The sequence below is a fragment of the Pan troglodytes genome, chromosome 10 (genome assembly GCF_028858775.2).
Source record: "Pan troglodytes isolate AG18354 chromosome 10, NHGRI_mPanTro3-v2.0_pri, whole genome shotgun sequence".
Taxonomy (NCBI): Eukaryota; Metazoa; Chordata; class Mammalia; order Primates; family Hominidae; genus Pan; species Pan troglodytes.
In genome coordinates, this window is record NC_072408.2 from 25,217,810 (window position 1) to 25,361,988 (window position 144,179).

Below are 144,179 nucleotides of genomic sequence, written 5' to 3' on the forward strand. Positions count from 1 at the left end.
CATATCCAGCCAAACTAAGCTTCATAAGTGAAGGAGAAATAAAATACTTTACGGATAAGCAAATGCTGAGAGATTTTGTTACCACTAGGCCTGCCCTAAAAGAGCTCCTGAAGGAAGCACTCAACATGGGAAAGAACAACTGGTACCAGCCACTGCAAAAACATACCAAATTGTAAAGACCATTGAGGCTAGGAAGAAACTGCATCAACTAATGAGCAAAATAACCAGCTAACATCATAATGACAGGATCAAATTCACATATAACCATATTAACCTTAAATGTAAATGGACTAAATGCTCCAATTAAAAAGACACAGACTGGCAAATTGGATAAAGAGTCAAGACCCATCAGTGTGCTGTATTCAGGAAACCCACCTCACATGCAGAGACACACATAGGCTCAAAATAAAGGGATGGAGGAAGATCTACCAAGCAAATGGAAAACAAAAAAAGGCAGGGGTTGCAATCCTAGTCTCTGATAAAACAGACTTTAAACCAACAAAGATCAAAAGAGATAAAGAAGGGCATTACATAATGGTAAATGGATCAATTCAACAAGAAGAACTAACTATCCTAAATATATATGCACCCAATACAGGAGCACCCAGATTCATAAAGCAAGTCCTTAGAGACCTACAGAGAGACTTAGACTCCCAAACAATAATAATGGGAGGCTTTAATACCCCACTGTCAACATTAGACAGATCAACGAGACAGAAAGTTAACAAGAATATCCAGGAGTTGAACTCAGCTCTGCACCAAGCAGAACTAATAGACATCTACAGAACCCTGCACCCCAAATCAACAGAATATACATTCTTCTCAGCACCACACCACACCTATTCCAAAATTGACCACATAGTTGGAAGTAAAGCACTCCTCAGCAAATGTAAAAGGACAGCAGTTATAACAAACTGTCTCTCTGACCACAGTGCAATCAAACTAGAACTCAGGATTAAGAAACTCACTCAAAACCGCTCAACTACATGGAACCTGAACAACCTGCTCCTGAATGACTACTGGGTACATAATGAAATGAAGGCAGAAATAAAGACGTTCTTTGAAACCAACGAGAACAAAGACACAACATACCAGAATCTCTGGGACACATTCAAAGCAGTGTGGAGAGGGAAATTTATAGCACTAAATGTTCACAAGAGAAAGCAGGAAAGATCTAAAATGGACACCCTAACATCACAATTAAAAGAACTAGAGAAGCAAGAGCAAACACATTCAAAACCTAGCAGAAGGCAAGAAATAACTAAGATCAGAGCAGAACTGAAGGAGATAGAGACACAAAAAACCCTTCAAAAAATCAATGAATCCAGGAACTGGCTTTTTGAAAAGATCAACAAAATTGATAGACTGCTAGCAAGACCAATAAAGAAGAAAAGAGAGAAGAATCAAATAGATGCAATAAAAAATGATAAAGGGGATATCACCACCGATCCCACAGAAATAGAAACAACCATCAGAGAATACTGTAAACACCTCTATGCAAATAAACTAGAAAATCTAGAAGAAATGGATAAATTCCTCGACACATACACCCTTCCAAGACTAAACCAGGAAGAAGTTGAATCTCTGTATAGACCAATAACAGGCTCTGAAATTGAGGCAATAATTAATAGCCTACCAACCAAAAAAAGTCCAGGACCAAATGGATTCACAGCTGAATTCTACCAGAGGTACAAGGAGGAGCTAGTACCATTCCTTCTGAAACTGTTCCAATCAATAGAAAAAGAGGGAATCCTCCCTAACTCATTTTATGAAGCCAGCATCATCCTGATGCCAAAGCCTGGCAAAGACACAACAAAAAAAGAGAATTTTAGACCATTTACTTTTTTAAAAGTGCATTTATTTAACCAACATTTTATAGCAAGTATATTTTAAAACTATGTTAGGTTTAATGACTCACTATTGTTAAATCATGAATTTCCTGCCCTGATAAAGTCTACACTCTACTAAGAGAAAATGGAAACAATTGAAATTACAGTAAATAGAGTTGTTGCTAAAATAGGACCAGGGAAAGCAGAACATGTGGATATAAAGGTCTTCAAAAAGTAGATAAGTCTTTAAAGATAGAGAGAAGGAGGAAAAAGTGACTAGTGATTAAGGAGATGTGTCTATTCCAAAAGAAGAAACTGACTCCATAAAGGAAAAGGGACAAGAGAGAGTATGACAGTTTGTGAGATCAGCAAGGTAACTGCTGAACCAAATTGCATTTTTTCTTTATTACAAATTTGAAAGAAATAGATATGATCTCTTTAATTTCTGCAACTGTATAAATAGTAACAAGAATGAATTTTTTAAAAGGAAATTTGCCAGCCGACTTATTATACCATGGAATTAGATGTTTTTTCTCTATTTGGAGAAATGCTATTTTTGTCTTCTTAAGAAACTTCTGCTGTTTTTAGAGGTTGAGTTCCTCACCCTTGCCTTAGGTTTAGAGCCAATTAAAATTAGGTTGAGCTCCTCTCAACCTAAGGCAAGATTTAACTTCATAACATAGAGGATATTGAAAACAACATATAAATTTTTGTTATGTCCTCTTCCTCCATACTTTCACTTGGATTCCAAAAGAGGCTCTAACAAGAAAGCAGCCTGGCATTGAAATAGAGTGAAGTTGTAAACCTGAACTGAAAGAAAAAAAGCATGTACATATTTTCTTAAGAACCAGAAGCGCCAATTTTTTTTGCTTCAGATGATGGGTGTTAAATATTAATATTCTATTAGCCACATTATTATACTACTTAAATTTTTCTTACAGCTCTCTAATGAAATATTCATTCACATCCAAAATCAAATCATTTTATTTCTTTATTTATGAGGTAGGTCCCGTTACTAACTTATAATATGATAGAAATATAGGCCTTTTCAGGAAAAGAGAAACAACGAAAAAGAAAGCAAGCAAGCAAGGGAGAGAGATAAAGAAAAGGAAGGAAGGAAGGAAAGAAGGAAGGAAGGAAGATGGGGGAGCGAGGGAGATAAGAATGCAAAGAATATAATTGAAATCGAATGTACGGTTAATTTTTAATATAAAGGATTCTCTAATGCCTACTGCTGATTATAAAATAAATATTGAAGTCTGAGTTTTTAGTGTATTACTGAATCGTAATACATTGTACCCAATAGGTAATTTTTCATCCCTCACCCCTCTCCTGCCCTCCACCATTTGGGGATCCTGATATCCTCTATTTCACTCTGTATTTCCATGTGTACACATTATTTAGCTCCCACTTATAAGTGAGAACATGCAGTATTTGACTTACTGTTTCTAAATTATTTCACTTAAGATAATGGCCTACAGCTACATGCATGTTACTGCAAAAGACATGATTTCATTCCTTTTTATGGCTTAGTATTCGATGGTGTGTGTGTGTGTGTGTATATATATATGTGTGTGTGTGTGTATAGTATAGTACTATATACACTATACTCTACATAGTATATATACATTATATATACCATATATGCATAGTATATGTATAGTATACTATATATGGTATACTATACATATACTATACTATACCATATATACTATATATACATATATTTTGTGTATATATACTATATAAACACACTATATACTACATAGTATACCATATACACTATATATACTATATACGATATATATATTATATATACTATATACTATACATACTATACACTATATACACTATATACTACACATAGTATATATACCATATATGTAGTATATATCCACTATATATAGTATATATATTATAAACAGTATATATGTGTAGCATATATGTATATATGTACTAAATATGTACATATAGGTAGTATATATACGTATATACACATATACATATACGTATATACATGTATACATATACGTATATATACATATATACATGCATACATATACGTATATATACGTATATATACATGTATATACACATGTATACATGTATGCATACATGCGTGTATGCATGTGTGTATACATGTGTGTATGTATAAATGTGTTCATGTATGTATACGTGTGTATATGTGTGTATGCAAAAGTGTGTATGCATGTGTAGGCAAACGTGTGTATGCATGTGTGTATGCATACGTGTGTATGCATGTGTGTATGTACACGTGTGTATGCATGTGTGTATGTACACGTGTATGTACGCATGTGTGTATGTACACGTGTATGTACGCATGTGTGTACACGTGTATGTACACATGTGTGTACACATGTGTATGTACACATGTGTGTATACATGTGTATGTACACATGTGTGTATGCATGCATGAGTGCATGCGTGCATGCATGTATGCACGTATGTATGCACTTATGTACTTATCTATGCACATATGCGTGCATGTATGCACGTATGTATGCATGTATGTGGGCATGTATGTATACGTGTGTGTGTATACATGCATGTATGTATGCATGTGTGTATGTATGCGTGTATGTATACATGTACGTATGCGTGTATGTATGCCTCTATGTATGCATGTGTGTATACATGTATGTATGTATGCATGTGTGTATGCATGTGCATGCATGTATGTATGTAGGTGTGTATCCATGTGTTTATACTTGTATGTATGCCTGTATGAATGTATACGTGTATGTATACATGTCTGTATGTATACATGTACGTATACGTGTGCATGCCTGTGTACATGTATGTATACATGTGTGCATACATGTATACATGTGTGCATGCATGTATAAATGTGTGTATGCATGTGTGTATGCCTGTATGCATGTATACATGTATGTGTGTGTGCATGCATGTGTATAGGTGTGTGTATACATGTGTGTATACGTGTGTGTATACATGTGTGCATACGTGTCTGTGTACAGGTATGTATGTGTGCACGTGTGTATGTATACATGTATGTATACATGTGTGTATATGTGTGTATTTATACGTGTATAAACACATATATACATACATATATACATATATGTATATATACACATATATACATATGGTATATACATACTATATATACCATATACTATGTATACTATATACCATATACTACATATACTATATACTACTTATACTATACATACTATATACTACATATACTATATATACTATATACTATATATCCTATATATACTATATACTATATATCCTATACAGTATATACTATACTATATATCCTATATAGTATATACTATACTATACTACACTGTATACTATATACTATACTATGTATACTATATACTATAAACTATATATACTATATATACTGTATACTATATATACGATATATACTATATACTATATATACTATATACTATATATACTATAATACGTATGTACTACATATACTTTCTATATGTGTATACTTTATATATACTGTGTACAGTATGTGTATACTTTATATATACTGTGTACAGTATGTGTATACTTTATATATACTGTGTACAGTATGTGTATACTTTATATATACTGTGTACAGTATGTGTATACTTTATATATACTGTGTACAGTATGTGTATACTTTATATATACTGTGTACAGTATGTGTATACTTTATATATACTGTGTACAGTATGTGTATACTTTATATATACTGTGTACAGTATGTGTATACTTTATATATACAGTGTACAGTATGTGTATACTTTATATATACAGTGTACAGTATGTGTATACTATATACTATATATACTGTGTACAGTATGTGTATACTATATACTATATATACTGTGTACAGTATGTGTATACTATATACTATATATACTGTGTACAGTTTGTGTATACTATATACTATATATACTGTGTATGTGTATACTATATACTATATATACTGTGTATGTGTATACTATATACTATATATACTGTGTATAGTATGTCTATACTATATACTATATATACTGTGTATAGTATATGTATAATTTATATATACTATGTATGGTATATGTATACTATATACTATATATACTATGTATAGTATATGTATACTATATACTATATATACTATGTATAGTATATGTATACTATATACTATATATGCTATGTATAGTATATGTATACTATATACTATATATACTATGTATAGTATATGTATACTATATACTATATACACTATGTATAGTATATGTATACTGTATACTATATACACTGTGTATAGTATATGTATACTGTATACTATATACACTGTGTATAGTATATGTATACTGTATACTATATACACTGTGTATAGTATATGTATACTGTATACTATATATACTGTGTACAGTATATGTATACTATATACTATATACACTGTGTATAGTATGTGTATACTATATACTATATATACTGTGTATAGTATATGTATAATTTATATATACTATGTATAGTATATGTATACTCTATACTATATATACTATGTATAGTATATGTATACTCTATACTACATACACTATGTATAGTATATGTATACTGTATACTACATACACTATGTATAGTATATGTATACTATATACTATATATACTATGTATAGTATATGTATACATATACTATATACACTATGTATAGTATATAGACTATATACTATATATACTATACTATTTATATATACACTATATAAAAAGTGTATATATACTATATATAGTGTATATATAGTATATATAATATATACAGTATAGTATATATAGTATATATAGTGTATATATAGTATATATAATATATACAGTATAGTATATATAGTATATATAGTATAGTATATATAGCATATATATGATATATAGCATATAGTATATATACTATGTATAGCACGTAGTGTATATATATACCATATATAAGGTATATATAGCATATATACCATATATAATTACATATATGTATATATGTGTACATATATATGTAAATATATATATACATATATGGTATATATATGTGGTATTATGGTATATATATGATATATATATGACATATATATGGGGTATATATGGGGTATATATGGTATGTAGAGATATATGGTATGTGTATACCATATATATGTGTGTGTATATATACACACACATATATATACCATAATACATATATATACCCACACATGCAATGTGTATATATAAAATATATGTATATATAAAAATATGTGTATATATAAAATTTTCTATATATAAAATATAGAAAATATGGTGTGTGTGTATATATATGGTGTGTATATAATAATATGTGTGTGTATGTACATATACAGCATATTTTCTTTACCCAGTAATCATAATTAAACTGCATTGGTTATGGTAGTCTCATGGGAGTAGTTATCAAAGTATATTTATTTGCATGTTTATTCACAACAAAATGAAAACTTATACACAAATAGATTATTATAAATCTGAATTATTTGTTTCACCTCTAATTATAGTCCAAGTTACTAAAGGAATTCAGCTAGAGGTATCACAAATCCTCCAATATCTCTTCCAGATAAATTATTCACATCTGGACATTTACCTAACCAAATGATGAAGCTATTATAATAATGGCTACTAAAATACAAAAGGTTCTCTTAACCCACAACCCAATATTATTTTGGCGACAATATGTGTTTCATAAAACTAATAATTGCTTATTTCAACAATGTCCTAACAGTTCAACATCAGTTTAAACTATACATGCAACATCAGATTGCCCATGTAGAATACTTTTTTATGTGATTAGTTTTGATGGATTGTTTTTTCATCTGAACATGTGAAAGTGATCATTTTGGAACCAGTGTACTTCCCACATTATTTGTTCTGGGAAGAATGTTTTTAGGGTCTATCCTATTCGTGGTATTAGATTTGGCTTACAGCTACTTGGAAGTCCTACTTCAAATGTGATCAATCATATCTGAATACTGAACACCACTCTACTATGAAAACTGCTACTGATCTTTCTTTTCTTTTCTCTCTCCTCCCCTCCCCATCACCCTCTTTTCCTTCCTTCCCCTTTCCTTCTTTCTGTGACTATTTCTATCTCTGTGTCTTTACTCCTCTCTCTCTGTCTCTTCTTTCTTTATCTCTCTCTGTCTTTTTTCTCCTTATCTTCTTTCCCTTTTCCTTTCGTCATTTTATTCTGGGTTCTTTTAGGAGTTTTTCTGTATCAGTGGTATTCTAAAATTTCACAATGTTATTCCGTGTCGCAAGTCGCTTTTTTCATTAATTGTGCCAGTGTTCACTTTGCCTCTTAAATGTGGAGATTCCTATTTTTCAGTTCTGGGAAATTTTATTGTATTATCCCCTTAATTTATCCAAATCTATCTTCTGTGTTCTGCCTGTCCAAAACTCTTACATCAGTTGAACCTACAAGATTGATTCCCAATGACTCTGACTCTTTCTCTCCTACTGCCCTACTCTATATCTTTAACTTCACCTTTGTGGGATATATATATGTATGGGATATATAAATATATATATATATTCCATTTATATATATATATATAAATATATATATATCCCATTTATATATATATCCCATTTATATATATATAAAATACATGCATATATTTTAATGTATTTTTTATATTTTAATATTTTATATTATACAATATACAAATACAAAATATAAAGTATTTTATACAAATATATAAAAATACATGTATATATCACATATATACATGTATATGTATCAAGTATATATCACATATATACATGTATATGTATCAAGTATATATCACTATATATGTGATATATACTTGTATTTTTACATGTTTTTTATATATGTGTATAGCTGTATATACTATATAAGTATATGTGTGTGACATATAGAGATTATGACACATATAACGTATGTGTGATACATATGTATGTATATACTATATATACTATATATGTGATATGTGTATATACATATGTTATATATGTGATGTATGTGTTACGTTTATAATACATATCAATTTAAGAGTGTTTTCTTGTGTGCTGCTATTGTATTGAAATACTGTATACGTTAATTTGTTTCGAGAGAAAGTTAATTAATAACATCTGCAGTAAAATTCTGAACTGTACATAATTCCCATCATATTTAAATTCACTTTCACAAACCAGAATTGTTCTGTGTTACACTTCAATATACCATGTATGATTTTTGTGATATAATACATATCTGTGTCTGTGTGTAAATTTCAAGTGAAGAGGATAGAGATGTTTCTATCATTCCCAAGCAACTTAAAAACTGTCATCATTAATAGAATTAACCTACAGAAGTATGTCTTCATAACTCTAAATACTTTTAGAACATGCTTTGAAAGATAATCTTTCATTTAGGTATCATATTCAAAGAAATATCATTTTTGATATGTAATATTAGTAATTAACTAAAGTACACGGGCCTGTTTTTTTGAAAAATAAAATGATGAATACCTCAGCAGGTAATGATTTGGTATTTACTTTACTCTTTTAAATTATTCTTGAGGTGTTTATTGTTCCTTAAGGTTTTAGTTTTCCAATATTTTATAATACCTTTAAAATTATCACTAACAGTAATTACGACTCAGCTATTCATCCTTTTTGCCTTCTGTAAAAATTATGTTAGTCTTTCTGTAGACACTAAGTGATTTTCTTCTAAGCTAATATAGTTTTTCTCAAAAATAGGCTACTATTCTAGTTAGCTCCTTTTTAATCACTTGTGGTTGGTCAATACTACAGAAGTTACTGTGATCTTTAAAAACGCTCTTCCTTCTGTAGTGCAGCTGCTGGAACAGGAAGTTTGAGGGAGCAACACTTCAGTGAGTGCAAGTTCTGCGGAAACATGATTTTTAAAAGGCTGAGCAATGCAAATGTGGTAAGGATATGTTACTCTTATTTTTCTGCTCATTTTATTACTCTAGAAATAAATATTTCAAGATAAACTCAGTATTCAAGCTTATTTCTACAATTACATAGGATAGAATGTATAAAGAAGTTTGATTTTTTGGAAGCCTTTTAAATAGACCTTAATGTATGCAATGGTTCATAAAGAAGATAGGCATATTTCTTGCTCACATAAAATTTTATATAGATGTTTCTGATAAGTGGACATCTCTCTCAAAGTCTTCAGTGTCTGGCTTCTGAACACTCTTCATCACAGTGGTAGAAGGGGAAGAGCATGACAAACCATGTGCAGGAGGTTTGGTGGGCTAGCCTGGAAGAGGTTTATTTTGTTCACAAGCTGTTGGTTAGAACTTAACCTTATGGCAATACTAAATGGTAGGGAGGATGAAAAGCGAGGACTGGTTTTATTGGACACGTGGCATTCATTCTTTGTGACAAGAGATAAATGCTCGGTCTTTAAGGCGCATTTAAAGGTTAAAGGTTGCTTGTCTCAAAACCTGTCCACTTCAACTTGACTTGGCCACAGAGCACCCAGATACTTGATCAATCATTATTCTGGGTGGGCCTATGAGGGTGTTTTTGGATAATATAAATGTTTTCATTGTTAGACCTAGTAAAGCATATGGTCCTTCCTCATGTGAGTGGGCCTCATCAAATCAGTTGAAGGGACTGAACTGAACAAAAGGCTGACCACCTCCTGCAAGTAACAGGGAATTTCCTTCTGTGTGGCTTCATTAAGCTGGATCATCAGTCTTTTCATGCCTTCAGACTTGAACTGAAACATTGCCTCTTCTGGTGTCTCAAGCCTGCTGTATTAGTCCACTTTCACATCCTATAAAGAACTACCTAAGACTGGGTAATTTATAAAAAAAAGACGTTTAATGGACTCAGAGTTCTGCATGGCTGGGGAGGCCTCAGGAAACTTACAATCATGGTGGAAGGAGAAGGGAAAACAAGGCATGTCTTATATGGCATTGGAAGAGACAGAGAGAGCAAGGTGAGGGAACCACCACATACTTTTAAATCATCAGAGCTTGTGAGAACTCACTCACCCTCACGAGAACAGCGTAGGGAAAATCACTCCCATGATCCAATCACCTCTCACCAGGTCCCTCCCTCAATGTATAAGGATTACAATTACAGATGAGATTTGGGTGGGGACACAGAGTCCAACCATAACATTTTGCCACAGCCCCAACAAAATACCACATCCTTCACACATTTAAAAACCAAACATGCCTTAACAACAGTCCCTCAAAGTCTTAACTCAATCGAGCATTAACACAAAATTCCAAGTACAAAATCTCATCTGAGACATGGCAAATCCCTTCTGCCTCTGAGCCTGTAAAATCTAAAGCAAGTTAATTACTTCCACAATACAGTGGGGTACAGGCATTGGGTAAATGCTCTCATTCCACATGGGAGAAATTGGCCAACACAAAAGGGCTACAGGCCCCATGCAAGTCCAAAACCCAGCAGGGTAGTCATTAAATCTTAAAGCTTCAAAATAATGTCTTTTGACACAATGTCTCACATACAGAGCATGCTGATGCAAGAGGTGGGCTCCCAAAGCCTTCAGCAGCTCCATCCCTATGGCTCTGCAGGGTAGAGCCCCTGCAACTGCTTTCACAGGCTGACATTGAGTGCCTGCACCTTTTCCAAGCACGTGATACAAGCTGTTGGTGGATCTTCCATTCTGGGGTCTGGAGGACAGTGGCCCTCTTCTTACAGTGATACTAGGCAGTGCCCCAGTAGAGACTGTGTGGGGGCTCCAACCCCACATTTCTCCTCTGCTTGCTTTAGTACAGGTTTTCCATGAGGGATTTGCCCCTGCAGCAAACTTCTGCCTCGACATCCAGGCATTTCCATATATCCTTTGAAATCTAGGCAGAGGTTCCCAAACCTCAACTATTGTCTTCTGCATATCTGCAGGCCCAACACTATGTGGAATCTCCCAAGGGACTTGCATCCTCTGAAGCCATGGTCCTGAACTGTGCCTTGGCCCCTTTTAATTATGGTGGGAGCTGGGGCAACTGGGACACAGGGCACTATGTCCTGAGGCTGCACAGAGAAGCTGGGTGCTGGGCCTGGCCCAGGAAACTATTTTTTCCCCCTGAGCCTCCAGGCCCGTGATGGGAGGGGCTGCTGTGAAATCTCTAAATGCCCTGGAGACATGTACCTCATTGTCTTGGCCATTAACACTGGGCTCCTCATTACTTATGCAAATGTCTGCAATGGCTTGGGCTTCAATTTCTCCCCAGAAAATGAGTTTTTCTTTTCTACCACATGGACAGGCTGCAAATTTTCCAAATGTTTATGCTCTGCTTCCCTTTTAAACATAAGTTGCAATTGCAGATCATCTCTTTGTGAACACATATGACTGTACGGTTTCAGAAAAAGCCAGGTCATATCTTGAATGCTTTGCTGCTTAGAAATTTCTTCTGCCAGGCACTCTAAATCAACTTCTCTCAAGTTTGGAATCTCTCTCAAGTCCAAAGTTCCACAGATTTCTAGGACAGGGGCAAAATGCTGCCAGTCTCTTTGCTAAAGCATAGCAAGAGTAACCTTTGCTCCAGTTCCCAATAAGCTCCTCATCTCCATTTGAGACCACCTTAGTCTGAACTTAATTGTCCATATCACTATTAGCATTTTGGTGATTCAACAGATATCTAGGAAGTTCCAAACTTCTCCACATCTTCCTGTCATCTGCTGAGCCCTCCAAACTGTTCCAACCTCTGTCCATTACCCAGTTCCAAAGTCGCTTCCACATTTTAAAGTATTTTTATAGCAGTGCCCTAAACTTCCAGCACCAATTTTCTGTATTAGTCCATTTCCACACTGCTGTAAAGAACTACCTGAGACTGCATAATTTATAAATAAAAGAGGTTCAATAGACTTACAGTTCCACACGGCTGGGGAGGCCCCAGGAAACTCACAATTATGATGGAAGGAGAAGGGGAAGCAAGGTACGTCTAACATGGTGGTGAGAGAGAGAGAGAGGAGAGAACCACCACATGCTTTTAAACCATTAGAGCTCATAAGAATTCACTCACTCTCATGAGAAGAACATGGAAGAAACCACCCCCATGATCCAATCACCTCCCACCAGGTCCCTTTCTCAACATGTGGGGATTACAATTCCAGATGAGAATTAGGTGGGGACACAGAGCAAAACCACATCACCTGCCCACCTTCATATTGAAACTATACCATTAGCTTTGGTTCTCAGGCCTTCAGAATTGAACTGGAACTACACCATTGGCTTTTCTGGATCTCCAGCTTGCCAACTTCAAACCTTGGGAGTTCCCAGCCTCTATAACTGCATAATCCAACTTCCCATTACAAATCTCTGTAGATAGATGGGTAAATAAATGGATATACATACATATATATGTCTCTAGAGTTTACTGGAGAACACTGAGAAATAAAATTTCTAAAGAGATTTCTTTATCACTAATCAAATATTTCAAAATGCAATTTCCTCAAGATTACTCAAATAGTAAATATAGAAGCCAAATTAATACAAGCCCAGTCTTTCCACTATAACACACTGCCAGCCACCATTTTTGGCTTATCATTTTTATATAAAACATTGATTTTTCCTTCTTTGACATTTTTTATAAAATTATAATCACCTGTGCTTTAGCCGCAAAGACATTATTCTAAAAGGTTTGCAGTATATATTTATATTTGTTTTATTTCTTACCATCTTCTTGACTATTTTTCCAAAAATTGAGCCCTTTAGGGAGCTCTCTATTTATATTCATAAGCATAAAGCTGTGTTTTTTTAGGTTTCCTTCTATTTTTTCTTATTGGAAGTAAAAGCAATTGAATTGTTGGTTCTGCTTTATATGAAGCATTTTCTTCTATAATTTTTACTACTCTAATTTTCTGCAGTAACTCCCTTACATTTCTACCAAATCTACATCACAGACTGTTGTGTCCTGGATTAGTTTGTTATTGCTGCCTAATCCCTTAACACAACTGAGTGACTTAAAGTAACACACATTATTATCTCACACTTTCTACAGGCCAAAAGTCCAGGGAGCATAGCTAAAGAGGGTTTTGTGATTCTGAGTTGCAGCCTGGAAGAGCCTTACCAGGCTGCAACCCAAGGGTGAGGTGGGCCTATGATCTTCTCTGAGGACCAACTGGTAAAACAGCCACTTCCCCTCCTTTTGTGATTGTAGGATTCTGACTACTGTTTTCTTGCTGGCTGTTGGCCCGCAGCCTGGTTCAGCTCCTGGAGGATTCCTACAGCTCCTTGCCGCTTGGCCTTGTTCATATGCCCTTGCACAATGTGACAGCTTACTACTTCAAAGCCAGTAACGAAGGGGAATCTCTCTCATGCATGTTAGCAAGCACAAGAAAGATAGGATGGATAGATGGATGGATAGATAGATAGAGAGATAATTTATATATATAATACATTGAATGTATACATAAATAAAATCTGCCATATACATATGTAAAACACTGTAAACATGCATGTATTGAATATAAATATGGTTGTGTTTGTGTGTATGTGTATTTCACAAAAGTCACATTCCATCACTTTTGCCATATGCCATACTCTAGTGGTTAGAAGCAAGTCATTGGTCCTGTCAGCAGTCCAGGGTTGGAGACTATACAACAGTGTGGCTCACTTGGTGCTATGGTTTGAATGTTTGTTCCCCCTTTAAAACTGATGTTGGAATTTAATTACCAATCTAATAGCATTGGGATGTTGGGACCTTAAGAGGTGATTGGCCGTAAGAGCTCTACCCTCATAAATGGATTATGTCATTATATAAAGGGCTTTTAGGAGTAGGCTCTTAGTCTTGGCCCTTCTGCCTTCCACCATGTGAAGATCTAGTGCTCCATCCCCAAAAGGATGCAGTGTGCAAGGGTTCATTTTGGAAGAAGATAATGGCTTCATCAAACACCAAACTTCGTGGCACCTTAACCTTCGACTTCCCAGCCTGTGAGTTAATAGACTTCTGTTCTTTATAAATTATCCTGGCTCAGGTGTTCTGCTGTTTATGGCAGCACAAAATAAACTAAGATTCTTGGGATCGCTTAAAGGTGTGTATGTTACATGCCTTAACTTTTTATTTGACACTTCTTCTGAACAAGATATATCTTTATTTTGTTCCATTCACAAAAAAAAGTATTATTGATGGTAAAATGATCACATTTTACATTAATAGATAATCATCTGTGGCCATAATTAGTGTTCAATGTGATAGTCTGAGTCAGAAATCTCCCTATAATCTCATTGGCCATTATGTCATAAAATTTTTGCCCTAAAAAAGTGAATTAACAAACCAGCATTTGAAAAAATGAAGTATTTCTATTTGTATTACAGGCATACTTCTGCGATATTGTGGGTTTGGTTCTGGACCATGGCAATAGAGCAAGGCATACCAATTTTTTGGTTTGTCAGTGCATATAAAAGTTACATTTTTACTTTAATTGATTAAGTGTGTCATACAATGACATACAAAAAATATCAATGTGCATACCTTAATTTACAAGTGTTTCATTGCCCAAAAATGCTGACACAAAGATACAAAGTGAGCACCTGCTGTTGGAAAAAAAATGGTGTCAATAGACTTGCTTGATGCCGAGTTCCCACAAACCTTCAATTTGTGAAGAATGCAGTATCTGTGAAGCACAATAAAATAAACACAGTGAAGTAAAGAAAACCTGTATTTCACTGGATAGGGTCAGGAAGCAAGCCACATTGCCCATGAGGTGCTCCAGAGAGTGAGACAACCATATGTTACCTTTCTTGTTCATTCCCACTGGCTGAGTCATTTATTTTGAAACATTAAAATCAGAGATGTCATCATTTCAAAAGTTCAATAAATACATGCTGAACACCTACTATGTGCCAGACACCATCCCAGGGTATTGACAGTAACAAAGGAAAAATGAATAAAATGTACATCCTCTGCCCTTGATAAGTGTTCATTCTAGGTAGAAAGATTTAATATTTATGTAATAAGTGTAAATTCAGAGGTAAGCATAGGGTGCCAAGGGTTATCAATAAGAGAAACCTTGCTAAATTCTAAAAGAAAACAGTGGTAGGCTAAATAATGGCCTCCAAAGATATTAGAACCTAACCTGGCACCTATAAATGTTGCTTTATATAGATAAAGGCTATTTTTAAATGTCACTAAGTTAAAAGTCTTGAGATGGGAACATCATGGGCTGAATGTTCAAGTCCTCCAAAAATTCATGTGTCAAAGTCCAGACTCCCAATGTGATGGTATTTAGAGGTGGAGCTTTTGATAGGTAATTAGGATTAGATTAGCTCACAAGGTGGGACCTTCACATTGGAATCAGTGCCCTTGTAAGTAGAGGAAGACAGATCTGTCTCTCTATGCCATCTTGAGCTCTCACTAAGGAAAGGCCGTGTGTGCAGACAGCAAGAAGGTGGCTTTCTACAAGCCAGGAAGAGCACCCTAACAAATCACTGAGTCTGCTGGCACCTTGATGTTGGATTTCCCAGCCTCCAGACTGAGAGAAATAAGTGTCTGCTATTTAAGCCATCCAGTTTATGGTATTTTGTTGTAACAGCCTGAGCTGAGTAAAACAGGAAGATTATATTAGATTGCCAGTGTGAGCCCTAGATGCAATGAAAAGTGTCCTTACAAAAAAGAGATAGAAGGAGATTTGACACAGAAGAAAAGGCTATATGACCACAGAGGCAGAGATTGAAATTATGTGGCCACATGCCAAGGGACACTGGAGCCACCAGAAGCTGAAAAAGGCAAGAAAAAAATTCTCCCCTGGTGTTGCTGAGGGTGAGACCCCACTGATGCCTTGATTTCAACATAGTAAAACTGAACTCTCATCTCCAGAACTCTAAAAGAATAGATGGGTGTGGTTTTAAGCTGCAAAGTTTGCAGCAACTTGTCACAGGACATAGAAAACTAATACTGAAGGTATTGCAGAGAGAGAGAACAGCTTGGGCAAAATCATGAAGGTAGAAAGCAGTATGGTAAATCCTGGGCACTAAAATGCCTCTGCATTGATTGAGAGCCAAGAATTAGGTAGGAAATCATGGGAATTGGGGCACATTTACAAGACTAAGGGAAATCATGGTGACCTCATATGGCACGCTATGGACATTATCCTAAAGGACACAATGAGATATCAAGAAATTTTAAGTATGAGAGCAAAAGTTTTTGATTAGATATTCTACTCTGAAAGTGACATAGAACATGGTTTGGAGGTAGAAAGAGAGGAGATAAAAAGAGGATGAAGAAGGAGAAGCAGGGATACCTCTTAGAAGACTAAGTACCCTCAGAAAGGGTCTTGACAAGCATAACAATGAGAAAAAGGAAAAATTTTGAAGAAATAGCCAATGAAAGTCTGAAAATCAGCAAGGTTTGGTGATTGTTTTATGGTAGGCCAATGCTTGCTGACAGTCACACACACAGGTCTCCATAGCACTCCCGTTATACAGGCAAACTTCCATGGCATCTGCCTTAACACTAAGTTGATAATTAAACCTAGGGAAATCAATGCCCAGACACCAAAGACAAAAATGAAACATATCTTCGGTAAGACCTTTCCCCGGGCTTCTGCTGAAGCCCAGGGCAAGTCAAGATAAAGGAAACTTCCATAAATTCCTTGTCTTGACGAGGTCCTGTCTTGGGTCCACAAAACCTGGGGTGAGTCAAGACAGCCCTTCATTCCTTGTACCAACACCCGTCTTGGATTCAATACATTTGTTGGGGGTCTGAAGCAACTCTCTAGACCCAAACCATAGGTAGAAGTAATCAACCTGGTATCAGAGGCCTAATAGATTAAGTAGATTTAGGGGACATTTCTTTATCATCCCGATACCAGAGACCTCATGCATTAAGTAGATTTAGAGGACATTTCTGGCCTCTGACATTTCAGTTAAAACAAAATTCATCACCTATAGACATAGGCGAATATGACACCACACATAGGCATATAGTTCAAAACATATAAAAGGACTGGAAAAACTTTAGAATCCTGAGTTGGTCTGATGAATTCTCTCTGACCTTCTCCCTGTACCTGGTTACTGAAATAAACTCTCTTCTTTCCCAGTTGGTCTGCATCTCGTTATTGGGCTACGAGAACACGAAACAGGACCTGGTTCAGTCTGGGAAGAGCTTAATTAAATTCTGACTTAAATAATTACGTTGATAGTGATGTCATTAACTGCATTAATTTTTGTTACTTATTTTTACTTCAAGAAATAGTTCAAAGGAAGAGATGTTTCCAGTTTTAGACATGTTAAATTTAAGTTACTGTTGGGGCTGTGAACTTAATCTGTCCAGTAGTGAGTTGGCTGTCCAAGTCTAAAGCTAGCAAGAGAAAAAGCAGAGGTGATGAGGCATACAGTTTGTCTTATCAAAACAAGTTTTGATAAGAGTTAAGTTTGCTTTTATAACAGGGTTATAAATTGATAGTGAAAGAGTTTCTGAAAAACATTTGTTTTGATCTCTGGAAAAAAGGAGAATGCTGTTTATATAGACTTTTCCACATTTGTTTTAAAAACAGTTTCTTAAGTCAAAGCACCTTACATATTTTGTAAACTTTAAAAAATATATCAAATAAAATACTTTTGCTTATTTTAACAACCCTGTAAATAAGAATTATAAATAATATTATTCCTAGTTTATTGGCATGCACACTGAGGCCCAGAGGGCATTTTAAGTAGATAGCCAAGAGAAATATTCTTAGGAAATAGAAGCTAGAATTCCAGCTACAATTTCTCCGACATGTAATCCTACCATGCTGTCCCTTGACATTGAGATATCTTTTCCCAAAGCTAAATGATTCTTGTTCGTAGCATTTGTTCATATTGATTTTTTAAAATCAGCTTATAGTGTTATATAACAAAACTGAAGATGTTACAGAAATCAAATTTTAAAACAAATTACATTCCTATAATACATAGCAGAGAATTTAACATGTAGTAGATATTCCATTTGTCATTTATTGATTGTTGGCTATCTTTGAATGCATACAATCAACTTAAGATTAATTCCTGAATTTTAATTTAATAGATGTAAATAGTCACATTGTTGTTATAACTTCTATTATAGAGAAATCATTTATCTCTGATAGAATTTAGTTATTTATCTAAGCAAAGACTAGTTCTCTTTCACTTTAATAATTAAATTCTTCCCAAAGGAACTCCTGCTGAGAACAGAAACCTTCCCATGTGAATCCGAAACAGAATTTCCTTTTGCAAATCTGTGCAATCTCATGGTCTTTATTCTTAGACTTGTTTTCATCAATTCGATGAAATCAGAATTTAGCTGTGTTCTTCCATACATGTTGCAAATGAAATTGTATTTTGTTATTGGAATCTTTAAAATAATATTCACCCAAAGTATATTTGATAAAAAAAACTGTTGGCAATTTTCTTCCCAAGGAACAAAGGCTTTTTCCACATTACCAATGCTTGATTGGTTTTCTTCCCTATATGGAAACATTTTTAAAGCCATTTTGCTACTAGGCCTGTTCCTAAGAACTTGGATTCATTCCCACTGTTCCCTGTACACCAGATTGAAAACTGTAATAACGACCATTTGGGGAATTAAATTTGAGCAGTATTTCTCCACTGGATCCTACGCCTGGAAAGTCCAGCTCCTCTGCAAAGACCCATCTTTATACTCAACTCCATCTCAAGCAAGCATATCCTTCAGCCTGGGGTGCCCTATTCCTCTGTAATCATTGATACCAAGTCAGCTTTTATAATACTATAAAATCTGAGTCAGAACAAAATTAATATAGAGAAACAAAATATGTTCAAAGATGTTCAGGAAAAGCATGGATAGAAATAATTCAGTGGGTGATTGGTGGTAATGAAGATGAACAATCAATTCAGAGAAACATTCATGGAAACTTGTTTGTAGAAATGGAATGAGTTAAAGGATGATGGAAAGTTTTCAGGTCTGGAATAGTAGGACACTAACTGCCTTAGTAACAGGAGCAGGAAAACTGGGAAGGAAAGATAATTTGGGCTTCAATATTATTATATTTGAGAGTAAGATGAGGGCCAGACCTCATTAACACAGAGAAGTCAAGCATACAATGAGAAATAATTAATCATTTAATTAATTGAAATGAAGCAAGCAACTCAGCATATTACATTTATCGATAGTTGGTGAATGGAAAGCATTATATGAGATAGCTATTACAGAAAAATGTTGACCTTTCGATTAAATAAACTGCTTTGTACATAAGCCTACATGAAACATTTTAGATTTCATGTCTTTGAAACAGGTTGACAGTTAGGTTGTATTACCATATCCAGAGAAACAGAGAATATCATATATTTCCTGTATCCATTCCTGTGGCCCATGTAGTGACCAAAACTCCTCACCTCCAAGGTTAATTAGTAAGGACAGCAATCGATACTAACTGAGGGGTTACAAAGGCACCACGCATTTGGGCTTTGGCTTTTAGGAAAAGAAAGAAACTACCTGAAAAGCACTTGAACCAGGATAGCCTCTATGGAAAGCTATTTTCAAGATCCTAGGTGAATTTGCTTTTGTTAGGGAAAAAAATATATTATGTTGAAACATTGTGTATATAATGAAATAGTCATTGGCTGGAATCTTACTGATATTATTCTTAGTTTCAGGAAAGAGAAAACAAGATTGCCTGTATGTGAATATGAACTAGTCTTTCCTAGATAGTCTCTATAGAGAGATGGACTGTCTTTCATTTTTAGGGGGAAAATGTTTATAACAGAGATCTATCTATAAAGTAAGCTGAAACGAGCAGGGCAAGGATAATTAAATTTATTTTGTAGATGGGAAGCAGAGACAGAGATTAAATAACTATCTCATCAAAAAAATTATACATCAAAAATTGGCAAATCTATGCTTTAAACAAGTCTTGATATTAAAATTACTTTGGGCTTTCCTAGAAAAGTGCAAGCATATTTGGGAAATTTCCAACATTTTAAAATCTGGCATACACCTATTTCAGGTAGTTGCCATATTGTAAATCACTAATCAACAACTCAGACGCATTCAAGTAACAAGCGAATAACATACATGGGTGAAATGGCCAACAATAAGACAAAAGGTGTTCCTGTACGTGGTGGTTAACTGAAGAAGGGATTCCCACCCCACTTAAAGGTGATCAAATACAAAGTTAGAACAGAAGAAATAAGCTAAAACTAACTGAACTTGTGCCCTGCAACAACAATTTTAAAAGCCCTTTATATAAGTGATTACATTTTAGATTTGTGGGAATTTCACAATTTTAACATGGCATAAAACATAACTTAGTTATGTTTTTTAAAAAATTTTAAATGTGCCCAGACATAAAAAATCAAGATTCATGTCATCAAACTACTTGTTGGTTCAAATCCAGGACTGAAAAATCTCACAGAGAAAAACCAAAACGAGAAACCGAATACATTACCAAAAATAAAGTTGAAAATAAATTTAAAAATAAACTAAAAATAAAACAAATGGGAACAAAACAAATATACTTATCCTGAAAGGAACCTGATTGTAGAGCCGTAGCCCTGTGTAATACTTTGTTAGGTAAAAATATGCATGAACTTCTGCAAATGCCATATAATTTAAAACTCAATAATGCTGACAGTAAATTGCTTTTCTAAATTTTCAAAATCAGACATTACCATTATTCATTTTCACAGTCCAACTGACTTGTTTTAAATTTGATCTTATAATACAAATGATTACCATTGCCTCTTACATTTCAGACCTTCCATACAGAATAATTTTCTTCTCCCAAAATCATATACTTTATAAATGCCTGGTGACAATCTGTTGGAAGTAAGCTCTATGCTTATTTTGTCTGGAAGTGTCCTTATTTCTCTCTTGTTCTTGAAAGATTATGTCTTTGGATATATATTGGTTGGCTCATATTTAATCTTTGTCCTCTGAAATGATTATCCCATTTTATTCTGCCTTTCATTATTGCTATTCAGAATCAACTATCAGTCTTTGAAGGTAATCTATGTCTTCTCTCTGGCTTTTCTCCCCTAACATCTATCTTTTAAAATAGATACATAATATTTGTACATATTTGTATGGTACATGTGATATTTTGTCATATGCACAGAATTGTAATGATCAAGTCATGCATTTAGGGGATCCATCACCTTGAGTATTTATCAATTCTATGTGTTGTGAACATTTCAACTCCTCTCTTCTAGCTATTTTGAAATATACTATACATTGTTGTTTATTGTAGTCACCTGACTCTGCTAATGAACATTAAAACTTATTCCTTATATCCAACTGTATGTCTGTATCCATTAACCAACCTCTCTTCATCCTTCCAACCCACCCACAAATCCCTAACAGCCCTTGATATCTATCATCCTACTCTCTATCTCCATGAAACCAATTTTCTAAGTTTCCATATAGGAGTGAAAATTTGCTATCTGTCTCTCTGTGCCTGGCTTATTTCACTTCACGTAATGTCCAGTTCCATCTATGTTGTTGCAAATGATACGATTTCATTCTTTTTACAGCTGAATAATATTCCATTGTGTGTATGTACCACTTTTTTTTTTAGTCATTAATCTGCTGGTGTGGACACAAGTTGATTCCAAATCTTGGCTATTGTTAGAAGTGCTGTAATAATGGTGGGGATGCAGATATCTCTTCGATGTACTGATTTCCCTTCTTTAGATATATAGCCATCAGTGGGATTGCTAGATCATATGGTAGTTCTATTATTATTTTGAGGAACCAGCATATTGTTCTCCATAGTGGCTCTACGAATTTACATTCCCATGGGGTGTTCTGCTTGCTCCATATCCTCACCAGCATTTGATATTGCCTGTCTTTTGGATAAAATTCTGATATAGTCTCATGTTTTCACTCACAACTTATGTCAAGGGGTTCATTAAAGAACTCAGCCTCAAGTAGAAATCATATTTATCCACAAAGGCATTCAGTTTTGGAGTCAATTTGGCAAAGTTTCTTTTGCAAAGAAATAAAATTCTAATAGTCACTTGTGTCATTTTTAGTTTTATTTGCTCTTCATCAAAAATATTGCTCTAAAAATCTCTGTATGTGACTGAATTTAAAGTTAAGCAAAGCATTTCCACACTTTAGTGTAGAAAATAATATTGAATAATGTTAGATAAAAAATGTAGAATAATTAATTTTATTTTCTGACTTCTAGTTTGTGGCTATACATTAGTTTAGAAGTGTAATCTTTAAACAGCCTCATTGAAGCTTCATGAAGTCGAAAATCTGGACTCATGAAATTAATTGCTGTTTCCTCCTTCCCTTGTTCATTTTAGCTATGATCCAAATAAACAATTTAAAGCTATCTGTGAAAGGATAATTATGCCAATTAGATTCAGTTGATTGTGTTCTTAAAAAATTAGAGCCCAGAAAATTGTCTTTATATGTTACAATTCCAGTCTTTATAATTCAAAACTATAGTAAAAATTTTACTCAAAATGACCTTCAGAATAATTCAGTTTATTTCAAAATATCCTTGTATATAGCAAAAGAAAATTGAGGGTGTAGCAGTGTGTCTTACATGTGTTCCATAATTTTCAGAGTTTGATTTCTGTTCAGTTATCTTGAGTATTTTAACCTCATCTTTATAGGAATAGTGGACTAAAAGTCTACACTTTTTATTAGGAGGCGATCCCTTTAATTCCCCAACCCAGCCTGTTGGGAGAGCCAACAAGCATGGATAAATTCCAGAATGCTTGTTTCAAAGACCCGTTAAAAACAGTATTCTTATCCACAACTTACCCTTTCTCTGTCTATTTCAGACAACGACTTGTACTCGCTCCTTCCAGTATCCTGCTCACTTTTAAAAATATACTTTTGCTTCTGACCTTGGCTCTGGTATATATAACTTCTGACCCAATTTTCATCTCCTGGCTCATAGATTGTCTCCATTCAAAGTGTGTTTATATTTGAACTAAATTCCCAGGTCATTCACCTGTCAGCTTTGGCCTTTGGCAAGTAGTTTATGATCTCCCCGATGAGACTTTTGTCAATTCAGACCACCGTGATTAGAACTAAATTATCTCTCAGCTTTAATCTTTAACATTATTTTTAAGACCTCTATTTCATAGATCAATAAGACTTGCAAACCGAATCAAAAATGTTAATGTCATTTCAAGTCAGCAACTTGCCTGTTTTAGAGAAATTATCTGCTCTGTGGAAGGAAAATGTCCTGTCAAATGAGTTTACATAGAATATGATAATAAAGTTGACGTTGTAAATAACAGGTGCAGTCTCTATAGCGCCCTGCATTTGATAAAATGACCACTGAGGTAATAGAAAATTCTACAGTAAATTGTAGTGGTTAACAGATTGAGCTCTGAATTCTCAGTATCCATCAATCGTTACTATATAATTTTGGATAATTGGCTTCACCTTTTTGCATTTCAGTTTTTTATCTATAAAATGGGTATGATAATTGTGACTCTGTCAAGGATCTTATGGAAAAATTATTAACTTATTGTAAAAAGTAAGCACTTAAGTGTCATCTCATTATTATCTCACAATTGCTTTTGAAATTAGAGACTTGATGTTTCTTTAGGCCTCTAGTGTCTTAGGATAAGCTGAGGAGATTATTCCTGCTCTCTTATTCTAGCAAAGGGAAAAAAAAGTGTTGTGTCAAAATATACAGTTACAAACAAACAAATATTCACTTTAGTTTCTAAAACCTAGAATAGGAGAGCAGGAATAGTCTCTTTGCAATAGAGTTACAATCTTGAGCTAACAGTATACCCAGGATAGTTTCCTCTTAGGAGTTCTAATACTTTAGAGCATCTAAATTCCTAGAGAATTTGTCAAAATGAAGGTTTTGGGGCAACACACAAACCCACCAAATAAGAATTTTTGTGGAGGTCTACCCCAAGAAAATGCATTTCAATAAATAACCTAGATAATCTTGAACTAGATGGTGAATGGTTACAACATAACTGGAAAACAAGCTCAAGGTGCTAAAATCAAAGTTCCCAAGTAGAAGAGATGTCTAGGGAGGCCTAATGGGGCTATTCACCTAATCAGCCCAGCATCATCAGAGGTCACTCAACCATTCATACATACTTGCCAGTTTCCAAACAAATGCCTGCCAAAGTATATTTTATGGTCATTGTCCCAGATTTGATGCATTTGATTGATGGAATGGGGTGTTCCTATATTGTACTTTACATGGTGATCATGCCAGTGATAGAAGCATAAACCATGCCCTGCAAAATGGTGAACAATTTTGTATGTTTGGCATGTTTGAGGAACTGAAAATGTATACTATTTACTGTAGTAAATTAAGGAGGATAAGTTGTATGAAATGATGTAAAAATAGACAAGGGGCACATTATAAAATAACTTATAGGGTAAAACAATCATTTTGAATTTTCTTTTTAGAGCTAAACAAAGCCTTTACAGGTGACTGCCTCTACCACTTAACCAGCAGCATCGACATTATCTGGAAGTATATTAGAATATAGAATTACAGGCCCTATTCCCGACTTAGGGAATCAGTAATTATCTTTAAACAAAATCCCTAGGTTATTCTTATGCACATTAAAGTACAAGATAGGCCCGACGCCAGGTGGCTCACACCTATAATCCCAGCACTTTGGGAGGCCGAGGTTGGCAGATCACCTGAAATCAGGAGTTCAAGACCAGCCTGGCTAACATGGCAAAACCCCATCTCTACTAAAAATACAAAAATTAGTTGGGCGTGGTGGTGCATGCCTGCAGTCCCAGCTACTCAGGAGGCTGAGGCAGGAGAATTGCTTGAACCTGGGAGGCAGAGGTTTCAGTGAGCAGATATTGCGCTGTTGCACTCCAGCCTAGATGACAAGAGCAAAACTCCGTCTCCAAAAAAAAAAAAAAAAAAAAAAAAGTACAAGATAGTACTACTTTAGTTTATGGAATAGTAGGGAAGAGGCAGAAGAGTTAAGCAAAGGCAGTACTAGTTTATACATGAGAAACTAGGGCCACTGACTTGGTCTTCAGTGTTTTAGAGAAACCCTTCTCAAAATTTAATAGGGATCTGTGTGCTACTGCTACTAGTATTGTCCAAAAGGATTCATCACCCTATGCAATAAAAGAGGTAGATAGTTTTCACTAAGACCAAGAATAATATCTCTTGCATCTATGTATTCTCAGTACCTATCCAGGATTTACATGTGAATGTCAATGACTAATATTTTGAGAGAGAAGTAAAGGAAGCGAAGGCAAGTCACTAATTTCAAAGCAACTTTTCATGATAGATCTACAGGATGTGTAACAAAGTGGGATCTCAGAGATTGTCTATTTCAGCCCTTTTAACTAAGAGGTATTTTAAAGGATTCCTCCTGGCAGAGCTTTCCCAATTTATTGTTTTGATCTTAGAAACTTGTCAAACTTTAATCTGGGCTATTCTTTTTCCTAAATTACCACTTTGAAATTTTATGTCTTATTAAGTCAATATGTTTTATGGCTGTTGTATTATTTTATCTGAACTACTTTGATTATTGCTCTTTAATATTATAGCACAATATGTACTTTAGGAAATTGTGGGCCAGGCGCAGTGGCTCACACCTGCAATCCCAGCACTTTGGGAGGCCAAGGTGGGTGGATCATGAGGTCAGAAGATTGAGACCATCCTGGCCAACATAGTGAAACCCCGTCTCTACTAAAATTACGAAATTAGCCAGGCATGGTGGCAGGTGCCTGTAATCCCAGCTACTTGGGAGGCTAAGGCAGGAAATCACTTGAACCCGGGAGGCAGAGGGTGCAGTGAGCCGAGATGGCGCCACTGCACTCCAGCCTGGAGACAGAGTGAGACTCCATCTCAAAAAAAAAAAAAAAAAAAAAAAAAAAATTGGTGTGCCAGTTGGGCACAGTGTCTCACACCTCTAACCCAAGCACTTTGGAAGGCCAAGACAGGAAGATCACTTGAGCCCAGGAGCTCAAGGCTGCAGTGAGCTATGATCATGCCACTGTACTGCTGCTTGGGTGACAGAGAGAGACCCTGTCTATAGGAAATATATATAAAAATAAATAAATAATTTTTAAAATTGTGTTCTATTTTAATAAAAAACTATTCTCCTTTAAATAAAAGCTAATCTTTAACACTGAATAGCTATTATGTATGTGCATATATATGAATAATATATATACACAATTAGTATAAGGAATAGTTAAAAATATCAAAATTTATATATGTAATTAGTAAATAGTTATGTAATTAGTTACAGACTAAGTTAAATAATGATTATAGATTTCATGAAAGTTTTTATTCATAAATAAGTGTTGTAGTCACCCCCACAGGCACGGGATGTACCCTACTCAAATTTTGATTTGGATATTGAAAAGGGTAACCCACACCAATAGGTGATGGAAAGGTTTATTACTCAAATAATGAGGCTTTCTGGGAAGAACAGTGCAGCCTCCTAAGGAGGCCCAAATGCCTTAGATAAGTAGGGAATTGTCACTATCTTAGCTTTTAGTGGGATTAGGGATGGGGCTGGCATGAGGGGTCCAGTGCCCATGTGCCAGGGCCTGTGGGCTTTGAACTTCATGCAGGCACCAGGAAGCACTCTGGCTTTCTCATCAGCTTGCCCAGATGTGAGGTAGAAGGGAAAGAGAGAGGAGTGCAGTTTCAAAGTTATCAGCTGTGATTTTATCTTAAATATGTAGGTGCATTGGCGAAACCTAAGAAAAAAATAATTTGAAGAAATCTGAAAAATATGCATCACATAATTTCAAATAATTAAGCTAACTGCAATAAATGGATAATAAGGCATTTCAATAAATTTTCAATATAGAGGAAGGTATAATCATTTCTTTGTTAGTCCGGATTGTTCATCATTCTTTTTAAATATTGTACACAGTTCAAAATATTTCTTACAGTTACAAGGTTCATAATATAAAACTTTCCAAAAGGCATGTAAATGTTTTATATTAGTGTAAAAAGTGTGATTTATATTTGATTGTCTTAAATTACTTTATATATTTCCACCTTTTAAAAAGCTGCAGCCTTTTAACTAACCTTCTTATTTATAAATTTAACATTTTTACTAAAGCCAAATGATCATGAATCCACAAAAGACTGTATTCTAAATTTCATGAGATTTTATTATCATTAAGAAACAGGTGATTTGACTTTCTAATATTGACGCTGATCTTCTGACATAAAGAAGCTCTAACTGTATTTGCAGAAGTTTATTCTAAAACATCAGCATTTCCACCATAACAAGAGAACAGAGGTTGAAAAGTTCTGAACCTACTCATGACTTTAATGTTTCTACTTTTAGACCAGGACTGACCTTTCTCAGGCACAGGTTTTGAAGGGAACATTCACATGACTTTTGGGACTTTAAAATATTAGAAACTTTCACCCTCAAGTTTATATGATTGATGGCCATACATTTCTTATTTTATAGCCGGGGTGGGATGAAAAGCAATGTTATTTTGACAATTTGGTGGCAAAAACTCTAAAGAATGTTCTTTTCATAAAATAGTACAGAAGATCTATTATGGGAATATGAGATTGGTTAGTCAAATCCTGGCAACTCGAAATTATTATTTCTATTATATAGTCATTGTGGTGTGTCCTTGCCTGCTAAGACTGTTGAAATTTAAAAATATATTGTTGAAAGAATATTGTGAAGCTGGAGTATGCACGTCCTCTTTAGGTAAAGAGCAAGAATATTTCTGCTGTTGAAATTCAAGTACTCATCAAGCCCAGTTCAAAATTTACTCTGTCCTTCAAATTTACCCAGGTATATCTGATATATTTGATCCCCCATGTATTTAATGATCTCATTGTGTACTCTACCAGAATAGCATTTATCACATTATGCCTTGGTTACTGTTTTGAATTTATATAACTTTCTTGACGTTTTTCCTATAATGATTCAGTCTTGGATTGATATGCCCTTTAAAGTAATATACGGCTGGGCACAGTTGTTCCTGCCTGTAATCCCAGCACTTTGGGAGGCCGAGGTGGGTGCATTACTTGAGGTCAGGAGTTCAAGACCCGCCTGACCAACATGGTGAAACTCCGTCTCTACTAAAAATACAAAAATTAACCGGGCATGGTGGCAGGCGTCTGTAATCTCACCTACTCAGGAGGCTGAGGCAGGAGAATCGCTTGAGCCCGGGAGGCGGAAATTGCAGTGAGCCGAGGTTGCAGTGAGCTGAGATCACGCCATCACACTCCAGCCTGAGCAACAGAGCTAGACTCCGTCTCAAAAAACAAAAATAAAATATAAAAATTAAAGTAATATACATTAAAATGAAGTCAGTTTTTATAATATTAAAAGATAGCTGAGAAAGTAATCTCAGGCAGAAGTACATATCTCTGGAAATAAGCATATTTTTTATGAAATCTGTGTTCTATAACATGCTGACTAGAAAGGATCCATGAAGAGGGAACTCTTCATAATGAAGTGAGTAAGACAACCCATCCTGGGAGAGCCTGTCAGACATGATCATATGTGTTCACAGAGTTCATGGCAGCAAGAAGAAAGGCTGTGCATGGTCTCAAAATACTGAACATGTCTCACCAAGGCTGATCTTCCCACTACCATTAAGGTCCCAATTGCAATGACAAGTTATGAGCCCCTAATCTGGCACAATTTCCTGGCAGTACCAGCCATGGTGGCAGGTTGTTTCCATTACCTCCTTGCATTATTACAGAAGCAATCATTTATACTCAGAACAGATTCATATCTCAGTTACAGATTTGCTTTTCCTGTCTGAAACACTTCTGTCAGCACCACCATTCATGACTGACATTCCACACATCATCAGGGAACTCATTTCATGGCAAAGGGATGGTGGGGTCACCTACTGAAGGCTCAGTTATAACATCATCTGGGATGCAACAGCTGTACACTCAGAGCACTCTCTTATAATACGTGATATATGCCTCAAATCAGAGGCCACATGTGTTGTCATCTACTCTAGAGCCATCTAGCCTAGTAACAAACGAAAAGAAAACAGCCTCTCTCATTGATAACAAGTAAACCACTTACACATATCTGGGAACTCAGTCAGTGGATCAGAAGGTTTTAGTTCATAAAAGCTTAATGTTTCCGGTAGGGTACACATGATCCTATTAAATTGAAAGCTGAGACTACTCCTGGCTATTCCGGGCTCCCCGTGCTCCTGATTCTGCAGGCAAAGTGAGAGATCACTGTATTGGCTGGTATGACAGATTCTAATTTCTCAGGGGAAATGGAGTCAGAGCTACTCAATGAAGATAAGGAGAATATACCTGAAACTGAGAAGTCATCACTGACACACCCCGTAGTATTCCTCTTCTGAGAGTGCTAGTACACCAGAAATTTGAAAGCGCCAACCTAATAAAGTCAAGACCAGCAAGGATTCAACCTATGTAAATACACAGGTTTCAGTTCACTCATCAGAAAAGGAATCTCATCTAGCTGAGATATTTATAGATGGTAGTTCTCAATCACAAGCACTAAGTACAATTATTTTATTTTTACTCAGTGCAAACTTTATTGGCAAAAATGGTAATTTATTGTCAATGGTTTTTAATAGTTTTATTTTATGTATCTTAATGGATATAAGATATTTTACCATCAGATTAAACATAATTACTTATCTAGCCATCTGATTATTTTATTTTTATCTTTATCTCCTTAATTCATTTGAAATTTATTGATACATAGTTTGAGGTATTTCCTATGTATGTATGTATTTATTTATTTTTGAGATGAAGTCTCGCTCTGTTACCCAGGCTGGGGTGCAGTGGCACGATCTCGGCTCACTGCAACCTCCGCCTGCCAGGTTCAAGCAATTCTCCTGCCTCAGCCTCCCGAGTAGCTGGGAGTACAGGCACATGCCACCATATCCATCTAATTTTTGTATTTTTAGTAGAGACGGGGTTTTACCATGCTGGCCAGGCTGGTCTCGATCTCCTGACCTTGTGATCTGCCCTCCTCGGCCTACTAAAGCGCTGGGATTACAGGTGTGAGCCACCGCGCTGGGCCTAGTTGGAGGTATTTCTATAAATTTCTGTCAAAATAATTAATAATCCTACAACTACTGTTGAATGATTTTAATTTTATTTATTTTAATTATCATATACAATTAATGCTTTCTCAAAGGCTTGAAATATAATTGTTATTATTACCCAACTTTTTTGTGTTTTCAAATTTTCATTGTTTATTTTAGATACAGGGTGTCTTATTTGTTTTACATGTGATAAAAATTATATATATTATTTCAATTACTGGTGATAAAATTTAATATAGAACTCTCTTTTATGAAAAACATATTTTGTCAATTGTTAGGGATGAAAGATGATTTTTTGAGACCATGTGGCAGGAGGTTTATGCTCTGAAGAAATAAGAAAAAAAAAATTAAGGAGAGGGAATTCCTAAAGAAGAGAGTAGTAAAAGAAGGAGAGAGGAAAATGTCAAGTAATAGAGGAAGTCTCACATGAAGGAGAATAACTTGCTTGGTGGCTGAAGGACATTTACGTGGAGTTTTCTTCCTTTTTTAACTCCACAAACATTTACTAAATGTTTATGGCAAAGACATTATTCTGGCTATTGAGTCATAAATCCCTCAAAAGCTTATATTTTAGATGAGAGAAAAATAATAAATACAAAATCAAGTGAATCAATAAGAATTTCAGACACCAATATTTAAAACATAAGACAGAGAATGGATATGGTTGTTGCAAAAAGTGAGGTGAGGTGGGTAATTAAGAAAGACAGTCTAAAATGTTTCCATTGCTGCCCTGTTAAAGCACTCTCTCATTCCCCAACTTTTATATTCTGCTACAAATTCTAATATTTCAAGCAACAGGGATGAGTTACCTGGTTAGGCCCATATTCTTGGGCCTTTTGTCTTACAAAAGAAAAACAAGGACAGGAATTGAGGCTGAAGTAATTATGAGACACAAGTCCTGAAACTGAAAGAAACACAATAAACTGCCAACTAGATAGTAGTAAATAGAAGGATGACCTCAGTTGGCATGATACATACATACACACACATGCACACACTTTGCGTTATTTTAGTTATTCTTATATCAAGATCACACTCTTCATTTAACTAGAATTATGACAGTGATAATAGTTTCCAATTATCTGACATCTTTTGAAGCATTTTTTATTTTTTTCATATTTACCTAATTTGTCATATTTTTAAAAAAACTCTAGGTTTTATTGGAATTTTCTTATACTTTTAGTTACAAAATATTTTGACTTTAGGTTTAGTCAGGACCTACATGTAACTCAAGTAGCCTTGAGTTACTCAGTTGTCTTTAGAGTGACATGTGAAGATTTAGATTTTTATCTTGAAAAGGTAAATAGAGGTTGAGGGGAGCAAGGTTTACACAAAGGAAAAATATGAAGAGCAGGGACTCTATCTACTCATTGATGACCAAGATCTGATGGAAACAGGTCATGAGATAATTAGAGAGACCCAAGCAATGGTCAGAGTTGCTCTGTCATCTCGAAGGGATCACTTGTAGCCCATTGCTGTGAAAAAAGCCCACACCATGATCACTGTGAACATCTTACTCCTCTTTGATGATCTAAATAGCTGCAGTTTATAATCACGCAGGGACAGCAACCTTGTCACTACTGTTGGTATTCTCATGCAGGAGCTGACAGCTGTAAAAGAAATGATACTCTTAAGTGTCTTTGTAGCATTCAAGAGGCAGAAGTGGATTTGGAAAGGAAAGATGGTTCCTGGAAGATACTGCAAAGTGGCTGTAAACAGAGCAATGTTCTGTGGGTATAGGTGAGGCACTCCTTTGGAAACTCCCAGAAATAATAGGAGGACCCTTAAATATGATCTCATTGTCTGGTAGGCAGTGCTCATTTTGGATGATAATGAGGGACTCTAAGAATGACCATGCCAGCTGGAACAATACAGGCAATCTTAATAATCAATAAGAAAATTGTGATTTTTCCCCCAAGACTATTAAGTTTTTCACAAAACATTAAAAACTTTCTTATTAACAGTTATAAGATTATAAGAAAATAAAAAAATGTTAAACAAATTTTTTTTAGTATACTCTAAAGTAAAACTTTAGAAACATTAGTGTTTGATTTCTTTGTAAAAAAAATACATGTCAAGAGTACTTTGAATAAAGATGGCTTCTTTTGTCACATAAATTACAATACAAGCAAGCATCCTCTCTATGCCTTAGTAAATAGAATTACTCCTTTTAAAATTTGAATCAGCTTCCAACATTTTATTCTGTAGCTTTTATTATCATGAGATATCTCTGAGAGTCCCTCTAATGTAAATTTTTTATCAACAGCAGTTCCTTTGAGACATCTTGCCTCATTCTGTTGGTAAATTTGCCTTTGCTACAAGCGTCTGCCTGCATATCTACACTAACAACAGTATTTTCAACATTCTTGAAAGCAGCCATTTTTTTCTATAACTTCATTTGCATCCTATTTTAGTTTTATTTCCTGCCTTGTCACTTTTCATTTATTTGCTGCACTTTTATCTTTTTGGCCAGTGGCCATTTTCTAGTTACCCACTTTTGTAAATGTCACATAGATTTTTCACTGGGAAATAAGGAGGCAACACAACTACATACTTTGCTGTCTCAGGGTGAACTGAGTAACAGATACACAGAGACTCATCACTGACAGACTGTCAAAGAAGTGACAACTGGTCAGAGATTGTAATGTGCATCTGTTTTTTAGTAATGTGTGGACCATAAGACTAATAGCAAAGTTTGTGCTTTATGTAATTACCTACAGGTAAGAGAAAATAGTAAGTAAAATATGAATTGTGTTGGGGGATTGGTATTTAACTAAACTGCAGTAACTAAAATGAATGCATATTAGAACCAAGCAAAGCCAGAACTGCCTGCCTATGAGTGTGTTTCTGGGAACATATTTATTTATTTTTATTTTATAGTTTAAATAATTGACCTTTATTTCCCAAACAAAATATTGGTTTTTATGCTCCCTTATTTTCTTCTGCTTTTTGGGAATTTTCCTCAGTTTTCTCTATTTTATGATGAGAATTTTATTTAGAGAATTACATTTTTTGAAAATGTATAAGGTAGACTTTTTTATAATTTCAACTTTTAGATTCAGGGGATGCATGTGCAGATTTGTCCCGTTGCTATATTGCATGGTGCTGATATAATTAAATATTGAATCATTCCTTACAGGAAACTTACAAGTTACTTCATTTATTTAAAATTATAAAAAGCATTTCACTATTAAATTAAACAGGTATTGTGTTTTTAAAATGAATTCCTAGATAGTTTATAACATGCCGTTACTTTGTGGTGACATATTTCTCTTTCAGCTTTTCTAACTAGTTATTTCTGATATCGGTAAGGATAATATTTTTGTCAATGTACTGAACACAGTACAGTAGAATTAATAGATTTTTTTAAACTTTGTTTTTTTTCTTTTTTTTTTTTTTGAGACAGAGTTTTGCCCTTGTTACCCAGGCTGGAGTACAACGGCGTGATCTCGGATCACTGCAACCTCCGCCTCTGGGTTCAAGCAATTCTCCTGTCTCAGCCTCCTGAGTAGCTGGGATTACAGGCATGTGCCACCACGCCTGGCTAATTGTGTATTTTTAGTAGAGACAGGGTTTCTCCATGTTGGTCAGTCTGGTCTCGAACTCCCAACCTCAGGTGATCTGCCTGCCTCAGCCTCCCAAAGTGCTGGGATTACAGGTATGAGCCACCATGCCCAGCCTGTTTCTTATTTATCTCAAAATAAAAAAATACAAAAATATGTTTTTTCTTTTATTTTTCTATAATTATAACTCATAAGTTATAAAATTATTCAAAATTTATAAATGCATATTTTTTTCCTATTTTATTGCATTGGCTATGATCTCTAGAATGATATTTTCATGTTCCAAAATTAACTATAAAATTTAATATTTTATGATTAAGTTGTTAAGTCATGATTTCTAGTTGTGGTAAGAAAAGTTAGTTTTATTATTAATTTTTAAATAATACTATAAAATTAGATAATACAGTATATCAAATGTAGAAACTTTTATCCTTTGACTCATTAATATTATATAATTGTTCGTGTGGATTTTCTAATATGACTTTCTAAGGATACTGCCTTCCCACTCAGGAGAAAGAGTTGCAAGTTGGCTCAAGATGCTTCTATTTGATACGCTCTGTCCCATGTCTATTACAATGGTTTCAGCATGTAGTTGATAGAATTCCTTAATTTATATCACAGATTCAGGATTTCCTTTTTTTCTTTTTTTTGAGACAGAGCCTCTCTCTTGTCACTAGGCTGGAGTGCAGTGGTGCAATCTTGGCCCACTGCAACCTCTGACTCCCTGGTTCAAGCGATTTTCCTGCCTCAGCCTCCCAAGTAGCTGGGATTACAGGCACACATCACCATGCGTGGCTGATTTTTGTATTTTTAGTAGAGATGGGGTTTCACCATGTTGGCCAGGATGGTCTCGATCTCCTGACTTTGTGATCCACCCACCTCAGCCTCCCAAAGTGCTGGGATTACAGGTGTGAGCCACCACACCCAGCCGCTTGTGATTTCCTTTGTGCGTTCAGAATGTAGTCATCAGAATGGAGGAATAGAAGTAAGAAAACTTTTTTTTTCCGTAAGACGGTCACAACATCAGAGATTGGAAGAAAATAATACTAGAAAAAGATAAGAAATGGTCAATACAATTGTTATGGTTTGGCTCTGCGTCCCCACCCAAATCTTATCTTGTAGCTCCCATAATTCCACCTGCTATGAGGAACCCAGTGAGAGATTGTTGAATCATGGGAGCGGGTCTTTCCCATGCTGTTCTAGTGACAGTGAATGGGTCTCATGAGATCTGATGGTTTTAAAAATGGAAGTTTCTCTACACAAGTTCTCTCTCTTTGCTTGCTGCCATCCATGTAAAATGTGACTTGCTCCTCCTTTTCTTCTGCCATGATTGTGGGACTTCCCCAGCCATGTGGAACTGTAAGTCCATTAAACCTCCTTCTTTTGTAAATTGCCCAGTCTTGGGTACATCTTTATTAGCAGTGTGAAAACAGACTAATACAGTAAATTGGTACCAGTAGAGTGGGGTGCTGCTGAAAAGATATCCCAAAATCTGGAGGTGACTTTGGAACTGGGTAACAGGCAAAGATTGGAACAGTTTGGAGAGCTCAGAAAAAGATAGAAAAATGTGGTAAAGTTTGGAACTCCCTGGAGACTTGTTGAATGGCTGTGATCAAAATGCTTATAATGATATGGACAATGAAATCCAGGGTGAAGTGGTCTCGATGGAGATGAGGGACTTGTTGGGAACTGGAGCAAAGGTGACTTTTACTATGTTTTAGCAAAGACAGTGGTGGCATTTTGCCCCACCCTAAAGATTTTTGGAACTTTGAACTTGAGAGAGATGATTTAGGGTATCTAGTGGAAGAAATCTGTAAGCAGCAATGCACTGAAGACTTGACTTGGGTGCTGTTAAAGGCATTCAGTTTCAAAAGGGAAACAGAGCATAAAAATTTGGAAAATTTGCAGCCTGACAATGCAATAGAAAAGAAAAACCCATTTTCTAAGGAGAAATTCAGGCCTGCTGCAGATATTTGCATAATTTACAATGAGCCGAAAGTTAATCACCAAGACAATGGGGAAAATGTCTCCAAGGCATGTCAGAGACCTTTGCAGCAGCCCCTCCCATCACAGGCCCTGAGGCCTAGGAGGAAAAAGTGGTTTCATGGGCCAGGCCCAGGGTCCTCCTGCTGTGTGCACCCCAGGGACTTGGTGCCCTGCATCCCAGACACTTCAGCTATGGCTGAAAGGGGCCAACATAGAACTTGGGTTGTGGCTTCAGAGGTGCAAGCCTCAAGCCTTGCCAGCTTCCATGTGGTGTTGAGCCTGTGAATGCATAGAAGTCAATATTTGAGGTTTGGAAACCTCCACCTAGATTTCAGAAAATGTGTAGAAATTCCTGGATGCCCAGGCAGAAGTTTGCTGTAGGGGCAGGGTCCTCATGGAGAACCTCTGCTAGGGCAGTGCAGAAGGGAAGTGTGGGGTCAGAGCCCCAACAAAGAGTCCCTACTGGGGCACTGCCCAGTGGAGCTGTGAGAAGCAGTCCACCATCCTCCAGACCACAGTACGGTACATCCACTGACAGCTTGCGCCACATGCTGCAGACACCTAGCACTAGCACAGGAAGGCAGCCAAGAGGGAGGCTGCAACCTGCAAAGCCACAGCAGCAGACCTGCCCAAGACCATGGGAACCCACATCTTGCATCAGTGTGACCTGGATGTGAGACCTGGAGTCAAAGGAGATCATTTTGGAGCTTTAAGATTTGACTGCCCTGCTGCATTTCGGAATTGCCTGGAGCCTGTAGCCTCTTCATTTTGGCCAATTTCTCCCATTTGGAATGACTGCATTTGCCCAATACCTGTAGTCCCAATGTATCTAGGGAGTAACTAACTTGCATTTGATTTTACAAGTTTATAGTCAGAAGGGACTTGACTTGTCTCAGATCAGACTTTGGACTATGGACTTTTAAGTTAATGCTGAAATGAGTTGAGACTTTGGGGGACTGTTGGGATGGCATGATTGGTTTTGAAATGTGAAGATATGAGATTTGGGAGGGGCCAGTGGCAGAATTATATGATTTGGCTCTGTGTCCTCACCCAAATATCACCCTATAGCTCCCATAATTCCCATATCTTGTGAGAGGGACCTGGTGGGAGATGACTGAATCACGGGGGTGGGTCTTGCCTGTGTTGTTCTCGTGTTAGTGAATGGGTCTCACGAGAACTGATGGTTTTAAAGATGGGAGTTTCTCTGCACATGTTCTCTCTTTGCCTGCTGCCATCCACATAAGATGGGACTTGCTCCTCCTTGCCTTCTCCCATGATTTTGAGGCCTCTCCAGCCATGTGGAACTATAAGCCCAATCCACCTCTTTTTCTATGTAATTTACCCAGTCCTGGGTATGTCTTAATCAGCAGTGTGAAATGGACTAATACAACAATTATTACCATATGTATTGAAAAAAGTGAACTATCTAGAAATAAGAAACATTGGAATCTAGAAATTTTTGTGATTTATCTTCCTTTCAGCACCTTAAAGTCACAATCATGGACATTTTCAAACTGTCTCTATCAGTAAGTTTCATAGTACATTTTATTTATATGACCAAAATACTTTTACAATCATCATAGAAAGTACATAGAGTATTCTTTTAGATTTCTTTTCTTACAATTTTGGTCACTTTTTCAACTGTTTTACGTGTATATAATTGTAGAATACAAATATTAAGGAAAAAATAAAAAGAGTGAATGCTTGTGTGGCTTTGTGTTTCAAGAGACCAATTACATTTTAAGAACAATAAACACTATTATACATTCTTGTTTTCTATACACTTCCTTCCTCCTTTCATTTGCAGGTTATATCTGAACCAGTTATATGAAAATTTGGTTCCTTTTAAGAAGTTCCATAACTGTAACTACACTATTCTACTAAGAATTTCATTTTAACTACTGACATCACTGAATTAACATGAATTTGGTTTCAAGGAAAACATTTATTTTTTTTTAAATTGGGTCTCTTTAATCACCCATAGCTTCCTCAGTTGGGCTAGTGACTATTATTCTTAATATATTTGCATATTTACATATATTTTGAGGAAATGTTGAAAACAAGTATGCTATGTAAAACAAGTATGCTATGTTGAAAACAAGTATGCATAGGGTCATATGACAGCTTTAAAATGTCATGTCTTAGATATTGCTATTAAAATTCAATTTAAGTCTTCAAGAGAGTTGACTAAATAAAATGAATTAAACCTAATATGGTTTACAGATGGCTTGGCATATAGTAAATGCTCAGTAAGTGGCAGCAATGATAAATAATTTAGAGTGGGAAATAATACTGTAATTCCCCCAGATATATGAGTTCCTGTAATCAGATGCAGTTTACAATTGTGTTCTTGTATTCTAAAAATGTTTGAGACTATTCAAAATGTAAAATCTCTTAGTAGACTTGATAGATGTTAAAAGTCACTATAGAAAGTTAAAAAGTAAAATAAATCATATTCTTAATAATACTGAGAAAACTTTGTGGTATTATCGATTATTCTTTTTCTCTTTCTTGGCTTTCAATGTACTTCTACTCAGGTAAATGTATCCCATCCATCCATTCATTCACCCAACTTTTATTAAGTGATGACAATATGATAGCACTTGGTCTAAATGATATGGGCAGACCTGCCTGAACTTGCCTTTTTTTGGTCAGGAGTGTCCTTCAAAATAATTCAATTCTCTCTTACTCTTCATCCATGCCTCTTCCTTCATTCCTTCTGTACTGCAAAAACTTCGCTAGTAAAGAATAAATATTGATAACCTTATGTATGCCTTCTTTCAGAATATGATCTATAAACTCTGAATTTGCCCAGAGTGGCTAAACTATAAATTGAGATTATGTATTTCATAAGTTAATTAAATGATGTTGAAATCTTTCTGATTAAAAGTCAGTACAGGTGAACGTTTTATTTCAACCCAGTACAAACATTTCTCACTTTCTTTTTCCCTTCCTCCAGCTGTACATGTCCCCTGCAAATGTGCCGTTTCTCTTGTTCATTCTATTCATCTTTTATGCCGTTCATTAAAATGTTACATTTTATACCCCGTATTGTTCACACTCTACAAGGTTTTTATCACTTAGATAAAAGCAATCTACTTGATGCACAGCTGGTTTTCAGTATGATCTAATTGCTTTTGTGATATGACTAAGACACCTAATGCCACACAGAGCACTGCGGAGCTTTTTCACATATGTAAATTAAATTACTTTTAGATGAACTTGTTTTATAACATGTGTCTGAAAAGAGTTTCAGTTCATTTAGCCAGATACCTAACATCAAATCCTACTGAGAATGTGCCTGCAATGACTACATATTTTTCATTTTATATCTCATATTCCTGATTTATTTGAATTTCTTATCACATATCTCTAATCCATAATATTTTAAAGAATACAAATGTTTTAAATGTTCATACCAAATTTCATACCTTTATCTTTGTGGTTTCTATTTTCCATTCCAATGTACTAATCAAAATTTGTAATCAAAGGAGTTTAAATGAGCTATACTTTTATTTGGCTGGCATAGCTATTTTATCATTGTTAATGTACGACATATCATGTAAAGTCCATGAACGTATAATTCTGAAAACTAGCTGTTTGGTTTTAATTTTACATCCCTGCACCATTTTCAAGACATCACATGCTGTCATCTTGCTCTAGATCATGTCTATTTTCACTTTTAAATTTAAAATTTTCAAGTTATACATTTTTATTAAATGCCTGCATGGTTTTTTACATAAGTGAAAATTGTTCAGCTTAACCTAACGAGGTATTTTGGGGTTAAAAAGAGGCACATGGAGTAGCAATAAAATAAAATAATGGCTCTACTAAAATTTTCACATAATTTCCTTCATCTTTCATTTTAGAAATTGAGGTTTTAGTGAAAAAATAAGCATGTTTATTACATCCATGACTTTGTATTATATCTGTCTAATGAAATATCAAGCAGAAACACGGGTTGGATGGGAACTAGTGGGAAAGAGGCATTTTACAGACAAAACGAAATAAAACTACTGAAAAAGCACTTATTTCTAATATTCAAAATTAAGAACCTGGCATTGTTAGTGGGAAAAAAAAACACATTTATAGAAGTGTAAAAACCTTTCTATATAAAACTAGCTTATTTTACCCAAATTTAAATGGACATACAATTCCATCCTATCAGTGCAAGCATATGACATATTTGCTTGTAATTTACAAAAAAGGAGGTAACTATTTATAAGAACTGATTATTGAGGAGCCAAGATGGCCGAATAGGAACAGCTCTGGTATACAGCTCCCAGTGTGAGCGACGCAGAAGACGGGTGATTTCTGCATTTCCATCTGAGGTACCGGGTTCATCTCACTAGGGAGTGCCAGACAGTGGGCGCAGGTCAGTGGGTGCACGCACCATGCACGAGCCGAAGCAGGGCGAGGCATTGCCTCACTTGGGAAGCCCAAGGGTCAGGGAGTTCCCTTTCCCAGTCAAAGAAAGGGGTGATGGACACACCTGGAAAATCGGGTCACTCCCACCCGAATATTGCGCTTTTTGGACCAGCTTAAAAAACGGCGCACCATGAGATTATATCCTGCACCTGGCTCCGAGGGTCCTACACCCACGGAGTCTCACTGATTGCTAGCACAGCAGTCTGAGATCAAACTGCAAGGTGGCAGCGAGGCTGGGGGAGGGGCGCCCGCCATTGCCCAGGCTTGCTTAGGTAAACAAAGCAGCAGGGAAGCTCGAACTGGGTGGAGCCCACCACAGCTCAAGGAGGCCTGCCTGCCTCTGTAGGCTCCATCTCTGGGGGCAGGGCACAGACAAACAAAAAGACAGCAGTAACCTCTGCAGACTTAAATGTCCCTGTCTGACAGCTTTGAAGAGAGCAGTGATTCTCCCAGCACGCAGCTGGACATCTGAGAACGGGCAGACTGCCTCCTAAAGTGGGTCCCTGACCCCTGACCCCCGAGCAGCCTAACTGGGAGGCACCCCCCAGCAGGGGCACACTGACACCTCACACAGCAGGGTATTCCAACAGACCTGCAGCTGAGTGTCCTGTCTGTTAGAAGGAAAACTAACAAACAGAAAGGACATCCACACCAAAAACCCATCTGTACATCACCATCATCGAAGACCAAAAGTAGATAAAACCACAAAGATGGGGAAAAAACACAACAGAAAAACTGGAAACTCTAAAACGCAGAGCGCCTCTCCTCCTCCAAAGGAACACAGTTCCTCACCAGCAACGGAACAAAGCTGGATGGAGAATGACTTTGATGAGCTGAGAGAAGAAGGCTTCAGACGATCAAATTACTCTGAGCTACGGGAGGACATTCAAACCAAAGGCAAAGAAGTTGAAAACTTTGAAAAAAATTTAGAAGAATGTATAACTAGAATAACCAATACAGAGAAGTGCTTAAAGGAGCTGATGGAGCTGAAAACCAAGGCTCGAGAACTACGTGAAGAATGCAGGAGCCTCAGGAGCCGATGCGATCAACTGGAAGAAATGGTATCAGCAATGGAAGATGAAATGAATGAAATGAAGCGAGAAGGGAAGTTTAGAGAAAAAAGAATAAAAAGAAATGAGCAAAGCCTCCAAGAAATATGGGACTATGTGAAAAGACCAAATCTACGTCTGATTGGTGTACCTGAAAGTGATGGGGAGAATGGAACCAAGTTGGAAAACACTCTGCAGGATATTATCCAGGAGAACTTCCCCAATCTAGCAAGGCAGGCCAACGTTCAGATTCAGGAAATACAGAGAACGCCACAAAGATACTCCTCGAGAAGAGCAACTCCAAGACACATAATTGTCAGATTCACCAAAGTTGAAATGAAGGAAAAAATGTTAAGGGCAGCCAGAGAGAAAGGTCGGGTTACCCTCAAAGGGAAGCCCATCAGACTAACAGCGGATCTCTCGGCAGAAACCCTACAAGCCAGAAAAGCGTGGGGGCCAATATTCAACATTCTTAAAGAAAAGAATTTTCAACCCAGAATTTCATATCCAGCCAAACTAAGCTTCATAAGTGAAGGAGAAATAAAATACTTTACAGACAAGCAAATGCTGAGAGATTTTGTCACCAACAGGCCTGCCCTAAAAGAGCTCCTGAAGGAAGCGCTAAACATGGAAAGGAACAACCGGTACCAGCCGCTGCAAAATCATGCCAAAATGTAAAGACCATCGAGACTAGGAAGAAACTGCATCAACTAATGAGCAAAATAACCAGCTAACATCATAATGACAGGATCAAATTCACACATAACAATATTAACTTTAAATAGAAATGGACTAAATGCTCCAATTAAAAGACACAGACTGGCAAATTGGATGAAGAGTGAAGACCCATCAGTGTGCTGTATTCAGGAAACCCATCTCACGTGCAGAGACACACATAGGCTCAAAATAAAAGGATGGAGGAAGATCTACCAAGCAAATGGAAAACAAAAAAAGGCAGGGGTTGCAATCCTAGTCTCTGATAAAACAGACTTTAAACCAATAAAGATCAAAAGAGACAAAGAAGGCCATTACATAATGGTAAAGGGATCAATTCAACAAGAAGAACTAACTATCCTAAATATATATGCACCCAATACAGGAGCACCCAGATTCATAAAGCAAGTCCTGAGTGACCTACAAAGAGACTTAGACTCCCACACATTAATAATGGGAGACTTTAACACGCACTGTCAACATTAGACAGATCAATGAGACAGAAAGTCAACAAGGATACCCAGGAATTGAACTCAGCTCTGCACCAAGCGGACCTAATAGACGTCTAAAGAACTCTCCACCCCAAATCAACAGAATATACATTTTTTTCAGCACCACACCACACCTATTCCAAAACTGACCACATACTTGGAAGTAAAGCACTCCTCAGCAAATGTAAAAGAACAGAGATTATAACAAACTATCTCTCAGACCACAGTGCAATCAAACTAGAACTCAGGATTAAGAATCTCACTCAAAACTGCTCAACTACATGGAAACTGAACAACCTGCTCCTGAATGACTACTGGATACATAACGAAATGAAGGCAGAAATAAAGATGTTCTTTGAAACCAACAAGAACAAAGACACAACATACCAGAATCTCTGGGACAAATTCAAAGCAGTGTGTAGAGGGAAATTTATAGCACTAAATGCCCACAAGAGAAAGCAGGAAAGATCCAAAATTGACACCCTAACATCACAATTAAAGGAACTAGAAAAGCAAGAACAAACACATTCAAAAGCTAGCAGAAGGCAAGTAATAACTAAAATCAGAGCAGAACTGAAGGATATAGAGACACAAAAAACCCTTCAAAAAATTAATGAATCCAGGAGCTAGCTTTTTGAAAGGATCAACAAAATTGATAGACCGCTAGCAAGACTAATAAAGAAAAAAAGAGAGAAGAATCAAATAGACACAATAAAAAATGATAAAAGGGATATCACCACCGATCCCACAGAAATACAAACTACCATCAGAGAATACTACAAACACCTCTACGTAAATAAACTAGAAAATCTAGAAGAAATGGATAAATTCCTCGACACATACACTCTCCCAAGACTAAACCAGGAAGAAGTTGAATCTCTGAATAGACCAATAACAGGAGCTGAAACTGTGGCAATAATCAATAGTTTACCAACCAAAAAGAGTCCAGGACGAGATGGATTCACAGCTGAATTCTACCAGAGGTACAAGGAGGAACTGGTACCATTCCTTCTGAAACTATTCCAATCAATAGGAAAAGAGGGAATCCTCCCTAACTCATTTTATGAGGCCAGCATCATTCTGATACCAAAGCTGGGCAGAGACACGCCAAAAAAGAGAATTTTAGACCAATATCCTTGATGAACATTGATGCAAAAATCCTCAATAAAATATTGGCAAAACGAATCCAGCAGCACATCCAAAAGCTTATCCACCATGATCAAGTAGGCTTCATCCCTGGGATGTAAGGCTGGTTCAATATACGCAAATCAATAAATGTAATCCAGCATATAAACAGAGCCAAAGACAAAAACCACATGATTATCTCAATAGATGCAGAAAAAGCCTTTGACAAAATTCAACAACCCTTCATGCTAAAAACTCTCAATAAATTAGGTATTGATGGGATGTATTTCAAAATAATAAGAGCTATCTATGACAAACCCACAGCCAATATCATACTGAATGGGCAAAAACTGGAAGCATTCCCTTTGAAAACGGGCACAAGACAGGGATGCCCTCTCTCACCACTCCTATTCAACATAGTGTTGGAAGTTCTGGCCAGGGCAATTAGGCAGGAGAAGGAAATAAAGGGTATTCAATTAGAAAAAGAGGAAGTCAAATTGTCCCTGTTTGCAGATGACATGATTGTATATTTAGAAAACCCCATTGTCTCAGCCCAAAATCTCCTTAAGCTGATAAGCAACTTCAGCAAAGTCTCAGGATACAAAATCAATGTACAAAAATCACAAGCATTCTTATACACCAACAACAGACAAACAGAGAGCCAAATCATGAGTGAACTCCCATTCACAATTGCTTCAAAGAGAATAAAATACCTAGGAATCCAACTTACAAGGGATGTGAAGGACCTCTTCAAGGAGAACTACAAACCACTGCTCAAGGAAATAAAAGAGGATACAAACAAATGGAAGAACATTCCATGTTCACAGGCAGGAAGAATCAATATCGTGAAAATGGCCATACTGCCCAAGGTAATTTGCAGATTCAATGCCATCCCCATAAAGCTACCAATGACTTTCTTCACAGAATTGGAAAAAACTACTTTAAAGTTCATATGGAACCAAAAAAGAGCCCGCATCGCCAAGGCAATCCTAAGCCAAAAGAACAAAGCTGGAGGCATCACACTACCTGACTTCAAACTATACTACAAGGCTACAGTAACCAAAACAGCATGGTACTGGTACCAAAACAGAGATATAGATCAATGGAACAGAACAGAGCCCTCAGAAATAACGCCACATATCTACAACTATCTGATCCTTGACAAACCTGAGAAAAACAAGCAATGGGGAAAGGATTCCCTATTTAATAAATGGTGCTGGGAAAACTGGCTAGCCATATGTAGAAAGCTGAAACTGGATCCCTTCCTTACACCTTATACAAAAATCAATTCAAGATGGATTAAAGACTTAAACGTTAGACCTAAAACCATAAAAACCCTAGAAGAAAACCTAGGCATTACCATTCAGGACATAGGCATGGGCAAGGACTTCATGTCCAAAACACCAAAAGCAATGGCAACAAAAGACAAAATTGACAAATGGGATCTAATTAAACTAAAAAGCTTCTACACAGCAAAAGAAACTACCATCAGAGTGAACAGGTAACCTACAAAATGGGAAAAAAATTTCACAACCTACTCATCTGACAAAGGGCTAATATCCAGAATCTACAATGAACTCAAACAAATTTACAAGAAAAAAACAACCCCATCAAAAAGTGGGCAAAGGACATGAACAGACACTTCTCAAAAGAAGACATTTATGCAGCCAAAAAACACATGAAAAAATGCTCATCATCACTGGCCATCAGAGAAATGCAAATCAAAACCACAATGAGATACCATCTCATACCACTTAGAATGGCAATCATTAAAAAGTCAGGAAACAACAGGTGCTGGAGAGGATGTGGAGAAATAGGAACACTTTTACACTGTTGGTGGGACTGTAAACTAGTTCAACCATTGTGGAAGTCAGTGTGGCAATTCCTCAGGGATCTAGAAGTAGAAATACCATTTGACCCAGCCATCCCATTACTGGGTATATACCCAAAGGACTATAAATCATGCTGCTATAAAGACACATGCACACGTATGTTTATTGCGGCATTATTCACAATAGCAAAGACTTGGAACCAACCCAAATGTCCAACAATGATAGACTGGATTAAGAAAATGTGGCACATATACACCATGGAATACTATGCAGCCATAAAAAATGATGAGTTCACGTCCTTTGTAGGGACATGGATGAAATTGGAAATCATCATTCTCAGTAAACTATTGCAAGAACAAAAAACCAAACACCGCATATTCTCACTCATAGGTGGGAATTGAACAATGAGATCACATGGACACAGGAAGGGGAATATCACACTCTGGGGACTGTGGTGGGGCGGGGGGATGGGGGAGGGATAGCATTGGGAGATATACCTAATGCTAGATGGCGAGTTAGTGGGTGCGGCGCACCAGCATGGCACATGTATACATATGTAACTAACCTGCACAATGTGCACATGTACCCTAAAACATAAAGTATAATAAAAAAATAAAATAAAATAAAATAAGAAGAACTGATTATTTTAGCATAAAATCACTTAATAGAAATTTTCAAGTTTTAAAAAGTGTAAAAATGTCTGAACTATGTGTAACAATAGAATTAATTAGATACTAATGAGTATTGGAAGCGATCAGATAGTCTAAGCAACTAAAATGGAACCATAATGACAAAGATGGATCAAGAATATTGGTGAGAAAGATGCACAATCAGAAATTAGATAAGAGCAAACTACCATAGGATTCATGAAGTAGAAGTACCAGATGAAAAAGTTAAATAGGGTATAATCACCATGAAAGAACATAGGATAAATATGTTACATTTATGCATTCTGAATGTAAAGCTATTGGGGCAAAGTTTGGAAATATTTAATAAATATGCAAAATGCAGTCATGATTGAAATAATTCAGTCAACCCATATTCCAAAATATTTGCTTTATTTTAAAAATTATTTGCTGGGCACGGTGGCTGATGCCTTTAATCCCAGCACCTTGGGAGGCCAAGGCGGGCGGATCACCTGAGGTCGGGAGTTCAAGACCAGCCTGACCGACATGGAGAAACCCCATCTCTACTAAAAATTCAAAATTAGCGAGGTGTGGTGGTGCCTGCCTGTATTCCCAGCTATTTAGGAAGCTGAGGCAGGAGAATCGCTTGAACGTGGGAGGCAGAGCTTGCGGTAAGCCGAGATCACCCCATTGCACTCCAGCCTGGGCAACAAGAGCAAAACTCCACCTCAAATAAAGAAAGAAAAATAAATAAAGAAAAATTATGCACAAGAGATACATGGGAACCAAAAATTATAGAGAACATACATGAGAATAACAATGTTTAAAATAATTCATATAGATATTGATATTAAACCATGTTCTAAAAGTAACCCTTTCTGTGTTGAATACAACATGAGATAACTAAAGTAGTTTAAATTTGCGAGAGTGGCATAAATTTCCCAATGTATATCTAGTGATAATCTATGAAAACAGAGAATATGGGTTAAACAAGATAAAGGTAAGTTCCGTGTAATCATAAAGCAATTAAATTATTCATCTATGTAGATACTCTCACCTCTTCTAAAGTCTCCTTTAGGACCATAAATATAAACATTAGACAGGTAATATTTCTTTTTAAATTATATTTGTACGTGGTAAATATTTTACAAAATATTTTAATCAGACAGCCGAATGTTTAATTGTCCTCTAGATTAGTCCAGCATTGAACATAAAAAGAATTGATGATGATTATGCTGTGCTATATTTCTCAGTGTAGTATTGATATGGTTTGGCTGTGTCCCCACCCAAATCTCACCTTGAATTGTAATAATCCCCATGTGTCAAGGGTGGGGCCACATGGAAACAACTGAATCACGGGAGAGTTGGTGTTCTCCGATACTATTCTTCTAGTGAATGAGTCTCATGAGATCTGATGGTTTTATAAATGGGCCTTCCCCTGCACAAGCTCTCTTGCCTGCTACCATGTAAGATGTGCCTTTCTTCTCCTTTGCCTTCACCCATGATTGAGGCCTCTCCAGCCATGTGGAACTGTGAGTCCATTAAACTCTTTTTCTTTATAAATGACACAGTCTTGGGTATGTCTTCATTAGCAGTGTGAGAACTGACTAATACATCTCTTCCATTAAAAAATAATAATTTTCATGTTTAATATACATAGATATGAGTGGTTTATTTGTCAGTATAAGCAAGAGAATTTTAAAAGATAAGACCAATGACTGAATTATTATCAGACAATATTGCTTCAATTCTGGTATTTAAAGGCAAATAGTATTTTGGTTTATGTATAATACAGTTGTAAGTAAATCCAAAAAGCACTGAATGATGCCCCACTATAAGCACAGAATCTTCTAATATGTAGCAGACTATAAAAGAAACATCTTAGAATTTTAAGGTGTATAAAATCTAGTTGAAGAAGGAACATATGCTATAAAAGAGACCAGAAACTCCATGGCACCATGGCACAGGATCTATAATTGTATTGAGTATGATGATAGAGATGTGTGTATGGGTGTGTGTGTGTGTGTGTGTGTGTGTGTGTTGGAAAGGTGTCAAGAAACGCTTCCTAGAATTAGTACTTGAAAGGAGTAGCTTTATCAACTGAAGCAGACAGTGAAAACTGTAAAGTTCTCCTGGAAAATGAGGCAACAAAAGTAAGGCATTGGGCTATGAAGTAGCTTGGAATGTCTAGGTTAAAAGCAATTTTGTGCTGTTGAAAAAGAAGAAAAGAGAGTCGGTCAAAATGAATTTGAGAAGGCCGGAAGGATCCAATTCTTTTCAAGTGTGGCAGTGTATGCCATTTGAGGAGTTTAGAATTTAGGAAATGGGAAGGTTATGATAAAGTTCAAACAGAGGATAACATGCTTGCATTTAATTTTTAGCATCACAATTCTGGAATGAGTATGGAAAAGTGGACTTAGCACTTAATTTCCAGTATCTGGCAGACTAAGAATTATCCAAACAACTCTCTCCATTGAAGAAACTATAGTGCCAAATAAAATATAATAAAAAGATAACATTGTTAACAAACAAAAGCAATAATTTTGAAAGAGAAAAATGAGGATATCCTAGAGATAAGCAAATGTTAGTGCCAACTTAAACACTAAGTATATTGTAGTTGCCAAAAAAAAATAGAGTCTTGAGTTGTTACCTTGGTAATACCAAAGGACAGATAACAGGATATAAGTGTTTAGCTTTCACTTTTGTATATGATGGAGTAGTTTGAATCTAACTGATTTTCAATTTAATAACAATTACAGAAGCAGAGGGGGGCACATAACTACTTGATGACACTGGGGAGCAATTAGGAAATGGAGTCAGGAAAGAGAGTGACTGTAATGCTTGAAACAAAAGAAACATACAATAGGCTCCACATTGATCCACATTTGTCCTTGTGGCGACCTTCCAGTTTGTTCCATTCTAGTGGCACAAACAGAGATGAGTGGTCTTATTGGTCTGAGGAGACAACAGGTTGGAATTCACAGGTGCCAGAGGACTTGGAAATTAGGGAGCAAAATCCTGAGACAACGGGACCAGAAGCTTGACATTTGGAGAATACATTAAATATTTGTATTTAACTCATGCCTGAGAATTAGAGGAAAGTTTTCTCTGGAGTCAACAGAGTGATTAAACGTAGTTACAATGGAATCCAGCTGTGCTGTCCAACATCTGCATGTCAGAGGTATTGTTTCCTGTAGACCTTATTTGGACTTTATGGGAGGTTGTCTGGAGGTCATTTAGGAGGTTTTTCTTCCAGAGGAAGTGTCCTCAGCCTACAGAAGAGAATCACTGGAAGTAAGATAGGAAAAGAGCATTCCAGAGGCTATGCATTGCCCTTTAAAACTATAAGAATGTTTCTGACACTAGAGAACCTCCAAAAATCTGAAAATATCTCCACACACAAAAAAGACAGCTTTAAATACCCGTTAAGCCTGGAGAACTCCAATATCCAGTCACAAGGCGATAGAGGCACTTTTTGTTCTGAACTTTTCCACTCTCGCTACAATTCCCTCTCACTCTGCTTGGACTCTGCCATGTAAGAAGTCTCACTATCCTGTGGCCTCTATGCTGGAAAGGAAGCTCCTCAGTTAACTGCCCAAATTTTTAGCCAACAGCCAAGATTAATGGCCAGTCATACAAATGAGTCATCTTGGATATGTATCTAGCATAGTGGGCTCTAAAATACTGCAGCCTCAGCTACCATCTGACTACAGCGACTCAGATACCAAAAACATGAACACTGCAGGCAAGGCTTTTCCAAATGTGTGACCTCTAAAATCATGCACAAAACAAAATAGTTTTTTAATCACTAATTTTTCGAGGAATTTTGTATATATCAATAGTAATTAGAACAAGAAATCTCTGATCATCCGGATTATTCAGGAAATATTTGCTGCCCATTGATGTTAAAGTTAGTCATAAGATTTGCTTTGGCCAAAGAAAAGACGTGAAATGAGCTTGTACGTTGGATTTTACTCTCTTGCATCTCTGACTTTGTAATGAGAAAATAGTTGTGCCCCTTTAGATTGGACCATAGAATTAACACATTAGTAGCAGTAAGGACCCAATTCCAAGCAGACATACAGCCTGAGAAACAGCTACCTACTAGTTGTAAGTCTGCAGACATTAATGATAATTCCTTACTGTTTTATTTCAATGAGATTCTGTGACTGTTAGGCAGGATTTTTGCAACAATAGTTGCCTGGTAACAGAACTTAATCTGAAAACAATATACATGTATTATTTGGAGTGGAGTTGAAAATCAGATGGGGGGAAACTACGGGTCAGTTAAAGTAATGAAGCAGTGATGACATAAAGCTTGTGATCGAGGAAGGTTCCTATAAGAATTGTAGCTACCTGTAAAAACTTACAATTTCTTCTTCGAAACAAAGGAAAGAAAGCAGTGATTCCAGAAAGTGAGACAGCTATGAAAGAGGGCTGGGTTTCTAGGATAAAGGTTATAGACTGTGCATGATCGCAGGAAACTATTGTCACACATTTTAAACTCACCCACAGAAGATTTTACAATTTATGGCAAGTAAAATATACCGGGGACTACAGCTAGTGACCTCATCTACATTCCTCTAGCTATTACATTTTTCTATTGGAAAGGTACATATTGTTGTAGCTCACAGACATGAAGCGTGATCTCATGTGGACTCTCCAACCTCCATTTTATCTTAATTAAGGCAAGAAACTCTATGCTTTCCCTACTTTTGTAAGGTCAGAATATAGGCTGCATAACCATATTCTGTAACAAGCAATTGAACACATTTGTGTTATAATTGTCCAGCACTAGTTTTTAACCTGACCATTAAACAGTCATAACTGTATTATGGGAGGTCTTTGCTACCATTAACAGATTATAATTTTGTTCTTTGAAAGGGTAGCTTGATTTTAAGAGTAGTTGTCCTAAGAGAACTAATTTTTTTTACTTCTTAAACAAGTCTTGGGATTTTCCTATGCTAAGAAATAACAGATCCTCTCTTAAATATGAAAGATGACTTGAACGACCCATTTGTAAATGTTAGTGTTCAACTATAAAATACTTTCATTTGCAAGAGCTCAGACAGCTGCCCCCTGACTAATCAAAACTTAGTTGTAGTACAACTGAATATGCTAATTTTTTATTTTTGCATGTTGATTTTCATAGTAACACTCCATAAATATCGTGTTTTTACTTTAGGGCCTTTTACACTAACAGGGACTACGAGAGGGTTAATTTGGTTTTGTTAAAATAAGTAGACCTTACCTAATAGGACTTACTCCAGTCTAAAATTTTCTTTTACCTAATTTCCTTTTAACCTCATTTATGGGCCTAATTATCAGAAAAAATATACACATAAAAAAATTTAGTGCAGCCTAAATTTAGTGCAGCTGCCTTAAATTATATTTGGATCAATATGAAAAAGCCACAAGAGAAAAAAAAAGATGGCCCTATGATGACAATAAAGATGGTTTCAGTGTTTGTTCATATTTATTATTTTGAAAACTTGGGGTCATTTAATTAAGTCACCTTATCTTTTGCCTTAAATTCTTAAAAAGACAGCCATATTAATTCAGCCAAAGAATTACTTTGGAATTTTAAAAGTCTATTGATTTGTTTTCTTCTAAAATCTCTTCAATGAAATCTATCCTTGGAGAATTCTATAAAAAGAGCAAAAGATGTCTTTGCAGTCTTGGCTCTTTCAGACACTTGGCAGTTTAATGACTCATTGTACTTATAAATGTCTCTGATTAAGCCCTTTTATTTTTATTCTGTAATTTAATTTATAACAGTACATTTCACACAAAATTTTCTCATCCCTGCTACCTGATTTACCACTAAGTGTCCACTTATGCAGCGGACAGTCTCAAAAACATCAGATATGTTTTCTCTACTTGACCTCTGATAATCTTGTATAATACATCTGTTCTTTCAAATGAACAGTGACGTGATTTTTTTGCATATAAGATATATTTAATATGGTGTATGAAATCATTTAAGTAAAAATCAAACTTCAGTTGCAGATACAGTGATATTGATAAATATTACTAAAGAATGAAAGTAAATATTAATGGTATCCCTTAAACACAATTTTATTTGGATCTTGTAGAGTGACGTAACATTGACATGGCTGGTTTGTTTACTGGGGCATTAAAGTTTCCCAAAGCTTAGTTTGTTATAGCAGATCAGAAAATGTTCAAATATGATTTTATATAGTATTCTTTTTTTTTTTTTTTTTTTTTTTTTTTTTTTGAGACGGAGTCTCGCTCTGTCGCCCAGGCTGGAGTGCAGTGGCGCGATCTCGGCTCACTGCAAGCTCCGCCTCCCGGGTTCACGCCATTCTCCTGCCTCAGCCTCCCGAGTAGCTGGGACTACAGGCGCCCGCTACCACGCCCGGCTAATTTTTTGTATTTTTAGTAGAGACGGGGTTTCACCGTGTTAGCCAGGATGGTCTCGATCTCCTGACCTCGTGATCCGCCCGCCTCGGCCTCCCAAAGTGCTGGGATTACAGGCGTGAGCCACCGCGCCCGGCCTATAGTATTCTTTTTACTGAGTGTTCAAATATGACTTTACACTAAAGCACAAGTTGCAATAGATATGAAATTATGACACAAATTGCCAGACCAAAATATAATTTTCCAAAGAATAGCTATGACACTTGGTTCGAAGACCAGTCTGTTCACCTATAGGTGAACCCCCTCACCTATTCTGAGAAAATAAAATAAGCAAAGCAATTTCACAAAGAAGTTTTCTTTGGTGAGGGCTTTTGCTTCACCTTTGAATTGGGTGTATGACTCCTACCTGGAAAATCTAGAGAACAAGGAATGTTTCAGTGGCAGATCCAAGGAATACCATTGCCATGGGATAGTTCTGCACTCTAGGAGTTTTCAGACGTGTTACATAAATGTTTCCCAGGGATGACAGTCTTGCATACTGGGGAGCAGAAGGAAGCTGGAGCTGTGACTCTTGATACCTGGGGGCTGAGGAATGGGTCACAAATCATCAGCCACATCAGGAAACTTCAGGGGAGAGGGACCCAGCAGATGTCCCTCCTGAAGGCCTGGAAGAGTTCTCTTTATATCTGCCAGACCCCAGAAGCTAGAAAGAATCTACAAATGAAGATTACCCCATTACTTTCCCTCTCCTCCCTCCCTCTATGCTGAATGTGATGGAAGACAGAATTGAAGCTAGCTGTGGAGAATCCACCTGAAACAACATATATTATAAGATTCCCACAATTATCATATTAGTACAAATTCATTTTAATCAATGTTAGGGCTCGGACTTAACTGGAGCTTCAAATCAAATGAATAGTAATTTGCTTTTCATAAGATTTTTGATTCAACAGCCATTGACTATTAGCTTTTGAAAAGGAACACTATGTCTCACATGTTTGTTCTTTCCCTGATTATGCCTAACATGAAATTGATTCATCTTTAAATGTTTGGTAACTGATCCACTTGTGGAGGCAAAATGTGGTTTAGAATAATTAAACATTCAAAATGCTAAAAAGTTAACATTTCTAGTTTATATACATGCTACGAGGGAGGTTATTATTTTCTCCAGTATCAGAAAAGGAAATCAATGCTGAGAAACTTTCATTTCCCCAAAACACATTTCTGGCAGAGCTAGAAGTGAACGTTAGCTTGACTGACTTCAAAGGCTACCCCTTTTCCACCACATTGCATCAGCCATAGTGAGCCAAATTAATTAAATTACAACCCTACATATGCACTAATGTAGCGAATTAGAACAAAATCAAGCTGATCATATAACATCCAGCTAGGTCCCCTTACAGTATCTTTGATAAAACACAAAACCAAACACCAGTATCTCTCGGAGCTTACCCATTTGATTGGTTTAAACGAAACTGCGTTTTAATTTGTATGGTTTGTTACAAAACCAAGAAAATTCTGGAACTAATTTGTCTTAAAATATTTATAACAGATAGAATCCATTCATTCACATCTGTATTCACTGATTCATTAAGTATTTGTTAGGTCAGCTATGTGCCTGGCACTGTTCTTTTCTCTAGAATTCAGCTGTGAACAAGATAAAAATTCCTCTTTTCATGTAACTTACATTTTTATGGGAGAGGCAGACAATAATCATAAATAAATGAACAAGCAAATAAGATTTGTAAGTGGAATTCAACTTACTAAATAAAAGCCTTTTTTAATAGATATTTTCAAAAACAGAATATCATATTTAAATAAGTTTTAAAGCAGCTGTTCATTATATAAGTGTTAAAAGTGTTGATTCATTGGTTTTATATATATTTGATCTTACTGAGAGAAAAGTACTAAAAGATAGTGCCTTTATATTATTCATGGATACTAACTCAATATTCTTAGCAGCAATATCTTCAAAGACCACAAGATGGTGACATTACTCTATACATACAAATCTTTAACTCCAATGTTAAAAACCTTCAGTTTTTCCAAAGCAAAACCTAAAGTTTTTACTATTCTGAAAACAAACATAGGATTTCAAAAGCAACTGTTGCAATCATGTTAAATAGTGATTTTCCTATTTATATTTTTTAAAATCTATGAGCTATTTTAAAACAGCACTATGACTAAGTCAATCAACCAGAGATTTGGCAAGCATTAAGGTTTCACTCTTAAAATTTGCTACCCAAATCATGGTGGCTTGTCTGTTACATTCACACACAAAATTTTTTCTCATCGTGTATTTGCCTCTTTTTTGGACTTCCTTTGGTTGTCCTTGATAACAAATTGTAGAGTGGTTGAGTATATATGAAAATAACAAAATATTTTCACATCAAAAGAGATTATTACATTGATGGTTTCTGTTTATATTAAATAAATTACTTGTTTCAGGACGATATTTATAATTGTCAACAGCTAAGAATTCCAGCTAGCAAAACATTCCAAAATAATTAAATATGTCTCCTCATTACATCGGAAGTGTTCTTTTGTCTATTGACTTGTCTGCATCAACTCCGCGTCCGACTACACTCCTTACCTTCACCTCTGAATCACAGAAGAATCCTTTTCCAAGATGGTCCTAGGTCAAAATCTGACAATGGGAGGCTCTCAGTTGAGATCTGAGAAGAAAAGACGGAAGGCTTTTTTTCTGATGACAGTTGCAAACAAGGGATATGGCTAAGTAGCAAATGGGAGGTTTGCAGCAATATCCAAAACAATTTCTGTAAATCATGCATCTCAGTGCTTACGGGCACCTGGGATCTGCAGGTTTTCCCAAGATTGTTCAAGGTAATAACATTTTGTATGGGGGTTCTGCAAATTTCACATTTGAGGGTTGTAGGCAGCTGAAAACATGGCCTGCAATGTAATTTTTATAACCTCTAGCAGCAATTTTTCTGACCTTTACTCCCCAGTCCAGTTCAATGGATGCATAAACCTCTAATTTCCTGTGTTACAGCCAATACTTCTTGGAATACATAAAGTGCATCTGCTTTCTGCATTTAACTCAGACTAATATACCACCATAAATTCCAAAGAAGTAAAATGAGAACAGACCATGTGAAACTGTTTCTATGTTTAAATTACCAAACTTAAGTGCATACGATGACATAACAATTTCAGAAGTATAGTTCTAATAATAATCACAACCAACCCTTCTGTCAAAAACAAGCAAGGGACACAGATCCATAGTGACTGTGAATTCCTGCTGGCAATTCCGCAAGAGAGCTTTTCTTGATGATAAGGAGTGTTCCTTAGACTCTTATGCTTGTTTCCTGGGAGTCGCCTCCCAGTCCTTATTCTTTTGATTTTATTCTCTGGGTATTGTGGTTTTTTTGTTTTGTTTTGTTTTGTTTTTTTCTCCTCAGCTACATCTGAAGAGCAATGCCTCTTGTGAGCAGACATGTAGGAAACTTAGGACATTATACATCTTGAAGAGACACTCTTAATTCGGGCTGGTTGTGCTTGGCAGTATAATCCTCTCAAACATTATTGAACTTTTGTCCATTTTATTCGTCTAAGTGTTGGAAATGTGCCAAGAGAAACACCCACAATTATTTTCATGACAAGGCTCTGTCTAAAGTCATCAGGCTTTCTTGGGTGAGCCAAACTCTTAGTCATTTTGCTTTGAGCTATTTTCCTCAACTGACACATTTACTAGGATCACGTTGATCCATTTAGTGTTTTTAATAAAGGGCATTATGAACACACCTTGAATTGAATTTTGTTTGTAGATTGAAATTTAATCAGCCTTTGTTGCTCAGAGTATTTTTAAATGAATCTTTAACTGATTAGGTATGCAGAGTTGTATCTTTCAATATTGCAAGATTATCTCTAATAAATTGCATTTTCCAATTATTCAATGCTAAAGTATGAAAATACAGCAAACTTTTATATTGTCTGGTATCCATAAACTTTGATATACTGTCTTTCAATTATAATTATCACCTTTAGAGTCTACATACAAAGGTATATTGTTTTTATTATTGAATATATTATTTTGTTTAATACTTACAACTCTGTATTTTTTATTTACTTTTTTGTCTTATTTTACTGGCCAGGACACTCAGTACAATGATGAATGAAAATCATGTAGTCTTCATTTATTCAATATGTTACAGACAAAACTATCAATGTGTCAACATTAGATATGAGACTGGCAATAGGTTTTCACATAAACATTTTATAAAGAAAGTTTCTCTCCACTCATAGTTAAAACAAAAAAAAATTTGATTGCCCAATATAAACCCAACTTTCTCATTTATATATTATGCTTTTAAACATAGTATGATGAGAGTTTTTAAAAATATTTTGTGTAGAATATTTGCATTTCTGTTTTAAAGAAAATGAGCCTATGATGTTTACTTCTTGAAAAGTCATTGTCAGGATATTGTATTAAGGTTTTGCTGCTCTCATTAATGAGTTTAAAAGCTGTCCCTCTTTTTCTACTCTATGAAAGTCTTTAAGTTTGATACATTTTTTTCCTTAAATATTCAGTGCAATTCACTGGAAATGTCTTGAAATTTTTGAATTTGAAGATCTCACATTATGGTTTCATTCTGTAACAGTTTTTAAATCAAGATTTTCCCACCTCTTTTCATTTCTGTTTTGGTTAAGTTCTATATTTAAATAAATGTGCATATTTTATCTAAATTTCCAAATTTATTAACCTATACTTGTTCATACAATTCTCTTTATAAATGAATACTATTTGGTGATGTCTCCTTTTATGCTCTTGATGTTAATTTAAAAATGTTTTCTTTTCTCTCTTTTTCCAGATCTAGTGATCTAGAGGCTTATTAAGTTTTAGTGCTTTTTTCTGAACCAAACTTTGCCTTATTTAATGTTTACTAGTTTGTGTTGTCTATTTCATTAATTTAATTCATTAATAATTTTCTCAATTTATGCACTTACTTCCACTAATTTATTCTCTTACCTTTATTATTTTTCTTCTTTTGTTTTCTTTGATTATATTTTGCTGTTAATTTAGATTACTGATCTTCAGGTTTTCCTCTTTACAAATATTTCTATTTTAGCTATATATTTCTAAAAGAAAGGAGTCAGAGAAAAAAGAGCTGTCAAAAATTAAGAGTGATGAACTACGTAATAATGCTAAAGAGGTCAAGTAAAATAGTAAGAACTATTCAATGCACTTGATATTAAAAATTAAATTGCTGTGTATTCAGAAATATTTTAATGAGATAACTGATAATTCTATTATTGCTTCATCCATGATTAAATTCATTCCTTTTCTAGCAATCAAACCTTGGCCCTAGATGGAAAATTCCATAAGGTTATCAGTGGCCTCATTCAAAGCAAACCCTTGTCTCGTTAATGTTTGTTATCACCATATTTCTACTTTGTTTGCACTAAATTGTTTCTTCATAGAATTTTGTGGTATAGAAAAGTAAATCAATATAATTTTCTGAGCATGTTGGGAATATTCTCAATAAAGTAACTCTAAATATATTCAGACTTTTTAAGTAAAAAATTTTATTTCTATGAATTAAAAATTCAGAATTATCTGTAATAGTTTATGCATGGGAATATTTATTCACTATGTTAAATCAAATTTCTAAACATATTAGAGCTTAAAAGGCAATAATGTCATATTAACAATTAAAATCTAGATGAATATTCAGGTGATATGTAAAAATTTTATAATGACCTATTGCTATGATCTGAATGTGTCCGCTAAAATTCATATGTTGAAATTTGATTGCCAACGTAATGGCAAATAAGTGAGGCCTTTAGGAGGTAGTTAAATCATGAGGAAAGTGTAATCATAGACGGAATTAGGGATCTTATTTAAAAATGTGAGGAAGTGGGTTTGCTCTCTTTTGCTCTTCTGCCATGCAGTGACAGAATGTTCATCCACTTTTGCCCTTTCCAGCCCTTTCAAACTGTATTTCTTACAGTTTGATATTAAGGGGGAAAAATCTTCATTTTCTTATGTCTTGCACATGTTCACAAGACATGTATAAACATATTTATCCCTTCCTTGTTGATAATAAATGTGAGAAAGCAAGAAAAAAACACCAAAATTCTCACAAATAGAACAAAAAAATGCTAAAACTTACATACTAAAATATTTTACAGCTGCAAAAGAATTTTATGCAAACATTTAACAAGTATTTATTGATGTGCTATTGTGTGCTAGGTATTCTAAGTGCTGAGGACAATTAACAAAACATACACAATTTCTGGATTCTTATAATCTGTGATAGTAAGGGAATATACACTATATGAATAAAATAATTGATCTGTTTATTTTTAAATGATACACAATGTAGAGAAACAAAAAAGAATGAAAAGAAGTACAGACTATTCTTACAATCTGTGTTATAGTAAGGGAATATAGACTATATGAAAAAAAGAATAATCTATCTTTTTTTTCTTAATGACACACAATGTAGAGAAACAGTAAAGAATGAAAGAGGTACAGAGTCGTGGGGCAGAGGTAGTGGAGGTGGCTAAATTAGAGTCCCGTATTAAACCTTCACTTCAATATTGGATCACAGAAACAAATTACATAAAGTTAAATAGTCTAATAATATTTATATAAAAATTTTAGCTTGCAATATTACACATATTTATAGAACATCTATGCAAAGGAAACAGAAATATATTGTAAAAATTTGAAAGCATTTATCAGGTTAGTAAGCACTGGATTCATGAGAGTGGTTACATCTCAGAATAGCAAACTATAGGACTGGGTTTAGTCAAGGAAGCCTTTGACTCTATCTGGGGGTGTTTAACCTCTCCTCAAACAATATTTAAAGAAATGACATAATTATTAGACACTGCTGAGTGAAAGATATTAATATATGAGTGCTTATTACATTGTCCTCTTTTCTTTCAATATTTTGGTTTTATTTTGTTATAAAATCTTTATTACCACCATGATCTAACTAACTGAACTAACCAATCAAGCTTATTTTGTAATATAAACTTTAAAAGAACTAAATTTATGTATTCAGGTTTCTGGATAGGAGTGTGATTAGAAGTTTCTACTTGTTATTATACATTTTAAAGTTTATACAAAAATGTGATTCATTATTTCATTTGCAATCTCAAATTGATTGAACTAATGAGCTTCGAGGGGAGGTAGAGGGAGAACAGACAGTCCCATATGAACAAATCAGAACATTATAAGCATAGTAGCACTAAACACTTGTATAATGCATACCATGTATGGTGTACTCTTTTCATTTTACTTTTGTTAACCAGTTTAAGTGCCACTATAGCCTGTGAGGTAAATGCTACTCATGTCCCAATTTTACAGGTGAGGTCATCTAGGTAGTAAATGGCAGAGCTGTATATGTAAAGCACTTACTAAAATCCTTGGGAAACATTAATTGCTAAAGAAATGGTCATATTTATTATTGATATTGTCATTGCTGCTGGTACCCAGGTCATGTTTTCTTATCACTGATCTTTTGGTGTTGAGGCCCATTAAGGAAAACAAAGAATAGTCAGACTTGACAGAATTGTAAAGGAAATATCTTTTTTCTTCACCATAAATTCCTGATAGCTCATAAAATATGTAATTTCATTTGTTTTGATACGTGAAAAGAAAAAAACGTGATCTTCTCTTGATTCTCACTAGTACCTTTCCATATGTCTCAGCTCCTGAACTACTACAGCCCAGCTCTTTTCCAATCCATTTTCCACATTGCCATCAAGTAGCTTTCTATCCCGCAAATTTCATTAAGAGTCCTCTTTTTAAAGCCTTGCAATCGCCTACTGGATAAATGTCAAGCACTTTTTCACAGCACACAAAGGTCTCCATGAATTTATCTCAGACTTTCTCTTCAACTTTATTGTTCACGGATACCCTTTGAAAACTTCTACATCTGACTTATCAAAGTCAGAAGTACATTGCTCAAATTTGTAATGCTATTTCATAACTTCCTGCCTTGGCAAATTTTGTTCTCTCTGCCTGTATGTTATAAACGCATCTTTCTAAACTTAGTTCAAGAGTCTCCCCTGGAAAAATCTCAAAAATAGTTAATTAACTTTCTCCATTGTCACATGCTATATTTTGCATAGAAAAATATTTAGCACTTACAATACTTTTTACTCAAAATTATCGTCTATCTAAAACAATAATTCATAGTCTCCATGTTATGAGAGACTATCACTATCTTTAGGAAAGAGAAAATTTATTCCCATAGGTTTAAAAAATGAAATATTTACTTTTCAAGTAAAAGAATGTCAACTTCTGCCTATATTAGGAGAAACAAAAGAGAACGTTGCAAATAAAAAAAAAATTATTGCTTCATTGGCTCAACACCAGCTATGCACTGGTGATACAAAGATAAATAAGGAAGTCCCTTCCAATATTACACAATACGTAGAATGGCATTGAATTGTAATTGCATGTAACTCATGAAAACGCATGCTGTTTTTTAGGACCTAACATCCATGTAAATTATGACTCCACTATATCTTCAAACAACAATGAAACATTAGGCAGCATGCACTTTCAGTCAAGTTAACTGTATATTATACTCCAAGACACTATCATACATGTAACAGTAATGGATAAATTATAAAAAGTTAAAAATTATAAAGATATCATGTAGTCAAAAAACAAAAGAAGTGCAAGACAAGGGTGGGAACTGAGCTCATTATTTCAAGCCATGCAATTCCTTAAATTATTTCTTATGAAATGAAGCCAGATAAAATTGCCATGTTCTGCTGCTACTGAAAATTATATGAAGATGCAAAGTTTTCTAGTATCACTGTTGGACAGGAAATCAGAATTGTTAATCTAAGATTTCATTCTGCACTAGAATTCCTAAACAACTGAGTGCAGTCAACCAAAAAGCTAAAAGATATGCAGAGTTTACAGAAAGTGAAAAGTCCTACTCCACTGAGCCTGAAATTAAAAATTCCAAAATAAATAATCAAATCTAACAATGAGAATAATGATCCAAAATACTAACACTTGAAAGTTGCTTTCACGCCAGATAAAATGAAAACAACCAAAATGTTTTAAAAGATAAAAACAGGAACAACTATGTTCAGTCTGTAGAAAGCTAAATAAAAGAATCATTAATGAATCAACTCCAAAAGTGAAAAAAGGGCAATTAAAAATGATATAAAAAGTGAATAGAGAGAATATCTAAAAAATCAACACATTATCTCTAGAAGAAAAACATTCAATAGAAGAGATGTGAACAAAGTCAAATAATTAATAGAAGACAATGAGGAATTTTCTTGGTGTGCAGTAATGAGAGACAAGTAAATTTTTAAAATATAAAGGAGCAGCTAAGAGACATAAAGAATAAATTGAGAGTCTTCAACTCTAACAGGAATCCAAGAAGCGTGGCCGAATGGTAGGAAATCATTTAAGGAAACAAAAGCTCAGTGAAATACTTGAGTCTTGACAGAAAACTTACATTCATCAGAAATTAAAGATAATCAATTATAAATGTAGATAGAGAAGAAAGTCAGATCGCCGAAAAGAAATTAGAGACAATTAGACTTTCAATATACTTATCAGCAATAAAAAATACTGGAAGACAAAAGTATGATGTTCTTAATGTGCCAAAGAAAAATAACTTTCCACTGAAATTTCTATTTTTGGCCACACTAACATTCAAGAAGACTGATAAAGATATCTTCAGGTATTAAAAAATGAGAAAATTCATAGTCCCCAAATTCACACTGAAAGGCTTATTAAAATATATGCTTGGCCCGGCACGGTGCTTCATGCCTTTAATCCCTGCACTTTGGGAGGCCAAGGCGGGCAGATCACGAGGTCGGGAAATCGAGACCATCCTGGCTAACATAGTGAAGCCTCATCTCTACGAAAAATACAGAAAATCAGCCGGGCATGATGGCACGCACTTGTAGTCCCAGCTACTCAGGAGGCTGATGCAGGAGAATCGCTTGAACCCAGGAGGTGGAGGTTGCAGTGAGCCGAGATCACGCCACTGCACTCTAGCCTGGGTGACAGAGCAAGACTCCAACTCAAAAAAAAAAAAAAAAAAAAAAAAAATATATATATATATATATATATATATACTTATACAAGAAGAAAACAGCCAAGATAGATAGAAGGAGTAGTCATATGGATATTATGATGTAAAATGGCAAATTGAATTAGTTATTGATTTATGAAACATAGCATAGCTAATTGGAAACTAAAAAATATAAATGATAAAACTAAGATTGTAATTAGTACTACTGGGAGGGGAATAGTTCAGAGTTAAAGGACTGATGTTTCTTGTCTTTTAAAGATGGGAGAGAATAATGTTGCAAGATTTTAAGTTGTGTTAAAGAACTTAGTTATATATGTATGTTCCCTACTTAAAGCTAAGTATTGTAATAGATAAATACTCTGTCACTTCTAAAACAACAGAAGCATGAGAAAGAGAGTGAGAATACATATTCTGTCCAAACACATTTATAAAACAAAAGAAAGTGAGGAATTTAAACAATAGAACTGGGAAATAAAAAACACAACATAAGTATGTGTGTGTTTGTGTGCATACACACACAACAAATATAAACAAGTGGTATTTATCAATTTAAATAAGAAAATTAAAATAAAACTTCAGACCTAATCTGAATCAAGACAAATGATAAATCTACCTAATCAAGACATATGGTAAATCTACATCTCACTGAAAAAACTGAAAAATAAAATATTCAGCAAAAAATCCAGAAAAATAATTTTTAAAAGAGTCTATGTAATAACATATAACATAGATCAATTTAGAAAACTGACATATTAACTTTAAAATGAGGGCAAATTTAAATTTAATATAAAAATCAGAGAAGTGAATAGACACAGCACATAACAATAAAAAGCATAATTCAAACATTGTAGTGGGCTCACTGGTGCTCACAGGTAGCTGGTGATCCTGTCTTTCTGGACATTGAAATTTGTACTTCTCCCCTCTGCAGTGAGTCACTCCTCTGTGATTAATTCTAATCAATGAAATGTGAGCATGAGAGATATGTGTTCCTTCTGAGCAGAGGCAATGGAAAGCCCATGCATGGTTCTTTAGTCTGGCTCTTTGCCTGCTCTCATAGCTTTAAAAAAAATGAGTCTGGTGTGGTGGCTTATGACTGTAATGCCAGCAATTTAGGAGCCGAAGGCAGGAGGATTACTTGAACCCAGGGGTTCCAGACCAGCCTAGGTAATAGTGAGACTCTGTCTCAACAAAAAATACAAAAATGAGCCAGGTATGGTGGCATGCACCTGTTGTCCTAGCTACTCAGGAGGCTGAGTTGGGAGGATTGCTTTAGTCTGGGAGTTCCAGGCTGCAGTGAGCAGTAATCACACCGCTGCACTCCAGCCCGGGTGAAAGAGCAAGATCCTGTCTCAAAAAAAAAAGATAATGTTTACCCAAAATCTTCAAAAGTGAACACAATAGAAGCATCGCATAGCAATAGATGTGGAATGCAGCTAAATAATTTTTGGTGAAAATTGTAAAATTGCAAATGTGTTTATTAATAAAACAAGACACCCTGAAAAATTATTAAGTAGTCAACACAAGAAGCTTGGAAAAAGAACAAGAGTAAATCTAAACTAAAAATGAAAGAAAAATATTTAAAGCAAATAGCATAAATTAATTTAAAAGAACAACAGGAAAATTAAAAAAAAATTAAAACCTGATTTTAAACCTTTGGTAAAATAAAGAAAAAAAGATTTATGATATGAATAAGTTACATTACAAACAGAAAAGAAAAAATGTACACATAGTACATATAGAAAGGGGAAAAATTAAGAAAATTTCAAGTAGCAGGGAATTTTAAGTGCTCTCTCCTTTCTTGCTGGACTTGCTTTAGCAGTAAACGGCAGAAATAAATAGAAGAGTGATAAAGAGATATTTTATTAGTTCCTTGTGTGAAATGTGTCTAGGAGTATGCAGTATGACTATTATTGCAATCAGTGTAGCCCTGATTGTTCAGTGTGGATAAGTTCATTCTCATATATGAGTGCATAAAACTATGATGTTTATATACTTATGCGTAAACATTTCTCTCTTATTTGTCTATATATTTGAGAGAATTTTTTATTTCACTTTTTTTATTTTTCTGTATTTTTTGGAGGATGCGTTTTAATTTTATAACACATAAAATAAAATCAAATGGTACATACAAAGAATTTTTATTGAAAATATTTGTATAGGGCCCGGCAGGGTGGCTCATGCCTGTAATCCCAGCACTTTGGAAGGCCAAGGCAGGTACATCACAAGGTCAAGAGATCGAGACCATCCTGGCCAACATGGTGAAACCCCGTCTCTACTAAAAATACAAAAATTAGCCCAGCGTGGTGGCACGTACCTGTAGTCCCAGCTACTCAGGAGGCTGAGGCAGGAGAATTGCTTGAGCCCGGGAGGCAGAGCTTGCAGTGAGCCAAGATCGCACCACTGCACTCCACTCTGGCGACAGAGTGAGACTCCGTCTTAAAACAAACAAACAAAAAAATTGAATACTGCCTCCTACATATCTCACAATATTTAAAGCATGGCCAGATACAAAATACATGGTTTACATAAGTGAAAGTTGATTTCGTTCTAAGATGTATCACAGTTACACTGAATTAAAGATTGAGGGGACATGTGGAGAATCCCTTTTGTCAAAAATTGTATGTTAATGTTAGCATGCTAAGAGATGAGTAGTAAAAGTAGAGTCTAAACTTTAAAACATTCATTTTTCAAAGCTAAGTTGGCGCTAAATTCAAAACAGTTTAATATATCATATCTTTCTGCTAACATATGAAAAAACACGCTACTCTGTGGGCAAGCTAGCACTATATAAAGCTTTTCCTCTGTAGTGTTCTACAAGCCCTCTAGTAAACAATAAGCTTAAGAAAGTTCCAGCTTCATGGTAGATGAGTACTATGCAAGCCCCATAATATGCTATAAACTGAATTCGCATCAGAGTTTAAGTAGTTTAACAGCTAGGCTAGATATTTAAGGCACAACATGATGCAATGACAAGTTTCTAGCTTTAGTTATTTATCTGTAACAAGACTGATAACAAGATGATTCAGCCAAGCAAAAGACAATGCAGAAAAAAATGGAACAAAAGAAGGTCAGGATTTCAAAAGATCAGATATATATACTTATGAATGAACCAATTTACTCACATTCAAGTACGTAATGTACAGGAAAAAAAGGTAGCTATCTAAACATGGGGAGAGTAAACCATGATGACAAAGATGCATAATATCTTTTAATCAATATATAAAATGTTACAGTTGTAAATGTCTTAGTTATTTTCAACTAAATTTAACAAACATTTATTAATAAGGCATTATCTGCCAGGCATTGTGAAAGGTACTGGAGACACATAGATATGGAATTAGACTGAGGGGAGCAGAAAGCTCCTAGTCAAGTAAGGAACATAGGTAAGTGAACAAATAAAATCTGAGGGCATGATAATATCGCAGCTGAAATATGTGCACAGAATTATGCAGAATAAAAACAGATTTACTTTACCTAGGACTCAGGAAGACTTCCTAAATAGATGGTATCTGATCTGTGTTCTGAAGACAGAGGGAAAAGTTTTTGCAAAGACACAGGCAGGTCACAAAGCATGGTGGGGTTAGTGACCTCAGGCAGAGAGGCATTCCACCTGGTAGGTCACAATTGTTCAAGACTCTGTATTAGTGTTTTGACCATAACCTTGGGTAAGATATCACCTTATCTGAGGTTTGACCATCTTATCTGTTAAGACAGGATTGCCATGCTTTTAGGATAGTTCTAAGGTTTAGAAATCATGCATGTAAAAGCACATCATAAAACAATAATTAATTTATTAATTATTATAACCATAATTCATTAAGTGATTAATATTTTAAAAACTAAAATTAACACTTTTTAAATTGAATCATATATAATTCCAGTTACAACCCTGTGATTCATATTATTATCCCCATTACAGAGGTGTAAACTGAGTGTGACAGTAGTGTGATTTGCATATAAAACTCTTGAAATTTCTTTGCTCTTAAAAGAAAATCCCAACCCATAATCCAGCCTGCAAAGCCCTCCATGAACTGCTCTGCCTATCTTCCCAGCCCCCTCATTTTTGACACTTCAGCCTTACCTGTGAGTGGCCTTTACACATGAGCTTCTCAGTGTACCAAGCTCTTTCATGTCAGATCATCTCACCTACTGTTTCCTCTGCTTGGAATGGTTGCCTCCTCCTCTTCACTTAGCTAGTCACTTTTACTCTTAATTCCAACTTCATACACACTTTCCTTCACCTTGCAGACCACAACAGATTTATCTATTAAAATAATCTGGGATAAGGTTGGGCGTGGTGGTTCACGCCTGTAATCCCAGCACTTTGGGAGGCCAAGGCAGGTGGATCACCTGAGGTTGGGAGTTCGAGACCAGCCTGACCAATATGGAGAAATCCCATCTCTACTAAAAATATAAAAATTAGCTGAGTATGGTGGCACACGCCTGTAATCACAGCTACTTCGGAGGCTAAGGCAGGAGAATCACTTGACTCTAGGAGATGGAGGTTGCAGTGAGCCAAGGTCAGGCCACTGCACTCCAGCCTGGACAACAAGAGCAAGACTCCATCTCAAAAAAAAAAAAAAGAAAAGAAAACAATTTGGGTAATTAATTGTCAAACATTAGCACGATCAGAATCACCTCTGCCATAATTCGATTGGGGTGGAAAATTTTAATCCTATTTTTCACTGTATCTGCAGCATCTAGCACTGTCCTTTGTTCATAGTAGAAGCTCAACAAATATTTGTTAAATAAATGAATAAATGTTTGGAAAGAACACAGCCAGGTCTAACTCCAAAAGCTGCACTCTTAAACCACAAATAATTGATTGCCCGATGCTAGTACTTGGAAGTCATTATTACTGCAATGTTTAAAATTTGCTTATTGGAAATTTAAAATACTTTCTAGAATATCTGATAGATGAAGTTTTTATTGGCAAAAGCGGACAAGAGAAGGAAAAAATGAAGAGAAATAAAGAGAGATCAAGCAATAGAAAAGGTAACTTCATTTAAATCTGATGACAGCAGAAATGATCATTTAAAACAGTGCTACCTAGCAGCAGTTGAGGCTTTCAGAGGAAAAATATGGTTCAGCAATAAATAAGCAAAAGTTAGAAACATTGGCACGTAGAAGCAGGGCAAGAGGCCCCTGAGATAATCAGGGTTCCACAATAAAGACAAATCAATAACAAGAGATACCTGTAATATTTAGTATGTGGAGTGGGAGAAAAAGATGAAGAGGTGGCAGAAATAAGCAACTCAGAGTTTCTTGAGGGAGAGGATATATTATTAGAAAAAGAAACTACATCAGGATCTTTTTCAATAAATTAAGTTACAGAGCCTTCTCTGTGCCCATTTATCTCTCTGTACCTAAAGCTATAAATATACAAAAAGTTTGATATTATATCTTAGCCATTCAGAAAATGAACATGGATGTGTGTGTGTGTAAATGTGTGTGTGTGTATACCTGAATTTTTGAAGCACATGTTAAATTATACTATTATATGTTGAATAGGTCAAGAAGCCTGAGGCACGTATTACATATTTTAGAAAAATTTATATTTAAAATTCAAATAAAAACACCCTCAGAAATTTCAATTGGTATTCAAAAGCTCTTGTCATGTATGTGTAAAACTCAGCTCAGCCTACTGTTAAGAGAGGTGATTGTTAATGTTAAGTATCAACTTGAGTGAGACATGGGCTGCCAAGATAATTGGTTAAATGTTCTTGTTGCTGTGTTTGTAAAGGTGTTTCTGGATGAGATTAACATTTGAATAAGCAGACTGAGAAAAGTAAATTACCCTCCCCAGTGTGGGTGGACCTCATTCAATCCATTGGAAGCCTAAATGGAACAAAAGCCATGGTACAGGGGAATTCCCTCTCTGCCTGATTGGTTTTGAAGTGGGGCATGTCTTCTACACTTGGACTGGAATTATACCATCAACTCTCGTGGGTCTCTAGCTTGCAGACAGCAGATTGTGGGACTTCTCTGCCTTCATGACTGTGTGAGCCAAATCCTAAAATAAATAAAATAAATCTCTTTGTCTAGCTAGCTAGCTAATCCTATTAGCTCTGTTTCTCTGCAGAACCCTGGCAAATAGAGGAGACTCATACTTAATAGCTGTGACTCTCCTGAATTCCAGGTGATCTAGAGAGGGCAAAACCACTCTGTCCTAAGGATATCTAGGGATGCTTGAACTTCCAATGCTTACCAACAACTTGGGCCAAGTGAATAAACTTATACTCAAGGTAATGCAAGATACACTCATCCCATTTTTGAAGTCCTCTCCAGTTCGGTCTCCAGATCCTTGTTTCCATTACAGCCAGCATCCTCTAATAAGTTGTGCTATTTTATCAGAAATGGTAGAAAAGCATTGTTTTGATTTTCCCCTCATTATCTATAGAGGCCTTGTCCAGTGATCTTTCAAATGTTACAAAATTTTTAATGTAATAATCTGTAGATTAAGCATTTGCAAATATTTGCGTTATTAGAGTACTCTCCTGCAAGACAAGGGAAGAGAAAGATAGTTCAACCTGGCTAACCATAGACATCTACCTGTCATTCTGGTGAGAAAATTCACCTTACATTCAAATCCAAACTCAAATCCAAATCCAAAGGTCTTTTGTGTAATCCTGGATTTGATATACTGATATTTCGTTATAGATTTCTGTCCCTATGTTTTTAAGGAATATTGGTCTTCAGTATTCTTTTCTCATAATGAAACTACCTTTGCAAAAAATATAACTGAGGAAATTATAACAGTGAAAGAGATCAGACCTAACCGACTCCATCTTTCTTCTAACCTTTAAGCTGTCATTGTTCTTTCCTAGCCATAGGCCAAATTAACCTAGGGAAGGAATTTAGTTTATAGTTTGAGTCTGAAATAAAATTGATAATAGCGCTTTCCCAAAAAGACCCCCTTCTTGCCTTAGGACCAGTCTGCCTTCTTAAAACTAACAAATTAGCTACAAGATTAGAAATTATGGTTTAGGAATCATACAGCCTCTGGCTGCAAGAGTCTGAACCTCCCCAAATTGCTCCTGGGGATAACATCACTATTGTAAAACCTAACATCAGTGCTTGAGATATTTTGCAGACCCTGCACTCAGTTGATCAGCTGACATCACTCAGACCAGTAAAACGACTCAACCGTTCTATGATCCCACCCAGAAAGAGAAGACAGCAAGAAAACCTCACTTCAACCCCACTATGATTCTGTCTCCAATCTGACCAATCAGAACTCCCCACTTCCCAAACCCCTACTCACCAAATTATCTTTAAAAATTCCAATCCCCAAATGTTCTGGGAGACTGATTTGTGTAGTAATAAAACTCCGGTCTCCTGCACAGCTGGCTCTATGTGAATTACTGTTTCTCTACTGCAATTCCCTGTCTCGATAAATTGGCTCTGTCTAGGCAGTGGGCAAGGTGAACCCATTGGGTGGTTACAACAATGTTCTTATCTAGTTTTGGTAATTAGGTAAACCTGGCCTTATACAATGAGTTAGAAAGATTCTAATTATCTTCAGTTTATTTAACTCTTTTAAAGAATTCATCAGTGAGACTATCCATGAACGGAGTTTCCTTTGTTCAGTTTTAAACTCAAATTCAATTTCTTTAATCAGTGTAGCATTATTCATTGTATGTTTCTTCTTAAGTGAATTTTAACAGTTTGTGTCTTTTCAAGGAATTGATTTAGTTTAAGCTTTTGAAATTATTGGTATAAAGTTGTTTATAATATTTTCTTATCAATTTGAATGACTGTAATGATTCTTTGTCTTCATTCCTAATAAAATATCTATTTATATGGCTATTTCTGTCAATCTGGCTACAGATTTACCAATTTTATTAATCTTTTTAAAGATGTGGTCAGGCACAGTGGTTCACGCCTGATATCCCAGCACTTTGGGAGGCTGAGGCAGGTGGATCACCTGAGGTCAGGAGTTCGAGACCAGCCTGGCCAACATGGTGAAACCCCGTCTCCACTAAAAATACAAAAATTAGCTGGGTGTGGTGGCACACACCTGTAATCCCAGCTACTCAAGAGGCTAAGGCAGGAGTATCACTTGAACCTAGGAGATGGAGGTTGCAGTGAGCCAAGATCATGCCACTGCACTCCAGCCTAGGTGACACAGCGAGACTCCATCTCAAAAAAAAAAAAGGTTTTCTTGCTTCTGCTTACTTCAACTTCAACTTCATTTGCTTTTCTTATTCCAATATCTTAAGATAAAAGTTAGATCATCGATTTGAGTCCTTTCTTCTTTTCTACTAGAAGTATTTTTTGCTATAAATTTTCCCCAAATCACTGCTTTAACAGAATACTATACATTTGTATATTGTATTTTCACTTCAGTTAAAAAATGTGTAATTTCCCTTGTGATATTCTAACAAAGGAGAAAGTTTGTTGACTATTTCCTAAATATAGACAGTTTTCAAGATTTTTTTGTTACTGATTTCCAGTTTAATTTTATCATCGTTCAGGCTCACACTTTGTATAATTTTCATTATTTTAAAATTACTAAGGATTTTTGTAGCTCATTAAATGGTTTAGTTGGAAGTTGAATGTGTATCTGAAAGGAAAGTATATTCTGCTCTTGTTGGGTGGAGTGTCATTTAAATATCAGCTATGCCACCAGTCAGTCCCATGAACCAGACCTGTTCTCACTTCAAAGCTACAAGAGAATAAAGGGAAACAAAAGAAAATTCACTTCTATTTGGGTTACTGCTGAAGATGTTAATACTTCTCCATTTTCGGTCAACTTTTATTTCCCTTCAGAGTTCTTAGGCAGTTATTTTTCTTTTGCTGGTATCGCAACATTCTTTTAAACTGGAAAAAAAATTGAATGAAAGAAAACTAATAGCAGTTTAACAATATTTTGTGAATACTAGTTACAAATCAAGCCCTAATGCAGATTACCTCATTTACTCCACATAAAAAATGGGCAGTTATTCATTTTTATTTATCCCCATTTTACAGATAATGTGGGTTTTAAACAATTAAATAACTTGACCAAACTCCTTCAGTTAACAATAAAAAGAATTCAGGATTGAGCATAGGTTGCTGTCCAGCAATGTGTCTATATTCTTATTGTTAAAGCAAACTGAAATCTGGCCTGAGAAATCCTCTGTATTTCCATGCATGAGTTCCTATAAACAAGCCATAACACATCTTAGTAGATAGGCAGACTGAAACCCTAATGAAGGAGTATGCTTTGGTAACAGCAACTTAGTATCAGCCAACCCTAGCAGACATACTTCAACCATTCACAGGTAGCCGACTGTTTAAATCATTTTCAAATAAGGCAAATGCCAAACTGTAACAAATCCAGCAGTTTCTTTACCTCACGTCTGTTTTCTATGCATTATTATCCTTTTTCTGTCCATAAATTTGCTTCAACTATGCAACATCTATGGAGTCTCTCTCAATCTGCTGTGATTCTGGGGACTGCCCAATTCACAAATTATTTCCTTTTTCTCATTCAGTTAAACTCTGTTGCATTTGATTTCTCTAAACTTTTTCTTCGAACAGATCTGGTGTCACAAGTGGGATCTGAGGCAAAATTCCAGCAACCTCCAGGAATACTAGGTGACCAGAAGAGGTGCCCACAGCACTAGTTGTGCTCACTGCTCCCTCGATTGTAACTGGAGGTCATAGATGAGATTTCTCTAGGATTCTGAACTTCGTTAATTTGTGATCTGAGTGCTGAATTTATCTGAGCAATATTTAGACTGAACTGGGTACAGAATCAAATTACACTTGATAATTAACTGGATGGGATTTAGTTTGAAGCCTTAGGTAGATGCTCTTATTTTTGGTAGTGAATTTGTCTCAATCCAATGAGTCTGGGACCCCAACTTCTGGGACTCCAGCTAATTTTATATATAAAAATTATGGGCCCAGAATGTGTGCATCATTAGGAAAATGGGTTAATCTTATTAGAGAAAACTTAGAATCAAGATAGCCACAATGGAGAACTTTTAATTTGGATAAAATTATTTATTTTGAGGCATATTAAGAAAAGGAGATCAAAAACCCCCACAAAAACTTTGCAATGTGTTCTTTCATTGGTATGCAGAGGCTTCTAAGAGACTAAATGAATCAAAATGTTCTCCTTCAAAAATTCTTTGCAAAAAGCAAATGAACTAACCCCAACTGTTCCTTCTCTTTATCCATCTCTGCCTGCATACTCTGACACCACTAACCTTTTTGCTAAATTACCTTTTCACTCGGAAGATGATGAAAAAAGACAAATTAGAGACCTAACAAAGTAAGGCCTTCTGATCAGCCAGGCCTGTCTGCTGCAACCACTCTCACTCCATGGTCTAAAACTGAGCTTAGAGCCATTGGAAAGTACTTCCCTGATCCAAGAGGAACTTCTCAAAAAGTTACTGAGAAATTTAGGATCCTCATAGAAGGTTATAATCCAGGACTCCCTGACCTTTATCAATTTAGTCACTTGATATTGAAGCCTGATAAAGCTTGCAAATGTATTACAGCAGCAAAATGGGACAAACCTGAGGAGGATGTTAAAGACCCATCCAAAACCTTTTTATGAGAAGGAACAAAAAGAGTTAGAAAAAATGCTGAAAACCTCTTAAATTCAATTTCTAAATTTTCCACAAAAAGTTGATCAGTACATCATGAAAACAAAAACAGGATGAGGGACCAGTTTCAGATTACAAATTCTGTAGAAACACTGTTAGAAACACTTGTTTGTGAAACATTCTGGGCTCAAAGCTCAGCAAGGAGTATTTCCTGCAGGAATGGAAATGGCATTAACTGGTCTATTTATAAGTAGATTCCATTTTGAACTTAATAATTTAATTAAAAACCATAAACTGGGATGGGAAGTTATAGATATGACTAAATTAGTGACCTTAACTGAACATTTTGAGAGGACTCTAGAGCCAGAAAAAAAAAACCCAAAAGGTTAACAAACTTAAATCTCTTTAATTACAACAGTCACAGGGGCCGGGACCAAACAGACCTTCCCATTCTCCTTTTAAATCACAGCCAAGAGGTCCTAGAACAAGAAATTCTTTACTCTAAGATGTCTGCTTTATTTGCAAACAACTAGGACAACGGAAAAGAGATTGTCCCCCTTTAGTAACCGTCCACCCATAAGCCTCTCTTTAGGCCAAACTGTTTTGCTACTGGAGGGAGCCAAAGAGACCTTTGTTCTGATAACATTGATGCGGCTCCAAGGGATTCTGTGATAAATTGCTCCCCATTACACCCTTAAATAAACATGGAGAAACAGAGGTTAAAATAAATGGGGAGTCATGTAAAGTCATGATGGATACTAGAGCTATTCTATTTACAATAAATCCCACTTTAATAAGCCAACAAATTCCTTGGGGTAGAAAGGTAGATTCCAATATCTGAACTTGGGTCTCTTTTCAGAAAAACACTTCTTTTCACTATGTGAAACCACTCCAGTAAATTTGCTAGGGCAAGACTTACTTTCAAAGCTAAAAGGGCACATAAAATTTTTCTCAGAGGGAGAAAAAATCTTAGAGTTTCCTGAGTCCTGAACCAGAATTGTTATGCTGTCTACAGGCAGAAATTGATAAGAACAAAACTTAGGCTTGCAATACCCCTGATCATTCAAAAATACCTGAATCTTCATGGGCCTTTTCTTCAATTGATGTAGGAAGAATTAAAGTGTGGAACCTATAAAAGTCCAAATAGACCATTCTACACTTTTGCTTAAATTTTCACAATATCCACTAAATCCTGAAGCAATTTCAGGGCTCTCACCAATTATAGAAGATTTAATTAAACAAGGACTTATAATTTCATGCACCAGCCCTGGTAACACTCGAATCCTACCAGTTAAAAAGCCAAATGGATGAGGTTGGAGATTTGCTCAGAATTTACGGACAAGCAATAAAATTGTAATACCAAGTTTTTCTGTAGTCCAAAATCCTAATACTCTATCATTTAATGTACCCACTGATTCCAAGTGGCTCACGGCAATAGATCTCTGCTTAGTCTTCTTTAGACTGCTCGTTCATAAAGAGCATCACCACTTCTTTGCCTATTAGAAAACATCAGCTGTACCCCTGGACTATAGTGCCACTGGGGTTTACCAAAGCCCCTTCCTATTTTTCGTAGGCATTGCATCAGGACTTAATTATACTACAGTTTCCTCAAAATCCTACTCTCATTCAGGAGGTAGGTGATTTCTTGTTATACTCCCCCAGTAAAGAGCAGAGTGCTCTGAAATTGACTGTTTGCCTTTCATAGCAACTCTCGCATAAAAGTCACAAGGCTTTTATGGAAAAACTTCAGTTTTCAGAGAAAGATCCCACTATTTGGGACATGACTTGACTGCTAAAGGGATTTCCCTCTCACCTAAGAGGGTAAAAACTATTCAGTTTTCGTCAACCTGCAACCAAAAGACAATTGAGAGGTTTTCTTGGACTTGCAGGATGTTACAGATTCTGAGTTCCAAATTTTTTCTTAATGGTCTCATCATTGTATGAGTCCACTAAAAATGCTGTACCAGAGACTTTATCTTGGGAAGATAGTCATGAGCAGTCTTTTAGCCAAGTGAAATTGACTTTACAACCGCCTTCAGCTTTAGAAATTCCAAATTACACTAAACCTGTTACCTTGCTCATTCATGAACATAACTGTCAGGCATTAGGAGTTCTTAGTGAAGAATATGGGGGAAAACATAGGCCAATTGCATATTATATCCCAGAATTAGATCCAGTGGCTAAGGCATATCCTAGTTGTTTAAAAGCAGTAGCAACAGCAGCCAAGCTGTAAAAGCTTCATCTGATCTGGTTTTAGGAAATGAACATAATTTGCAAATCCTACATGTTGTGGCAAGTCTACTAAATTCCAACAAAGCCCAGCATTTTTCAGTAAGTAGACTAACGTCTTATAAAATACTTCTCCAGTTTCCTAATCTTTGTCTAAAATGCTCAGTACACTTAACCCTCCTACTCTATTACCTCTGCCTAACAATGATGAAGACCACAATTGTGTAATGGTAGTGTCAGAAATAGTTACCTCTCATGTTGACTTATGAGATGCTCCATGGGGTAATATTGAATTAAAATTAAAATATTGGCATGTGTTCTATGCCAAAAACTCAGAAGGAAAATATCAGGCAGGGTGTGTTGTTGCCACTTATAATAAATGAATAGGGAATGGAATTCTTCCTCAATTTAAGTCAACTCAAACTGCAGAGCGTTTTGCCCTCACCCAAGCTTGTCATGTAAGTAAATACAAGTGAGTAAATCTTTATATGGATGGCAGATATGCTTTTGGAGTAATTCACAATTTAGACATAATATGAAAACTATGAGAGTTTCTCACTTTTAGCAGGACTCCCATCACAAATGGACTCCAAGAAGATAAACTCATTTTTGCTATCTTGTTACCATAATAGATCACTGTTACTAACATTGAAGCTGATACCTATAGATCTGAACCTATTTTGGTTCAGGGAATGATTTATCACATTTTTATGCTAAATCTGCTAGTGCTTAAACTGTTTGGATATGCAATCTAAATAAACTCCATAAGATTAATCCAAGCCAACTCCCTTGCGGTGACCTATTTAATAAGCAGTGCAATGTACCTGATTTGAAGAAACAAAATTTGTATCTTAAAAAATGTAAATTTAATGTTAAATGCAGGCTCACAGAGGGCCCAGACAGCCACCTGGTTCTTCCTGAGTTTTTGAAGCTTCTGTTCTTAAAAGTTGTGCATTCCACAACTTATCACTAAACAGACAAAATAATCTAAATTATGAAATAAGTACAGTTGAGGTGATTGTTCCAAAATTGCTAAAATGGTCTATAACAATGTTTGGCTTGTCAAACTCATAATCCTGGAAAAATAATTAAAATTTTAGGGGGTGTATTTCCACTACCTGATGGAACAAAGCACATTTACAGATGGACTTCATTCAGCTGCCACACTTAGTGAGGTATCAGTAAGTTCTTGTAATCATTTGCATGTTTTCTGATTGAGTAGAGGTCTTCCTGGGTAGGAAAGCCGATGCTATGACAGTAGCTAAGAAATTATTAGAAAATATGTTTCCTTTATGGAGCATCCCTGGAAAAATCTCCAGTGATAGGGAAACTTATTTTACTGGGTAAGTTATAAATCAGTTAAATAAGGTGTTAGTCACTGTCAGTTTTCTGGAAAGGGTTGAAATAAAAAAAAATGGCATATTAAAACTGAAATTGGCAAAGTTAATGGAATCAATTGGGTCGCCTTGGTCAAAGTAATACCTTTGGCTTTAATGGCAATCATATCCACTCTCACTGGAAAACATAAATTACCCCTTATGAAATAGACACTGGAAGATGTATACCCCTAATAATAGAACTTCATGCATGTCCTGCTCCCCTAAACTCTGCTGTGACTAAATACTGTAAGGCTTTAATGCATTACGCCGAAGTGTACTTTCACCAGGTAAAGAAGGTATTTGAGATCCACGAACTGAGGGCAATCAAACCTTCCACAGTCTAGAACCTGGAGAATGGGTCTTCTGGAAATGCCATCACAGGAAGGCTGCTCTTGAACCTTGTTGGAAGGGGCCATACCAAGTTCTTCTCACAACCCATACTGCAGTGAAGCTTCAGGACCTTAAATGTTGGATCCACATCTCACACCTCAAAAGCGCCCCTTCAGACTCCTGGAACTGTACGCCTGTTGGAGATTTTAAGGTAAAGCTGACCAGGGAAATCTCTCCATACAAGCAGACAGAATCCAAATCATGAGCTTCTTTCTCAAGATCACAGATCAAAACTTCACTGCAAACATGAAAACTTTATGTCCTTTTTTTTTTTTCTTATTTCTTACTTTCCGTTGCTCTAATCCTTTCCTTTTCCTGCAGAAAAATCCATGGGACCATACGCAATGGATGGCTTTAGCTCAAGATTATGCTCTAATACAAAACCACTAATTGTTGGGTTAGTTAGTTAATGCCAAAAAATCAAGAAACAATTACACTGATGCCAATGCCTCTCAACATTTGCAATGACAATCACCTTGAAACTCCAAGGGAAGAATAAAAAGCTATCCTTGATATTCTAAACATTGCTGCTACTTGCTTTCCTGCATTCACTAAAAATAGCACTCTTATTTTTTAATAAATAATATAGAAAACAAATCCAAATGATGCCTGCAAAAGGTATGTTGTGCTTCCTGGCATTACACACTCAAGATTTGGGAATCATCTATGCGGTTACAATTATTTGCTGGGATTAAATCCAGTTGGGTCTCTTTTTACTAAATGTGGAGATATATATATATATACACACACACACACACACACACACACACACGCACACTAAATGTGGAGATATATATCTCCACATATACATATATATATACACACACACATATATATATGGTCTCCACATTTATGTGTGTGTTTATATATATTACATATATAGATTCCTCTCTCTATATATACACACACATAAATGTGGAGACATACATGTATAGAGGAATATATATGTATATATAGAGGAATATATAAATGTGTGTGTGTGTGTGTATATATATATATATAATCTCCACATTTAGTGTGCATATACATATGCCCTTACACCCTAACACTTACAGGGTGCCATGGAAAAGCGAATTTCCTACTGGCCCTTGTTCAAGAACTATGCAGATTTATGGGCAAACAAATCTAACTGACCCCTGCTCAAATGCAACTAGGTGACCCTCTTTTCCAGTCTCTGAGGGCCTATATTGGATCTGCAGAAAATCTGCATATTTCATTTTTTACTTCCTCTTTGGTTTGGATCTTACTATTTGACTTGGCTTACTCCTGCTTTCGAATAGCTTTCCCTGAAAATTCTCATAACAGCAAGTCTTATGATCAGAGGCCAAAGCGGCCAATAACCAAAATTATCAGTAGCATGGAAATAGACAAAGATAAGCTAGTTTCCACTGAGGAAAGATTCTAGGGAGGTTTCTGGGGGCTCGCTCTTAGAGTAGTGGGGTACCAGTTGTATGAAATTTAAAGCTAATCCATAAATTGGGAAAAATTGGATTTTCAGTATATTAGTCTGTTCTCATGACGCTAATAAGGACACACCTGTGACTGGGTAATTTATAAAGGAAAGAGGTTTAAAGGGCTCTCAGTTTCACATAGCTGCGGAGGCCTCACAACTGTGGTGGAAGGCAAATGAGGAGCAAAGTCACATCTTAAATGGCAGCAGGCAAGAGTGCATGTGCAGGGAAACTTCTCTTTATAAAGCCATCACATTTTATAGTGAGACTTATTCACTGTCACAAGAACGGTTAATAGTGAATGTAAGACTTATTCACTGTCACGAGAACAGCATGGGAAAAGTCCGTGATTCAATTACCTCTCACTGATCCCTTCCATGACACATGGGACTTATGGGAGCTACAATTCAAGATGAGATTTGGGTGGGGACACAGCCAAACCATATCATTCAGCCACTCAAACCTCCCATAGCTTCAGGTGGGTAGAAGCCATTTTCTGAAAGATATAAAGTAACATATGTGTTCAACAGAAACACTTAAATATCATGCAGCTTTAGATCTTTTTACTCAAGGTAGCAGCCTATGTTTGGCATTTAACAAAACTCAATGTTATACTTCTCTCTCCCCTGATTTTGTTACGACAGAAAACTTAATTATTAATAAAAATGTGGCTGGTACTGCTGTTTCCTTAGACACTGCCAACAAATACATTAAAGAAACCTCCCAAGACAAAAAAACACATGATGTGTTTACAGGAGCAATTAGCATTTGGTTTGCAAACATCCTAAATAATGGATGGCAAGCTTGGGATTTCCAAAGGTTTCTAATCTTTTTATTTTTTCTAGTTAGGTCTCCAGGTTATTATGACTTGTGTTACCAGGGTAACAATGAAAATGGATACCTCTTTAAATCAGACCACGTTACAACCATGGTTCTTAATCTCTATCATACTCCAAATAATGACTGTGACCAATTAGACACTAATGCTGTTGAACTGCCTACATTGCCTGAGCTTTGGTTTGTTTAACATGGTTTGGCTCATTTCATAAGAACTCTTGTTAAGAAATACACCTTTGTATTTTGATGTTATCTTTTTGATAGTCATGATAATTGTCCCTCTTGTGTTCTACAGCCTCTCACGTCTTAAATGTTTTCTGTGCAGCCATCCGTTGAGAGTTAGTTTCACCTTGACTAGGTCAGCAAGAACAGAATGAATCATTCAGCTGATGTGAAGCTGTGACTTGTGAACTCCATGCTGACACCAAAGAAGACTTGTGAACTTCATATTAAGACTACAGAACACTTGTGAATTTCATATTGAGACAAAATAAGTCATTTACAGAGGTGATAGGGAGTAAAGTTATTGCCTAAAGTTTGGCCATTCTCTCTAAATTGAGAGGCTGAGCAAAAGGAGTGGATTGTTAAATGAAACTAAAATCTGGCCTGAGAAAGTATTCTTATTCTTGAGTCCTTATGGATGAACTCTAACCTAATTTAGTAGATAGGCATACTCCTAACTGAGGAGTATGCTTCTATCCCAGCAGCCATACTTTAACCATTCACAGACAGCCAACTGTTCAAACCGTGTTCAAATAAGGCAAATGGTGAGCTATACCCAATCTGGCTGTTTCTGTATATCACTTCCATTTTCAGTACAACACTATTATTTTTCTGTTCATAAATTTGCTCTGACCATGTGGCATCCTTGGAGTCTCTCTGAATCTGCTGTGATTCCGGGGGGCTACCTGATTCTCAAATCTTATTATTAGTAGTAGTAGTATTTTGCTTAATTAAGCTGTATTAAATTTAAATTTTAAACTACATTTAACATTGCCAAATTCACAGCCTTTGGAAGGTTACCAGAAATCTTTCACATAACTACTCCTTAACCACTTTCACCTTCATCAGAATATAATTTTAAACAAGCAGATATTCTTGAGCAGATATATTTGAGAACAGCTAAAAAGTTTCCAAAATTATTTCTAAAAACCAGTTTCTTCTTGAAAATAAGTAGCATATTCCAAGTAAAATCTAATCTATCAATAGCAGTTTTAATATCATGTTCCTTCAAAGATACCTCATTAACTTTTTTAATAATTAAATGAGGAAACAGTATGGCAACAGTGAAATTTGTATAACTTTAATGACTCATTAATACAGGCATATACTATCTCTCTAATATGTACTATTTGAATGTAAATACCAATTATATGAATTTGATGTAAATACCAAATTCATATAAATAAAAATCACTGTCATCATTTAAATGTTCTATAAGCATAATTTTATAAAGGAGTTCTCTCTTTATGTAATAGACATGCAGTACCTCAATTCATGTCCCCTACTCTTTATATAGCGATTTTAGTGTTATATTTAAAATAATAGTTTGCACTTATATTGCATCCTAAGGTGCCATATTTTCTTACTGAATAATATATGTTTAAAAGCTTTAATATTTTTCCCAGTCGAGTATTTTCCTAGTTAGTATTATTTTCTAAAACACTGTTTCTCTATGATAAACGCATTATGCCATAATTGAAGAAATCCACTATCAACATACCTCAACTTCTAAAATATGACTCCCACTGTAAAGATGAAACTCCTTTTGTAAAGTAAGCAATAACCTTTTTATATACTTGCGTTGAAAGTTTGAATTTTCTAAGATTTTCCTTATTTCAAGAAAAATATTCTCTTTTTTGTACTCAGATTACTAAAAACATATATTTTAGGCTTTGATTCATATGGGTATCACACTAGATAGTTACTTCTAGCATCTGTTTGTTGTAAAGCTTGGTGTACCCTTAAGGCATACCCTTCATAAACATTGAACATAAAAAACACTGTTATTAAATTGTGCATGGCTGAGAGCAGTGGCTCATGCCTGTAATCCCAGCACTTTGGGAGACCGAGGTGGGTGGATCACCTGAGGTCAGGAGTTCCAGACCAGCCTGGCCAAAGTGGAGAAACCCCATCTCTACTAAAAATACAAAAATTAGCCGGGCATGGTGGCAAGCACCTGTAATCTCAGATACTCGGGAGGCTGAGGCAGGAGAAATGCGTGAACCTGGGAGGCAGAGGTTGCAGTAAGCTGAGATTGTTCCATCCCACTTCAGCCTGGGCAACAGAGTGAGACCCTATCTCAAAAAAAATAAAATAAAATAAAGGGCTGCATGAATAATACAGAAGTCATGAATTTTAATTATTACTGATATCCAGAAAAAACAGGAATATCTCAGCCTTTAAACAAGAACTCCACTTTATTTCTAGAAAATGAAATTGTTAAGTTGTAAATCAGAGCCGTGCCAGGGCACCAAGCAATTCTTGATCTTCAAACAATGCTACGATATTTCAGAAATACTGATTTACATTATATCTCCCCTCCAGAGAATCTTAAGTTTACTTCTGCAAGGCAATGAAAACCTTTTAAATGATATGTTTGGCATTTTCTTATTTTATAAACAGGCAGAATAAGATATGTAGCAGGTCCTGAAATATGCACCTGACCTAGAATATGTGAGTAGATGGATTCATGAACTACCATCAAGCACTATAATTTCACATAGCTTCAGGGCAAAGTATGCTTTTTCAATGATGTTTCCTAATTTAAACAATTTTTTTTTTTCTCAAACTGCAAATGTTCCTACTATGCTATTTCAGAACTGGAATCGTACCAGATTCTGTAGGCTGCATGTCTAAAAACGTCACTGAGGTGTGGAAAATATGACTTGTTACAATCATTTTTTATATTGTTAACCTTGCCTGTAATGCTATCTTTCTTCCTATTTCTATCAAAATTGAACTAATTGTTCAATGGTTCAGTTCACTGTGAGAATATAAAGCGTATGGGGGGTTCTTAGGGTCAGAATAACCTGAGTTTTGATTACCTTTTGTCTATATGCTTGCAATGGGGAGAGTACAAACTTTGGCATCTTATTTTGCCTCTCAGAGCCTCAGTTTTCTGAGTTGGAGAGTTAAGCCCCTACTCACCATCATGAATATGTGTCTGAAGTCTGCAAAACTCAAAATCTGATTTGCTCAAACTCACACAGCCCCAAATATCTGAATCTACTTTTCCTTTATATTTTCACCTCTTTATCATTGATTTGATACAGGAAAGAAGGGGTCCCTTATAACTTCTCAGAGCAGAGCCAATCAAGAAACAAACTTTTATTTGCTTAATCCATGAATATTTAGGGCCTCTATGTTGCAGTGACTGAAATTAGATTCTTACCAGTATGCTTATATATTACATAAAAATTATACAGCTGAAACAAACCATGAAATAAGCAAGAGGGAAGCTCACCAAATCAGGTTCCTGCATGTATTCTCCCATTTCTCTGTCTCTTCCCTTTACCTGTTCTTATTCTGGCTTGCTACAACCTGACTTATCCCATGTGGCTGGAAACAGTCATGGATGATGCCAGAGTTCCATCCTCAGAGTTTCTTACTCTCTAAACCTCAGGTGACTTTCTGTTAATTGGAGTTAATAAGAATAATAATATTTATTTCACGAAAAGAAGCAGTATGTAGAGTATCTTACTTCTTTGGCCTGGAGAAGCTTTTTTTCTAGCAAAACTGTCACATTAAGATAAATTGAAAAATTTACTATTGACGAAAAAATAATTTTTGTTCTTTGTCATATTCTTTCTCAAAAATAAAATCTGGACATTTTTCTTTGAGATTTTAATAACATTGAGTTAAATTAAATGCTGATCTTTTAAGATGTTACTCTTATAATTGTCATTACTATGTCCTACATTAATACATTAATATTCAATTCACCCTAAAAATTTTGTGTACTTAAGTAGAGGAAAACTAAAATATCTACTACCGGAGAACAGAAAAGGTATGGGTTACTGCTGCAGAAATCACAGTGAGATGTGAAAAGACCTCAACATCTTTGCATACGAAAGCACAGACAACAATATATGTTCATTTTGTCACCAAATTATTTGATGTAATACTAAATTATCAACTTTGGTATTGTCCTTTTGTTCAGGACTAGAATGTATTCATTAGCTTCACTCACATTATAGAAAGACTGAATTACATATTTTAGTGAAATAAAAAATTTCCTTCTATCTGAGTGCTTCAATTCACCATGGCTCTACATAGCTCTGAATACCTACTGAGAAAGTTGAGCTCAAAAGCACAGTCACTTGAAGAAAAGATTTATTCTAAGTGCTAGTAAATATTCAAGAGAGTCTCCTAAATGACTTAGGTGGAACGGAATAGAAAAATGAGAAACTGTAAAAGCCTCTTCAGGCAACCTTGAATACATTAATTTTATGGGTGGAGAATTAGGCTTACAACATATACATATAGATATGGATGTATTTAGATAAGCCATATTCAGAGTTTCTTAATTCAATTCTGTAAACCTCATTTGGCTTCCTATTCCTATAGGTTGGTGCAAGAGTATTTGCAGTTTTGGACCATGAATTTGAAATCATTATATAATAACTAGATTCGAACACATCTTTACTAATCAAAATAGGAACCATTACAGTCAACACATTTTTGCCAACAAGAAATAAGCTTGTTTACTCCTGTAGCATAAAAATCCATGCTTTGGGATTTGATGAACTCTTGAAAAGCATTTTCTGCATCTTGCTGGTTGTGGAAGCATTTTCCCTGCAAAAACCTGTCGAGATGCTTGAAGAAGTGGTAGTCAGTTGGCAAGAGTTCAGTTGAATATAATGGACGAGGCAAAATTTTGTAGCCCAATTCGTTCAACTTTTGAGGCATTGGTTGTGCAATGTGTAGTTGGGTATTGTGGAGAAGAATTGGGCCCTTTCTGTTGACCAATGCTGGCTGCAGTCATTGCAGTTTTTGGTGCATCTCATCAATTTACTGAGCATACGTCCCAGGTGTAATGGTTTCACCTGGATTCAGAAAGCTGTAGTGGATCAGACCAGCAGCAGACCACTGAACAGTGACCATGACCTTTTTTTGGTGCAATTTTGGCTTTGGGGAGTACTTTGTAACTTCTTCTCAGTTCAACCTGAGCTGGTTGTCACTGGTTGTCGTATAAAATTTACTTTTCATTGCACGTCACAATTCAATCGAGAAATAGTTCATTGTTGTTGCAGAGAATAAGAGAAGATGACACTTCAAAACTGCAATTTTTTTATTTTTATTTTTGCTCAGCTCATGAGGCACCCACTTATCGAGATTTTTACATATCCAATTTGCTTCAAATGCTAAAAGACCATAGAATGGTCGATATTGATTTCTTCGGCAACTTCTTCTGTAGTTGTAAGAGGATCAGCTTTGATGAGGAGGAGTGTAGTGGCCAGCCATCAGAAGTTGACTATGACTAATTGAGAGCAATCATCGAAGCTGATCCTCTTACAACTACAGGAGAAGTTACCGAAGAACTCAATGTCTACCATTGTATGGTCTTTTAAATTAAAATCTTAAAGTTATTTTTTATGCTCATTTACTATCTGGGTCATTTCCAATTAAGAAAGGATTGTGGAATTTTTCTTATCCATAAATGCCCATATCTGACAGTTCAAGATTTCTTGCTTTTTAGGGTTTTACAAAAGTTTTAGGTTACTAAGGATGAGAATTTTAGTTAAAATGTAATTCTGTATATAAAATATGCCAGAAAGGGTAATGTTATTAGTGAAAAGAAAAATAATTTTGTCTAATTCAGAAATTATCCAAAAGATAGTTCAAATTACAGATAAAAGGTTATTTATGAAAGAATGTAGTAAGGAACCATTCAGGAGAGAAAGATGTGGAAAAAGTTTACATAATAAAATATTTTTTAAAACCTGATACAGAATTATAGACATTTGGCTAATTAACATTTTCATAGTTAAAGCTCTTAGTTTTAATTAAAGTAAAATAAGAAGTATTGTAAAAAAAATGCATTGGCAATTTGGCAATTTTTAAAAAAATATAGTTAAGGCTCTTATTTGGTTCTGTGAATATTTTTTTTGTTCCCTATGCATTTCTAGCAAGCCATCATTTGTTTCATTTATCTGGAATTCCTAAGCTACCTTTCTGAAGCCCACAGGAATTAATGGAGCACACTAGCCTTTAAACCTTAAACTAACTTTTTGGATTTTAAGCTTCTTGATACTTTAAGTGTGTCAAGTATGCTCTCACAACAGAATTTGAGTCATATTTCTCTCTCTCTCTCTCTCTGCCTACTTTCTCCAACATTTGTAAACTATGGTACATACATTGGTTAATAATCTGTCAGAAACAAAACATTGATTCATTCCTTTTAACCCACATCATGGGATAAAGAGAACATTGCCAGGAGGCCTTCAGTCTTCTAGAATGGCATCATTTGTTAGGTCATTTTTCGATGGTTTAGAGTAAAAGAAGCAATGAATACAAATGTATCCTCCATGATAGTCTCTATAGCAAATTCTACTGTAAAGGCTACAGTTACACAACAAACTTTGAATTCTCTTGTGAAAGTTATGATAGAATTGGCTGAACAGAAGAGTGTCTGTGCAGCTGCTGGCACTTGTGGCCTATGGAGAAATACATCAAATGAAGATTATAGAAATTCAGTGGTAGGGGATTAACAAAAAGACTGCTTACTTAAGCGAGTAAACTCTATCTAGCTCATTCTTTGATCTATTTGATTTTAGAAGGTTTGGTTTATGGGGATCTTGGGTAAGGAGCCTACCCTGAACTCTTGCTATTATCCTCCCAACAGTCATAATAATAGTCTCCCTGGTGCTCTATATTCTCTCAAGGCTTTAAATGCTTGCATGCAGCCATCTCTAGAAAGTCAAATGGTCTCTCTTCAAATGGAATGGCAAGAGCTGAAAGAAATGTGTAACCATGAGGACACCATAACCTATAATAAAATGCCAAGACTGGAAACCCAAAATGATGGTAACTGAGAGTGGTGCTAAGGCCCTACGTTTTGGTCACACTCTCACCTACGGAAGAACCTGACCAAAAAGGGGGAATTTTTTTAAAGAAAATCCTGGGAGACCATGGTTTTGGACTAAGCTCATGCCATAGGCCCCAACAGACCAGACCAAACCAAAGCAAACCAAAAATGGAGTTGCTTCTGCCAAGACTTTAAGGAAACACATAAATTCTAGAACAGACCAGGTTTTGTTTTTTTCTCCTGCAAATCTTTATAACAAACATTCCTGACAACACAGTGTTAGATATGAGCTCTAAATTTCCCTTCAAAGAATCAATGTGACTATGTTCAATTCTTTGCCTTCTACTTTTAAACTTAACTTCCTGGTAAAGCAACCTTTTTTGATCACCTGCTCCACCCTGACTGATTCTGATTACTGGCTCCACCCTGACTCATTCTGAGCACCTGCTCCACCCTTACCTGCTCCACTCTGACTCCCGCCAAGCCACTCACCCCGTCACTGTCTTTAAATTAGCCAATCAGAATTAGCCTGTGCAGTCTAATCCTAGCCACTAGGGGAATGACATAGCAGCAGGGGCCACATTCATCAGGGATAAGACCCCTTTCCCCTCCCTTGTCCAAGTGTGCTCACCATTGCTCCACCCGTAAGGGTGTACCTTTCTATAGAAGTACACTGCCTCGCTGAGAATTAAAAAGAAAATTTTATATTTGAGTGCTATTTCTTTTGCAGCATCAAAACTTTCTTTGTAAGAAATTGGGGGCTTGTCCAGGATCACATTCCCTTCTGGGGGTGGTCTCTGGTTCTCTCTTGAGGAGGCATGCCCCACCTCCTTATGGCGGCCTCAGGGGTGAGAAATCAGGACCTACCCAGTGTGAGGAATAACCTGAGCTCTCAGCAACATGAAAAGAAACTGGCCAGCAACCTAGGGTAAAGGATCCTCACATACTGCAGCGATGACTCTGTGCACAGACCAAGGAAAGAGAAGCCACAGGAGCCGGTAAAGTACTTCCTTGGTGGTCAAATTCTGGAGGCCTGAATGTGTGTGTGTGTGAATGATCACAAACAACCCTGCTTGCGGTGTTGTTCGTGTGGACGGTGACAAGTCCTACTGCTGGATGGAGTGAAGGGGTTCTCCCTGTGAGTGGGAAGTGTGCAAAGGACCTTAAGAGACAGAAAGGGGGGAGACAGGTCAACCTTCCAGGACAGGCATGGCAAGACACCCCTGGTTTGAGGGGTTGAGGCTTCCAGGGCAGGTAAGGCAAGACACCCCTGGTTTGAGGGGTTGAGGCTTCCAGGGCAGGTAAGGCAAGACACCCCTGGTTTGAGGGATTGAGACTTCCAGGGAAGGCAAGGCAAGACATCCCTGGTTTGAGGGGTTGAGCCTTCCACTAACTTCAAGGGTTGAACCTCACACAACCCCCTGTTTTCTTTCTTCTCTGGGGAAGAAAGAGTATCTCCACTCCCGCTGGTCCCTCCTCTAGGGGAAGGGGGAGGGGAAGGAGAGGGCAGAACAGCAGCATAAGCAGCTGGCAGAGGCAGGTAAAGATAAGCAGAGAGGAAAGAGAGAGAGAGAAAGAGACAGAGGGACAAAAAGGGAGTCAAGGAGAGAGAGAGAAAGAGAGACGCAGAGAGAGAGGAAGAGACAGAGAGACAAAGAGGGAGTCAAAGAGAAAGAGAGAGACAGAAAGTCAAACAGAGAAAGAGATAGAAGTAGTAAAGAGAAAACAGTGTACCCTATTCCTCTAAAAGCCAGAGTAAATTTAAAACCTATAATTGATAATTGAAGGTCTTCTCCATGACCCTATAACACTCCAATATCACCTTGTTGTCGGTGTAAACAAGGGCATAGCCCCAGAGCACTGAGGCCACTGACAACCCGTAGCCTTCCTAATCAAAAATCCTTAACCCAGTAACCCGCAGATGGCCTGAATACATTCAATCTGTAGCAACGACTGCTTTGCTAACACAAGAAAGTATAAGGCTATTCTGTTAAAAAAAAAAAAAAAAAAAGATGATCAACATTAACTACTAAAAATTCCCTTAACCCAGCAAGTTTCCTAACAGGGGATCTAAATCTTAATTAACTACTATACAAAGGTCCGGCCAGACATAGGAGGAGCTCCCTTCAGGACAGGACGATAGATGATTCCTCCTGGGTGATTGAGGGAAAAAGACACAATGGATATTCAGTAATTGATAGGGAAACTCTTCTAGAGGCAGAGTTAGGAAAATTGCCTAATAATTGTTCTGCTGAAACATGCGAGCTGCTTGCACTCAGCCAAGCCTTAAAGTACTTACAGAACCAAGAAGGAACCATCTATACTAATTCTAAGTTAATTTGGACTAAACAAGGTCTTATTACTAGCAAAAGATAATTGAAATCCCAAACTTACAAGGTTTTCAACAAAAGTAAAGTTTGCTAAAAGTTAACAGTGTAACATGTATTACCCTAACTTCTAATCTTGTGGCCTTAGGCAGTCTAGTCCACAGACATGAAGGAAGTTCACTTTGGAGAAGAATGGGGAAAAAGGGGGAGAGGGGAATAATTTATATAAAAGGAATGTTATATGGTAAATTCTTGTCCTAAAATAAATTAACTGGTTGTTTAAAGAAAGGGATGTTTGCAACAAGTCAGAAGGTTGAGGCATGTCGAAGATTGTGAAAGTTGTGGGAAAAAAAGAGTTATAAAAGGGAATTTATGCAAGAAATGTTGTATAATTTAAAAGTAATTTGGCCTCCTGATGGTAAAACTATTGAAGAAACAGTTTATGTGCAAGGTGTGCAAGGAAAGTAAAATATGCTTTTGGAAAAAGTATTATAAGGAGGCATAAGATTGTGGATTTTTACCCACATTAAAACGTTAAAAAATTTTGTTTTAAAGGTTTAAGCAAGCTTTAAAATGTTAATTGTAAAGGAAATTCTGTGTGTAAACATTGGCTAAAGTTAGAGGGGTGTCATCTAGTCTTTCTGTGAACTGGACATTAAAATAAAAGCACAACAGGTTTTTCTTAAAGCACTAACCTGCTCTTTAACAAAAATTATAAAAGATTAAAGAGTCTATAAAAATCTTACCTTATGGTCAGACGTTAAAATTGGATAAATATGTCTACAAGGTTTTATTAAAATTGAATTTAGCATTAGTAACACACTAATAGAAAGGTGAAATTTAGCTTATTTGGTATAAAAATCATACAGGAAGCATTGTCAAATATAAAATGGTGTTTGGCTTTCTTTGCTCTAAAAACTAACAAAAATAAGTGCTAAAGAAAATTTCTCAGTAAGAAGGCACCAAGGACATAAAGTCCACTGCTGATGTCCCCACGTTTAAAACAAAAGATCAATTTCTTAGAAATTACATACTTGGTTTATCTTACACTTTCCTTTCCCTCAAAACTGAAATCCTTTAGCATAGGTACCACCCCTAGAATTTCCGGTAAACCAGCACCAGTCTGAGGATCACGTTCTCATCAAAGGGTGGAAAGAAGGAAAATTCGAGCCAGCCTAGGAAGGACCCTACCTTGTGCTGCTAACCACAGAGACTGCTGTTCATACAGCAGAAAGGGGATGGACTCATCACACCCGAGTCAAGAAAGTGCTGCCCCTTTCAGATTTGTGGGCCATATTCCCAGGGGAAAACCCTACCAAACTAAAGCTAAGAAAAATTTAACTCTCTTTCATCTATTCTATTACTCTTTCTTCTTTCCTCAGTCTATTGCTGACCATCTAGTTATTAACATAACCAAGTCAATTTTGCCTCAAACTATTGCATTTGATGCTTGCTTTGTTATACCCTGTCGGGACTTGCCAAGTCAAAGACAGCTCTCTACTTCAGAAAAGTACCTCTGTCCCCCTTGACTCTCCTAAGACTGGGCATTAGTGAATTGGGACCATTTAATCTGGGAAGATTTCAATAAAGACCCCAGCATCAACCAGGAGTCTTGCCCCCACCCCAATGTAGAGCTTTTATGCCATAGTTGTTCCAACATTCTATGGACCACTAAAGAGCAAGGATGGACTGCCCCAACCGGTTTTTGTAATTTCCTAAAACCATACATTCATTTTACTAGAGAGACAGCACCACTCCCTCCAACTGTCAGCTAAACCAGTGCAATCCTATACAAGTTATTATCTTGAACCCTCAAAGTTCTTCCCCTTTTCTAGGCCACTTCCCTTCTTTAAGCCTGTTTTATGGTATGGGGGCTGAGGTTTCAGGGACAGACCCTATTGGATTCTTTGAAATGTGTTTATTCGATCCCCCACTGTCTGCACCTTCCTCTAAGCATTCTTCCAAAACCTCTCACAATGGAACAATTGCTCCTCCTCCATCTAATGACAAGACCAAGATAGCTACAGTAGAAGTTAAAGACTTAAAACAAACTTTGACAATTAATACAGGTACCAAGATGCAAATGCCTGGTTGGAATGGATCAAATATTCCGCCTGCAGGTTAAACAAAAGCAATTGTTATGCTTGTGTGCACGGCAGGCCAGAGGCCCAGATTGTCTCCTTTCCACTAGGGTGGTCCTCCAGTCGACCGGGCATGGGCTTCATGGTAGCTCTTTTCCGGGATTCTACAGCCTGGAGTAACAAGTCGTACCAAGCTCTCTCTCTGCTATATCCCAAAGTCTGGCACCCTGCGGGTCAACCCCCAAGGGCCATCCAGCTTCCATCTCCCAACACTAAGTTCAGTTCGTGTCTCTCACAACAGGCAGGAAACTTAGTGTTCCTTGGAGACCTGAAGGGATGCAGTGAGCTTAAGAATTTTAAGAGCTTATCAATCAGTCAGCCCTTGTTCATCCCCGAGTGGATGTGTGGTGGTATTGTGGTGGACCTTTACTGCACACTCTGCCAAATAACTGGAGTGGCCCTTGTGCTTTAGTCCAGTTGGCTATCCCTTTCACCCTGGCATTTCATCAACCAGAGGAAGGAAAAATAAGACATCATAAAGTGAGAGGAGCCCCTTATGGGTCTTTCAACTCTCACGTCTATTTAAACGCAATTGGAGTCCCACAGAGAATACCAGATCAATTTAAAGCCTGAAATCAAATAGCGCAGAATTTGAGTCAATATTTTGGTGGGTGACAATTAATAAAAATGTAAATTGGATAAACTACATCTACTACAACCAACAGTGATTTATTAACTAAACGAGAGATGCTGTTAAAGGAATAGCTGAGCAATTAGGGGCTACTAGCCAGGTGGTTCATGAAAATAGGATAGCCTTAGACATGTTATTAGCAGAAAGAGGGGCAGTTTGCATCACGATTAAAACTCAATGTTGTACCTTGATCCCAAACAACACCACCCCTGATGGAAGTATAACAAAGGCATTGCAAGGTCTGACTGCTCTGTCCGATGAGTTAGCCAACAACTCAGGGGTAAATGACCCCTTTACAGGATGGCTAGAAAAGTGGTTCGGTAAATGGAAAGGAATAATAGCCTCAATTCTTACTACTCTCGCAGCCGTAATGAGTGTACTTATTATTGTCAGGTGCTGTGTCATACCATGCATCCATGGGTTGGTGCAGAGGCTCATAGAAATGGCGCTTATTAAAACCTCCCTCAACTATCCTCCACCTTATCCAGAAAAGCTTCTTCTTTTGGAAAATCAAGCAGAACAACTAAGCCAGGACATGTTAAAGAAGTTTGAAAAGAAAGAGCTGTAAGGAAAATGCAAGAGGAGGTAATTATTAGATATAAGTTCTAAATTCCTCTTCAAAGAATCAACAGGTCAGTATGTTCAATTCTTTGCCTCCCACTTTTAAACTTAACTTCCTTGTAAAGCAATCTTTTTTGATCACCTGCTCCACCCTGACTCATTCTGATTACCGGCTCCGCCCTGACTCATTCTGATCACCTGCTCCACCCTTACCTGCTCCACCCTTAGCTGCTCCACCCTGACTCCCGCCAAACCACTCACCCTGCCACTCTCTTTAAATTAGCCTATTGGAATTAGTTTAGCCTGTGCTGTCTAACCCTAGCCAATAGGGTAACACACAGCAGCAGGGGCCACGTTCATCAGGGATAAGAACCCCTTCCCCTTCCTTGTCCAAGTGTGCACCCACCATTGCTCCATCTGTAAGGGTGCACCCTTCTATAGAAGTACATTGCCTTGCTAAGAATTAAAAAGAAAATTTTATATTCGAGTGCTATTTCTTTTGTGGCACCGAAACTTTATTTATAACAATAGGTATGCATCCCCTGAAGTTTCCATTAAATCTTTTAACCAAATTCATTTCCTCTCTCCTAGAGACCATGAAGCTTCAGATGATCATGCAACAAAGGTTCCAGCTAGTTCCAAGTGAAAGCACCACCCCTGGCCTTCAAGAAGCTACCTTGCCTCCACTAAACAGAGCAGGGTGAGAGTTCTGTGATGCCCAATAGGTTAGCCAGCATGAAGCAGTTACAGAAGAAAGGCCATCGGTCCCACTACCTCCCGTAAAGATTTATAGGGATTACCTCTCTCAGGGGGGAAATTAGAAAGGAAAATAGGGTCTGGAGGCAGGGAATGTAAGGCAGATTCACTCTTTAGCTATGACAGGAAATATCCTCTCCATAGGGCGTACACTAACTAAATGACTTTGTAACTTTACTTAATCCTCTTCATTTACATAGAGTGTACACCAAGTAACCAATGGAATCCTCTAGAGGGTATTTCTGTAATGGAGCCCTTGAACCCCTATGGTTAGACCTGCTCACACACTGTGGAGTGTATTTTCATTTTCAATAACTTCCAGCTTTTGTTGTTTCATTCTTTCTCTGCTTTGTGCATTTTGTCCAATTCTTTGTTCAAGATGCCAAGAACCTAGACACCCTCCACCAGTAACAGTATAACATAACCACATTTATTTAAGAATGTATTTCAATATCAAATGGCAAATTTCATCAACGCAAAAACTGCAATAACTTGCACCAACTCTTAATTGGAGTTAATAGGAAGATATATATGTATCTCTATAGACCAAGGAAACACAAAAGCTACAAGCACTTGATTTTATGCCAGATGATCCAACCTACAATAAAGAAAGATAGTAAAATGAGAAGAAGTAAGATGCATTATAGGAAAAGATGTCTTCGATTTGCACAAGAAGATTTGACTTTTTAAGCCCACCAATGACATTTTATAACTGTAACTGTGGTGCAAGACTCTAAATTAATGTCTTTTATCTGAGTCTTTGATTGCACTTGGATTTTCAGTTTCATCTCCGATATAGAAGAATGGAAGTTGTAACTGATGTCCTTTAAAAAAAGAAGAAAGAAGAAGGAAGAAGGAGGAATGAGGAGGAGGAGGAGAAGAAAGAAGAAGAAGAAAAGAAGAAGAAAGAAGAAAGAAGAAGAAGAAGAAGAGAGAAGAAAGCAGGAAGCCAAGGAAGCTGAAAATCCATTACTTGGATAAAATAGTAAGTTGAGGTTGCAGGGAAAACTTTCACACTAAAATATGGAAGGACAGGTAAATCTAAAGAGACACAGACAAGATCTATGTACATGGAACAGAAGCTGGGATCATACATTGGTAAAATACTTTCATGGTAATTTTTACAAATTGCTAGACACTGAATGTAGAGTGGAAAAACTTCTGGGAGCTACAGTCTTGGGAGACCTACAAACTTGAGTTTCTCACTGTGAAGATCAAAAGAAGGTTTCTGAGCTGGTTCTGTTTGGTGGTGGAGGTGGGGAGGGAGAGGGGCAGGCAATGGGGCGCGGGGGAAGAGAAACCACTGTGAAACATGTCTAGAGCCGTCTCCATATCAAAGGCTTACTCTACAGGAAAAAGACTTGGCCAGAGCCTTACTGCAGAAGGCAGAAAAGCATTCCTCTCACCACTCCTTCCTCTAGCCCTCCTATTTCACCTAAGTTACAGGGAGGTTGGGGGTGGGGGTGTGGAGGGATTAACAGGGGTCAGGGCTTGAAGGGTATACATTGAAAATACTACACACAGGGAAGCAAGTAGGAACAAGGGAAAAGAAAATAGTACCATTGGAAGAATACTTAGAAGGTCACAGCCCAGATACACAGACTCACTAAAACACAGATATATAGCCTGAAGATTATAAAATGCAAAGGGAAAAAAGAATGAACAAAACAGAACATACAAGAAATGTGGGGTGGGACACAATTGCTCATGCCTGTAATCCCAGCACTTTGAGAGGCTGAGAGAGGAGGATCACTTGAGGCCAGGAGTTCAGTAATAGCCTAGACAACATAGCAAGACCACATCTCTACAAAAAATATAAATAAATAAAAAATAAATTAGCTTAGCATGGTGGTGCATGCCTGTAGTCTTAGCTACTCTTGAGGCTGAGGAGGGAGGATCTCTTGAGCTCAAGAGTCCAAGGCTGCAGTAAGCTATGATTGTGCCACTGCACTCCAGCCTGGGTGACAGGGCAAGATCCTGTCCCAAGAAAAACAAAACAAACAAACAAAAAAAACAAGGAAAGAAATGCGGAACTATATAAAAAGTTATAAAATACATCTAATTTAAATACCAGAGGAGAAGAGAAAAAGCCAAAGAAGCCTAGAAAATACTTGAATTCTTATAGTAACAACGGTCAAAAATTTTCAAAAATTTCTGACAGACATTAAACACAAATCCACAAAACTCAGAAAACACAAAACAGGATAAATACTGAACCTAGCCATATCATATTCAAATTGTGTAAAACCAGAGAAAAGGAAAAATCTTGACAGAATCCAGTGTGCAGGGGGGAGATGAGACAAGTTTCAGATGAGAACTCTTCTGTAATTGTTATAGTTCCTATAAAAGAATCTTATATTGTGCCTCTATAGGCCTCTCATCTGAAACCAGGCAAGTAAGAAGATAATAACATGAAGTATTTAAAATATTGAAAAAAATCTAGAATTCAATAAGCAGTAAAATTACCTTTTAAAATGAAAGAAAAAATAAAGATTTTTTGAAAACAAAATTTGAGGTATTTATCACTAGCAGATGTGCCTTGCAAGAAATGTTCAAAGAAGTTCCTGAGGGAGAAGAAAATAATATAGGTCTGAAATTTGAATCCTCATAAAGAAAGGAAGAGTGTTGGACAAGGAATAAATGAAGACAATATAAAACCTCTTATTTTTCATATTCTTTATTGACCTAAAATATAACCATTTGCTTCAATAGTAGTAATGATGAATTGTATGATTATAAAAATATCACAAAGAGTGGAATGGTGGAATTGGTAATACTCTGGTATAAGGTAGACATGTGAGGCAATATAGTGTTATTTAAAGGTGGACTTATGATAATTTAAAAAGTATATTGTAAACTCTAGGGAAACCAAGAAAAAATCTTAAGTATAACTGATAGAACTAAAAGGAGAAACAGACAAATTTATTATAGTTGGAGACTTCAAAGTCCCTTTTGTCAGTAATAAGCAGATCAAACAGACAGAAAATCAGTAGATAGATGGAGACAGAGAGAAGGGGGGAGAGAGACAGTGATAATATGCTATAGTGGCTGTACCACTTACTAGCTTTGCTGTAATAGTTATGTGATTTTCTATTGTCTAAAGTTCAGTCTTGCTTTCATAAAATAGGAATCATAGCAGTACCTAATGATGTGTAGGGTCATTTGAGGGTTAAATAAGATATTCTGGGTAAACTACTTACCAAAGTGCTTGACACATAGTAAATTCTCAATGAAATATAACATCAGTATTTATATAAAAGCATTTTATAAATTTAATCATACAAATAAATGTCATTAATAATTGCTAACCTAAAAGCAATTATAACATTTTTCTTCTCTCTTTTCAGCTTTATGACATTAGACTATTGAAGTTGCTCTGCTAGGGCCTTTCCCAAGAAGAATTAAAACACCTGAGAATAAAATAAATAAATCAGACAAAATAGAAATAACTAATACCTAAAATAGCTATTTGTCTTTAAGAACATGAAAGAAAAAATTATTTTGAAATAGATTGGTTTGCTTTAGAGTAATAATATTAGAAAATTTCCAAACATAACCTTAAAATGTATATTAATTGCATCTTATCAGGATAATAAATATTATTTAGAATTTAAAGGAAGTATTTTTCACAATAATTTAAAGAGGAATTTCTGTAGGATTTATTCCTTAAACCCAAAATTTAACTGAAGTGTTTTTGAAAAATTTCTTAACACCATAAATTTTAGCCTAATTAAACCTCTCAAGGGGAGGTTTTTCCTCTCAAGGGGAAATACAAATAACACTTCAAGGAAAATGGTATCTCTTCTTAGCTTGGATAGTTATTTTCAGAAGTTTGCTTACCGTATGAAAAGGTAAAACAATGTTATGTGTCAAGCAAATGAACACATTACTCACAGTTAAAACACAATATGTATTATTTAAGCAATTGTAAACTTGTTTCTGTAAAATTTAATGAAGTTTTATTTTAAGATGCCAAAAATATTTAAACTGAATGTTTTTTAATTCTCTGCCTGAAAGTCAGACATACAATAGAAATAATGTAATAAGAGGAAATAAATATCACACTTGAATATTCACTTTGGATTAGTATCTTTCATAAATCTATTTTTAAACTCATAATTAATGAAACTTTCAAAATAAATTTATTCCTTATTTTTGTACTAAGTTGAATAATGTACTCTCACAACATAATATTAACTAAGTAAGTATATTTTGATAAAGACTATAATAATCAAAAAATATATTTTAGTAATGTCTGCAGTGCCTAAAGGTGGTATAAAAAACATTGGTTATTACTGCATCAATATAAGAATTGATAAGTTATATCTATGATCCAGCTGTTAGAAATATATTGATTTAGGTCTTTTTCTCATAAATTCCTAGTAAACGTTCTTAAAAATAGCAAATTCCTTTTAGTCTCTCTAAAATTTGACACTTCAAATTATACATTTGCCTTTCATTTGCTGGCATCATGGTGTATAATTTCTTTTCACTTTCATTTAAAATCCTGACAGCCTCACCAGGATTCTTGCTCAAGATCAGAAATAAAAGGCTTAGAAAATCATTATATTGTCAGAGCCCACACAAAAGGTAAAATGCAGTGAACTTGTTGTGAATGATGGAAATACCAGTGGGATATTTGTCTATGAACCAGAATTCTGAAAATGTATCAAATATGATTTGTCCTTCGAAACCATTTTCTCTTTTGAGAGAAAAACAAACCAAATAAAGAGTTAGATAAGTTTGATCTTCACTAGTAAGTTAAAAGAAACGATTTTTATTATCTTCTATTTGAAGAACTATAATAATACTATTGAATAGTTCTATTTCTGAATAGACTGAAGGCCATGCTTGAAATACATGTTACTTTCCAATGACCAATGCTTTGTTTGCTGGGTGAATGTCCTGATACAAAGTCAAAATAAAATAGAACTTTTAAAACAAATAGAATTTTTAGAGTTCTATATTGGACACACAAAACCATACATATTAACAAGAACATACATACATATTAACAAGAACATAACAAAATAGATAGTAATTTTTTTAGCTTCAAGTGGAATTTTTGAGTAAAAAAGTGCATTTTTAAAATTTACTAGATATTATCAAATTATTTACCAAATTGTACCAGTTATACTATTATCATGGTTTAGAAATACGTTTCTCCATTATTCTACCAAAGCTCAGTGTTAGCAAATATTTTCACGTTTGCCTTTCTAATGAGTGCAAAATAGTATCATTGTTTTATTTTGCATTTTTCAAACGTTCTAAGTAATGATTGAACATTTATTCATAAAAAGTCACTCAGATTTTCTGTTAAATATTTTGCTTGTTTTTCTATTCTGTTGTTGAGTTTCTCATATTAATTATGAAATATTGTGTACTCGTCCTTTGTCAAATATAGTGTTGTAATTATTTTCTCCTACTCTGCAGTTTTTCTATTAAGTTTTATTGTATTCGTCAGGAAAACATTTGTTAATATAGCCAAATTATTACAAATATTATTTTAGGGTTTGAGACTTTAGTCTTACTTAAGGAATGCTTCACTGCCATAGTTATATATTTTCTTTTAAAAATTTTAAACTTTGTTTTTCTCATATCTCTTTTATTCATCAGAAATTACTTTCAATATGTTCTGTATGAGGTAGAATTTTAATATGGTTTTTCCACATGTGACAGCATTATTTCCTGCACCATTGAATAATACATTCTTTGTTCACTGATTTGCAATGATTCCTAATTCATGGGATTGAAGTTCCATTTGTCCATGAGTCTGTTTCTGTAATTTTCGTGAATTAAATTGTTCCAGTTAACCTTTCCCTGTGCCAGTACCAACCTATGTGAATTGATATAGCTTTGTAGTAGATCTTGATATCAAGAAGCAAATTCCTCCTCGAATTCTGGATATATTTTATTTGCCTCATTCAGTACCATGTTCCAGCTTTCTCCATCGTATTCTATGCTTTTTATACAAGCTAGTATTGGAATCTTACTTGGTAGACTTCATTTTAGAATAGTTTTGAATTTACAGAAAAATTGAGCAGATAGTATACAGTTCCCATGTACCTTTTTCCCTGCTCAGAGTTTCACACATAATTAACATCCTACATTAGTGTGATACGTGTGTTACAATGAATGAATCAATATCAATACATCATTAACTAAATTCATAGTTTACATTAATTTTTTGTTCAGTAAAGCTCTATGGGTCTTGACCAATGCGTAAAGGCATGAGTTCACATTACATTACCATACAGAATAGTTTCAATGTCCTAAAATCCTCTGCTTCATCTATTTATTCCTCCCTATACCTCTATACCACTAGCAACCATTGATCCTTTACTTCTGTATAGTCTTGCCTTTTTCAGAATGTCATGTAGCTGGAATCATACAGTAGCCTTTACAGATAGGCTTCTATCATTTAGTAATGTACATTTAAGTTTCATACATTTTTGGTGGCTTGATAATTTCTTTATATAGCTAAAAAAAATCCATTGTTTTGATGTACCACAGTCTGTTTATCTATTGAAAGTTATTTTGTTTGTTTTAAGTTTGGGACAATTATTAACAAAGGTATTATAAAGACTGTTATGCAAGCTTTGATGTGGATATGTTTTCAACTCAGGTAAATACCTAACAGAATGATTGATGGATCATATGTAAGACTATATTTAGCTTTGTAAAAAACTGCCAAACTCTTTTCTAAAGTGGCTGTATAATTTTGCATTTCCATTGGCAATGAATGAGAATTCTTTTTGCTCAACATTTTTTGCCAGCATTGTATATTTTCAGTCTTGCTTTTTAAATAGATTTTAGCCATTCTAAGGGGTGTTTAGTATTATGGTGTCTCATTGTTATTTTAAATTGCAATTCTCTAATGGCATATGATACTGAGCATTTTTTTTCATATGCTTATGTGCCGTCTCTGTCTGTTAGATATTTTGTCCATTTTCAATTAAGTGGGGTCTTTTATTGTTGAGTTTTAGGAGTTCTTTGTATATTTTGAATATCACTCACTTATCAGCTATGTGTTTGGCAAATATTTTCTTCCAGTCTCTGGTTTATATTTTTATTCTCCTAACAGTGTCTCATGGAGCAGAATTTTTTAATTTTAATAAAGTTCAACTTACCAAATTTTTCTTCTATAGATAATGCTTCTGGCGTTGTATCTAAAAAGTGATTACCAAATTCAAGGTCAATGAATACTGGTCACCAAATTCAACCTAAATTTTTCCCATATTATCCTCTAGAAGTTATATGATGTTGTATTTCACATTTAAGTCTATGATCCATTTTTAGGTAAATTTTGTGAAATGTGTAACATCTGGTCTATTTTCACCATTTTACATCTATTCTAGCACCATTTGGTGAAGAGACAGTCTTTCTTCCCTTGACTTGCCTTTACTCCATCAATGATGAGTTTGCTATATATGTGTACTTTTCTTCCTGGGCTCATAATTCTATTCCATTATCTACCTGTATAGTCTTTCATCAGTATCACATTGTACTGATTCCTACTGATAGCTTTATCCTAAATCTTGGGGTAATATTAGTTTTACCACTTTTTTATTGTATTAGCTTTTCTGGATCTATAACATTTTCATATAAACTTTAGAGTCAGTTTGTCAATATCTACACAATAACTTTTTTATATTTTATTGAAAGTATAATGACTCTATAAAATAATGTTGGAAATAACAGGTACTTTAACAATATTGTCTACCTACCCAAAATATGGAATACAGTTCCATTTGTTTTGTTCTTTATAAATTTATTTTGTTAGATTTTTGTTGTTTTTCTCATATATGTCATGCATATCTGGTTAGAATTACACCTAAGTATTTTAATTTTTTGGTGCTAATATAAAGGATATTGTGTTTTTAGTGTCAAATTCTTTTGTTCCCTGCTGGTATATAGGAAAACAATTGACTTTTGTATATTAACCTTGTATCCTATAACCTTGCTATAGTCACTTACTAGTTCCATGAGGTTTGTTGTTGTTGATTCTTTGGCATTTTCTACATAGTATCTGAGAATATAGAAGTTTTATTTCTTCCTTTTCAATTGGTATACATTTTATTTTCTTGTTTTACTGGATTATCTACAATGTTGACTAAGACTGCAGAGAGGGGGTGTCTTGCCTTATTCTAAAGGTGGAAATATTCTTTCCTGCCATTAAGTATGATGTTAACTGTAGACTTTTGTAAATTCTTTTAAAAATCATGGTTATGAAGTTTCTCTCTATTCCTAGTTTACTCAGAATTTTTATCATAAATATGTGTTGGAGTTTATCAAATTCTTTTTCTGCATCTGTTGACATATACGATTTTTCTTCTTTAGCCTGTCGACACGATAAATTCCATTAGTTGATTTTTGAATGTTGAATCTTTTAATACTCGTAATACATGCTGCCTTGTCATGTATAATTATTTTTGTACATGTTGGATTTGATCTGCTAATATTTTGTTGAAGATATTTGCACATATGTTCATAAGAGACTGGTCTGTTGTTTTACGTTCTTGTAAAGACACTCTTATTTGGTTTCAGAATTAGGATAATGCTTGCCTCAGAATAATTTAAAAATTATTCCATCTGCTTCTACTTTCTAGAAGAGTTGCCATGAATGGGTATAATTTCTTCTTTAAATGTTTGGTAGAATTCATCAATGAAAACTTCTGGGCCTGATGCTTTTATATTTATTGAATTTTATTAAAAGTATTCTGCTATAATTTTTGAGATGGCTATATAACTTTTCACATATAGTTTCATATTGACAGATTATCAGGTATTTACCTATTCTTGCATGCCTAATTAAACTCTACATGATTATAACACGTCACACTATTTGCTAGTATTTTTTCATCTAAGTAAATTAACCTTGTTCTATAGTTATTTTATTAGCTTGCTATCTAGTTCTGATGTTAGTATTACAGAGCTTCATAAAGTTTGCACTCTACCTTTTCAAATTTTTGAAAGTTTATATAGAATAGATCTTATCAGTGCTTTGAAATTTTAGACATTTCACAAGTAAGTAAGACTGTCTGGCTACAGTAACCAAAACAGCATGGTACTGGTAACAAAACAGATATATAGACCAAAGGAACAGAACAGAGACCTCAGAAATAACACCACACATCTACAACCATATGATCTTCGACAAGCCTGACAAAAACAAGCAATGGGGAAAGGATTCCCTATTTAATAAATGGTGCTGGGAAAACTGACTAACCATATGCAGAAAACTGAAACTGGGCTCCTTCCTTACACCTTATATAAAAATTAACTCAAGATGGATTAAAGACTTAAAGGTAAAACCTAGAACCATAAAATCCCTAGAAGAAAACCCAGGCGACACCATTCAGGACATAAGCATGGGCAAAGTCTTAATGATGAAAACACCAAAAGCAATTGCAACAAAAGCCAAAATTGACAAATGGGATCTAATTCAACTAAAGAACTTCCACACAGCAAAAGAAACTATCATCAGAGTGAACAGGCAACCTACAGAATGGGAGAAAATTTTTGCAATCTATCCATCTGACAAAGGTCTAATATCCAGGATCCACAAGGAACTTAAACAAATTTACAAGAAAAAAACAAACCCATTGAAAAGTGGGTAAAGAATGTGAACAGACACATCTTAAAAGAAGACATTTATGTGGCCAACAAACATAAGAAAAAAGCTCATCATCACTGCTTATTAGAGAAATGCAACTCAAAACCACAACGAGATGCCATCTCATGCCAGTTAGAATGCTGATTATTAAACAGTCAAGAAACAACAGCTGGTGAGGCCGTGGAGAAATAGGAACACTTTTACACTGTTGGGAGTGCAAATTAGTTCAACCATTGTGGAAGACAGTGTGGTGATACCTCCAGGATCTAGAACTAGAAATAACATTTGGCCGAGCAATCCCATTACTGGGTATATACCCAAAGGATTATAAATCATTCTACTATAAACACACATGCACACGTATGTTTATTGCAGCACTATTTACAACAGCAAAGACTTGGAACCAACCCAAATGCCCATCAACAATAGACTGGATAAAGAAAATGTGGCACATATACATCATGAAATACTATGCAGCCATTAAAAAGGAGGAGTTCATGTCATTTGCAGGGACATGGATGAAGCTGGAAACCACCATTCTCTGCTAACTAACACAGCAACAGAAAACCAAATACTACATGTTCTCACTCATAAGTGGGAGATGAACAATGAGAACACATAGACACAGAGAGGGGAGCCTCACACACCAGGGCCAGTCATGGGGTGGAGGGTAAGGAGAGGGAGAGCATCAGGACAAATACCTAATGCATGCGGGGCTTAAAACCTAGATGATGGGTTGAAAGGTGCAGCAAACCACCTTGGAACATGTATACCTATGTAACAACCTGCTGGTTCTTCACATGTAACCCAGAACTTAAAGTAAAATAATTCTTTAAAAAGTTAAAAGTTTTAGTGCATTGTGAATTTTAAATCTATTTTTTGAAATAATATTTTATTTTTATATTACTATATGAAATTCTTTGCATAGAATTTCTCAAATTTATTGACATAAACTTTTTCATCATACATAGACACACACACACTCTCTCTCTCTATTGTGTCTTCAATTATTTCTCCTTTTTTGATGTTGATCCACATATTAATGGATCATCCTATAATTTATTGGCCTTTGGGCTAAGATCAAGTATAGCATCTGTTCTCATCAGTTTAATAAATTATTTTTTGTTATTACTTTATTTTCCTAGTCAGCCTTGCTAAAGACTGTTTTATTATACTATCCTTTCTAGAGAATTTATCCTTGGTTTGGATGACACTCAGGTATGGATCGTATATTTGTTTTATTATATTGCATTTTATTAATCTCTGCTCTTATACTTATTATGCCCATTCTTCTATTTTCTTTGGCTAATTTTTGTTCTTTTAAGTTGCCTACATTAGATTCTTAGTTCATGAAATTTTAATTTGTTCTTGTTGAAAACACAAATGTAATTATGGTTAGAAATGTTCCAAAGTTTTGTTATGTGAAATTAATGCACTCATTATCATTTAATTCTTTTGTGTGAGTGTGTGTGTGTGTGTGTGTGTGACAGAGTTTCACTCTTGTTGTCCAGGCTGGAGTGCAATGGCAGAATCTCGGCTCACTGCAACATACCCTCCTGGGTTCAAGTGATTCTCCTCCCTCAGCCTCCCGAGTATCTAGGACTACAGGCATCCACCACCACATCCGGCTAATTTTTTATATTTTTAGTACAGTTGGGGTTTCGCCATGTTGGCCAGGCTGGTCTTGAACTCCTGACCTCAAGTGATCTACCCGCAACAGCCTCCCAAACAGCTGGTATTACAGGAATGAACCACCACACCCGGCTCATTTAGTTCTATTTTTCAAAGTATATTTACCTTTTTCCCTCAAAAGCCTGGCCTTTCTTTTTTAGATAATTGTAAAGTTTACAACATATAGTGTTTTCTGGCTATATTTGTTATTGGTTCATGTCTCATTTAGCTGCATTATCTCAAGTAACACTGTCTGTAAAATATTTATTTTTGAAATGTCTAGAAACATCATTGTGAAGTACAAGTTCTTTATTTGTAAATGTGTTATTTGTATATAATATGATATGTTTTCTATATTAGGCTTCAGATATTTACACATTTCTATTATATGAGCATTGCTCAAATCTTTATTTGTATTCTTGTTTTCTTTATCTCTTGTTTTTGTTTTGTTTTGTTTGTTTTTTGAGATGGAGTTTCACTCTTGTTGCCCAAGCTGGAGTGCAATGGTGCCATCTCGTCTCACTGCAACCTCCGTCTCCTGGGTTCAAGCCATTCTTCTGCCTCAGCCTCCTGAGTGGCTGGAATTACAGGTGCCTGACACCATGCCCAACTAATTTTTTGTATTTTTAGTAGAGAAGGGGATTTACCATGTTGGCCAGGCTGGTCTCAAACTCCCAACCTCAGGTGATTCGCCCACCTCGCCCTCCCAAAGTGTTGGGATTACAGGCGTGAGCCACCGCGCCTGGCCTATCTCTTGATTTTTATTAAAAATTTATTAAAATCTCTCCCATGACTCTGAAATTAACAATTTATTAATTTTTTCAGATTTGACTTTTAAATATCAAAAGCATGTAATTAGATATAGTCAAGTTCACAAATGATATATCTTTTTTGTAGATTCTTCATTTGACTACTATGTTGTAATCTTTATCATCAATTTTGTCTTATATTAATATTGCAACATTGGAATTTTTGGCTAATGCTTCCCCATCCTCCCACTACACAGACTCTTTGGATTTTTCTTATCAATTATCTTCTTAAACAGTTTTTTTCTGTAAGAGTCTAAAAGTCAAAATTCACTTAGTGTTTTATTACTCAAAATACATCTTTGTTGTTTCCACTCATGGATGACAGCTTAACTATCATAAAATACTTGGCTGTCTGTTTCCCCAAATGTAGACAATATCGTGTTAAGAGTATTCTGCCATTCACTGTTAATGAGAAGAAAGTTTTCAATCTAATTATCAGTTTTTAATAGATAATGTCATTTCTCTCTGATACATTTTAACATTTTAATTTCACTTTTAGTTTACTATTATACTCTCATTTTTTAAGTATGGTTTCATATTTAATTGATTGGCTTGGTACACAAAGTTTACATTTGATTTGGGGACTTACAATTCCTTCAATTATACAAGATTCTAAATTATCATCCATTTATGTATTCCTTTTTCTTCTTTTGCTCCTTTTTCTTCTTCTGTAATTTCTTATGAAATTACATAATTTTCTTCACTTTACTTTAATTACTTATGTAATTACCTTTTATGTATGGTGTATTTTTACTCAATCCATGTGACTTGCTTTGTTCAATGAAATTTGAGTAAGATTGACAAGTGCCACATTCTAACCAGAAGTATTAAAAGTGATAACATGGTTTTATCGTACTTTTTATAGACATAAGATCAATAGTGTCTTACATATGAGTTAGTCTATCAACTTGGATTGTTGAGGAAGGAAAACACGGACAAACTGACTCTCAATGCACATGTTCTGTGAATGAGAACTCAATGTTTATTATTTTTATTGTGAATATTTCAGTCAGTTTTACTTAGGTGTAAATTAGTTAAATCTGAGTTGTAAACACCAATGAGACAAATATTAAAATTTCTCAATCCATCCTCTTTTAAATCTTCCTCTCTGTATATTTTTATCTTTTTTTCTTTAGAAGAGTTCCTCATTAACTACTAATCTAATTTTTCAGTGAAAGTCTATATAACAAAGTGATGACATACTTCAAAGTATTTAATTAAAGATATTTAATGGGTCAGGCATTTATAGAAACAAGGAAATGTCTAAGGAAATTATTAAGATATGGTGAAACACCCAGTGAAAAGTAATAGCAGGGAGGTCTTACTATCTTAGGCCTGAAGAGACAAGGGAAGGCAATGGTTTATTGGAATCAGCAAGTACTAAAGCTGTGAAAGAAAGAGAAGCCCATCAAAGCTATAAGCCTAGTCACAGAGGAATGCAAGCATTGCCAGACTGTTAGGAGAGAGTGGAAGTACAGACAAAAATGCCCACTCTTTCTGTCCTAATGGCTTTCAATCTACCCCCTAACTTTCCCTGTGTCTGAACCCAAATCCAAGTGAAACTAAAACTCCAGATTATATAATCCACAGAATTAAGCCCTAAAAGCATAGGATATGAAAAAAATGGCAGATAATTGATCTAGATTTGGGAGCATAGGGAAATAAATAGTCAGCACATTTTCCATTTTCTCTTATTGACCAAGTCCAATAAAGAAATTATTACATCTATTAACATTTTCATGTAATTTTCTTTTTTATTAGGTGACATTTTAGGTTATAAGGAACAGAAGCTGAATGTGTGGGATTAGATCATTGTTAAAAGGACAGTGGGTAGATGTCCAATTTTGCTATTACAAAATAATTCATGCTTAAATAACGTTTCTGCCAAAACAATTATAAAAGCAATGCAAAATACATAAAAAACCCGTTCAAATGCATTGTAGATCAGCCAACACAGGCATAATATGCTCCATAATCACTTTTGATTAGAAATTAAGAGTATTTGCCAATTTTAAGTCTAGGACAACAGAAAATGAACATAAAGCCCCGATCCACCTGTGTTGAGGAAACAGAGGTTTGCAATCTAGTATTTCCAAGGGGCTAGAAATGGAGGGAAGGAAACTGCTGAAAACTGAACCCAAAATTTTGCATGAAACTTTTCTTCAGAAAGTTTGAATGCTGAAGATGCCCATAGGAAAGACACTTCAAAAAAAAAAAAAAAAAAAAAACAACTATACAAACGAGAAACACCAGAAAGCAGCAGCTGGGATGCCAAAGAGCTGAGCAGAAGATTTTTTTTTACAGCTGTAGAGCTCTGAGAAGACAGAAGTTTGTATTCATGACCTACCAAGAGACTCTGGTAAAAGCCTAGGCTTTCAGCTGAGGTCTTTGAAGGTTTATATCCTAGAAGCAAAGAAAAGCTGAAGTACACTAGCCGTAACGTAGGCTAAAACCTAATCTTCACAGTAATAATGTCATACTTCAATAACAACTGCATGCTCTTAAAATGTTTTCTTATAAACTGTTGCTTGCAAGGAAGAATAAAGTCAGTAATATCACTGTGGAAAAATCAGACAACACCTTAAGAGAATGATCTAAACTAATTCAGCAGTGAGAGACAGATGGAAAATATGTGCCTCCAGATGTGATATGCTGGGAAAGACATAACATCATCTATGCAGTTTTTCAAGCAAGAACGCATCAAGAAAAAAACAAATCAGGAACTTTTATTAATAAAGGTTGAAAGAGCTGTATTCTTCAACAATATTGTCACAAAAGGCAAAGTAAAATTGTAGAAATGTTCCATAATTTTAAAAGTTCAAATGGCATGATCACTAACTGGTTTCTCACCCTAGACTGCCACTTGTACTAGAGGGAAGACATGACATTATAGAGTGAGCTGACAAAATTAGAGTAGAAAGAGTAGATTAAATACAAGTATTATAAATAATGATAATGTACTGCATTTGGTAACTGAACTTTTAATAGGTAATATAATATCTCTATTCATAGGAAATAGACACTGGCGTATTTAGGGACAAAGGGCTATAATATACCTCAACTACCTTAAATGGTTCAAAAAATATGTATATATTATAGAGACAGTGTACATGCTTTAAATAATAAAATGAAATAAAATATTAAGTTATACCAAATAGAATACGCAAGTGTTCTTTGAAGCATTTTAATTCTTAAACGTTCTTGTAAGTTTGAAATCACTTCCAAAAGTATTAAAAAAACAAATGATCTAATCTATGACAGCATTAAGAGGAGAGAATCCATAAGATTGATTAGGTGTCAAAAGGCTTTAGATAAAACTCAGCACCCATTCAAGATAAAAAGTGTCGGCATTCTGGGAGTAGAAGGGATATTGCTTGATCTGAAAAACTGTATTTACCAATCTCTGCAGCTTACGTCATATTCACAGGTGAACATACACTTCTCCTCTTAGATTAGGAAAACGACAAGGATGACCACTGCCTCTACTTCTATTGAACTTTTTTTTGTTTGTTTGTTTGTTTTTTGAGACAGAGTTTCGCTCTTGTTGCCCAGGCTGGAATGCAATGGCGCAATCTCAGCTCAACGCAACGTCCCTCCCCAAGGTTCAAGTGATTCTCCTGCCTCAGATTCCCGAGTAGCTGGGATTGCAGGCATGCACCACCATGCCTGGCTAATTTTGTATTTTTAGTAGAGATGGGTTTTCTCCGTGTTGGTCAGGCTGGTCTCGGACTCCTGACCTCAGGTGATCTGCACACCTTGACCTCTCAAAGTGCTGGGATTACAGGCATGAGACACCACACCCAGCCTATTTAACATTTTACAACAAATACTAGTTAACAAAAATAAGAAGAATAGCAATTATACATAAAGGTTGGTTAAAAAACCAAACCAAACAACAACAACAACAAAAAACGGACCTAGTGCCCAGATCTTGCCTTCAAAGGCAGGGTTCTTTGAAGAAATAATTGATTCTAGATCTGTGGAAGAGAAAAGTGGGGCTGGAACATCTTTTTGCCCAAAAAGGAAGTGCTCAAAGACTAATAGTGTCATGATACACGGAAATAGAAACTGGCTTGAAGTAAATTCCACTCACCAAATTTGGGTCAATTTCAGAACCAAAATGGAAAATGAAATCAATGGATAATAACACAATGAATCAAAACAAATACACATGGATTGACAGTGATACTGAAAAGAAGTGTTGTAACCAAGTGAGTTGAGCGAGTTATAGAGAAATGCCACACTCTGAGATGAATTCAGGAGTCCTGTATTAGCTGGTGACCGAGAGATGGCTAGCGCTCAAAATTCTCTCGGCCCTGAAGAAGGGGCTAGATTTTCTTTTATATTTTGGTTTAGAAAGGGTTGGGGGGTGGGGTCTAGTTAAAACAATCTTACAGAAGCAAAGTAGGCAAAAAGTTAAAAGGATAAGTGGTTACAAGCAAGCAAACAGTTCCAGGTGCAGGGGCTTTGAATCTATCACAAGGTGACAGATGCGGGGCTTTGGGCGTTATCAACCAGACACAAACGCGGGGGCTTTGGGTGCTATTAATGGGGCAAATTCCTGGGAACTGCGGATATAGCTTGCCACAGAATCTTATCAGTTCATTGCATTCTTGGATGTGCTGGGAGTCAGCTTCCACAAGTGAAGTCCTTGAGGAAGGGGGTGGGTAAGGGGCTGCAAGTGAAGGAGCCAAGATGGAGTCTGTTTGGCTCTCTTAGCTAAAGGAGAGTCAATTCTGTCAGGCCTCTGAGCCCAAGCCAAACCATTGCATCCCCTGTGACTTGCACGAATTCACCCAGATGGCCTGAAATAACTGAAGAATCACAAAAGAAGTGAAAATGCCCTGCCCCACCTTAACTGATCACATTCTACCACAAAAGAAGTGTAAATGGCTGGTCCTTGCCTTAACTGATGACATTCCACCATAAAAGAAGTGAAAATGGCCAGTCCTTGCCTTAAGTGATGACATTACCTTGTGAAAGTCCTTTTCTTGCCTCATCCTGGCTCAAAAATCCCCCATACTGAGCACTTTGTGACCCCCACTTCTGCCAGCCACAGAACAAACCCCCTTTGACTGTAATTTTCCTTTACCTACCCAAATCTTATAAAATGGCCCCACCCCTATCTTCCTTGGCTGACTCTCTTTTCGGACTCAGCCCGCCTGCACCCAGATGATTAAAAGCTTTATTGCTCACACAAAGCCTGTTTGGTGGTCTCTTTATACGGACGCGCATGAAATTTGATGCCGTGACTCAGATTGGGGGACCTCCCTTGGGAGATCAACAAAATTGTTTTGCCTATCCACCCTGTGGTGCCCAACCCGTAAACTCTTTTGTCCTCAATACCTTCCTCCATAACTCACTATTGCGTTCTTGATCTTAAAGATGCTTTTTTCACTATTCCACTGCACTCTTAGTCCCAGCCTCTCTTTGCTTTCACCTGGACTGACCCTGACACCCATCAGTCCCAGCAGCTTACCTGCGCTGTACTGCCGCAAGGTTTCAGGGACAACCCTCATTACTTCAGCCAAGCTCTTTCTCATGATTTACTTTCTTTCCACTCCTCTGCTTCTCACCTTATTCAATATATTGATGACCTTCTTCTTTGTAGCCCCTCCTTTGAATCTTCTCAAGGAGACACACTTCTGCTCCTTCAGCATTAATTCTCCAAAGGATATCGGGTATCCCCCTCCAAAGCTCAAATTTCTTCTCCATCCGTTACCTACCTCAGCATAATTCTTCATAAAAACACACGTGCTCTCCCTGCCGATCGCGTCCGACTAATCTCTCAAACCTCAACCCCTTCTACAAAACAACAACTCCTTTCCTTCCTGGGCATGGTTGGATACTTTTGCCTTTGGATACCTGGTTTTGCCATCCTAACAAAACCACTATGTAAACTCACAAAAGGAAACCTAGCTGACCCCATAGATCCTAAATCCTTTCCCCACTCCTCCTTCCATTCCTTGAAGACAGCTTTAGAGACTGCCCCCACTCTAGCTCTCCCTGACTCATTCCAACCCTTTTCATTACACACAGCTGAAGTGCAGGGCTGTGCAGTCGGAATTCTTACACAAGGACCGGGATAGCGTCCTGTAGCCTTTTTGTCCAAACAACTTGACCTTAATGTTTTAGGCTGGCCATCATGTCTCTGTGCAGCAGCTGCTGCTGCCCTAATACTTTTAGAGGCCCTCAAAATCACCAACTATGCTCAACTCACTCTCTACAGCTCTCATAATTTCCAAAATCTATTTTCTTCCTCACACCTGACGCATATACTTTCTGCTCCCTGGCTCCTTCAGCTGTACTCACTCATTGTTGAGTCTCCCACAATTACCACTGTTCCTGGCCCAGACTTCAATCCGGCCTCCCACATTATTCCTGATACCACACCTGTCCCCCATGACTGCATCTCTCTGATCCACCTGACGTTCATCCCATTTCCCCACATTTCCTTCTTCCCTGTTTCTCACCCTGATCACACTTGGTTTATTGATGGCAGTTCCACCAGGCCTAATCGCCACTCACCAGCAAAGGCAGGCTATGCTATAATATCTTCCACATCTATCATTGAGGCTACCGCTCTGCCCCCCTCCACTACCTCTCAACAAGCCAAACTAGTTGCCTTAACTCAAGCCCTCACTCTTGTAAAAGGACTACGCATCAATATCTATACTGATTCTAAATATGCCTTTCATATTCTGCACCACCATGTGGTCATATGGGCTGAAAGAGGTTTCCTCACTACAAAAGCATCCTCCGTCATTAATGCCTCTTTAATAAAAACTCTACTCAAGGCCGCTTTACTTCCAAAGGAAGCTGGGGTCATTCACTGCAAGGGGCATCAAAAGGCATCAGATCCCATTGCTCTAGGCAACGTTTATGCTGATAAGGTGGCTAGACAAGCAGCTAGCTTTCCAATTTCTGTCTCTCACAGCAACACTTATGCTGATAAGGTGGCTAGACAAGCAGCTAGCTCTCCAACTTCTGTCCCTCATGGCCAGTTTTTCTCCTTCACATTGGTCACTCCCACCTACTCCCCCGCTGAAACTTACACCTATCAATCTCTTCCCACATAAGGCAAATGGTTCTTAGACCAAGGAAAATATCTCCTTCCAGCCTCACAGGCCCATTCTATTCTGTCGTCATTTCATAACCTCTTCCATGTAGGTTACAAGTCGCTAGCCCGTCTCTTAGAACCTCTCATTTCCTTTCCATCTTGGAAATCTATCCTCAAGGAGATCACTTCAGGAGATCACTTCTCAGTGTTCCATCTGCTATTCTACTACCCCTCAGGGATTGTTCAGGCCTCCTCCCTTTCCTACACATCAAGCTCGGGGATTTGCCCCTGCCCAGGACTGGCAAATTGACTTTACTCACATGCCTCGAGTCAGAAAACTAAAATATCTCTTAGTCTGGGTAGACACTTTCACTGGATGGGTAGAGGCCTTCCCCACAGGGTCTGAGAAGGCCACCCCAGTCATTTCTTCCCTTCTGTCAGACGTAATTCCTCATTTTGGCCTTCCCACCTCTATACAGTCTGATAACGGACAAGTCTTTACTAGTCAAATCACCGAAGCAGTTTCTCAGGCTCTTGGTATTCAGTGGAACCTTCATATCCCTTACCATTCTCAATCTTCAGGAAAGGTAGAACGGACTAATGGTCTTCTAAAGACACACCTCACCAAGCTCAGCCTCCAACTTAAAAAGGACTGGACAGTACTTTTACCTCTTGCCCTTCTCAGAATTAGAGCCTGTCCTCGAGATGCTACAGGGTACAGTCCATTTGAACATTTATATGGATGCATTTTCTTGCTTGGCCCCAACCTCATCCCAGACACCAGCCCTCTAGGCGACTATCTTCCAGTCCTCCAACAGGCTAGACAGGAAATCCGCCAGGCTGCTAATCTTCTCTTGCCTACTCCAGATCCCCAGCCATATGAAGACACCCTAGCTGGACGATCAGTTCTTGTTAAGAATCTGACCCCTCAAACTCTACAACCTCAATGGACCGGACCCTACTTAGTCATCTATAGTACCCCGACTGCTGTCCGCCTGCAGGATCCTCCCCACTGGGTTCACCGTTCCAGAATAAAGCTGTGTCCATTGGACAGCCAGCCTCATCCCTCTTCTTCCTCCTGGAAGTCGCAAGTCCTCTCCCCTACTTCCCTTAAACTCACTCATATTTATGAAGAACAGTAATAACCCTTATGAGCCTAATATATCCCTTCATTCTATTAGGTCTATTCGTCCTTACCCTACTTTTTGCAACAGGGCTTTACGAAGTCACCCCCACCATTTAGGCCGAGCCCCAAAAACTTGTCATCCCTACTATTTTCTCTCTAGTCATACTCCTATTCTCCGTTCTCAACTACTTATAAATGCCCTACTCTTGTTTACACTGCTGGTTTACACTGTTTCTTCAAGCCATCGCAGCTGATATCTCTTGGTGCTATCCCCAAACCACCACTCTTAATTCCCTCTTAGAGTGGGTAGATGATCTTTGCTGGCAGGGCACCCTCCAATACTTCCACCCTGATGAAGTTCTATTCTTTACTTTTATACTCACTCTTATTCTCATTCCCATTCTTATGCCACCCTTTACCTCTCCCCAGCTATCTCCACCACACTATCAACCTTACCCATTCTCTCCTAGCTGCTTCTAATCTCTCCTTAGCAAACAACTTCTGGCTTTGCATTTCCCTTTCTTCCAGCGCCTACACAGCTGTCCCCATCTTACAGGCACTCTGGGCAACATTTCCTGTCTCCTTACACCTCCAAACTTCCTTTAACAGCCCTCACCTTTACCCTCCTGAAGAACTCATTTACTTTCTAGACAGGTCCAGCAAGACTTCCCCAGACATTTCACATCAGCAAGCTGCCGCCCTCCTCCACACTTATTTAAAAAACCTTTCTCCTTATGTTAACTCTACTCTCCCCATATTTGGACCTCTCACAACACAAACTACTATTCCTGTAGCCGCTCCTTTATGTATCTCTCGGAAAAGACCCACTGGAATTCCCCTAGGTAACCTTTCACCTTCTCGATGTTCCTTTACTCTTCATCTCCGAAGCCCAACTACACATATCACTGAAACAATGGGAGCCTTCCAGCTCCATATTACAGACAAGCCCTCTATCAATACTGACAAACTCAAAAACGTTAGCAGTAATTATTGCTTAGGAAGACACTTACCCTGTATTTCACTCCATCCTTGGCTACTTTCCCCTTGCTCGTCAGACTCTCCTCCCAGGCCCTCTTCTTGTTTACTTATACCCAGCCCCGAAAATAACAGTGAAACGTTGTTCATAGATGCTCAACGTTTTCTCATACACCATGAAAATCAAACCTCCTCCTCTACGCAGTTACCCATCAGTCCCCATTACAACCTCTGATGGCTGCCGCCCTAGCTGGATCCCTAGGAGTCTGGCTACAAGACACCCTTTTCAGCACTCCTTCTCACCTTTTTTACTTTGCATCTCCAGTTTTGCCTCGCACAAGTTCTCTTCTTCCTCTGTGGATCCTCTACTTACATGTGTCTACCTGGTAATTGGACAGGCACATGCACACTAGTTTTCCTTACCCCCATAATTCAATTTGCAAATGGGACCGAAGAGCTCACTGTTCCCCTCATGACACTGAAACAAAAAAGAGTTATTCCACTAATTCCCTTGCTGATCGGTTTAGGACTTTCTGCCTCCACAATTGCTCTCGGTACTGGAATAGCAGGCATTTCAACCTCTGTCACGACCTTCCATAGCCTGTCTAATGACTTCTCTGCTAGCATCACAGACATATCACAAACTTTATCAGTCCCCCAGGCCCAAGTTGACTCTTTAGCTGCAGTTGTCCTCCAAAACCGCCAAGGCCTTGTCTTACTCACTGTTGAAAAAGGAGGACTCTGTATTTTCTTAAATGAAGAGCGTTGTTTTTACCTAAATCAATCTGGCCTGGTGTATGACAACATAAAAAAACTCAAGGATAGAGCCCCAAAACTTGCCAACCAAGCAAGTAATTACGCTGAACCCCCTTGGGCACTCTCTAATTGGATGTCGTGGGTCCTCCCACTTCTTAGTCTTTTAATACCTATTTTTCTCCTTCTTTTATTTGGATCTTGTATCTTTCGTTTAGTTTCTCATTCATCCAAAACCGTATCCAGGCCATCACCAATCATTCTATACGACAAATGTTTCTTCTAACATCCCCACAATATCACCCCTTACCACAAGATCTCCCTTCAGCTTAATCTCTCCCACTCTAGGTTCCCACGCTGCCCCTAATCCTGCTTGAAGCAGCGCTGAGAAACATCGCCCATTCTCTCTCTCCATACCACCCCCCCAAAAATTTTCACCACCCCAACACTTCAACACTATTTTGTTTCATTTTTCTTATTAATATAAGAAGACAGAAATGTCAGGCCTCTGAGCCCAAGCCAAGCCATCGCATCCCCTGTGACTTGCACCTATACGCCCAGATGGCCTGAAGTAACTGAAGAATCACAAAAGAAGTGAAAATGCCCTGCCCTGCCTTAACTGATGACATTCCACCACAAAAGAAGTGTAAATGGCCGGTCCTTGCCTTAAGTGATGCCATTACCTTGTGAAAGTCCTTTTCCTGGCTCATCCTGGCTCAAAAATCTCCCCCACTGAGCACTTTGCGACCCCCACTCCTGCCTACCAGAGAACAAACCCTCTTTGACTGTAATTTTCCTTTACCTACCCAATCTTATAAAATGACCCCATCCCTATCTCCCTTCGCTCTCTTTTCGGACTCAGCCCGCCTGCACCCAGGTGATTAAAAGCTTTATTGTTCACACAAAGCCTGTTTGGTGGTCTCTTCACACAGACGCGCATGAAAAATTCAGGTTACAACAAGGTAGGGTATCACAGAAGGAGGAAAGGAAAAAAAATTTATGAGGTTGGAGGAAGCATATCCTAAGGAATGATAAAATTAGAAAGTCATTATTTGGCTGGGTGCCGTGGCTCACACCTGTAATCCCAGCACTTTGGGAGGCCGAGGCAGGTGGATCACGAGGTCAGAAGATCGAGACAATCCTGGCTAACACGGTGATACCCGTCTCTACTAAAAATACAGAAAATTAGCCGGGCGTCTGCAGCCCCAGCTTCTTGGGAGGCTGAGGCAGGAGAATGCCGTGAACCTGGGAAGCGGAGCTTGCAGTGAGCCAAGATCGCGCCACTGCACTCCAGCCTGGGCAACAGAGCAAGACTCTGTCTCAAAACAAACAAATGAAAGTCATTATTTTATATCTGCTAATATAGTTTTAATGATTCACACAGGGTAATCAATAGAACTTAAAACCATTGCTGGCGTGTTGGATAAAAAGATATTTACAAGATCTCAGAGTATCACTCACATGTTACTTATTAACTACCAAGGAGACAATGTCCCTATACAATGAAGAGATCTGGGTGTGACTCCTTATCTTGAAAGATACATGCTGAAGTAATTAGAAGTAAAATGTGTTGATGTCTGCAGCATTTATTTGGAGAAAGTGGGAAATGTAGAGCCGGTTGATAGGACATTACTGATTAATAAATGTCTATGATGAGTATTCAGGTGCTCATTTTCCTGTTCATTCAACGTTTTGAGCACCCAAAATTTTTCAAAATAAAAGCCAAATGTTTACAAATTTAAAAAGCAGACCTCTAAAATGATGTATGTTTTTTCTTTGAAAGCTGATTTCTCACTTAAATAAATTTGGGGTGGTCCAAACTAATTATCAAAGCATGAATCTTTTTAAGGATATTATTAATTGAAATTAAAAGCTGTGACAGTAACTGTTGAAAATGAAGTGGCTAGATTATGAGCAAGTTTCTTTTTTCACAGAGTCTGATCCATATTATTTCAAGTGTTCTGCTCTTTTGATTAGAAACACCAAGGTTTTATTTAATTGTATAAATTATGCCCCTGGCTTTAGAAACTAACAAAATAAATGGGAAAAAATTAATTACAAAATTGTTGGAATCAACCATTGAACAGCAGGATACAAGCATCATAAAATTAGCATTTTCATGTAATCATTTTGGAGACACCTGCTAAGTTCAAATAGATTCTATACACAGATAATACTTTCAAAGTATTTTTACACAAATTCTTAAATTTATATTGAGCCTTGTAACAACATATGGAATCAGTAAAGATTCTAAGAGAGACAATTCTTACCTCTCAACAAGAAATGAGGAGAGCTATGGCTTATTTACTCTGAATCCATATTCACAAAGAAGGTGGTGGATACTTTGAAAAACAGATGTTATTTGCCTTATTTCTCACGTCTGGGAATGCTTCCAAAGCCTAAGTTATCTTAATTTGCTAAAAAAGAACTCATTTAGTGAAGTCTTGTAAGAATATATTTTTTCCTTCTTATCATTCCATTCTCACAAGCATGAAATAAAAGTGCTTTTGTTATACTAAGAAATGTGTGCAGTTTTCTAAATGTATTGTGAGGGTAGGGGTTGAATATTCCTGACAATCTCTCAAATATTCCTCTCCCTATTATGTAACCTACAAAAAGAGATTTATCACTTTTTTGTATTCACAATATCTGGCATTGTATGAGGTTCTTAGTAAACATGTGTTATTAAAAATGAATTCTATTCATGAAATACTTTTTCTAATAGACTTTATCTCCTTTCAAGGTCCTTATGAGCAACATTTCTCTCTGATTGAGTCATGATTACTTCAATTTCTCATTCAACAAATATATATTGAAAGTCTATTGCTTTCTTACATTAGCCTGTCAGATCCTACATTACCTTATGGATTTACAAAAATTATTAAGACATGGCCCCTGCCCTGTAGGGGATCTTAAATCTAAAAAGTGGAGAAACATGAAAACAGATCTTGGAAACACAATCTAGGGCAATGGAGGAAATATCAGCAAAGAACCATGGGGCCAAAATAATTGGTAAGAATATGTTTGTCCTCATTTCAAATGTCAAGTTTCTTTTCCTTTGTATAAGAATTTTTTAAGATAAGAGCAGGCAGTCACCTTAAACAGTCATCTTAAACTTAAACACCTTAAAAGTCACCTTTAAAAAGTCTTAATATTTAGAGATAAACCTATATATATTATCAAAGATAAGAAGTAAAGACTGAGGAAAGTTAATGACAAAATAAGAATCTAGAAAAATGATTACTGCAATTCACCGTTTAATAATCTGTACTTATTTCAATATCCCAAATTTTTTTTGTTTCTGTCAAATATAATCTCTTCATAGGAATTTCTGGTAAAAAGTGTATTTGACACTTTTGAGTTCCTTGAATTCTTGTATTTGCTTGAAACTAAATGTTTATTTATTGCATTGTATCCAGTTATCAAATACTAGTGAGGTCAAGTGTATAGCAGAGGAAAGATGTCTTATCATAAATGCTGTTTAGGACCTCTGAAAATATCAAGTATTTTACTGATCATACAGACCTACCTCTGATATAAGAGGAAGTGTGAATTTCACTTTGACACTTTTTTTTTGAGACGGAGTCTCAGTCTGTTGCCAGGCTAGAGTGCAGTGACGCATCTCGGCTCACTGCAGTCTCTGCATTCCGGGTTCAAGCGATTCTCCTGCCTTAGCCTCCCGAATAGCTGGGACTACAGGCACGTGCCACTACACCTGGCTAATTTTTATATTTTTTTTAGCAGAGACGGGGTTTCACCTTGCTGGCCAGGATGGTCTCGATCTCCTGAACTCGTGATTAGCACACATCGGCCTCCCAAAGTGCTGGGATTACAGGCGTGAGCCACTGTGCCTGGCCTCACTTTGACATTAACAAGGTACTCAGAAAAGTACATTTAAATGCTTGGGTGAAAAAGAAATTCTTTGTGGTGAAATCCTGGGTTGCAAGAGAAAGTCTTGTCATTACAAAACATCAAGACTTTAAGAAAAGAAAATCAATCTCTAGGTGTGCTTTTTTTTTTTTTTTTTGCCTTTCTTTTCTTGTCTTAAGGAATGAGGTATCCATAGCTTGCCTGAGGATAATCCTTCACCTGTGTTTGAGATTCACAACCTGCTATCTCAGGGGTTTTATTCTAATAGTTTCAACTAACAGCCAAATACCAATCATTGCCAAACCTACATCTCTAGCTCTGAATTTTTTTCTGGCACCAAGATCCATGCATTCATGTGTCCTATTTGATATTTCTAATTGTATATTCTAAAGTCACCTAAATTCAACATATTAGTCTGAGGAAGAATTTTTAGTTGCAAGCAACACCGCTGACTCTAGACAATTTAAATGTTCAATAAAATTTTTGAAATGGCTAGGGAACCTAAATTGAACCAAAATAGTTAAGAATAGTTACCAAAACTGTGATGTAAAATTATTTCAGTGAAGGAACCTCTACCATCAAAACTGAACAACGCTATTGCAGTAGGAAAATGATTTTGCAGTTTCTACCACTATGACTATTATTATTGTTACTGTTACTATTAATACTACCACTTCTGCTGCTGCTATTCCTACTACTCTTAATAGTAATACTTCTACTACTTGAGAGAAGAAAGAAAAAGAAAGGGATCAATTTCACTGCTGGTTGCTTGAATTTCCAGCTGTAGAATCGAAGTTCCTTGCCAGAAATTATTGGAGCCAACATCACTTCTCTGTTTCCTGAACCATTTGAAAAAAATGGAAAATGTCAATTCCAACACCCACAGTTGAATTCATTATCTTTCCTGCTCTTTTCACTCCATTTCCTATTTTTCTAAATACCATCACCTCCCAGCCACTCAAGCTACAAACTTGAAAACCATCTTTGACTCCTCCCTTTTCCAATCAGTACTAGTTTTATATCTTAACCTTTTTAAGAAAAACATCGTCTAACTTCTTTTTTTAATAAGAAAACCCTGTTACTATTTGAATGTTTCATTTCTGTTATTGTCACAATTTATTAGCTTTCTTCCTGACTCTAGTTATTTTCCAGCAATCCATTCCTTACATGAATAGAATACTCTTTTAAAAATAAAAATATTTCCGGCTGGATGTGGTGGCTCACGCCTGTAATCCCAGCACTTTGGGAGGCCGAGGTGGGCAGATCACAAAGTCAGGAGTTCGAGACCAGCCTGGCCAATATGGTGAAACCTTGTCTCTACTAAAAAAAATACAAAAATTAGCCAGGCATGGTGGCGCACGCGTGTAGTCCCAGCTTCTCAGGAGGCTGAGGCAGGAGAATCACTTGAACTCGGGAGGCGGAGGTTGCAGTGAGCTAAGACCACACCATTGCACTCCAGCCTGGGTGACAAGAGCGAAACTCTGTCTCAAAAAACATAAATTAATTAAATAAGTAAATAAATAAATATATTTCCTAGTCTGTGACAGGCTATAATCCTTAATTATCTCTACTAGCCTTACAGAGAGTAAAATAACTAGGAAGTCTCCATTCAAAGCCATTGTCATCTAGCTTCTACTTGTCTCTCAATCCTGTCACTAACCTAGCTCATGCAAATCACCACCAACAACATTATCACTGTCATTATGATCATCATTACCATTATGGCTTATATTAATTCAAAGCATATTGGAGTTCATACAGTTCTATAATCAACATGTTTTTGCACATGCTCTTCCACTGTTCCTTAATGAGTTTTATTCATCTTTCAAGTCTCATTTTAGATTTCTCTTTCTCCAGAAGCCATATGTTAAAGCCAGTTTCCAATCACAAAACTGACTGCATTAGATATCTTTTATTTCCAGAGCAGCAAGCACTTATTTTTATTTTCCTTTCCATCAGTTTCATGTATACAACCCTATGCCACGAGACTGTTAGCTTCTTGAAAGCTTAAACTGTGTCTTGATGACCAAGACTTGTGGCTTAAGTCTAACATTATTTCTTAATGTTAGACTTAATTATATATTTTACTTAATCTAATAAATATTCCCTTGAAATCAAAACATTAAAGATTTCTGTGATCCTCTGGAACATGATAGGAAATAAATCACTGTAAAAGTGATTTGTAAAAAGCTACAGATTTTAAGATCATCACTGAATAAGTTCATTTATGTCCTACAATTCTTATAGTTCTTCCACTTGCCCAGGAAGATTATCAGAGCAAACAATAATGGAGGCTACCCAAAGAACTCAGGTGTGCAACTTGACCTAGGTTTCAGACATGCATAATACTACAACCTTGTTAATTTAAGAAAAATCAACATGTTTCCAATATACTGCTGGGTTTACAGAGACAAGATTTTTACAAACTATTCGATGAGGCCAGGCATGGTGGCTCACGCCTGTAATCCCAGCACTTTGGGAGGCTGAGTCGGGCAGATCACGAGGTCAGGCGATCGAGACCATCCTGGCTAACACGGTGAAACCCTGTCTCTACTAAAAATGCAAAAAATTAGGTGGGCGTGGTGGCAGGCGCCTGTAGTCCCAGCTACTCGGGAGGCTGAGACAGGAGAATGGCGTGAACCCCAGAGGCGGAGCTTGCAGTGAGCCGAGATCGCGCCACAGCACTCCAGCCTGAGTGACAGAGCAAGACTCCATCTCAAAACAACAACAACAAACAACTATTATATGAGCTATAGAATATTAAGATTTTTTAAACATTAAATGAATTATAGAATATCAGTGTTAATCATATTCTGAAATGAGTAGAATTAAGTAAATTCTCTTCCATTATAGTTTAACCAAAATATTATAGAAGTTATGTCATACAATTTTTGTCTGTTTTGTTAAGTTAGTATATTACTAAAAAAACACTCTATTTCAAATCCCTTGGACCCTTTTCTTCTCATCAAATTACTGCAAATACACTCTGAGCTTTATTTCATTTACTAGAGACTTAATAACATTGCTTTACTTCATAATTTTTTAAAATTGTCACAGAAATATTTTACAAATAAATACATTCAACAGATATTTGAATTATCCCTCAAATGTATTTGAACTTTAAACAGTGCAATAAAATAATTCTGAATTAAGACGTAGATAGGTAGTCTGTATTTCATTTGCAACTAGGATAATAATATATTCCTTGTGAAACATAGATAAGATTACCTGTGATTTCCTTTCTTGTACAAATTAATTTTGTAGAGTTAATAACTGATTCATTTTTCTCTTGCTCAATTTTCTATAAACCTATCCCTAAATTCTCTAGTTGCCCTATCATATTCAGCGTAGACCTATCAAATTTATTTCCCCTGAATATTTAAACTCATTTTGAATAATTATTACTTTTCTTTTCTCCTATTTAAACCTGGAAAAATTACTCGCAACACCTGCTGCATGTTTATAATCCTGAGATTTCTCTTTATGGTTCTCTTGTGTTGGACTGCCTGTTCACTATTTCTTATTTTCTTCTTTCTTTGCTTACTTCTTTACTTCTGTATAGTACCCTTGTAAGTATTTGCGTAGGTAGAAGAAAAGTACATATCAAAGTCCTTGAATGTCCACAACTTTATTTTACCACCACATTTGAGTAATCCCTTGTTTTGATCTAGTATTGTAGGTTGATATAAAGAATTTTGAAAACTTTGTCCATCATCTTTTAGTACGTAAATGTTACTTTTTAAAATATACTTACCATTTTAATACTTTCTTAATATAAATTCGTTATATTTTTTAAAGCTTTTATCATGTCCACCATAATCCCTAGTGTTCTAAATATTTATAATTTTCGGGATTAATGTAGGTTTTTCTCTAATTCAGATATTTGCTCACATAAAAAAACATTTAAAACCAGAATCTCAAAGAGCGATGTAAGCAAGATGGTGGAATTGGAGTTTTCTACCATCATCCTCCCACAGCACAGTGATTTTAACAGACACTCACAGATGAGAGTACTTTTGAGGGAGTCCAAGAGTCCAGCAGAGAAGTTCCACCACACCATGGGAGCAAAAATAACCAAGAAGAGACACACTGGGGAGGATAAGAAAAATAATTCACTTTACCCATGTCACCTCACCCCAAGGCATCACAGCTCACTACTGGAGAGAGCACCTCTGTCCAGGATTTTTCTTATAAGAGAAAATGAGAACATAGAGAGTGATTGTCCAGCTGTTCCAGCTCTGTGAAGTACTGCCCAAGAGGCCCACCTCTTTCTAATCACATCCAGAATAGTGAGGGGATCAGCATAGCTGAATGGCTAGGAGAAGCTGGAAGCAAAGAAAAGAGGCAGAGACTAACAATAATAATGGCTTAAAACTCAACAAAGAGCCATGTAGCCTGTTAAATTCTTTGTGGACTCTATCAGGAGTCCTTTCTATGAGTTGCTTGGAACACTTCTCCTGCAGACTCTCCCCACAAGCTGGCCCACAGGTGCCCTTTACACCTTGTGGGCTTCACCCACTCCTTTGAAGTTAAGTTAATATCAGCTTAAAATAGACTGTTATGACTGTAAGATTTCTTATGTAAGCCCCATGGCAATAACAAAACAAAAACTATATTAGATATGCAAAGATAAATGGTAGTGGATCAAAGCATACCATAATAGAAAATCATAAAATCACAAGACAGCAAAAGAGGGAAAAAGTAACAAAAGAACAACAAAAGAGACAGAAAACAATTTTAAAATGCCAATGTTAAATGCTTACTTATCAATAATTATTTTAAATGTAAATGAACTAAATTCTCTGATTAAAAGACATAGAGTGGCTGAGTGAATGAAGAAAAAACAAGATCCAAAATATGTTGTTTACAAGAGACTAACTTTAGATTTAAGGACACATATGGGGTTATGTGAGATATGAAAAAAATAACCCTTGTAAATCAAAACCAAAAGAGAGCAAGTTTGGCTACACTTACATCAAACAAAATAGACTGTAAGTCAAAAACTATAAAAAAAGACAAATAAGGTCATTATATAGTGATAAGATCAATTCATCAAGAGGCTATAATAATTGTGAAGATATATATGTGCACCCAACACCATAACACCTAGATATATAAAATAAATATTAACAAATCAGAGGGGGGAATAAATAGCAATATAATGATAGCAGGGGAACTTCAATACCCCCACGTTCAACAATGAAAAGATAACGCCAATAGAAAATCAACAAGGAAATACTGAATTTGAATACATTTTAGACCAAATGGACCTAACAGACATATACAGAACATTCCATCCAACAGAAGCAGAATACATATTCTTATCAAACTTATGCAACATTCTTCCGGATAGATATGTTAGGCCACAAAAAAGTCATAAAACTTAAGAAGTTTGAATATATATCAAATAGCTTTTCTGATCACAATGGTATGAAAATAGAAATCAATAACAGGGAAAATAATTTTTAAAATTCACAAATACGTGGAAATTAAACAACACACTCCTGAATAACCAATGTGTCAGAGAAGTCAAAAGAGGAATCAGAAAATATTTTGAGACAAATGAAAATGAAAATAAAACATAGCAAAACTTATGGGATATAGCAAAAGCTATTCTAAAGGGAAAGTATGTAGTGACAAATGTCTATATGCAGAAAAATGAAAAAGCTCTAATAAACTACCTAACTCTATATCTCATAGAACTAGAAAAAGAAAAGCAAAATAGTCCAGGTTAGCAGAAGAAAGAAAATAACAAACATTAGAGCAGGAATAAATGAAAGAGAGGAGACAAGAAAAACAATAGAAAAGACCAAAAAAAAAAAAAAGTGTTGGATTTTTGAAAAGATAAACAAAATTGATAAATCTTTAACTACACTAAGAAAAAAGTGAGATAACTCTAATAAAATCAAAAATAAGAGAAATTACAACTGATATCACAGAAATGCAAAGGATCATGAGACTACTATTAATAATTAGATACAAAAAATTAGATATGATAGAAAATATGGATAAATCCCTAGACACATACAACCTACCAAGATTTAATCCTGAAGAAGTAGAAAATCTGAATAGACTATTAACAAGTTAAGAGCTTAAATCACTAGTCAACAATCTCCTAAAAAAGAAAAGCCCAGGACAAGATGGTTTCACTCACAAATTCTACTAAATGTTTAAAAAAGAATTAAGACCTGTCCTTCTCAAAATGCTTTCAAAAAATTGGAAGAGGAGGGGACATTTTGAAAATAATTTTAGTAATCCAACGTTACCCTTGTAACAAAGCCAAGAAGGATACTGCAATATAAGAAAATTACAGTCCAATATCCCTAATAAACATAGATGCAAAAACCCTCAACAAAATATTAGCAAATTGAATTCAAAAGCACATCAAAAAGGTCATACATCATGAACAAGTGGGATTCATTCCCGGGATTTAAGGATAGTTCAACATTTGCAAATCGACAAATGTGATACACAGCATTAAGAAAATGAAAGATAAAAACTATAATTCTCTCAAAAGATGAATAAAAAGCATTTCACAAAATTCAACATGATTTCATGATCAAAACTTAACAAATTACAAATTAAAGATATGTATGCTTCAGTGTAATAAAGGCTATATATGACAAGCTCACAGCCAACATTCTACTCAGCAGTGAAAAGCTAAAATCTTTTCCTCTAAGATCCTGAATGTGAAAAGGATGCCTACTCTTTCCACTTCCATTCAACCTAATACTGGAAGTCCTAGATAGAGCAATTAGGCAAAAATAAGAAGTGAAATAAAAGACATCCAAATCAGAAAGAAATAATGTAAGTGGTCCCTGTTTGCAGACATCATTATCTTATATATAGAAAACCATACAGACTCTACCACAAAAACTATTGGAACTAATGAAGAAATTTAGTAAAGTTATATTATAGTATACTAAATCAATGTACAAAATTTAGTTGTGTTTCTATGTAGTAACAACTATACAAAAATAAAATTAAGAAAATGTTATTTACAATAGCACCAACAAGAATGAAGTGTTTATGAATAAGTTTAAACATGGAGGTGAAAGAGTTGTACATTAAAAATTAAAGACATTGATGAAGGAAATTGAAGAAAACACATATAAATAGAAAGATTTCCTATGTTCATGAATTGGAAGAATTAACACTGTTAAAATGCTCATACTGCCCAAAGTTCTTTACAGATTCAGTGTAATTGTATTAAAATTTCAATGGCATTTTTCAAAGAAATAGAAAAAAAATCTAACGTTTGTATGGAACCACCAAAGACCCTGAACAGCTAAGGCAATTCTGACAAATAAGAGCAAAGCTGGATCTTCACATTCCCCAATTTCAAATAATATTACAAAGCTATAGTAATCAACAAAGTATGGTACTGGCATAAAAACAGGCATATAGACCAATGGAACAGATTACAATGCTCAGAAATAAACTCACACATAAGTAGGTAACTATCTTCGATAAAGGCACCAAGAATACCAAATGAGGAATGGATAGTCTCTTTGATAAATAATGTTGGAAAACTATGTCCACAAACAGTTTTGGATCCTTATTTTACATTATACACAGAAAGCAACTCAAATGCAGTAGTTAAGTCTTCCAGAAGACCTAAACATGTGAATTAATACCATAAAACTCCTAGAAGAAAATGTAGTGGAAAATCCATGAAATCGGTCATGGCAATAAATTTTTTGAATATGCCATCAAAAACAAGTCAACAAAAGCAAAAATAAACAAGTGACCTATATCAAGTTACTATTTCATGAAAACAGCAAAGAAAACAAACAATGAAATGCAAAAGTAACTGATGGAATGCAAAAAAATTATAAGCCATATGTCTGATAAGGGATTACATTTCAAATATGTAAAGATTTCATACAACTCAATGACAAAAAAAAGCACAATTTAAAAAATGGACAAAAAACCTGAATAGACATTTTTCTAAAGAAGACATATAAATGTCTAACAGGTATATGAAAATGTGCTCAGCATAACCAATCAGAGAAATGCAAATCAAAACCAAAAGTAAAAAAAGTAAAAGATAAATGTTAGCAAGGATGTAAAGAAAAGGGATCACTGTACACTATTGATGAAAAGTAAACTAATATAGTCATTATGGAAAACATTATGGAGGTCTCTTGAAAAAATTAAACATGAAACTACATTACGATACAGCAATCTCACTACTGAGTATATATCCAATGGAACTAAAATCAGGATTTTTCAGAGATATCTGAACTCCCCATGTTCACTGCATCATTATGCACAATAGTCAAGATATGGAAACAACCTAACTGCCCACTGATATGTAAAGCATAAAGAAAATGTGATATATGGACACAATGGAATGCCATTCAGCCCTAAAACAGAAGGAAATCATGCAATTTGCTACAAAATGAATGAACCTGGAGGATGTCGTGTCAGACATATAAAAACAAACATTGCATAATCTCACTTATACCTTAAGTAAAAAAAGAATGTAGAATGCTGATTACCAGGGGCTGGGGTTGGGGAAAATAGAAAGATCTTAGTCAAAGGGTACAAATTTTCAGTTATGTGATGAATAAGTTCGTCACATATGAACTTATATGTATATAAGCATAGTTCATCATGAAATATAATGTGTAACGTGTTGACAATGGTTAATAATAATATATCGTATACTTAAAATCTGCTAAGAGAATAAATTTAAGTGTTCTCACCACAAAATGTGGGAGTTGACTATGTAATGTGATAGATATGTTAATTAGCTTGATTGTGGTAATCATTTCACAATTCATACAAAATCATCAAGTTGTACACATAAATAAATACAATTTGTATTTGTCAATTATACCTAAAGCTGGAAGAATTTTTTAAAAAAATATACATACATACCTACATACGTATGTAATTAAATGAATAATAATAAACCAGAAATTCATGTTCCTCTTTTTAGGAATTTGTTCATTATTTTAATTCCTGGATAACATTTTCTTTTCACTGTTTTTGTTATCTTTTTCTGAAGTTGTTAAAACAAGAAATTGATCCTCTATCTTATATTCTCCTCTCTCTGTCTCCCTCTCTCTCCCGTGTGTGTGTGCACGCGCACGCACACGTGTGCACATGTCTCTGTCTCTCTGTCTCTTTTGGTTTTTTTTGTTCTACTTTCTTGGAAGTTATCATTGACATTACCCTTTCAGCTTTCTATTAAATGTTGCATTTCTACTATCACATTTTTATTTTCAAAGCTTTTATTTGATCTTTTCTTTAATCATTTCTTGCCAATATTACTCTGCTTTTCTTTGGGTGATGCAATATGTTCTCTTATTCATCTGATAGTATCAATTGGAGACCTTTTGTCTTTGAAGTTCTTCTATTTTACGTATGTCTCTTCAAAATTTTTTCTTTTCTGAATGTTTGCATTCCAATCTTATGTTTTTGCTTCTTTTCGTGACATTAATGAATTTCCTTCTGAAACTTGTCTGTTTTCATCTTTAAGAGGGATGAAAAGATTGATTGGAGTGTATAAGGAAGTGACATTCCCATCATTGGCCTAATTTAGGATTGGCAGATGGTGAGAGGAATTTTATGGGGCCACTCTTCCAAGGCAGGTTGAGGATAGATTGTTTTTCAGGACTAGTCCGTTTTTTCAGAGAAGGACACCTCCATTTGCTGTCTAGGAGAGGACAGATAGAAAGGGGTTGACATGCATCCAACTGCGTCTTCTCTGGCAGCAGAAATGTGATTACGGTGTATCCGAGTGCTTGGTGTCTGAGGGTCCAGGAGTATATTCCATTCAATTTCTCCAAAGAAGAAATTTTGTGTCTCTGTGAATTGGGTGAAAGAGGAGCGAAGGGGAGCAAGAGAATGACTGTTGCACAGGACATAAGTGTCCTGGCCCATCTAGGAGAAGTATTCATCAGCTCTGCTCTCATCTTCTATATAGAATTATAATTCTCTGTCAATCTGCTATCACACAAATAACACCTGCTGTTGTAATTATCCCCTCTCTGCTTATACCACATACTTCTTCTCAAAACAATTTCAGAAAAAAAAATATTATTCTGAATTCTTCTTTCAACATTTTATCTTTACTTCCTTCACTGATATGCCTTTTCAATAGTCTCCTCTTCTTTTCTATCTAGGTGCAAATAGGTTTCATGACAAATGCCACTCGCAATGGATTGTAATGGCTGTTTGAAGGGCTAGGTAGAGAGGGGTCGTAAGGCCAATTCCAATTTAGTAGAAAACAGTTCTGGGGTTGGTTAGTGATGTTCTCAGAGGTCGAGGGAATGACATGTCTCTCACAAATACCGTGTGTTTGCTGATACTGATCTAAACTGTTCACTCCAGACCACAAACTCTTCTCAATTTAAATTTTTCCTCATTTTTATAGCCCATTTCTGATGTCGATTTGTTTAACTAACAACTTTCTTTATTAAAACATGTAAAGACATGACATTGCCTTATCTATAAGATACAATTACATTATCTGTAAAATGTGGGAAAATACCTCCCCTACCTATTCCGTAAGTTATTTGTGAAAATCAAATGAGATAATATGTTAAAAAGAGGCACCTAAATTTCCACCATCATAAATTATTAATACTTTTTGAAGGCAAAGGAAGATAATCATCTTTACTTTTCACAAGGCAGTATCTAGGACAAAGATTTTCATAGAATGGATATACAATAAATGTTTATTGAATGGAATTGTTTTTTATAACTTGCTCTATAAAACCTTCTCTAATATTTTGACCTGGAGTGGGGGAGTGGAGGAAGAGAAAGAGAGAGTATGTTGGAGTGAATATGACTTCACTAGGCTCTAATCAATTAATTATTATTTTGAAAAGTCACACATAATTGATAATGGTTTTTGGAATTTATCTTCTGCATATAATCTCCTATTTCCTTGTTGGAAACGAATTGTGTCTGTCCCTATCTAACAAATTACAGAATAAAATGTGCTACACTGTGGACCTGTGATAAATAATAACTAATATTGATGAATTAACCTGATAAATTATTCCCTAAGTAGCATCCCATAGGACTATGAAATATGACTTGTTCTGAAGTCAAAAGTAAAGGCTGCTAGTCCATTAATCCCTCCTGCAACACATTCACATACAGACACGATTTTTACCCATGTTGGGGTAAAATGATTTTCAGAACCATTAACCTATTTGGCAGCGTTCCACTATGCCATTTGCCAGCATGTATACCTGATTTGTTTTCAAGGTAGGCTTATTCTACCAAGTTTGTAGCATTTCTACCAGAATGCTTACCTTAGGGACTTAACATATAATATTAAAAATGATAAAAACCATTTTCCAACTCAGTGTTTCATTGTAGAGCAGAAAGTCACATGTATATTCAAACTAAATACGACTATATTCCCTGATTCTCTCCAGGTCAATTCTGCTCCACTTTCTGCATTTTCAAGTCACTCATAATGAATCACACTTTATTCATCCATTCATGCAAGAAAGCTCCTAATCATTCTCACATTTTGCTTCTTCTTGACTACCATATTTAGTCAGGTACTGAGCATACTCATTTTTACCTCCCATATGTATTTGGCTCTATTCTCCTCAACCCCACTGTTGCTGACTTCCTTCAGGTCATTATGAATTTTTACAAGACAATAGCCATAAACTCTCAACTGCTCTTTTTCTCCATTTCTTCTCTTCAAATTATTGTTAATGCTGCACCAAATTCATCTTTGAAAAACATAGGTAAAATAGGGTCATGCTCCTACTTAAAAGCCCCTGACAAATGATCACTGCTCAGAATAAAAATGACACATACTTCATAATCTGGCCCTAATCTATTTTAACAACACCCGTATCTCTTTTCCCCTTTCATAAAAACCAATATTCCTGCCATATTAAATATTTCAGCACCTGGGTCTTTTACCCTGTCATTCCTTGGCATGGCGAACTGTCTTCTCTATGTTCACTGTGGAACATATTCTATTAATCCCTCAGAAGCTTCCAACTGGTAGCTGTTGAGCAGACACAGTCTGCAGAGGTGACTTGTTTTTTCCAAAAGTACAATCAAAACTAAAATTTTAATGCCTTTAGACACGCTTTTATTCTTCAGTGTCCTTAAATCTTACTATTCCCGAGTACCTATTCTGTCCTGATTCTCACATTCATATTCCCTTTCAAGCTTCAACATGCCTCTGTTTCTTCAATTATATAAAGAGGATAGTGAACAACCACATAATTTGCCTTAGAACAATGTCTGGCACACAGTAAGGCCAGTGGACGTTAGAAATAATGATGGTATAATTGTTGTTATGATTAAACACTTGCCCCCAAATGTATCTTCTTATTGAATAATTTCACATTTTAGGTTGATCAACCTTCTCAGTTTTCTCAGCACTGTCCTAATTATAGCACTGAAAGTCCAGCATGCAGAGATATCCCTCAGTCCCTGGCAAACCAAGAAAGTTGTTCACCCTACTAATATCCTAAACAAGATCAATTATTTTCAGCCTTGGACTCCTTTTGTGCAGTATTCATCCTTCTTTTAATAGATCTTTATACATTTTTTGTATTGCTTATCATTTGCCTGTTTGTTCCAAGATCTAATTATTGACTCTGTGTGTGTGTGTGTGCCTCCTCGATTCACAAAGTAACAACTTGTTTTTAGAAAAAAATATAACTAAATGAACTTCGGAAAAGAATTCAAATGTCAAATCATGCGTTGCTGGTCTGGAAAAATACAGATTTATTGAAGGCATATTTACTTTTAATGGGAGGGCTTTGGTCAATAATTTGTTGATAGAATGGAGGAAGCAGAAATTTATCTGGGTATATGTTCCTGCTGTTGATATGGATAAGTAAACCTGGATAGATCTAAGAGCAGCGTAGCTGTTGCTTGAAATTTAGATTCTAGTTCCTAATATCTTCAATTCTCCCTATATATATGAGCCCTACAGAAATTCTTGTTCCCTCTGTATTATATATTAATTTATTTTCTTTACTCTGAAGAAACTGTTTATTTTAACTTTTCAAATGATCTATTCAAATTGTCAGATAATTTTCCATTGCTAATTAAGAAGTGCATTAGTTGTGTGGTTAAAAAGATTACCTGGGAAAATATGTATCTGTATATATTTATAGCTTATAACTGTTAGGGATATGTATTAGTAAATAACAGACTAATCTATAAAACTCAATCTGCCAAAATTTGTAATATTAATGAAATAAAATTATTCTGAAGCTGAGAGACACAATAGTCATCTTTTTCTGCCACACTAGTCGAGGGAGGAAAAAACTTTTCTGTAAGACACAAGCCATAACTTTTTCTGAGGTCAAGAAAACACAGTCAGTAGAGTGAGTTCTAGAGATTGACAATTGGGATATAAATCTGAATTCCAACTTACTAGCTATATAAACTTAAAAAATTTACCTCTCATCTCGGTAGCTCAGTTTACACAGCTGTGAAATAGAAATAATAATATCTACCTATCTAGATTTCTGTGAATTAAATAAAATCTTTTTTTTTTTTTTTTTTTTTTTTTTTGAGACCAAGTCTTGCTCTGTTACCCAGGCTAGAGTGCAGTGGCACAATCTTGGCTCATTGCAACTTCCACCTCTCAGGTTCAAGCAATTCTCCTGCCTCAGCCTCCCGAGTAGCTGGGACTATGCGCCACCACACCCGGCTAATTTTTGTATTTTTAATAGAGATGGGGATTCACCATGTTGGCCAGTCTGGTCTCTAACTCCTGACCTTGTGATCTGCCTGTCTCGGCCTCCCAAAGTGCTGGGATTACAGAAGTGAGCCACCGCACCCGGGCTAAATAAAATATTTCTCATTAAGCATTTAGTACCATAAATATCATGCAGCACCATCTTGATGAGTTACAGTAGTTATTACATTTATTTATTTTGAGTTTGTATTTCCAATGGCTGCAGAGGTGTTTACATCCAAAATGTCACAAAACGTGCAGTGTTTCTTTCCCTCTATCTGTTTCAAACATCTATCATTACATTTATGACTTACATATTTTCAGATCTAACATGAATAACCACTTTAAATTTTAATTAAACTGTTAGCTTTTTCAAATTTTATTAAGTAGAATGAATTAGATACTAAGGAATAGTGGGGATTGAGAACATTGAGGAATACAAGCATGTCTAAGGACATTCAAACTTAGTTTTGATTTTGGTTTTGAACTTGTTCCATCCAAAACAAGATAGACATTTCAAATTTTACTTATTGAAATGGATGGAAATAATAATGGTAATTTTAGTAACATCATTTTTCAGATTAAAATTTATATTTATATTTATAAATGTTGTGGCTTTAGGGTTTTAATAAATTCCGTCTTTAGTTTCTCCCCTACATTTACAACTGACCAGAAGATGTACGCATGACGGAGACAAATGAAGATCAAGATACAGCTTTCTAGACTGATGCATATAGTTTCCATGTATAGCTACAGTGTGCTTAATAATCTCTCATTCCAGAATTAACTTACTCTCCCAAACTGTAGTCCTCATCCTTATACAGACAAAGCCTATCCAAGTCTGGTTATCATATGACAAGAAAAGCAGATCACATTGTCTGTGCAATACCCACAGGACACTGAGTTAATAACTCACTTCTATTCCCTTGGCATGAGAGAGTGAGAAAGTGTAAAAATATGAAGGTGTCCCATCCAGGCTTTTCCCTTTAGAAAGCAGCATGGAAATTCTCTCACTTTTATGCATATATTAGTGGGGGAAAAGCGCCCGTCCCTCATAACCTCTGTGGTATTATTTGAACATCAGATGATTCAAAAAGGATTTGTGCTTTTTTAGTAATACCACTAATGTAAGATTAAAGGAAATTACTAACCCAATCAAATAGCAATATGATCAATTACTAACATTAATTGTTATACTATCCTAATTATGAAACAAAAGACAAGAGGAAGTTAACATAAATGATTTGAGGTTAATATAAATAGTATAAATACTCTGCGCTTTCTATAACCTTAAAGAAAGTTCACACATCTTTTAGATTGTTCAAAAAATAATAGCAGTTAATAGCCCATAATCATATCTTACTATCAGACAAAAATATATAAATTCAAAGCTTGCTCTTTGGGGGGATCTGAAAATGCAGTCTGAAAACTTCTATCATCCCGTCAAAGGGGAAATAGGAAATCAGGGGAAATGGGAGAGAAGAGGGGCTGGTTGTTCTTAAAGACGAATAATGAACACCTGCCTTGTGTGTAGTGTGGGTTTCTCATAAGTGCTGACATAGGAAAACACTCCAGGGATTTGGGGAAATTGGTGATCTAGTAAAATATGGTCTTTAGCTAAAGGTCAGATGAAATTGTACTGGAAACCTTGGGGATACTTTAAAATGGGAGCTAAAGACAGGGGGCTGCTCATTAGAGCTTGTGCTTAAGTACCGGTTTCACTTTATCAGGGAAATTGTTCATTTGTCTGAAAATGTGACCTCTGTCAGTTTGCCAAGCAGGCTAGGCCCGGGGGTGATCTTAGGCTCACGTGAGCTTGCAGAAGTTAACACTACCTAGGGACTACTTTCAAAGGACACTGCCAAGGTTAGCAGACTCAAAATCTGACCTTCCTCCTCTTCCTTTCCATTTATATCTGTTTGTAAAGTTCAAATCGTTCTTTTTATTTCCCCAAAAAAGAAAGCGCTTCAAATGCAATAAAATGATAAAAAGATTCCAAAGGGATGCAGCTATAAAAAGAGAAGGTGAAATAAAAATGTTTCATCTAGGAAAGCTGGTTATTTAGGGAAATATAATTCAGATAGCTAGGTAACAATTACCATATTTCTTAACCTAGATTACATTTAGCCTTAAAATTTTATGGCTACTACCTTTTAAACAGAAGCAAGTATTACTGCTAACGGATTAATGAAGGAGGAGAGAAGCTTTTCAATAGAATGCTTGTTATCCAGAGAAGCTAATAATTAGAAATTCTTCAAACTGCCCAAATATTTGGACCCTCTTATCACATATCACTAAGCTGCAACAGAAAAAAGAATTATGGGCTAGATTAAATGGCATGGATATATAATTATGAAAAAAGCTGAATTTTAAAAATCTGCGTTGAGCACCTATTGCATGCTAAGATTTCTGTTTTTTATTTGATGTCACTATATAAAATTATGCTTTTGAATCTATCTATTTGCTTATTATCAGTTCTTTCCTATTAGTGTGTATGCTTCCAGAGGGAATGGACTTTGTCTTATTAACTGCTGTCTTACTGACATCTAGAGCAGCACCTAGTATGGTACCTGTTTGTACTATTTCTACATAGTACCTATTTATACTAGTTTACTCTTTCTTTAATGAATAAACACACATGACACACATACTAACATATATTATCTCATTCAAGCATGTTAACAACCATGTGAACTAGCTGTTTGAAAAGTAAAAATGTTGATTTTTATACTCATAGTTAATGAATGATAAAAAATGTAACTGTGACTTCTAATTCTATGGCCTTCTCACTATAAATAGAAAACATTTTTATTTGTAATAGAAAAAGCATTTTTATTTATACTGCTAGCATAGAGCCCTCAACAATTTTCTTAGCATAATTAAAATTACTGTGTGTCAAGCACTTTACTGGGAATTTTGCACACATTCGTTTATACATATGTGGGAAAAGTAAGCTTGAACCATTAGAAATGTTTAGTATTCCACTACTTTAAACTTGCATACATAGCAATTTCACATGGTTCCATATAATATTAACTCCATTTTACAGGGGAGTTATTGAATGTTAGAGAAATTAAAGAAATTATACAAGGTCCAATATCAGTGAGCAATAAACTTAAGATCGAAACCAGCACTTAATTGCAAATACCATGTTCTTTCATTTGTTTCTCAAATATGATTTTGGCTGTGAAACCCTAGGGGTGCTACAGTCAGCGCTAAACATGGCATAGTATTTTGGATATTCTCTTTCTTTTAAAATGAGCATGGATTTATATAAAGTAACATGCGAAATGATATGACTACATGTCTATTTAAGACAACAGAAGGCTTCAGAGACATTTCACAATGTATGGGATCACTCTATCAGGAATGCTCTATCAGGAAACTGTAAGAAGCAGAGTACACTCACTCCTGGAGCTTCCTTCCCTACCACCATTTTAGAGCAAATGCCCATGATGAGTTAGCCATTAAGCAACACAATTGTATAACCTACTGGGAACAAGGAAAAAAAAGTTATTTTCTTTGGGAAAAGAAAAAACTACTTGTTATAAATGTCAATATGCAGTGATTTTCTTCAGATAGGGCAGCCAATGTGAAAGTAAACATTAAAATGTTTTCTAATTGTTGAGAAATGGATATAGATGGATGTGGTATATACTTAGGTAATATGTACTATTTTGGGAGATTAAGAAAGATATTTTTTCTGTTTTTAATTGCATTCTATGTGCATTTTTTTCTTTCCCTTTCAAATTGTTTTTAAATGCTAAAAAATATATTTGCTGCATTTCTACTATGTTACACATCATTAAAATGAAAGAGTACTTCTGGAGAACTTTTAGTAATCTAAGAGGTAGTTTTTAATATCTGGTTGTCATTTAGGAATTTATGAAATCTCCAAATACCTTTTGATTTTTCATTTAAACAGTAAATGAAAAAGATTCAGAGATACAAAGTATACAGAAGATACCGAAGAAGACACTGCTACAGAGAAATAGTGCACCGACGCAGGTGTTATTTGTATATGTAATTATCTCAATCGATTTTCAATGAAAAGCGTTTCTTTTCAATTAGAATTCTGAATGACATTGACTCTTTGACCTCTGGGGTTTTTTGTGTTGTTTTGGGTTTTGTTTGTTGTCTTAAATTCTCATTTAATAAGCAAAAGATTATGCTGAAGAAAATTAATTTAGATATAATTATATGTTTAACTGATTCCTCTACTGCTACTCAAATTTCTATTTGCCTCTTTTTTAAGCAGTAAGAAAATGTCTATGCAGAAGTAACTATTCATGCTAGCACTTCATTGGAGTTGTATTAAGAAGTAATAAGGAGGGCAGCAATAGTGTTTGTTTTTAAGTGGATTATAATGTTATATAATGTGAGTGAGGATAACTTCTATAATTCTTAATAGGGATAGGCTGATGAGTTTATTTTTTCTCTTAAGAAGAAAAAAAAATTAAAGTCATGATTAGACTAAGATTTGAAAGGAGATAAACAGTACTAAGACCCAGTGCCTTTCACTACCTTGCCATCTGGAGCTAATTGTATTAGTTATGGTAATAGTGCCCTCCAGAGGAATTTTGCAGGAATTTGAAAGGCTAAGAAGAAACAGGGAACTAGAAGGCTCTGGATGTGATGAATTTAAATATTAGCTTTAAAAGTAAATTAACATTTTAATCTTATGTAGATATTAATGTATCCTTTTCTTTAAATGTGATGCTAAAAGCTGACACTATATCCATGACTACAAATATCAACAAACACACTTTTTAATATTTTAGGCCACCTGTGAATATTTACATATTATATTCTTAATATAATCTGCAATATCTTATCCATTTAAAAGGATATTTAGCTCGAGAAAACAGTAAAGGACTGAGATTCAAGAATTCAAAACCATGATCTTCTTAATTTTCCTTCTTGGTATTCATTTGGCAAGTTCTTCAGAGTTTAGTGTAAGTAAATTGTAATTTTATATTAGTATCCCAGAAATAAGGTAAAATTGTAAATTGCCATCATCAATTATTAGAAGTAAATTGAAATGGGAAAACCCAAAGCACTAATTATGGATGGCAAGGCAAAATTATTATAGCACCACAAAGCATCAACACGTTAAAAATAGATAATTAGTACAGAAAAAGGAAAATATGAGGCCTCCTTATCTTTGTCATTTTAAATATTTAAACTTTTTTAATTTTAGAGAATGCATAATGACTGTTTCACATGATAATTTATTATTATTATCATCAAAATTGCTTTTGCTATTTTATCATTCTAGGCACTGAGGCAAATTCCGGGAAAAGGGAATTCATATTTAATGATTTGATGGCTTTTTACCACACATGCCAGCATGATTTTCTGCATTTGAAGTCTTGGAGGATAAAGCAGATTAGCAGAAAGCATTTGCCCTCAAGAATTTACTAAAACAACTGTAAAGAGCTGAAATTTTTATCTTCAAATATGATACCAAAGTTTTTCTTAAAGAAGAACCATGTTGGCATGGAAAAATATTTCATTCAGCTGCTTGGTGTAGAGGTGATGGCAAACATGAAAACTGATCATATTTAAGAAGCTCTACATGAAAAAAGGGAGAATTTTTCTATTTCTTGCTCCTTAGAAAGGGAAGGGAGGCTGGGCGCGGTGGCTCACACCTGTAATCCCAGCACTTTGGGAGGCCGAGGCGGGTGGATTGCTTGAGCTTGGGAGTTCAAAACCAGTCTGGGCAGCATGGTGAAACCCCGTCTCTACTAAAAATACAAAGAAATTAGCCGAGCGTAGTGCCGCGCGCCTGTATTCCCAGCTACTCGGGAGACTGAGGCAGGAGAATCGCTTGAACCTGGGAAGCGGAGGTTGCAGTGGGCCGAGATGGCGCCACTGAACTCCAGCCTGGGGGACAGAGCGAGACTCTGTCTCAAAAAAGGGAAGGGAAAAAAGATATTGGAAACAAAAGGAACAGAAAAGTGGATTATCACTGGTACTACATCAGATGGGGGAGCAGCAGAAATTATCAATGCTGAGGAAGTGCCAAAGAGCCCCCAGAGGTTGCAGCAATGTGAATCCTTCTCCTTCTGATACGAAAATATTATTAAGTAAAGAAATTATTTCTTTAATATTTCAGCGTGCAGATAATATGTAATTTATATAGCAGACACCAGTGGGCACGCTACCCAAGAATAACAAACATTACCATATTTGCCATATTTATTTCATATGTCTCTTTTATGTAAAAAAATATATTTTATATGTCTCTTTTATGTAAAAAAACAAAGAAATAAAGATATAGTTAGGCTGGCACTTTAGGAGGTCTAGGTGGGAGAACTACTTGAGCCCAGGAGTTCAAGACCAGCCTGGGCAACAAAGCAAGACCCCATCTCTACAAAACACTTGTAAAACTTAGCCGGATGTGGTGGTGCACACATGTAGTCCCAGCAACTCAGGAGGCTGAATGAGGAGGATCACTTAAGCCCGGAAAATTGAGGCTGCAATGAGCTATGATTGTGCCACCACACTCGTTTGGGTGGCAGAGCAAGACCCTATTTCTATTATTATTATTATTATTATTATTATTATTATTATTATTAGATGGAGTCTTGCTCTGTCACCCAGGCTGGAGTGCAGTGGCGCAATCTCGGCTCACTGCAAGCTCCACCTCCCGGGTTCAAGTCATTCTCCTGCCTCAGTCTCCCTAGTAGCTGGGACTACAGGCGCCCGCCACCAAGCCCGGCCAATTTTTTATATTTTTAGTGGAGATAGGGTTTCACCGTGTTAGGCAGGATGGTCTCGATCTCCTGACCTCGTGATCCGCCCGCCTCGGCCTCCCAAAGTGCTAGGATTACAGGCGTGAGCCACCGTGCCCAGCCTTGCAAGACCCTATTTCTAAATAAATAATTAAATAAAGTTAAAGCATATTCTCATATTCTTCCCTCATCCTGCTTCCTGAACTCAGTGTGTATATCCCTGTAAATATTTTTTACACTTTGAATATGATTATATCCGTACGTACATATGTGTATGTATATGTAACTCAAATTATTGTGCTTAATGATCAGAATTCATATACTTGTTATACTATGAAGATATTTTACTTTTCACTCAATATTATTTTCTTATTTTTGTATTTTTATATGTAAAGGTCTAGTTCATTAATTTGCAGTTGCTCTTTAGTGCCCAATCTTATGAGTAAGCCGTGATATATTTATCCCTGATATTGGTATACTGTTAGCCATTTATTGCTTTTTAATGTTACAAACAAATTTCAATGAATCCCTCAATATAACCTCAAACATCTTTGAGAAAGTTGCCAAGGCAGTTATCTAAAACATAATTATTTTACTTTTAGATAACTACCTTGGCAATTTTCTTTTCCATATTAATTATCACATCATCAAAGTATAATGACAACTATTCTTTCCAATTATTATCATTTACTTTTTCTCTCGTCATGTTTTATTGGCTAGTACCTTCAGTGCAATGTTGAATAGACATAGTGTTAGTAGTTCTCCTCTTTAATTCATTATGACTGTAATTGTTTTAAATATCTTTGACCAAGAATCATATTTGTTAGGTATTTCTGTTTATATTTTATTGATATTTCTTTCTTTCTAGTTATGTTGGATAATTTTTATTAGGATGGGAATGTTCTCATCCATTCCAAGTTTACTAAGACTTTTTATCTTGAATTAGTGTAAAATTTTAACTTTATAAATATTTACATATACTGAGATAGTCATACGCTTTTTTTCTTCGAGTGTTAAAATGTAAATAAATCTTAATATGTTTCCAATGGTAAAACATTCTTAGGTTAAAATCAACCTGCTTATGAGACACTACCTGTTTTCTCTTTAAAATACTATATTTAGGATTTTTGTTTTTATGTTCAAAAATAAACTTAAACTATAATTTTCCTTTGTCTTTGTTTGTTTGTTTTGGCAAATAAAGTTATAATAACCTCACAAAATAGTTGGTCAGTTTCCACCATTTTCCACTCTGCATAAGTTTATACGCGATAAAGTATTTGTTCCTTCAATGTTTTGTATAGCTCATAAATGAATTTTTTAAAAAAAACTTCTACTCCATGTTGGAAGTCTTTGATCATGATTTTGTTGATTAAATATTCTATATCCTAATCTTTGTTTTCTTTAGCAGTTTTTAAAGGATTGGGTTAAAAACTTCAAAATTTCAAAATATTATTGAGTATTTTTAAGTGTCTCATTTTAATTACTTTAACTTTTATTCAGTAAATTTTAAGGTTATATTACCAGGTTCATTCAGATTTAGGATAGATATTCCCCTTCTGTCGAAAATTTGCTGTATCTCTAGAATATCTCTATTTGCTAATAATGTTCTTTTTGCTTTCAGTTTATTTTTCTGTCATGTTAATATTAATATCTCAATTTTCTTTTGATAAGTATCACCTGACATACATTTTTATATAAATTCTAAAACATCTGTTTTAGATATGTTCAATATTTAATATTGTTTACATAGCATATAGTATATTTCATTACTGTTTATTTTGTCTCCCATTCTGGAAATTGAGTTTCCTGGGGAAAGAAATTTTTATTTGATTCACTGTTTTACTAAAAGTATCTAGAACAATGCTTGGCATATACTAGGTTCTCAAAAGATACCATGAATAAATTTTTCATAATGTATTTCACAAATTGCATTTAACCAGACACCTTTATATTTTAATTCAAACTCAGGGTCATTTTCTTTTAATTTGGAAGATATTTTATTTGTTATTTATTATCATTACCAAAAATGTGGACTTATTTCTACATGTTATATGTGCAATATTTGCCATAATTTTAACACATTTTGTTATCCATTCTTTGTCTTTCCTCTCCCATTTTACCTGATTTTTCTTTATTTCCTTTCTTCTTTTTTTATTAATATGTAATAATTTACATATTTATGGGGTACATGTGAACATTTGTTACTTGCAAAGAATATATAATGACCAAGTCGGGGCATAGGTATATCCATCACCTTGGGTGTTTATCAGTTTTATGCATTGGTATTTTTTCAACACCTCCCTTCTAGTTACTTTGAAATATGCATAATATTATTGCTAAGGATAGTCACCCTAGTCTGCTATCAAACATTTGAACTCATTTCTTCTATCTAACCATATGTTTGTAACCATAGCCAACCCCACTTCATCCCGCACACACCCCCCAAACTTGACACTTCTGTAATCTATTGTTCTATTCTCTATCTCCATGAGATCAAGTTCTTTAGCTCCCACGTCAGTGAGAATATGCAGTATATGTCTTTCTGTGCCTGGTTTATTTCTTTTAACATAATGACCTCCACTTCCATACATACTGCTTCAAGTGACATGATTTATTTTTTCTGGCTGTGTAGTATTCCATGGTGTATATCTACCACATTTTCTTTATGGATTCACTGTGGAATCCATGAAGTGATGGAATCAACATACTCATTGATGGACACTTAGAATGACGTCCAAATATTTGCTATCATGAATAGTGATGCAATAAACATGCAAGTGTAGGTATCTCTTTGATATACTTATTTCTTTTCCTTTAGATAGATACCTGGTAGTGGAATTCTTGGGTCATATGGTAGTTCTATTTTAAGTTTTTTGAGAAATTGTCAACTGTTCTCCACAGTGGTTATACTGATTTACATTCCCACCATCAATATATAAGGGTTCCCTTTTTTCTACACCCTTGCCACTATCTGTTGTTTTTGTCTTTTTAATAGTAACCATTCTAACTGAGATGATACCTCGTTGTGGTTTTGATTCACACTATTTTGATGTTAGTGATGTTAAGAATTTTTTTATATACCTGTTGGCCATTGTATGTCTCCTTCTGAGAAACACCTATTCATGTGCTTTGCCACCTTGTTAATGTGATTATTTGTGTTTTTACTGTTGAGATGTTTGAGTTCCTTATATACTCTGGATATTAGTCCCCTGGTGGATGAGTAATTTGAAATTATTTTCTCTCATTTTGTAGGTTGTCTCCTCACTCTGTTGATTGTTCATTTGTTGTGCAGAAAATGTTTCATTTGAGATAGTCTCATTTGTCTATTTTTGTTATTATTGCCTGTACTTTTGAGGTATTAGCCGACCTTATTGGTTGTCTAGACTCATCTCCTAAAGCAATTCACCTATGTTTTATCCTAGTAGTTTTATAGTTTCTGGTCTTACATTTAAGTTTTTTATTCCATCTTGAGTTGACTGTTTATATAATGAGAGATAGGGGTCAATTTTTATTCTTCTCTGTATATGATTATCCAGTTTTTCCAACACCATTTATTGAAGAGACTGACCTTTCCCCAATGTATCTTCTCAGTGGCTTTGTGTAGATAAATTGTTTGTAAAAACATGGAATTATTTCTGGTTTCTCTATTCTGTTCCACTGGTCTATATGTCTGTTTTTACATCAAGACCATGCTGTTTCCCATTACTACAGCTTTATAGCATATTTTGAAGTCAGGTAGCATGATGTCACAACCTTTCTTCTTTTTGCTCAGGATTGCTTTGGCTATTCAGGATCATTTTTAGTTTCATACAAATTTTAAGATAGTCTTTCTGTTTCAGTGAACAGTGACATTGGAATTTTGATAGACATTGCATTGAATCTGCAAATCGCTTTGAGCAGTCATTTTAACAATATTAATTCTGATCCATGAACATGAGGTGAATTTCCATTTGTTTGCGTCCTCTTCAATTTCTTTTATCAGTGTTTTGTAGTTTTCCTTGCACAGATCTTATACCACCGTGGTTAAATTTATTCCTAGGTTTTCTTTTTTCTTTTTTGTAGCTATTGTGAATGGGATTGGCTTCTTGATTTCTTCTGCTGCTAGTTTGTCACTGGTGTATAGAAATGCTACTAATTTTTATATGTTGATTTTGTATCCTGAAACTTTACTGAATCTGTTTATCAGTTCTAACAATTTTCAAGTGAGAATTTCTGTTTTTTTCTAGATATAAGATTATATCATCTGTAAAGAGGGACTGTTTGACTTCCAATTTGGATGCCTTTTCTTTTCTTGCCTAATTGCTCTGGCTTGGACTGATAGTATTATGTTGAATAAGAGCAGTGAGAGCAGGTACTCTTGCCTTGTTCCAATTCTTAGAGAAAAGACTTTCAACTTTCCCTCATTCAGTATGATCTTGCCTGTGGGTTTGTCATCTATGGCCATTATTATTTTAAAGTATGGTTCTTTTATGCCTAGTTTGTTGAGAATTTTTGCTACGACGAGGTATTGAATTTTGTCAGATGCCTTTTTGCGTGTCCATTGAGATAATCATATGCTAATATTATGTATCACATTGATTTATTTTTGTGTGTTGAATGAACCTTTTATCCCTGGG

General features: G+C 35.8%; 1 pseudogene; it reads left to right on the plus strand.

Moving 5' to 3' along the window:
• The first annotated feature begins 103,926 nt into the window (after positions 1–103,926).
• On the plus strand, positions 103,927–104,106 carry LOC112205193 (U2 spliceosomal RNA; annotated as a pseudogene).
• The last annotated feature ends 40,073 nt before the right edge of the window (positions 104,107–144,179 follow it).